This window comes from Saccostrea cucullata, unplaced genomic scaffold (genome assembly GCF_032062105.1).
Source record: "Saccostrea cucullata isolate Sc308-1 unplaced genomic scaffold, CSIRO_AGI_Scuc_v1 ctg312, whole genome shotgun sequence".
NCBI classification, from domain to species: Eukaryota; Metazoa; Mollusca; class Bivalvia; order Ostreida; family Ostreidae; genus Saccostrea; species Saccostrea cuccullata.
This window is the reverse complement of record NW_026929887.1, coordinates 400,728-515,420: the sequence shown is the minus strand read 5'-3', so window position 1 is coordinate 515,420 and position 114,693 is coordinate 400,728. Positions and strand designations below refer to the sequence as shown.

General features: G+C 32.6%; 7 protein-coding genes and 1 non-coding gene across 12 annotated transcripts; 4 read left to right on the top strand and 4 right to left on the bottom strand.

Moving 5' to 3' along the window:
- Positions 1-2,094: 2,094 nt before the first annotated feature.
- LOC134282401 (uncharacterized) lies at positions 2,095-8,829 on the bottom strand. The gene is made up of 3 exons (XM_062764796.1): positions 8,745-8,829; positions 8,473-8,509; positions 2,095-3,323 (listed from the first exon to the last, which is right to left on the bottom strand). Exon 3 carries the CDS (start codon positions 3,292-3,294, stop codon positions 2,095-2,097), a length of 1,200 nt encoding a protein of 399 aa, XP_062620780.1. The 5' UTR covers positions 3,295-3,323; positions 8,473-8,509; positions 8,745-8,829.
- Positions 8,830-20,174: 11,345 nt separating this feature from the next.
- On the bottom strand, positions 20,175-23,312 carry LOC134282384 (uncharacterized). Its single transcript, XM_062764782.1, has 2 exons — positions 23,103-23,312; positions 20,175-21,526 (listed from the first exon to the last, which is right to left on the bottom strand). Exon 2 carries the CDS (start codon positions 21,517-21,519, stop codon positions 20,254-20,256), a length of 1,266 nt encoding a protein of 421 aa, XP_062620766.1. The 5' UTR covers positions 21,520-21,526; positions 23,103-23,312; the 3' UTR covers positions 20,175-20,253.
- A 2,328-nt stretch (positions 23,313-25,640) lies between these two features.
- LOC134282383 (uncharacterized) lies at positions 25,641-28,412 on the bottom strand. The gene is made up of 4 exons (XM_062764781.1): positions 27,721-28,412; positions 26,479-26,696; positions 26,228-26,323; positions 25,641-26,121 (listed from the first exon to the last, which is right to left on the bottom strand). The coding sequence occupies exons 1-4, from the start codon at positions 28,208-28,210 to the stop codon at positions 25,687-25,689; spliced, it is 1,239 nt and encodes a 412-aa protein (XP_062620765.1). The 5' UTR covers positions 28,211-28,412; the 3' UTR covers positions 25,641-25,686.
- Positions 28,413-32,781: 4,369 nt separating this feature from the next.
- On the top strand, positions 32,782-39,326 carry LOC134282413 (heat shock 70 kDa protein 12A-like). Of its 3 annotated transcripts, XM_062764808.1 has the most exons (9): positions 32,782-33,169; positions 34,064-34,108; positions 34,564-34,611; positions 35,214-35,282; positions 35,728-35,772; positions 35,876-36,166; positions 36,390-36,617; positions 36,752-36,920; positions 37,186-39,326. In XM_062764808.1, the coding sequence occupies exons 1-9, from the start codon at positions 33,134-33,136 to the stop codon at positions 38,241-38,243; spliced, it is 1,989 nt and encodes a 662-aa protein (XP_062620792.1). In that variant the 5' UTR covers positions 32,782-33,133; the 3' UTR covers positions 38,244-39,326. The 3 variants fall into 3 exon arrangements, with proteins under 3 accessions (XP_062620792.1, XP_062620793.1, XP_062620794.1); XM_062764809.1 differs by lacking the exon at positions 34,564-34,611 and having other exon boundaries at positions 32,785-33,169; positions 37,186-39,323; XM_062764810.1 differs by lacking the exon at positions 35,214-35,282 and having other exon boundaries at positions 32,785-33,169; positions 37,186-39,323.
- An 804-nt stretch (positions 39,327-40,130) lies between these two features.
- LOC134282414 (heat shock 70 kDa protein 12A-like) lies at positions 40,131-62,101 on the top strand. 3 transcript variants are annotated; one of them, XM_062764811.1, is made up of 9 exons: positions 40,134-40,361; positions 40,518-40,639; positions 40,923-40,964; positions 57,798-57,836; positions 58,511-58,555; positions 58,649-58,939; positions 59,250-59,477; positions 59,609-59,777; positions 60,546-62,101. In XM_062764811.1, the coding sequence occupies exons 2-9, from the start codon at positions 40,601-40,603 to the stop codon at positions 61,601-61,603; spliced, it is 1,911 nt and encodes a 636-aa protein (XP_062620795.1). In that variant the 5' UTR covers positions 40,134-40,361; positions 40,518-40,600; the 3' UTR covers positions 61,604-62,101. The 3 variants fall into 3 exon arrangements, with proteins under 3 accessions (XP_062620798.1, XP_062620795.1, XP_062620797.1); XM_062764814.1 differs by lacking the exon at positions 57,798-57,836 and having other exon boundaries at positions 40,131-40,361; XM_062764813.1 differs by lacking the exon at positions 40,134-40,361 and having other exon boundaries at positions 40,462-40,639.
- Positions 62,102-63,293: 1,192 nt separating this feature from the next.
- LOC134282416 (heat shock 70 kDa protein 12A-like) lies at positions 63,294-69,731 on the bottom strand. Its single transcript, XM_062764816.1, has 5 exons — positions 69,585-69,731; positions 69,063-69,410; positions 68,748-68,969; positions 67,433-67,592; positions 63,294-64,625 (listed from the first exon to the last, which is right to left on the bottom strand). The coding sequence occupies exons 1-5, from the start codon at positions 69,585-69,587 to the stop codon at positions 63,550-63,552; spliced, it is 1,809 nt and encodes a 602-aa protein (XP_062620800.1). The 5' UTR covers positions 69,588-69,731; the 3' UTR covers positions 63,294-63,549.
- Positions 69,732-92,723: 22,992 nt separating this feature from the next.
- On the top strand, positions 92,724-101,986 carry LOC134282400 (protocadherin-11 X-linked-like). The gene is made up of 11 exons (XM_062764795.1): positions 92,724-92,736; positions 94,300-94,473; positions 98,049-98,136; positions 98,235-98,410; positions 98,602-98,778; positions 98,867-98,982; positions 99,089-99,266; positions 99,942-100,103; positions 100,409-100,540; positions 100,790-100,912; positions 101,722-101,986. The coding sequence occupies exons 1-11, from the start codon at positions 92,724-92,726 to the stop codon at positions 101,919-101,921; spliced, it is 1,539 nt and encodes a 512-aa protein (XP_062620779.1). The 3' UTR covers positions 101,922-101,986.
- Positions 101,987-102,606: 620 nt separating this feature from the next.
- Trnat-ggu (transfer RNA threonine (anticodon GGU)) lies at positions 102,607-102,680 on the top strand. Its single transcript has one exon. It is a non-coding gene; the product is annotated as a tRNA-Thr (tRNA).
- The last annotated feature ends 12,013 nt before the right edge of the window (positions 102,681-114,693 follow it).

Here is a 114,693-nt window from a genome sequence, read left to right as displayed (position 1 = left end):
ACACATTGAATACTAGCAAATGAAGCACCTTTAATAAGGTGCATGCATGCATGTCGTACTTACGAAATTTATGTCGTATGTACGACTTAAATCTCGTATCAACATTTAATCTCGTTTGTACGACTTAGTATGTTCGTACGTACGACATAGTATCTCGTTCGTACGACTTATTTATGTCGTAATTTATGCAATATATAGCACATATGTCGTACTTACGACTTAATATTATGTCGTACGTACGACTTATTACTGTTAAGAAAGAAGAATTATGTCGTACGTACGACACAGTATACTCGTTCGTACGACTTGTATCTCAAATTTAAAAGATACACCTTTTTTTTAACGTACGACTAAAAATTTTTTTTCAAGTGGCAGCAATACGCTTCCGTAGTTTTAAACAAGAGTCCTTAAATCAAAAAAGATGCTTTAAAGAGGTAAATAGTTTATTATCTGTAATTAAATAATGCAACAAAAGTGAGTTTCTGAAACAACCCATTGTAAGTTCACATTAAACACATCCACACTTACTAACATGAGGCAATTTTTATCAACACTCTTGTTAAAATCATCATTTCGCAAGTTCTATGGTTGATACAATGACCTTATCAGAAAATTCAATCGAACATTAAAGTCAAGATCTACAATGTAGTAAGTGAAAGGTACATACAGATTTCTCTGAAATGAGGAAAAAATGTTTTTATAATGAGAAAAAAATGTAGCTTGGAAACCTTACGGCTATGATAGAATTTTGTAGCAAATGAAGGATTTTCATAGAATTCAATTAGAATCAAGTTAAAGGTAATCCATATAGCATTCAATATCATTTGAAAGTAGAGGTCAAGAAAATAAGATAAATCATTTTATGTGCTCTTAAATGCGGGCAATAATGAACAACTCAGTTCACATGTACATGTACCAGAAGCACATTTGCAGCTCTGTTCTGCAGCTATTAAAATGATAAAGCGACTGCTTGTGAATAAAGCATTTATTACATTACAAATGCCAAATAAAATGAAAAATTTTACAATTTCAGAATACAGCAGAAGGTGGGGTGCAAAAAATATCCCACACCTTCAACACAAGAAAATCAGTAATCTGAACAATAATAACAATGTGCATGGAGGTTACAAGGGGTGGAGGAGGGTAAAATTTTCTAACCACGTTTTTTTGGAGCCAAGCGGTATTTATGAATATGGGTTAGGCTAATAGCCGTCAATAGAGGGCGCTTGGAAACTATAACCCGGAAAAACCCCTCAAGACCCAAACATTCATACAACATTATTAGTAAATCAAAATACAAAAACTTTGAGCATTTAGATCTCATAAATTCCTTTATGTACATAAATACACTTATGTGCTCTTAAATGCGGGCAATAATGAACAACTCAGTTCACATGTACATGTCCTAGAAGCACATTTGCAGCTCTGTTCTGCAGCTATTAAAATGATAAAGCGACTGCTTGTGAATAGAGCAATTATTACATTACAAATGCCAAATAAAATGAAAAATTTTACACTTATAGAATACAGCAGAAGGTGGGGTGCAAAAAATATCCCACAAGAGGGACGATGAACTTATAGAGAAGGGTCCCTCGCCCCACCCAAAAATGTGCTTCAGTTCAACATGAGTATGATAATAAAATAACTAAACTGATATAGGGATCAATGGAATACTTAAGAGGAATAATAACTGATTCACATTCAAAAATGCTATACAAAGTTTTGTCTCCTTGTATTTTACACATACTCATCACACTAATTAAATATTACAGTTAAGTTATAGACCATACTGCATAGAAACGTAATTTATGTTCTTACTCAAATAATCTCTGTTTAAATTCCCCTTGTTTTATCCTGCCCATGACGAACATAGCCTTGTCCGAACATTAACCAAATATAAATATATGTGTATATATTGTCTGTTAAACAATAACACAAGATCAAGTAACAGTAATCAGCATGTCCCGCTATACACAATGCATTAGACGGATAATGGAAATGATCCATATAAGAAATTCTAACATATATAATATATCTACAATGTAGTAAGTGAAAGGTACATATAGATTTCTCTGAAATGAGGAAAAAATGTTTTTAATAATGTCCTCCTTTAATTGAGCACACCTTGGCATGTTTTGCCAGTCTGATTTGAACTTCTAAATTTTCTTCTTGGGGATCTTTTAGCTGTAAGTACTTCACAACACACATGTAATAAAACATTTTCCAACGAACCTCCATCCGCTGCCACATTTTTTTCGTTGACACTTTCCTTAAACAGTCCTTTGCGTGTCCAATATCCTCCCTATTGATACTTAGATTTGTTATATTTTGGCCAAATATGCTAATTCCTAAATAAAGCATCGCCATTTTAATCAAAAACAGTCTTCTATAATCTTCGGAAATAACTTCACTTTCGTTGCCAAAATGGAATATAGCTTGCTTTGCTAAATCTAAAAGCCGCATTTTCTTCTTTAAGGTTGGGCGTTTTTCATACGAAACCGATTTCATATTGTACAATATATACATTACTATTCCAGTTTCTCTGCAAGGTTCAATATTGCTGGCGTGAGTTCTAGCTTGATAGATATGAGACATTACTTCTTCGAAGGATTTGCCAGCAAGGAGCAAAGCATACGCAAACCTTGCCAAATAAAGCATATTGTAAACAATAGGAAATGGAGTATACGGAGAACATTTGAGAATTTCTTGAAATGCCCCACTTTTCACTAGTGTTGGATCTGCTTTTACCAGTCCTTGTTCCAACTCTGCATCAAGAACCATGCAGTAACGATCTGCCAGAAGGAATTTCTGAGAATATTCCGTACAGTGTTTCCACTCCAGTGTGATATTCTGTCGATATTGATCAAATGCTTCCACTTTATTGCTATGCACAAGTCGCTTTAAAAAATGTCTAAATTTTAAATTAGCAGCTCTATCATGTCCACAACTTGGTTTTGTTTTGGCGACGATCTGTTGAAATGGTAAAGATGATTGATCTAATGCTGTAAGTTCTGCTTGTAGATGATCATACACAAATTTATAGCCATATGATTCATTTTCTAAAATTTTGAGAAACAGGTATATTTTCTGTGGTTTTTCGATAAGAAACTCAATAAGTATTGATATTTGTTCAGACTTCACTTTCCTTTTTTCAATTAATTTTCCCTTACGTAATGACAACACATCGTGACTTATTAGAGGGACTTTTAAGATATGAAAGTCTAAATTGTCACAAAGGTACTCCATCCTTCGTTTGAAAAGCAATTGAAGAGTTTGTATTGTAGATTCATTCATGATTACAGGCAAAAATTATTCATTCCTTCCTACAAGGAAAATAAAAACATTATAATTAGATACATGTACTATGCTTCGAAACTGTAAGCCATAAAATTTTAGGTCACCTTAGTTAAACTCTGGTAACCTTTTGGTATCGTCGTGCGTTGATGACATTTGAAATTTCAGTTTCTTCTCTGAAACTGCTCAACCAATATCAACCAATTTTGGCATAAAATATCGGAACAAAAATGGTGAATTTTATGCATGGTCCGTCACCCCGGGGACTGAGGGATGGGGCCAAAACCACTAGAATTAATGCATTCTTTTAAAATCTGGCTGAAATATTGCCGATTTGGCGTCAAACATTAATTAATCCTTTACTCCAGGAAATCAAGCAGTCAAACTGTTGGCATGATTGTAATATGCATTGAGTCTTCTACCAAAATAACCCCGCCCTAGCAACAGAATCTCTAATCCAGAATTAGGGACTCTGTTGCCAGGGCGGGATTATATATATGTCTCCACTTTTATTGTTTTAAAAAATTTAAAACCCTTCACATCAATTTATAAGTTGCGTACAATTTTGTCTTTAATTTACAATGCTTACCTAATACGGTCAAACATATTGTTATCGAGTGTGAATTACTCTACCGAGACCGTTTTTGTTCAAAGCATATGTATTCAGGCGTATTTGTCTTTTTTATACCCCCCCCCGCTTTAAAAGCGGGGGGTATATAGTAATCGGTATGTCCGTCTGTCTGTTACGCTTTGGGGTACCCATCTGTTATCCGCAACTCCTCTCATACTCGTGTATACCACTGAATGAAATTTGATGAAATATTCACAGAATATCTTTAATATTACATTTTGCCATTGTGCACATCCTATTTTACTTTTTGATCCGACACAAATTTTGGGTTTCCCAAAGCAAAACATGGTCATTGCCATTGTATTCATATGGGAGGCGGGGGTGGGTGGGTGGTATCATTTAGTGAGCTCAATGCTCACAGTACCTCTAGTTTTAAATGGGCTCTTCATCTTTAGTTGTTTACGAAAAACAGAAAAAAGCTTGATAAAAATGTTGTGTATAGTCCCACAGGCACTTGTTTCGGAAATAATTGTTTAACCCTTAGTATAATTAATAACACAAGATATCTAACTCCGAATTACACTCATTACCGCCTCCTCAGAAACGCATTCATATACACTTTCAGAGTAAATGCACGGGCAAACTGTTTATTACCATTAATTTCATGCGCGGATCTAGAGGGGGGGGTCAGGACCCCCCCCCCCCCCCTGGAATTTACCAGGTTAAAAAATGTATATACTAAAACAAGAAAAAGTTACCATGGACCCCCCTTGGAAAACGCAGACCCCCCCTGGTAAACGCGAATATGTGTGAAAGGGGTATGACAAGTGAAAGATTTGAGGCGAAAGATTTGAGGCAAAAGAAGCCCCCCCCCCCCCCCCCCCCCACCCACGAAATAGGTGTTTTTGGCGTTTGGGCGAATTTACGTTTCTTTTTTTTTTTTTTTTGCATGTCAAGAAATTTCTAGGATTGGATTTTTTTTTGGACTGAGGTGGACCCCCCCTGGAAAAAATTTCTGGATCCGAGCCTGAATTTATTTAGGCCTCTCCAATAAAAATTTTTGTTCGTCGGACCCGCGCGCTCGTATTTAAACAAAACCATACAAATAATATTAATTTAAAATCAATCCCCGCACCATGGAAATTCTGTGCTGTTTTCTGTTCCATTTCTGCTCTATTTATCGTACTTTTAATCTACTTATTCTGCAAATCAGAAAAAACATAATTCTCCGCTCAGTTTTTCACGCCCCGCCGTAAAATTTTGCCTACAATAAAGTAATAATATTATTTAACCCCAAGCCCGCTCGTTCTTTTTTTCATCAAATGTCCGACGAACAAGAAATTAAATTGGTGTGGTCTTACACACAACCATACATAACATACTTGTCTTTGTTTTCTTTTATCTCTGTAAACAGTTTCGTTTCTGAAGACACCGTATACAACGGGTAACTATGCGTTGTGTTTTTCCAGAAACGACTCCCCCCTACGTAACCATTTACTTTCTGAAGAGAAAATGTTTTAATATTAATTTTTATAAAGTCTAGCCAAATTTCAATTGTTGCATTTGAAAGATTAACGTTAGCTTTTGCTGTTTTAACGGTTATAATCCCTACACAAGTCGTAGATTGTGCAAACTATGCATGTTTTAACCACTTGATCAACGTAAATATGAAATCTGTCGAATAGTTTCGAAGTGTTTGAGATACTAGACGTATATGCTAGCCGGACAAATGACTAACAGAAAGCTTAACTATTACTACCTTCCGTGGGCTAGTTGTTTTTTGTAAATACATCTTACATATACCGAAAAAAGACGTGACCCACATCACTTCTGACTCCGAAGCGGTGAAAATCGACTCCCCCATACGTTGAAAACGACTCCCCCATACTTTTTAGCGACTCCCCCGCGTTACCCGTTGTATACGGTGGAAGAGGGGGTACTGATTATTATTCTGAGTTAGATACCTTGTGTACGACGGCGTATTCGTGCCATTTTAACAATGTAGATTTTTTTTTTAAATCGTACAAACGATTTATTAAATCTTTTGTACGATTTATTAAATCGTTTGTTCGATTTAATAAATCGTACAAACGATTTAATAAATCGTTTACGATTTAATAAATCGTTTGTACAATTAATTAAATCTTTTGTACGATTTATTAAATCGTTTGTACGATTTATTAAATCGTTTGTACGATTTAATAAATCGTTTGTACAATTTAATAAATCGTTTGTAGGATTTAATAAATCGTTTGTACAATTTGATAAATCGTTTGTACGATTTAATAAGTTGTACAAACAATATAACAATCAAATTATACAAACGATTTATTAAATTGTACAAACGATTTACTTAATTGTACAAACAATTTATTAAATTGTACAAACGATTTATTAAATTGTACAAACGATTTATTAAATGGTACAAACGATTTATTAAATCGCACAAACGATTTATAAAATCATACAAACGTTTTCTTAAATCGTTCAAACGATTTAAAAAAATCTACATTGTTAAAATGGCACGAATACGCCGTCGTACTTGACTGTGTTATTATTATACTATGGGTTAAAAATTTTATTTCCGAAACAAGTGCTTGTGGTATGTCCGCATTACAATGTGCAATTGAAGTTGAAGTTGACATGGTCCAAGCTGTTGGCACATTTAAGGAATGACTCTAATTCTTGGCCAAATTATCGAGTATAATCTGGTTTGGGTCAGTTTACGCTTTATAATCCGCGAATTCACGGCCCCTGGGACAGGAGTTCAGGTGTTAGGGAAGGGCTCTATTGATTATATAGAAAAGATACATTACTTCTTTGAAAATCTTCCAAGCTTCGGGGTATAAACAAACTAACTACATACATATTTATGATGAGCAAGAAAACCTCTTTCAAAATTGTGAATTCCAAGAAATCAGGGTAAAGGGTTATGGTATTAGGGCATGGCTTTATTATACCCCCGCATGAAAAGCGGCAGGTATATAGTAATCGGGACGTGGGTCTGCCCGTCCGTTACGCTTTGGGTTATCCCATCTCTTAGCCGCAATTCCTCTCATACCACTGAATGAAATTTGATGAAACTTCACTGAATCTTTATTACATATTGCCATTGTGCACCTCCTAGCTATTTTACTTTTTGATCTGACTCTTATGTCACATCTCCAAGAGCAGAACAGGGACTTAAATTTGTCATAATAATCATATATGGGAGGAGGGGGGTATCATTTAGTGAGTTCGTGTTGCTCACAGTACTTCTAGTTATGTTTTATTTCGTTCCTAAACGAAAAAAAGTAGGTCAAACTCGAAGGTCAAGATCAGAAAGTCAATTAGCTTGTTATCCAATAAAAGGTCTTGTCACAAGGAATAAATATATGAAGTATGAAAGCCCTAGCCTTTACCGTTCAAATGTTATGGTCAAGGTTAAAATGTTTACAAAGTAGGTCATACTCCAAGGTCAGGGTCAAAGTGTTTGATATCCAATGAAAGGTCTTGTCACAAGGATTCAATACATGAAGTATGAAAGCCCTACCCCTAGCCCTGCAGAAGTTATGGCCAAGGTTAAACGTTTTCAAAAAGAAGGCCATACTCCAAGGTCAAGGTCAGAAGGCCAAAGTTCTTGTCATCCGATGGAAGGACTTTTCAGAAAGATTATATATGTGAAGTATGAAAGCCCTAGCCCCTACCGTTTTAAAGTTATGGCCAAGGTTAAAGTTTTTTCATAAGTACAGAAATCTCCAAGGTCAAAGTTGTTGCTATCCAATGAAATGTCTTGCCACAAAGAATATATATGTGAAATATAAAAGTCCTAGTATCTAAGTTATGGCCAAAGTAAAATTTAATTTTTTTTTGTAAAAGTGGGTAAAACTCCAAGGTCAAGGTCAAAAGGTCAAATTTGATGGTACTCAAAGAAAGGTCTTGTCACAAGGAATACACATGTGAAATATGAAAGTCATAGCTCCACTAAATCAAAAGTTATGGACAAGGTTAAAGTTTTTGTGACGGACGGACAGCTAGACAGACTGACAGACAGACGAATGAGATTTAATGTCCTCTCGCTTTTGCGAAAGTGGGGGACAACCAATCAATTAAGATATAAAGCTTCATACTAAAATCAGCTCAATATTTGCAAGCGTAAATTTGAAAAAAAGTGCAGAAAACCAAGTAGGACAGACTGGCAGACAGATACCTATAGTACCCCCCCCCCCCCCCGGTTTCACCGGTAGGGGACTAATAAGGAAAAGTAACACTTTAACACTTTTTGGTTGATAAGACAAACAAAAAAATAAAATGAAATAAAACAATGTAAAAGTTATAAAACACCACATGTAGACGTCTTTCAGCTTTCCTAACGCGTCGGTAGGTGACTCATATAATTATGAAGATACGTTATAGTAAATAATTTTGAAAGTACTGCATCGATTGCTTCGGTTACTGTCTTGCAAACAGGATTGGCTTAGTGCCAAGTCGTTCATATCGTCATATTCGTCTGCATGTCAGATACAAAACACCAATCACTGACCCATTTAATTCAGCGAAAATGAAAAAGTATATTTCAGCTTAAATAACAAATTTCGATTAGTAAAATGTTCAGTTAATATTCTTACCTTTTGTCAGTTCCGATAGGACTCAGCTTATTCAATACTACAGGAACAAAGACATCAAAGCAAAATTACTCAAAGAATTCTATGTTACTTATAGTTTTGTTGTAAGTGAATTGCATATTTGAGGATATTTTGAAGACAAAATAAAATTTTGTACATGTACACTAAACACGAAACACACTGTGAATAAATGCAGTGAATGTATAATCCTAAAAATGTCATCTTACAAATTTTCTAATGTTTCACACAGTCTAATTATGACCAATTATACGTACTTTCGTTTTTGAGACAATGCAAAATAGATCCTGTTCCGGTGACTTGAATGAGGCCTTGACACGGCTGCATTGTTGTTTTGTTTACAATCTGCAACTTCTATTTTTATTCAATTTATGAATTAAACTTATTTGCACATTCTAAATAAAATTCAACGACAACGAAATTCTTCTTCACAATAGGTCAAACATATGTGTTTGTGAACATGGGCATGAACTTTGTCATTTATGAAGTTAAAATCTTTGAAAATCATTGAACAAAAATGATATAAGCCAAATTCTTACCTAATGTCGTAATTTAAAGCTGCAGATTAACCATGAGTTATATTTATACATAACACAAAAATATGCCATGCATACTTTAACAAATTCTCTTTGCTGTAACCTCCTTCTACTGCAAACACTTTCGCATTACCAACGTTGTTTTCCCCTAAACATATTTATGTATTCTTTTGCTTATATATAGGCAAGCTCACCGCAGCTTGTTTTTGCTAATTTTGTATAAGTCAAATAAAACACTTTCATAGTGGTGAATGTCATTTATTAAAATGACGGTATAAATGTGAACAATTTACAAGTGTAACAAACAAGAGGGGGATCAGATTCACAAGCTTTGGTTATCAGTTACGTAAAATATGTCGGATCCCCCCAAAAATAATTAGAAAAAAGTATCTGTAAGACAAGGCAATCAAAACATCATATCATATGAAAAATTTAAAGTTAGCTAAAAGATGGCACATCAAAACAAAATAGGCCACAAAATGTGACATGCAAGTCACATCCATGTTAGATGTGACATGCAGATCACATCCGTGCCATCAATTATTATTCTAAAAATTGTTGTTTTTTGACTTTGAAGTACTGTAGAACATTTTCCTTCTTACCTTCATTCTACTCCACATTTCAGGTTTCTCAATTTCTTGCAGATAACATTTTGCTGAGTGCATATTCTCAACATCGACTATGGTATTCGGTATAAATTCTCCGTATATTGCAGTTCCAAGGTAAATCATAGCGATTTTAATTAGAAGAAATCGTCTATAATCACAGTACACTGCTTCATTGTTTTCCATAGAAAAATGTTCTAAGGTTTTCTTGGTAATATCTAGCAGTTTAATTTTTTTTGTTGGTATTGTATTTTTTTCATAATCGCTCGATAACATGTTGAAGTATATTTAATAAATCATTCCAGTTTCCAGACAGGGATACACACTTTTGGATTATTGTATTGCCTGCTCTATAAAGTTTAGTGAATCAAAGAAGGGTTTTCCAGCTAAACTCATAGCTGATCCAAAACGTGCCAGGTACATATACAACATTGTCGATCGCGCAGGATTTTCTGTAAAAGACAGTGCTCTTTGCAACTTCTCAAAAAGTCCACTTTTTAACAAAGACTTATCTGATTTTATTCTTTTACATTCTGTTTTTGAATCGATGGCCATACAAAATTGATCGGCTAATTTTTTCACCCTTGGAGCATGCATATCTTGTAATCTGCTTTTGTGCCATCTATCTGAAGCAAACTTCTGTAATTGATACAGTTTTTCTGGTTGATTTTCATGTGAAAGTTGCATCAGGGTATGTCTGTACGCTACATTTCTTTTACGTGTCTTTTCAGAGACTTCTGTATTATTGATCCTACATCTCTAGGTGTCAATGGTTTTAGCTTAAATAATTAAAGATATAGCCAATGCCATTTGCATTGTCTTTCAACACTTCAAGGAAGCACGACATCTTTAGTGGTGACAAGTCCAACAAATGTAAAATTATTAATTCGATTTTTTGGAAAAATCAACTTACTTTCAATGTCACTCCTACGAACTTTTATTAAAATCCCAGCTTGAATAAGCGACACCTTTAAATTATAGTCGTATACGACTATACGTATCAAAGGTACACAAAGATACACAATATTTTCTTGAAGCAATCGCTTTCCAATCTCCAAGTCAAAACTTTCCATTTGATACGTCAAAATCATGCAGTATTTAACAGAGATACCTCCAACTAGTGCTTGTAAAGTATCTAACAATCTTTTAATATTCACTTTTTTAAAAGTTTTGATCACTGATCAATTATATAAATCTACGCTGAATTACATAAGGATATGTATTGTTTGGCGTTCAGGGATTCATGTGAACTATCGATTGGGATAACGTTACACACAATTGCACCAACCAAAATTTTAAATAACAATACTTTACTTGCTTTGACGCTGTCATCCGGAACTTCATTGCTCAGTTGCAAGGTTATAAACCGCACCTTTTTTTTTTAACAATAAAAAATTTATAAACTGCAATAATTGAATATGCTCTTTAGTTTTTTTTAAAGGAGTGATTTGCGAATAACGATTCTAAACTTTAGTAGAAAAATCGATTAAATAATTTTCCCCAGCTTTATATTCTTTAGAAATAGTTTTAAACAACATTGAAAATATTTGTCCTTGAATAATGTTGTTGAAAAAAAGGATGGTTCACTTGGAAATTACAAAACTTTCTACTTTTGATTTACATAGTCAAGTTGAACCACAATATACATTGTAAGAACGCATCATTTTCTAGCTTTATCTTATAATTAATATAAAAACATAAAATCATTCATTCTCCTCCTCTGTTTATTAAAAATATTTACATTCATGTTAAAATTCTAAAGAGTATTAAGGTTATGATATGTTTTCATGATATTGTTTTTTTCGCCTTGAAATTTCCCTTTTTTCGCAAATAAAAATGCAACTCTTAAATATCTCTTTGCTGATAATAAATCCAATCTAAGTTTTGAAACTTTTGAAAGGCATAGAAAATAAAACATTTTCCTGCGTACTTCCATCCTTTTCCAAAAGCAAGGCTTTCCTACTTCTTTAAGGAGCTTTTCGGCAGTTATAAGGTTGTCAGTTGATATTTTTATACCCTGAAGGTCTTGACCAAATAATCCTATTCCTAAATTTACCATTGCCATTTTTATGAAAAACACTCTTTGAAAATCAGAATAAATTTGCTCATCGCCAAGAGAGAAAATATTTAGGGCACAGTTTGAAACTCTCAACAATTCTTTCCTGCAGTGTTCATTAGGATTATCATCATAATGTTTTGAAATTAAATTGAAATACGTATAAAAAAGCAGTCCCTTTTCACAACAGGCTTCTACTGTGTGCGATTGTTGAAATGCTATCATTATATGACTTTTTGAAAGGTCAAATGGTTTACCGGACATGTTTAGATAAGAACCAAGTCTTGAATGGTACTGCATTGAGCTTCGAGCTGGATTGGATGTGTTCGGTATTACATTAATCATTTCTTTAAAAACATCTTCATTAAAATTGGTTGTTTCAAATCGTAATCGTTTGGTTTCTGCTTCAGAATCGAGAACCATGAAATATAAGTCAGAAAGTTCAACAACTTTTCGGTAATCTAATTCTTGTGGGTTTCTGTGCTGCCATTTATCGATTGCAAATCTTTGTAGTTCTCTAAAGTGTTTCATTTCGTTTTCGTTTAAAAGTCGCCTCAGTGTATGTCGATAAATCTGAGAAAATTTCCTGCTTTTTGATTCTGAAGTTTCGACCATGCTAACCGTACTGAATGTATCAAATCCTCCCTCCAGATATCTATCATATGTTGATTTTAAATGCTGGAACACAAAATCATAACCGTTTCTTTTCTCTGCCAGTATTTCCAAAAAATGTGTGATTTATATATATATATATATATATATATATTCATATATATATATATATATATATATATATATATATATATATATATATATATATATATATATATATATATATATATATATATATATATATTTTGAGATATATATATATATATATATATATATATATATATATATATATATATATATATATATATATATATATATATATATATATATATATATATATATATATTTATTGCATATAACAAAAATCAATATGCATTGCCACATATTGCTGCTAAAATCGTTTATTTGTTTTCTTTTTAAAAACACAGATTAATACACGCAGATTTGTACGAAAGGCTCAACTAGATATCATATTTGATCATTCAAAAAAAGTCAATTACTACAGGAGTTTCAACGTCTGGACTTCACACATTCCAAGTAGCATGGTTAACCTGCACAAGTTAAACTGCACATACAGCCTGCACATTTATCATAATCCAATTAACTGTGTTCCTTGATCAGGAAGAGACAATGACCGAGAAAAAAACTGGTATAAGGCAAAGGAATAGTTATTCTCTATAAGTATCGGCATATCTTTACCGTTATTACATCATACATTGTCAATAACTATATGACCTTCAAATATTATCTTTTTAAAAATTTCCTTCTTCAATAAGTTATGTTAAAGAACAATTTCCTCTTTTCAAATATTCTATAAATAATTATAATGATTATGTATCTTTATTTTATTCGTGTTTCTTTTTCAATAAAATTGTTTCGTTTCAGATGCTCATAGATTATCTAATATTTATGTGTTTATAATTCATAACATAATGATAACATGATCAGAAAATATCACAATTCTTTCTTCTTTGAATATAAGAATTCAAACTTAATAGTTTGAATTACAGTCATCTAAAAATAAGAGAATATAATGTATACAATAATAATGTTAATGCAGCCATTATTATTATGTTACAAGTATTATTTTCTTGCTGATATGTGTTAATTTTGTTATCAATGTTTCGTTGCTCTTCATTAAATTCACCACTTACTGCGAAACTCTTCACCTTTCGAAGGTACTCTATTGCTAAATGTTTGTCATTACTAGTTTCTTGATATTTTGAATAGGCCAGAAAGTAAAACATCTTTCGCCTGACCTCCATTCTTTCCCACATTTCTGGTTTTTGTATTGACTGTAAGCAGTGCCTCGCTACACACATATCCTCTCTACAAATCTTGTTTTTAACGGACTCAGCCCCTATCATACCGACACCAAAAAGCAACATTGCCATTTTCAAGACAAGAAATCTTTTGTAGTCCCTACCAGTTTCATCATTATCATTTTCAAAATGGTCAATGGCCTGTTTAGCCATTGTTATAAGTTTATTTTTCAGCTCAGGCGCTGGTCTCTTTTCATATTCCTTAGAGAGCATATTAAAGTAGATATAAAGCACCATGCCCTTTTCTCTGCACGTAGGAATAGTATAAGATAATTGTAAAGCTAAGTCGAGATATGTGACACATATTTCATGTGGATAGCCATTTAGACTTAATGCTGATCCATATCTGGCCAGATACATCATTGTAGTTTGAGTTGTGTTAGCTGTATAAGGAATAATGTTTTTCATTTTCTGCTGCATAATTTTGTATCATACTTTATTCGTCTTCTGGCTATTTCCGCATCCACGGCAAGGAAATACAAATCAGCGAGGTTTCTCTTCCTATCAGCTGACATGCTACTTAGATCATCAGAATGTTCCGCCCACTTAGAAAGTCCTAGGCTCTGGAGTTTTCTGAAGTCCTCTTCACGGTTCTGATGTGATAATCTCATAAGTGTATGTCGGTATATTTCATTTCGATTTCGATATGAATTATTGACTTGGATACTGCTGGCATTTAAAACCCTCTGTTGGCCCAGGCATTCGCTTTCTTCATCTTTTAAATGGTTGTAAACATAACCATAGCCATGACGGGGATTTGAAAGTAAATCCAAAAATAGTTTGATTCGATGCGGCGCTCTGTTTGATAAATACAAAAGAAGTCTTTCTATTTTCTCCGCATTGAATTCACTATTTTCTATCTCATTTTGCACACTTTTTGGAATAATTCCATAGGATATTAGAGGTGCTTTAATATACCTGTACACTAAAGTATCCCGTAAAAATATAAGATTACGGATCAAAACATCTCTTCTTATATCACAGAAGTACGCATCCATGTTGACTCAAGCTGCATAATACGCACTGCCCCATGGGAGTAACCAACCGTAGATTATTAACAGCAATGAGAAATGATCCAGGATTAGGAAACTTTTAGATTACCCGTAGTTTGGATTCAGTGTGACTTAAAGGTATTGATCATGAACAGTTTTTAAAAATGTAATACTATAATAAGAGCTTTTATTGGATCTGATAAAACCAAAACCTAAACTGCCTTTAACTATAAATTTCCGCATGCCATAAACTGTTAGATTATGATACTTGTAGTGATATGTAAACGTACTTGAAAGTACAAGTACATGTACCTACCAAGCAGGCCATCATCATGTTAATATGAAAATGCTTAACGAAAAGTGATAAATCTCGGAAAATCAATTCAAATCTGTAAACAGTGCATATAACAGTACTGGTCCCCGGGAATACAAGAGGTGTGACCAGGGGTATAGCAGGAGTAAACCTATCCTATTTTCTCCGGTCACACTCGCCGTGTGGTTGACGGCAAATTTAGTACATGTATAAACAAAAAGTTGAAACAAGTTAGCCAAATACAACTCATTGATAGGGTTTACGAGGGTTGTTCGGCCGAGTTCGTGGACGATGTCAATCATCATAGCGAGCTCTTAAAGCAACGCCTGTGCGAAGAGAAAATTCGGACTACTGCACATTCATTCGATAGAATTTTTTGATGCAGTAATTTGGACCCACAATGCATCACTTGTTTTAGCTACGTTCTCGCGAGAATCACGGCAAATGTTCAATAAAAAGTTTACTTGACTTGATTTAATGGATATATACTGAAGATGAATAGAAAACAAAACGTTCTTCATTAACTTTCCACACTGTTCAGTCTTTTTCTCGGTATATTGCGACTTATATACGTCATGTGACGTCAGAGTCTAGACGCACCAAATGTCAGGTGCGGTTTGACGAGCCCGATCTAAATCAAAACAATCTATACGAGTTTGCGCTCGCTCTAACGGTCGCACCGTCAACATATTAGTTATAGCGAGCGCAGCGAGCGTCGCGAAGCGACGCTCGTCACTGCGAGCTCTTAAAGCAACGCCTGTGCGAAGAGAAAATTCGGACTACTGCACATTCATTCGATAGAATTTTTTGACGCCGTAATTTGGACCCACAATGCATCACTTGTTAAAGCTACGTTCTTACGAGAATAGCAGCAAAAGTTCAACTAAAAGTAAACATGCCATGATTTAATTGATAAATATTGAAGATAAATAGTAAACGAAACGTTCTTCATTTACTTTCGGCACTGTTCATGCTTCTTTTTGGAAATGTAACTTACATACGACGTCATGTGACGTCAAAGTCTAGACGCACCAAATATCACGTGCAGTTTGACGAGCCCGATCTAAATTATAACAAAATAAAATATAGATCTGCGCTCGCCATAACGGTCGCACCGTCAACATATTATGAATAACAGCACCAACATGTCCTTTGTTATTTTCAATAGCCTTCAATCTAACAAGTTTCCTTTCTTGGGATAGAGAGTCTTTAACATAGACATAAATGACAAGTTTTATGACTTTGCCATATTAAATTTACTTAGCTATCGTCAACATGCTGTGTACGCGGCCATTTTTTCTGTGTTTGTGACCTTTAACTACGCATCCCGATCCCGACCTTTATTAAATTTGCATTACGCTCAATTTTTTTCAAACGGTCATCTGGACCGATGGTTTCTTAAATGTTACCGGACCAGACAAATTTTTACCGGCCTTGCCGACAGGACCGACGGATTTCGACAAGTCTGTCAATCATGAAAGAAAATTGGGATATGGGGCTTGGCTGTGATTGTGCGTACCATACTCAATCAATAAGTATTTTTTCAATTAACCCGATTAAACTCCGTAAAAAGCAAGACATAAAATACCATCCCTTAATGTTTATTTCATTTCATTTCATATACAATAAATTGTATTTTTGACCAAAGCGCAGCATTTTTTTTATTCTGAAAATTTTATTTTACATTGCCGAAATTCTCATCATGTATAATTGGCTATATAACAGTCCGATTAATGGTCTTCATTACAATTTGTGCATTTACGATATAAATATTGTTTTTCTTCTTTAATTAAATAAAACAACAATAAATAATAATAAAAAAATTTTACAATGTAAAATCGATGTTGTTCTCAGACCCTTACTGATCAAAGAGGAACAACTCTGAAAATGTAGGAGATGTTTATTTTTCTCCCTTTATTCACGGTTTTCCACAGAATCAGATACATTTACAGCAAGACCTGATAAATCCGAAAATTGAATACTATAGACCTCATATACACAATGTAAGTATAGAATTGAAAAGAATTGTTCACTTGTACTGAAATTATCTGCATTTATGAATATCCTATTGCAGCAAATCGTTTGACTTTCTGTTAACAATGTCGGTTCGCATTTCCTCGAATCAAAACAAAACGTAGCCTATTAGATTTTAAAAAAAAATATCAAAGTGCGATTTGATTTAAATTGAAATAGATGAAGAGTTTAATGTTTGATATTTTGAAGTTAATGTGGACGAATACGGAATTTTCATTTTAACTTTAGAAGCGACGACATTGAAAGAAATGCGTACAATCTGTAAATGGGTCAGATTATGTCTGACATGTTCATGTATATCATGAGGGGTGTACATCTATGCAAATGTCGATGTATCCCCACGGCCACATACTGTCTCGTTTGAAATAATGACATGAAAGAAACTACAACTATTCCATTTATATCACAGGAGAGTTGAACATACATCATTTTTTTAATGAATGAAATTAAAGAAATAAAATTAAGAATCAACATATTCAAGTTCAACAAAACTTGAATTCGTATCCAGGTTTCATGTTATATGTAATGCATAACGCATACATATATGGACTAAACACTAAAATCCTTCAGTAATTTTTTCCTGAAACATATAAAAAGAGTAGTCAATATTTATTCTGCATTCATGAATTTAAAAACTAATGCACACCTCCGGGATTCAAATGACGAAATACCAGTATATTTGCACTGTAAACGACGTTTCGTCAAACGCTAATGGTCTGCGACGCAAAAAAGGAAGGGGTGGGGGTGATAGGCCTAAGGGGTATTCAAAAATTTCCTTAAAATCTACATTTAAATACGCTTTACATATGAGAACTTTTAAATTTGTAAGTTAATATATTTTTGAAGCAAAGGCAATATTCCAATTTAATTTCTTGATGTGTATTTGTAGATTCATATAACAAAGTGATCGACCCCTGTCTGAAAGACGCGCAGGAACGTGATTTATTGAGAAAGGGGGAGGGGGTAATTTTCCGCTATGAAATCAAAACTGGTCGTACAAAAATTATACAAAAAATTATGAAGATTATTTTTACTACCAGCTACCTAAAGAAAGTTTTTTTTTACCAAAATTAAACGACAGGTTTTTTCACAAAAAAATTTTGAATTTGCAAAATACGCAATTTTCAAGGCTTAGATAATTCGTAGTTTTTCAGTTTAAGGTCTTTAAAAATTATTTTGATGATATGTATATCAAAAAGATGACTGCGTTTTTGTGCTAAATGGTTAAAGGAATAAGCCAATGAAATTTGACATTTATATCTAACCTGGCTTTTTTGAAAATCAAGGTTTAAGTAGTTCATTGATTAACAATTTTCTCTCCTTGTAAACAACTAAAGGGGGGTAACTTTTTGAATATCCTGTCCAAAAACCACTCGAACGATTTTGTCCAAAATGCGCATACATGCAGTAGATATAGTCATGTACTAAATATACAAAAATAACGAAAATTTTTGGGGTAGGTGTGTTGTACATCCTTAAGGACTTTTACATTGATTCATATTCAAATTATAGCTTATTATTTTGATTCGTAAAAAAAAAAGATCAATTTGGGAAGATAAAGGGAGACCTCATTGAAAGCGACAAAAATGATGACGTTGTTGAACGTTACAGAGCAGCAGATAACGATGCAATTTTGTGTTATACTCAGGAAAAATCCTGAATAAACTCTAGAAATGTTAAATGAATCAAAAAGTATGTCAAAATTAAGTTGTGTATGGGTTTATAGATGGTATAGGCAGTATTTGAATGACAGAGACTCTGTATCGGAAAAGGACAATCTGTCAAGACACGGTTTATCTAATAAAAGCTGATCCAAAACTTTAAAAATTTGGAAAGTCGTGGGAAGACAAATTGCACTTCCGAGTTGCTGATCTTGTAAAAGCGGTAAAAGAAATTAAAATATTGACAAATTATACAGCAGGAAAAATTGTTAGACATGAATTTAAAGTTCTAGAAAAAGGTTTTTAATAGGTGATTATTGAACTTCACTGTTGAATTGTATAGGATAGTATTTTTAAGAAATTCTTGACACTGTGTTTTTGATATTACATCGCCATGAAGTATTCTCTGTGGGTACAAAACATGTTGATTTTAAAATGAAGGAAATTAATTTCTATTCAATTGAATGAAATGAAACTTCACACATCAATAAAACAAATATTATTACACAGGATATTATTTTAATTTTCTTGCAAGTATAGTATAACGAAGATTGACATCGTCTACGGACCTTTCAAACAACCCTCGTATAATGTGTAAAAATATTTGTTTTGTTGGTGTGTTTTATTCCAATCAATTTAACAGAAAAAACTAGCGTCAAGAATTTGTCAAAATTCCTATATCTACGGATTTCACACATTGTAGTCCAATACCCTCTCATTAAAATCCTTAACTCGACATTTATTTATTTTTTTTTTTTACATTTTTTCTCGTTGTACAGTTTCCTTTGTTAATGTTTTAATTTCCCGTATCATCTAACTGTGCTTTCATAAGATCAGCAACTCTGAAACGCCTAGATGTCTTTCAATTACACTCCAACTTTTAAAAGTTTTTGTTCAGATTTTTTCAGTTAAATTGTTTTTTTTCACAGATTGTCCTCGTTTGATACAAAGTCTCTGCCACTTAAGTAATATTTATAAACACTTGCACGACTTACCTGTGACATATTTTTGATTCCTCTAATATTTAAGAGTTTATTCAGGATTTATCCCGAGTAAAACACGGAATTGGATATTTATCTATAGTGCTCCGTGACGTTCTGTAAAATCATCGCTTTTGTCGTTTTCAATGAGGACTATTTATCTCAGGTTGACTTCTTTTGAACGAAGCAAAATATTAAAACCATAATTTTAAATATGAATCGATGTTACTGTAACAATTCATATTTTGACCATCTATGAGTTTTTTTGGTTTTGCTCAATTTTACAGAGAATATGACTACAAACATTATTTTGTGAATTGTTTGTAAATTACTAAAGTTTTACTCTCTCTGCAATCCGATTTTGCATTTCTTAAATCTGTATAAGTTTAAAACAAATCATGATATTTAAAACAAAATTTATAGAAATCATTTGATGTTATTGCTAAAATACTTGTTTTATATTTGGATAACATATGATGTCAAAAAAGAAAAAAAAAGATAGATAGAAGTCAAAGAACTTTTCAAACAACCCTCGTATATTAATATTGTTAACAAAAATATGGAATTACAAAATGCTAAGTTAAAAGTTTTAATTAATGTCTTCTTCCCTACAAATTATCAGCATTAATTTTTTTAATGTTTATCTTAAATTAATTCACATATTTCTTTTCTCGATACAATCAAGAAATCTTAAAATGTTCTGTTCCTCCTGACTGAATTGTCCTTCTTTGCATTGCCTGTATGATTCTTTTACACTAACTAGGGCAAGGTCCCATCGTTTTTCTATTTGGTGAATCCGCGCATGGGCAAAATGATAAATCATTTTCCACCTCAATTCCATCCTATCCCAGTCACGGAGAGCATAATCCAGGCATGATTTAGCGTGTGTTAACTGAGACGCACTTACAGAAACAGGAAGAATATCACAAAATAATCCAATGCTTAAGTAAATAAAAGATGTTTTTAGTAGTACAATTCGACGAAAATCGAAATATACATCGTCTCTTTCTTGTGCAAAGTGATCCAAGGATTCTTTAGCCATTTTAATAAGATTTTCTCTCAGTAACTGATTTAAAGTCAAATCATATTGCTGACATAAAAGGTTGTAATATATTAATAACACTATTCCAGTTTCTCTACATGGCTCTATACGTTCCCCAGTTTCTGATGCTTCTTGGGCAGCTTTTAGGCCATCTTCCAGTAGATTATTATTAGACATTACCATTGCAGAAGCTAACCTTCCAAGATATAACATTAAACTAACTTTTGGATTAGATGTTTTGTCAATTATGCTTTTCATGTCTTTTAGGACTCTATCACCAAATAATGTTTTGTCATACTTCACTCGTCTGTATTCTATTTCAGCATCCAAAGAAATGAAATATAAATCTGCAACCTTTAGCTTTTCTTCTTCGCTGACAGAATGTTCCGATAAACTTAGCCAGTATGCCTTTAAAGCATTACGTTCTATGTCAAACTCTTTTCTTTTTGAATTCAATAATAAGCGTTTTAAGCAATGTCGTTTTGCAACCATTTCTTCCCTATTTTCATTGAAAACTTGTATTCTTCTAACTGGACAGTAGGCTCTTTCATACCAAGGAATTTCAACTGAAAATTTGCCTTTTCTTTTGCGTCTTTTAATTTCATCAAGTTTACCTTCTAATTCATTTGCAAGAAAAGAATATGCATTTTCTTGTCTTAAAGCCAAAAGAAAAACTGTAAAAGGACAATGCTTTTTCAAAGAAAGAACAAACATTCTTGTTACTTCCGTAGGCACTATGCTTTTCTCTCTCAGACGAAAAAGGAAATCTTCTGGAATAACGTTCTCCTGGAATAGGTAGTCATGGAGCTGTGAAGGTTCCAGGCATCGTACTATTTTGGTATGAAGTTCTTGCATTGCCAATTTTTCATCTTCATCCATTTTCCACCTTTAAAATAGAGAAATTGTTAAAATAATTATTTCTGTTATATACATTGTATTTTGGAACTGTTATACTTATTTGGGATTTATCGAACACCTCTCTCAACTTCTGTTTTAACCTCATTAACTTACAGAAACAGGTGTTTAATTTTTGAGGAATTTAATTGATAATTTATCCTAACCAGTTGATATGAAAATGGCTTTTGAAAATGGAATTTTCCCCACAATATTCCGGTTAATCAGTCAATTTCATTTAAAAAAATATTTATAATACCAGAAACTTTGCAAACAAATTTTGTTTAAAATTAGATCAAAGATAGAAATATTGTTGTTTTATTTGAATTCGCCCACTTGTGATGAGGGTGAAAGAGGGGTCAAAAATGCATGTCTCTATATTCAGAGATATGACATTAAATACATACAAAATCAGTACAGCCTTTACTAAATAATTCCGTCTGTTTCAATAGCAAGGATGGTCAATAAAAATGTGGAAAAGGACAACTTAAGCTGGAATTGATCGTTTTAGAAAATTTTGTCAAGATTGTACGAGCCATCTATGCAAGAACATATACGAACAAAATTATAGATCTAGCCATAACAATAAGTCGGCCCTTCTTTGGTTGGGTGAATAACAAAAATAATAATGATAATGATAATAAAAACAATAATTTTGCTGTAATAATCAGTGCATGTGTTTAAATATGGTCTACAAAAACCCCCTTGAACCTCTGTATTAAATGCAAGCTATGAAATACAAATTGATTTTATCAGAGACCTTTAAACATAACAATAAACGTTAAAGCGGTGGATTTTGCGTGTTTTTTTTTCTTCAAAGGACTGCCTTGGAATTTAAAAAAAAAAACTTTAAATGCTATAAAGTTTGGGTTTTGTATTCAGTGAAAAACTCCCTTCGTGATACATATTTATCACAACAAGATACATGAAGATAAAAAGCTGAAGACATTCAACTGGACCTTCGTAATTAAAAAAAAAATAAAATAAAACTAATAAAAATAAAATAAATAAGATACAGAGAACATCACAAATTCAAACAATAAATTAAATTAATATCTTTATTTCTTTGATACTTTTCTATATTATACATGTAAAGCTAGGTAAATGTACATTAACAAATATGCGAATCACGATGCATTGAAGCACTTTCATCAGCGTTCATACACTAGAATTACAATAAGATGTTTGTTGATTATCTCAGGATGCACTCATTGAGGACACATGTGTACAGTGTCTCACACACGTGCAAAATATTAAGCTTAGAACATTCGACACACTTAAAAACCAATCTACATGTAAGTATCAGCTTGATTATATCGATATCAGTAGGAATACATTCAGTTTCTTTTTTTCCATAAGTATTTAACTATTCAAGTAGAATTATAGCATGTACAATTTAATTATTCAACTCTGTATGCCTTTTGCCAAAATTAGTAAGCAGCTTAATTAAAAGACTTTCCATGCATTTTACAAAAAATAAACTAGTTATCAGGCAAATTATCCTACAAAAGTAAAATGAGTTTATTAAACATGCATAGAAGGACAACATGGGCACGTCACATACTTACAGAACTTTTAATTCAGTAATACCATTATAAACGGATATGAACCTTGCATGGTCATACTAATATCCGGTCAAAACATTCTGTGTTTTAGTTTCAATTTTATGAAATTTGCTTTGGCTTTATCGAAAACCTTACTTTTTAACATTCAGTTGAATTCTTTGGAGGGAAATTTTATACAGCTTTGTAAAATTTATACACATAAAAAGTTAAAACACAACTTTAGCAGACGATATTGATTGTACATTGTAAGTTTTGTTTTGTAGTGTTGTGCATTCATTAAATGTGTCGACCTAACATCTTCCGTTGTGTACTACAGCTTCACATAGTGATTTTAAAAGTTTTTCTCAATCTCGCAGATTTAGTTGAAACTATATATATTTTTATTGCTCGATGGTTGTTTGTTTTTCTATTCTTGGTTTTTTTTTTATCGAATATTTTTTTAATAACAAAAATGCGAAATGTCCTCTTTAAAACTAAAGAAACAATTTCAAAGAATATTGGTACAAATAAATTATATATTTCCGGAAGGAGTTGTGTGAATGTCATGATCAAAATCATCAGGTGCCTAATTAAAATTCTCAAACCTCTTAAATTAATACAATAAAAATTATTCTTTAGTCCTGGGGTTTAATAAAACGGCACGGGTGTCTATCTGTGATAAAAATGACACAAATGAGTCTTTCAAACTTTATTTTCTTCTATCCTAAAAATTCCCCCAGATGTAGGCAAAATACATATTGTTTTTAGTTACATGTAAAAGCTACTTCGTGTTAAAAAAGTGTCTGTAAAAATCTTGTGTACTTTTAACTTATTTTAAGATGAAAGAGTACACAAATTATTTTACTAAAATCATGAGGAAGGAGAACAAAGTGTATGAAGGCTTGGTATTTTTGAAAGGCAGAAATGATTTCAGTTTGTTCCCTTGTAGTCCAGGACTTAACTCTATAGAGTATAACGATAAGGGACAAGATAGATAGATCTAGAGTGAGAGAACTTCTTTAGCTACATAATCTAGCGTCACTATTAAAAGAGAGATCTAGTCAACTGATTGAATAACCTTCGACAAAGATTGCTTTAATGACACATGAAGTATATTAGAAATTCAAAAGGCATTTCTTTTATTTATTTCACGGCGATTAACTAATTCTCTTGTTTCGATTTACTCACGTAGTCCTCTTTTCGTGCTTTAAGCACATAAGGACTGTACCAAGGACATCCATCTTTGTTTGCTGTCATTTACTGTACCATGCCTCAAGTCCATCCCTGATATTTCATCCCTTTTTCCTCTGACCGTCGCTATGTCTCCTTTGGTCGACCTCTAATTCACTTTCCTGGTGGAGTCCATCATAAGGCCACCTTTGGTTTATCTGATGATTTCATTCATTCATTCCAATGGCAGCTGCGTGCGTCTTTCAAACAGCTCCTAATTGCTGATCTTGTTTGGCCAGAATATCTTGAGTATTCTACGGAGACATTTTGTTTGGGGGGTATCTGTTGTTTGTCACCTTCCAAGACTCAGATCCATAAAGGAGGACTTCAGTGACATTTGTTTTGAATATTCCGATTTATCCTCATATAAAGTAAAATAATCGATCAAAATCATAACAACCGAGATTACTAGGGTTAATCTACAAAGAGAAAATGGGGTTGTTTTTATAAAATACTGGATTCCATCGAATGTTATTTTCTGCTACATATTACCTTTATATTCGCCAATAGACTCGCTTCCGTTTTTATAATCACAACAATTGTTCCTTCAGATCTTTAAATAAGGAGATACTGTGATATAGAATCACATGGTTCCAACTGTGAAGGCCAAAATGGAAATCCATGACTTCACCACAACACTCTGGATGTTGGTAATGCAAACAGTTCATGTCTTTCTTGTTTGAATGCTTTGATTTCTGATAAGTTGTTGGTCTGAAATTTGTTTATACATGTTTATATATATTAAAAGTTACAAAAAGTGTCTATCACACCCCTCTCAACCCCCTTTTCACCTTTATTGAGTTCATAATGTACTCTTTTAGAGCTATTTCTCATCCATTATATTGAGTAAGCATTGCCTGTGATTGTGAATGTTGAGAGCATGTTTTCTATCCAGGGAGGAAACATTTGTGATGCAAAACAAATTCAGATATGAGGAGCAGGAGCATGGCACCTGATCCCACCTATGATGTTTTGGAGGTCCGTGATTGCTCTGCTCCTATTTCTTATAGTTTTATGAACTTTTGCTCCTGAATACTGTTCGTTATCTCTATATGTTTCATTCTTCCTAATAATACAGATGTCATTCTCAAGTGATATTCTGGATTTTGAGCAAAGGATTCCCAATTTCTTAATTTAATAACTTACCTGTAGCCGTCCTTGAATACTGTCCTTTATTTTAAACAATGAACAAATGTTTTACTTATTTGACAGTTACAGGTATTCAATGGACTGTCTTGGGCCTTTCAAGAAATATAAAGTATTTAAAGAACAAAAAGAACAAAATATGATATCATTCAAATGTTTTAAAGATAACACAAAGAACTCATTGCAAAAAATTATTATCAGTTTATTTTTCATTAAAAAAAATTCAGTTTAATTATGACTGAGCATTATTAATTGTTAATTCAGGGTCAGTATACAAATCACGGCATTCTTTGTTTACATCCTTTGCCTCTCTGTTGCTGAAATAGTTATACAGCATAACACCTGGTACCATCAAAAGCAGACCAATGAGTGTGAATGCAGTCGTTTCGTTAAACACCGGGTGCCATCGGAAAACATTGTCTTGCACATTAAATTCAAAAAATGTCCAGAATATGGAGGCTATGGGACCAACTAGTGACTGCACCACGGCGGCGAATACAGCCCCTTCAGTGTATTCGATGAGGAGAAATTGAAAGAGATTTGCAAACGTGTATCCTCCAAAGAAAATCCACGACTTTCCAATGAGACCTCTACAGTCCGAACTAGTGCTGAACAAGCATGTCGTCCCTCTCTTGTATCTGGTAGAGAATTCAGAAAAAGAACTAGCCTGGAAGAGAGAAAAGGATATACTTAGCAAACCATCAAAATTAAATTATCGTTAAAATAAATAAAAGATGGAATTTTTGATATTTTATGTGTTTATTGAAACCCACCATTCCAAATCCTGGGATAAAGTCAGTCCAAAATAAGCACACCATACAAATGATCTGAGTAAATTGTGACCACATAATGAAGTTAAATGATTTTGCCTGAAATTAAATTGAAAAGAAAAGTTATAAAATAAAGCTTACATTATCTTTAACAATAAGACTGCCAATGTCAACCGTTTCACAGTATACATACTTTACATCCACTTTTTTTTAGTTTAGAAAAGTGATCAAATTTAATAAAGAAAGTAAAATACCTCACTGTTTTTTAATTCCTTTTCACATATAACATTCATAAGTCCAATTGGTAGAAATCCCAACGCAAAACAAAGTGGCCATAAAATTCTAGCAGAAGTTGATTCATCGGCAGTGTTCGAATCGTCTGCAGAGTTGATGCCGAATATTTGGGGTTCAGCAGTTATAAAAAGTCCCGCCATCACCAGGCACGTGCAAAGTGCACGCACAACACTTATTCCTATCAAATAGTAAGAAAGAATTGTTTGAAATATGCCATTTACAAACCAAATACAGTAAATTACATATACAACATATACACACTTTTGAATGCAAATGAGGGAAATCAGAAATTAACTTGCTTTTAAGGTAAAATCTTAACACATTGCTACATAAGTATATCTACAGAATAAATGATTCAATCCAATAAAAAAAAAGATGTTTACTTCTGATGATTAAAAATTTTCGAAGCTGTCAGGACATACATATAAATGTGCATCATTATAAAAAAAATCATGAAAATGCTTGTATCCCATGCATTCTATAATTTTGCTGATCAAATGCTGCAACCTCCCTTGGTGATTTATGGATAGTAAATATTTAAAATTCAGTTCCGAGTAATTCACATGTAATTATATATGCTTTTAACAAAATAAATAAAATAAATTGCTTAGGCTATACAGCTAAGGATTTTTAATTTCAATGATTAACTTTAAAAAAAAATTAATTGTCGAAACTGTTTCAGACCTATTAATTTCTTTTATATGGCAGGTATGTGTATTATCAACAAATGTCAATTATTTTAATGTATAAGTTAAACATGAATCAAGTTGTAAAATAACATAATAATCAAAGAAGTTATAAATGCTTTTAACCTAATTGACTCGTACAACTAATATATACATAAATACAAGAACTTAAATGTCGTATTACCGTGACGATGTTTGAAATAAATATAAATTAAAGAATTAATTATATTTTTTATTTCCTTATGTATGATATGATAAGGAAAAGATCATAAATATAACACGTTGCAAAAACTGTAGATTATATGATTATATAAATAAATATATTGAGTATTTGTATTCTAAATAAGTTTAATGTACATATACCACATAATCATTATATAATTAACAGCATATAAAACGACCTTTGTTCTATGAAACAAGAGCATTTAGATTAAAAGTAATTAGATAGTTTGGATGAAAAATATGCACAATTACATTTAAACTTGATTATATACATATAAGCTATAAGCAATATACCTTTCCGGAGAAAAATAAGCCGGCATATTATTGTAAAAGGAATAGTTGTTGTTGACAAAATCCCTTGTAAGTATCCCGGTGTCCTATTTGGAGGACTAGCAAACACAACTAGTATCCCGTTAAGTGCAGTAAAAAGTCCCAGAGCAAAAATTATCTTTAAACTGGATGTCAATCTAAAAGTAGTGGATTTATCTATGAAGACTTTGGCAAAAACATTAGTCAATACAAAAAGAACTCCAATAACGAAACATGTATTCAGTAGCAGAACAAAAGCATCTCCACCAATTTCATCCATAGTACCAGCAAACACTGGCAGGCTCACATTCATTGCAACGTTTGAGAATACATTTAAAATCGCCAAAATAACATTTCTTGTGACCCCCTGGAACCGAAAGTTTCCTGTTTTTCCAGACGTCCATGCTTCTTTTACACGTTTGTCCCACATTTGACTTTCTTTTAAAAGAGGAGATGTTTCTTCGTTCTTCTTCATTTGCTTTGGTGAAGGTATGCGCTATCCTGTCAATTTGTTATACCTACGATTAAAACCTTTTACATGTGATTTATTTATCAGTTCAATTAGGGCATTTAAGTAAGGAAGATATGATATTTTAGGTCATTTTAATCTGAGCATCACATGAATCTACAATCCGTTATCATGTGATATTGTTTACCTCATTACTCAATATTAAATGAACGTATGTTTAAAGAAATCAATCAACACATGAAATCATGCATGATTTATGTACCTTGATGATATTGTCAGTAATTTTTTGCTTTTTATGAAGATTTGTTTATTGATAAATTAAGTAAAATATTTTAATTCCTACATACAAGGAATTGCCACATCATTATGTACTAGAAGTAGGTAAAAAAAAAAGAAAAATCCAATTTCATAAGAAAAGATTCCGAGTGCATTAGCGTAAAACGTGCTTCAGAGACCGTGCCCCCTGTCTCTTGTTGCTACCTGTCGATATATGCGTATTTTTTGTGATTAATATATACTCACCATCAATAGAAACGCAACACCCTAATTTTAGGTTGAAAATTATAGTACGGGTTATAACTATGTACCAAAAAAAGTTAGGACATCTTTTACTTTCCCAAATCAATTATTTAACGTTGAATGAATTTCTTCCCACTACCGGAAGTTGCTTTTTAGCAATCTTAACAGAAATCAAAATTTTGCATTTTTAATAAAATTTTTGGATTTTCAAGGTTTTTTAGCTGTTAATCATAAGTCTTGTATAAAATCAAGGGGAAAATCTTTCTTTCTTTACTGGATGTGATGCCTTTATTTCCTCAAAATGATTGATTTTCATTGCTAATGCTGGAAATTCTAAAAATAAAGAAAAAAAGAGCTGCAGATACAAATGTACACTATATAACGACTCATCAGGCTTATGTGTTTCAATAGCATAAATGACAGTTTCTTGACCGGAAGTCCAAAAGTTGCTACGCTACGCCAAGTTAGAGAAAATTCGACTGCAGTATCTGAGACTGCGCCATCAGTCATTTTGAGGTAACATAGGCATCAAATTCGGTAAAGAAAGAAGGATTTTTTCCCGGCATTTTAGTATAGTACTTATGATTAACAGCTTCAGAACCTTGAAAACCCAAAATATTGTTAAAATTTTATTAAAAATGCAAAATTTTGAATTCTGTTAAGAGGGTAAAAAGCAACTTCCGGTAATGGAAAGAAATTCATTCAACCGTTAAATAACTGATTTGGCAAAGTAAAAGATGTCCTATCTTTTTTGGTACATAGTTATAACCTGTATATTAGGTTCACCCTAAAATTAGGGTGTTGCGTTTCTATTGACGGTTAGTATATTCTGATTAATCTCATTTAAATGCATAAATTGAGATATTTTAACCCCCCCCCCCCCGAGTTTAATGACATTTTCACATATATATACAATATTATCATATCTAAGGTTATAATGAAAATTACATTTCACTATTGATGTTATGTTAATTCATATGAAGTATCTCAACTAAATATTCATAAGGTAATTGTTTATCAAATTTACGTTCATGCACATCAATGATAAAATCTTGGGCGATATCTATTTGTAAACAGACCGAAAATGTTTTCATATAAGCATTTTGTTTTATAACGCACAAGTTTAACCATGTAGGAGAGCCATCTACCATTTATTACCTCTACTGGCTGCAAAATGTCACCGCCAACAGCGGATATTTATGTACATTATTTAATGGCTAAAAGGACTTAGTGTATGCATTTATTATAAAATATTTTTCATACTGAATATATTGTACATCTAAGATTTAATTTTGTGATTGGATTATATGTTGATTGTTTGTATGTTTAACTTAACGTCCCTCTCGAGAATTTTTCACTCTTATGGAGACGCCACCACTTGCCGGCGGAGAGCCTATACTCGGCACTCAGGGCCATTAAGCAGTGAGGGATCTTTTTCGTGCCAGCACCTACTTCGACACGAGACCTCGGCTGATACGGTCTCATCCAAAGGACTGGTCTCCAGGTCCCACAGAGAAGAGTTGAGTAGTAATGCATATTAAATTTATATATTCCGTGGTGGTCTTGAATTAATAGGTCTTTCGATACCTCAAACACAACGAAAATAAACCACCACGAAAATTAGTAATTTCACATATAGTCGTCTTTAGAAACCAGATTATTTTACAGTCTGTTTGATATGAATGGATTCTTATTTTGCTCTTATATTATAGCATTAGTTGTGTCAATTCTTGTTTGAAAAAGTATTTGAATGAAAAACTAGGATGTACATCATTAAAGTTTTAAAAATTTATTTAATTCTTCAAATCTAAGCCGAAACAGTTTGACGTAGTATATTTTGAATATTCCCACAACCAGAATGAATTTGAATTAACCATAACTATACTGGATTCCAAAACTTCGCAGAAATCCTTACAAAGATACATAGTGGGTTACAGTTAAGTGTTTTACCAAGCCTCCGTGTTTACCCTTTACTGAAATTTTAACATTAGTGAAGGAGAAACTTCTGATGTACAGTGCAACAATATATTTGAGAATTAGTATGAATCAGGTGTTGATACTTAAAAATTCCAAGGAACTTTTGGAAAATTTTAAATCACAAAATATTACCTAAATCAAAACCACTTTATTTAAGGAATGAATTAAATAGCAACCCAAATTATACTGTATAACCTGGGTGGGGCAGTTTACGCTTTATAAACCGCGAAGCGGTTTATAAAAAAGCGTAAACTGCTCCAACCCAGGTTATAGCAGTATAATCTGGGTTGCTATTTAATTCATTCCTTATAATTTAATTTTCAATCATTAAGAATATAAAACAAGACAATTTCCCTCCTTGAAACGCCTTCAGATTGTTCATATTTTAAACGTAACGTCAAGGGGATTGATACGGTTTTGACGTCATTGTGACGTAGGCAAACCAAATTATACAATTTAGATTAATTTTTTATCCAATCAAATGACACGTTACAACTAAAATTCAATTATATACACTTAACAAAACGTCTGAGTGTTCACTCTAATAAATGTATTTATTTAAAAACTACATGATAGAAAAGTGTGATATTTTCAAATTATTATAACCAATAAGTCTTCTTTAAAACAATGGTTGAAAGAAAACCAATTATCACCGATGAAAACCAATATTCCGTGAGGAAACTTAAAAACAATAAATCAGCTTTGTGGCTCGTGCTTTATGTAATCAGCATTTTTGGTGACCGTTAGCAATTTTAAAAACTGGTTTAACTAAAAAAAAAAATGGCAAAATGACCTTTGAGGAAGGATGGAGAGTTCATTTATTGTGTACTTTTAACATTGTTGTTTATTACTTATTACTTATATTTACATTTGAAATAAATAAATTCCGAGTAAAACTGCATTTATTACACGAACGGGCCGCCGTATTGCTATGTTGTGACGGGCATGAAATGACCTAGAAGATTTTTGGTGGTGAAAGTTCGCCTCGCTCCAAGATTTGAATGTTTAAATTCAAGTTCAGCTGTCCAGTTCAGGAATTATCTGTTTATAATGTATGAACAATGATCCCTGCTGAGAATAATCTTATTATTTCATGAGTTCTTAAAATAATTGAAGTCAAAAGCGGTAGTGTTTTAAAAGCCGGCACAGGAATTTTGGATTAAAAAAGTAAGTGCGGCGTTAGGCTAATATTAGTATTCAAAACATTTTTCACATCAAAAGACGATCTATTGTATCTGTTGATATAAAAATATGAAATATCCATATTAATATTAAATAATTTTAAGTATCCTTTTCATCGGTATTAACTTAGAAATATCCCGAAACTTGTTGCACCGTGGCAGAAATATGTAGGCAAAATATCATCTGGCTGTGAATCGGTCGCGCTATGATTTCTGTCCCCCAAATAAGTTCAAACAGAATTAAACATATTTTCTCTTCAATAGGTACATTTAAGAAAAATATTTGCAAATGTAAATATTAAAAATGAAATTCGTAAATTTAGATACCTTGTCATTGCTCATTTGCAAAATTATTCATTTAAAACATTCACATTGTACACACAAGTACTCTGAATTTGATGTCCAAAATTAAAGATGCTTGAGTTTCTGATTGACAATGTCTATGTTACTTTTGGAGACAAGAAATGCACTTCAGTTTTTGTTTGGTCCTCATTTCGTATCATGTTTGCTTAGTCGGTCTGTATTTAACAAATTTCATATAATATCACGTACAATTAGTCTGATTATTATTCACCAAGCACTCATTATAAATGTATCGTATATGGAAAATAATGCTCCGTATAGGCCCCTATATACATTCTTTTTTGAAAAGGCGTTGTCAAAGCGTTTATCAAATTACGTTGATATATACAAAAATAGAATCAAGTCATGTACATAAATTTCTACAGTACATGCTTTTTCAAGGTAAACTTGCTGGTACTTAAATTATGTAATATGATTTCTAAGGCTTTCTTAAACACTTCCTGGTTATGAAAATCCCACATTACTCGAAGCTTGAAGTTATTTCAGAATAACTTGTGGATGTTTCTTTTTAGTATTTTCTAAAAGTTTTAATCAAAGAGTAATAAAAAATAAGCATCCAAAGGAAAAGACAGCATAATTTGTGTAGTTTTAGAAAAATGAAATATTTGCAACTGAACAAAAACGCGATTTAGCGATAAAAGGTTATCTAGTGAGTCACGAAATTCACCCGTGTTTGCACAGGTAGTATAGGTGATTGTTACGATGTTCACGCCATTTAGAGATAACCGAAGTGGAATATTGCAAATAACAGTCATAAATGATTGATTGCCACTGGATATAGATGCCTTTAAAAGATGAGTTTATCATTCTATCTAAAGTGAATTAGAAATTTTAAAAACTTCCTGAATATTGAAATGTGATTGTGGAAACAGAATTCATCAACGTTGAGATGGGAAACTGTTGGTCCAGAAACAGACAACAGTCGGTATGTAAATATTTAACATTCTTTATGTGCCAACTCTGTCTAGAAAACTTTTTTATTTACGGTCTTTTACTATCACCTGAAGAATATGAGGAAAATGTATTTACACGGAAATAAATTACAAAGACGTGTTTGTGAAACACTGATGTCCCCATATAGCAGCTTATAACAAGGTTAAGGTTTCTCAACGAAAGTCAAAAGGTAAAAACGTACTCGAAAGTGGGTTTTGGCACAAGATATACACAATTGAAATAAGTGTTATAGCCAAAGGTTATAGTTGTTCAAATAAGGTCAAACTCCAAGGTCAACGTTAAAGGGTAAAAATTATTGGCATGCAAGGAAAAGTCTTATCCAAAGGAATGCTTATGTGTAAAATGAAACTCCCAGCTTTATCCTTTCAAAATTTAAGACCGTGGTTAATAGGTCAAACTCCAAGATTTGGGTCAAAGGTTAACAAAACATACACCAAAGGACAAGATGTATCCCAAGAAAAACAATTGTGAAGGATGAAAGCCCTAGCTCCAACTGTTCAATAGTTACTTTAAACATATTTTATTGAATAATACAATAAAGATTGGGCAACAGGCAAGGGTTATGTACACCCTCTCCTTGCAATGTATACTAGGTCAAGATACAGCTATTAAATAATAATACATAACAATGAATATTCATGGCAAACATAACGTTAAAGTTTTGTTCAACTACAAAATTCAAGACCAAGAGGTCAATGAACTACTGTTTGTTTAAGGCAGTCCCAAGTTTTTCCTCAAGAAGTGCACAATTTGAAACGTAAAAGCCATAGCACCATTTATAGTAATGTAACTATGACTATAAAATGGAATTAAATGAGATTTACATTTTTTATGATACGTCATGAGAAACCTTTCTTTTTTCTAGGGTTCAACTGCAAATCAACATAGAAACAACTATGATAATATTAATGTGAGTACATGTATATTTAGAAAACTAATACAATTATAACTCAAATAACAAATTCCACCCAAGCATTACTGATTGAATATCTATCTTAAAATTAGGATATGTCAAGTAATTATCAAATAATGCTTAATTGTACTGAAAATCATATAAAACATATTTTCTAAAAAAGTTATACTCCTACAAAGATAATTATATAGTCATGTAAGTATACGGCCATCAAATGGAAACTGTGTTAAAATCAAAGCAGTTCGGCAAATGACACTCGACTACTATATTCCTACAGATGAAGCAAACTGCAAACCAAGCATCTCTCACATTTTTATGGTTTGTATGATGAAAAAAAACAACTAGTACCAAATTATTTTCTGTCAGTTTGTATGAATCTTGAATATTTTTTTAAAGAAAAGGTAATGCAAACATACATTTACATTTATTTTTTTTTTGTTTTTCGCTCCAAGAGTCACACTTCTAGAGGCAACGTTCATGTTTATGATAAAATCAAGAGTGTAAGTTTTAAGTAGATAAAATTGAATGCATAGTAAAAAAGGAAATGTTTATAATCAGTCATATTTCTGCATGTTATAAATCTACGTGTGGCTTTCTCCTATTCTCTCTTTCCCTTATTTAATTCATCATTTATGATAATTTATTTTAAATTATAAATACAGTTGTACGTTCATTCTTCATTTTTCAGCATGAAGCTACTCGTTCTTAATTTTTGAACAGAAATTTAAAAATCGTATGAATTGCATGTCATATAATGATGTATATGTATTTCATTTACACAGTAAAATTAGCCTAAGAACATCTTTGAGTACTTTGTTATAAACTTAGTGCAAGTATCTTAATATCTTAACTGTCACAATGCATGTAAGTTTCCGTCAAACATCAAATTATTGTTACATGGATACATGTAAATGAAATGCAGTTTTTAACTATCACTATACATGTATATATGTGCATCTTTGTTTGAGGCTACGACGTTGTCTTGCTTATATCTGATTACTAAGATTAGAACTTTTCTCTCTTTATGCAAAAAACTGCTTGTTTTCAAAGAATGAATTTGTGTACTTAAAGACATGCTTAAAAACATGCATTCTACTTTCAGCAAAATCAGAATGATTCCTCGAATGAATATATTGATCTTCAGACATCAGCTGGCACAAAAAGCTCTACGGTAACTGTCATGGGTACTGGCATGTAGTACATGTAATATACCCCTTACATATCTCTTCTACACGAGTTATAACTGAACGCATAGGACACGCTTGTTGATTGCTTATAACTTTTAGCATGATGAATATTTTATGGGGGAAAATGTACAGCTTAGAAAAGAGAATATTAAGTTTCTTCTCAAAACAGTTTCCAATATCAAACTTCAAAATAAACAGATATAGAAAGAAGCATGTCACACTGCGTTTATGTACCATATCAAATGTCAACAAGGATTGTCTTTCACGTGTGAATACATTTTACATAACTTGCAGTAAACATATCAAAATTACAAAAACAAACATTAACATTGAAGATCCAGCGCTCGTCAAGCTATTATTTCTTCAGGTATTCGATTAATCAATCATTTCATTATTCTGTAAAATATTGTCCATTTATCATATTTGTAGAATTCTGAAGGAATTTATGCCGATATTGTAGAGACAAACGTTAGAGTGAGTAATATTTTTCACAGTTAATATAATTTTTCTAAATATCTATATTTCGTAAAGTTTATCATTAAAGAAGATTAAAATCAAAATGTTTTATAATATTCAGATACCACGACTTGGCAAATATCCAGTTATGGCTGCAATAGATTTTGGGACAGCATACAGCGGCTATGCATTTGCACTGAACAGTTCAGAAACCAAAATACAACTTCCAACGTGGTCTGGCAGTGAAACAATGACAAACAAAGCACCAACTGCAGTCTTATTTGGACCAGATAAGTCTTTTCTAAAGTTTGGATACGAAGCTATTGCGTACATGCAAGATAACCCAAACGAAGAAGATCTCGATAAATTTTACTTCTTCCAAGATTTTAAAATGCTACTTTATCAGACAGAGGTTTGTGGGGTTTTTATCTAATATTTCTTTTCTAAATAAAGCGTCGATTATTAATTTCTTTCTGAAATACTTTATCACGGGGGTGCTTTATTAAATAAATGTATTCCATTTACGAGAAGTCGAAAAATAAACTGTTGATCTGGTGTAATCTAGATATTTCTAAAGGAATATCATATGAATTTGAATATTCCTACTTTTAAAAGCATTTTTAACTTTTTTTTAGGATTTATCATTGGAAACTAATATTCAAGATGTAACGGGTCAGAAAAGTTTACCTGCAATTGTAGTTTTCTCAAGTGTTATTAAATTTTTCTCGGACAATCTAATTTCTAATTTTTCCAATCGCTTTGGTGGTACATCTTATGAGCTGAGCGATATATTTTGGGTAATTACCGTACCTGCCATTTGGAGTCTGAAAGCAAAATACTTCATGAGAGAGGCTGCTGCAAAAGTATGTACTTATAAAGTCACAATTTCATTTAAAGTACGACTAAAAACGATTTCATTTTTTGAAGATTAAAGAGTGATTTTCCTGTTCCTTTCTAATTTATTAACAAAGATGTACAAATAAAAAACATTAAACAGGCTGACATACCATTAAGTCAATTGGCAATTGCACTAGAACCGGAAGCAGCAAGCGTGTTATGTCGTACAATTGAAGTATACGTCTCATCGAATGACGGAATAGGAGGTGTGAGGAAAACTCTCTGTTCAATACCAGAAAAATCTACGTATCTAGTCGTGGATATGGGAGGTAAATCTAAATCAAATGGCATTTGAAATAATAGAAACTCTTACATGAATTTTTGAAATACACAATGTACAAAAGCCAAAGAAAATTTAATGTTTAGTTATGCTTTAAAAGTCAGATAAAGTCATAGTTCTAAGAACTGAAATTAAAAAAAAATGTATTTCCCTCTTGCATAAGCAACAGAAAAAAACATCAATCTTTACCTACCTGCTTTGTAAGATAAGTAAATTTAAGGTAATTGTTGCATGTAAGTGTTTTTGTTGTATAGGTGGTACAGTAGACATAACTCTCCATCAGGTCCTGGAAGGAGGAGGACTCCGTGAACTTCACAAAGCTAGTGGTGGGGACTACGGGGGAAACCAAGTCAATAAAAGATTTATAAAATTCATTGAAGAGTTATTCGGACAAAGTGTCATAGAACTGATCAAGCAGCAGCATCCATCTGACTGGGTTGAAATTCTTACAAATTTTGAGCACAAAAAGAGAACGACAATGAAATCTAACGATCAGGAGAGGGTTGTTATTAGATTCCCTGTATCATTTGTGGAGGAGTACAACAATCTGAAGAATTCAGACTTCCATGAAAGAATGAAATCCCTCGGCTATGGAGACGAAGTAGAAGTTAAAAAGGATAAACTTTACATAAAATGGAAACGTTTTAAGTCTTTCTTTGATATTTCCTTTAGAGGAATTAAAAACTGTGTTGAAAACATAATAGAAAATGGAAGTAATACAGAAACAATTCTATTTGTTGGAGGGTTTGCAGAATCACCTTATCTAATTCAAATGCTCAGAGAACATTTTAGTAAATTTAAAGTTCTTGTGCCAGAAGACCCATCTCTCGTTGTCTTGAGAGGAGCTGTGTTGTTTGGGTTCGATCCTACTGTCATTCGATCAAGAGTGTGTCGATACACTTACGGATTTGCAAATCAGAGACCATTCGTTGATGGGAAAGATAAGATTGAAAAGAAAACAGAGCACGGCGGACGATTTTACTGCGATGATGCTTTTGATAAACATGTTGAGATAGGGGAGATGCTTCAACTCGGAAAATTTCAAGAGCCGAAAGATTACCATCCATTGAAAGATGACCAAGTACTTATAATGCTTGAACTTTATGCATCAACAGAAAAAGATCCAAAGTACGTAGACGACTCATCTTGCCACTTAATTGGTGTAATGGAGATTGAAGTGAAACCACGAAAACATGGAGAGGACGGAACTGTCTCAGTCCGTGTCAATTTTAGCGGTACTGAACTGGAGATAGAAGCACGTGAAAAGAGAACAGGAAATATCACCAGATCAACGTGCAATTTCTTGGGATAATTCTTTTATGAATATCCAATTGGATTTGTTCTTTCTTTGAAGAGGCATCTAAAATACATTTAACTCACAAAAACATGGTTTAAACATTATTTGACAATCATGAATAATATTATTATGGATAAATTATTAGTCTGAGATGAACTCTAAGACAACAAATTTTTATTTTCATGTAGAGTTTGGGATTTTCTTTTATTACCAAACAAGCATTACCATAAGATTAAAACAGTAATAATAATAATATAAAACCATATCATTTTAATATAATCTATGGAACAAATAGGCATGCAATTGTTTATATAAAAAAGAAAATTGCATCTGTTTTTATTGTATCGATTAAGGGTGTCCGGAAGACAAAAGTACTTTTTTAAATCCTCAAGAGAATAATTACTATCAAAATAGCTTTTTATCTTTTTTAAGATGAAAAATTTTACGGGGAAGGGCTTTTTGACATGAAAAGAATACATTTAAATTATTTTAAAAGATTCTAAAAGCCATCATACATCATGTTAAGCTGCAATGTAACTGTTACATTCATCATGACTATTGCTTCAATAATGTTTCCTTTTACTTTATTAGATTCAAATAATAAATCTAGTGAGTAAATCAAACATCAAAGTGTTTTGTGTGGAGCCAGAAAGTTTTTTTTCTTTCAGACTAAGATAGATTTTAGAAGAAAATAATGAACTATAAATTCTATTAAAACCTTCCAAACCATTTTTTTTTCATTTATTACTTGTCTAATATCCCTTTGAAAATCTTGCAATGGTGGGGGGACACCATTAATTACAAATCTATACCTGACGTATGATCATTGAAAAATATTTGTTTCGTTAAAGCAACCACGATGGACCATTCTGCCGCAGTGGGATTCGCAACCAAGACGTAAGGACTTAAATCTGCACTTCTAATAGGGTGCTGAAAACACTGCACTACGCATGTACATATACATGTACTTTCAGTATGTAGAGCAACAGAAGTGACTCCACGCATCTTATACTTTACTGTCTTGTCAATCAGCTGATTCAACTTAATTGACTGCAACACTTGTTTCGAGTGCAATCTTGTACACATGACTTCATTGACAACTCATAATGTCGGCTAGCGAAGTGTTTACTAGTACATAAAATAGAAGATGAAATATAAGTTTTGGCTGAATGGCCACTTAATATTGTGAAAGGAAGTGATTTTTCACAGAAACTGTACATATACACTTCCTTATTTCATACAATTGTCATAACGCATACACAAATAAGTAAAACTAATCTGTCACCATCAGTATAAATAATTAATAAGGTAGCACATTTAGAACAAAGTGTATTTTATCTTAGTTTACGACTTTTTTTGTATGTGAAATAATATGGCTATTCTACAAGAGAAGTGCGATAATATTAATTCACATCGATGGGAAAGGAGCCATGAAAACCAAAAAAAAAGACTCTTTCTACTAGCGTATTAAATATGATAATATTAATGATTAAGAATAAATAATGCTGACAGAAAAAAGTGTTATATGAGTAACAAAAAGAGGTTAAATTGCTGCCACGAAACAGAAAATTAGTGTCACTTATTGCTATTCCATATCTTTAAAAATTTTACAACAGTTTTTGAAATAAATTGTATATTGAATTGCTTGTTAAAATTCATGAAGATGTTCCAGAGAAAGTTTTCATCAACTGCAATGATTACATGTAAATACATACTTTATCTAAAGAAATATAATTTAAGTCTGCATATTTAAGAAAATACCACATCAAAAGCTTTGATGTTTTTTTTTAATTTAAAGAGCTTTTTTCCATGTAAAACGTAGTTATGTTATACATGTACACTTCTTTAGAAATACTCAGTTCATATTGACTATCATCACGTTGTCACAAATGTACTAACATAGGTCCATGTCATACACTTTCTCTTCCTAAAAAAAATCCAATATCAAACACTGTCAATGATGAAGTCATCGGTACTCAAAACTATGTATTAAATATGTAATTTCCTAATCCTATTTTTATAGCTCCCTTTTCTCTTTTTGCCTATCGGGCTCTGTATGTTGTGCCGATATCATGTAAAGATTATTTATCCCCATTTCACTTTCTTTGCCGTAGGAAAAATTTTGATTTGAGGGTAAGTCTCTAACAACTTTTAAAAATAAACACATGCAAATGAAAAAGAAACGTTAATCTTTTAACCAATAAAATTTGCTTAATGTATACACAGGTAGAAGCTGTGATGTGTCAGTTCTAGATAATGAAACGGTGTCTATAAATTTATTGCATATAGGATTCAAAACCTGTCTACAACTGATTGATTGGAATCCTTATCGGATATTGAATTAAAAGAGAAATCTAGGATAACTAACGTTTATGATGGGTAACTGTTGCGCAAAAAATAATACACAGACGGTATGTGAATGTTTAGTTGCTTTACAAATGTTATCACATCTGGCAAGAAAACAAAACAGCACGACTTTCTACACTCTCGCTAAGATTTGTGCATAATTTATCGACTTTTAAAGGGAAACTTAAATATATAATAGAACTGCTTTTAGATTATTTAACTGTTGCGGAATAACTGATATCATACAAAAAAGAATGAATATATTTAATATTTAATTTGAGATCATATGAAAGGGACATACACGTTCGATAAATTTATGACAAACATACGCATTTTTTATGTTTGAAGAGAGCAGTCTTGTATCAACACAGAAACGATTATGAAACACAGGTAAGTACTTAATAGCCATTCTCTGTAACCACTTAAACTTCGTTGCCACGCATGGTCACCGATTTTGATGAAACTTCACCCATGCTTAGTACTTGGCACCAGAAACAAATATCAAACAAAATTTCGTTGCTATGTGTCTCGGTTGCTATGGCAACAGCCAGAAAAGTTTGAAAAATCGAGATTTTCAGCCACTTTAAATCTTGACTGTGGCTTAATAAAAACTAGAAAAAGCAAACAAACCATTCTCACAAAAACATGACACCTTGATGTCACTTATACTGTAAAGAAACTGTTTAGAATATATCTCTAAGTAAGTGGTAACCAAGGGTACATTTGGAATACATTTAAAATGCTGAAATCTGCTGAAAAACACTCCGTATTCACTAATGGTAGGTGTTACATGCTCAAACTCAATCAACGACTTAAGAAAAACAATGAAAATGTTTGACCTTAAGTATATAAGTATAAGCAATATTATTCTATAAACAACTTTTATGGTTGCCATGGTAACACAGTGTAACCATGCAAAACCAGTAACTAAGTTTGGGTTAATGCTACTGTCTTGAGGAAAAACATGAAAATTCAAGACTGGCAAATATGCATCATTAGGACCTTGCAACACCAAAACTATAACAAAAATTGGGTATAATTGCTACTTTGTAGTGTTACCATGGAAACAAAGTACCAGTGCTTAAAAGTGAATTATTTTTCGCTGCATTAAGAATTAAATTGCCATTTAATCAAGAAACAAATTAAAGGACTGAGCTTGAATAGTACTTATCTGTTAGAACTGAAGTTGAATATCATATATTGATAAAATTTGATGAATAAAACAACACTGTTGCTATGGTTACCAAGATGGGAAAATGTCCGATTTTTTTAACTTTATATCAATATTAAACCCTGTTTGCCAGCTTCTTGCATCCACTTAGAGATTGGATGATAGTCAAAATTAAAAGTCAAGTAAGCTGTTAATAAATATCTATCATAAAAGTTTTGGGAATCTACGTTTAAGGGTACGTATCCAAGGAAAGAAAATATTTTTCAGGATTTTAAGCATATATTTTCTGCTTATTTCCATAGCAACGCTCTATTTAAAGAATTTAATCTGAATTTTTTTCAAATGGGAAAACTTGGAGCACATAACATCTTATAAAATTGATCATTAGTTATGAGGAAATGTGCTTTTTTTAAAAGATAGGATCAGATTTAAACATACATAGTGTTACTTTGAAGGCTCTCTGTGGTATAAAAACCTTGGCAACCATTGCCAACCAAAATGAAAATCATATTTTGTTCTTGGTATATGTTTCAAGGCTCTTTTTTCTATTATTTGGTCACATTTCATCCTATAATTGCTTTTTATTTTTACGTGTATGGCTTTATAAAATTCAATGAATATTTTTTTTACTTTTGAATACTTTGTTACCATAGTAACGTATGTAATAGTTGATTTACCAAACATGTTTATCATGCATTTGAGACATCTGACCTTCAACTTTTGGAAACAGTCATTGCCAATTATTTGCTTTGTCGCAAATGTTAACTATGGGGCTCTAAACATGTTAAAAAATGCCATTTTTCGAACTTTAAGACATGTTGCCATGGTAACTATAAAACATAGCAACCAATTTTTGCCTGATTTCAGTTTAGGGTATCAATGACTTTTATCATAGAGAGTTTGGAGAAATTCTGAGACTATGCGTGCCACAGCTCCTATATAAAATTTCAAATCATTACAGAGAATGGCTCTTAATATACAACTGTTTATTTCCCAATCTTTTCTGACAAAGAATAACTACTTAGTACGTTAAAAGGTGAAGATAACGAACAGTGATTTTTAAAATACACTAAATACATGTACAAACCAGGTACGCAGACCCCCTGAAAAAAGGGAGTTTGGAGCCTGAAGTCATTATAATATTGTAAATATTAGAAAATTTGAGAGACAAATCAATAAAACAGTGGCTCATTGGTTAGAGTCTAAGTTGCATTAGAGTAAGGTGCGGAGTACAGAGTTGATCTTTACGTCGCGGATGGAATCTCACGGCTGGATATGGAGATTCGTTCTTCGGAATAAACTGTGTAAACTGTACTTCCGTGTCGCAGTCGGTGTTGTAGCGTTAAAGTTCTTTCACTGCGCAATGACCCTGTGTGCCGAGTATGTGTCAAAAATATGCAGCCCTCCAATTACAATTTGCTGTGTCTCAATATGCTTGTTTGTTGTTTGACGTCTCTTTCGAGAATGTTTCACTCATATGGAGACTGTCATTTGTTGGTGGAGCGCTGCAGATTTATACCTATACTCGGCACTCAGGGCCATTGAGCAGTACGGGATCTTTTTCGTATCAATACCTACTTTGACACGGGATCTTGATTAATACGGTTTCATCCTTTCTCATCCGAAGGATAAATATCAACGTTAAGAGGTGAATTCGAACCCACTTATGATCATCTCCTTTCTCGGCGACGCATGAGCAGAGGATCTAATCACTGCCCTATGCGTACAAATGCCTCATTATGAGTGAAGAATTATCGAAAGAGGCGTTAAACAAATAAAACATTTAAAAAGAATAAAGAATCAAGAGGCACTGTTAGCAATGAGCTCACAAAATGACACCCACGTTCCTTGGAACAGATTTACAATGGACATTCCCAGCATTATCCACTTCTCACTTTTTCAGAACAGGGATTTTAAATAACTTAAAACTGATATAGAGAAACAACGCATGAAACAGACTCACATAAAGGACACCCTCCCTCACACACACACACACACACACACACCCTTACGTGTGAAGGGTGTCAAACGGGGACAGGGGTTAAAGACTGTCAAAGTGGGGACTTCTTCATTTTTAATATTTCGGTGACTTTTGACTTAAAATATTAATCACCATGTAACCCTGATGACAAATATAATGAGAACATATCAATATCTTTAATTTTAAGCTGAGCACATTTCACAGCACAAACGGGGACCTATTTCACACTCATTAATATTCACACACCAGTTCTTGTTTTATTGTATCTAAACGGGGACATTTTCCAAAACGTATAAAATCCTCTCTTTTGTGCTCTTTATTCACTCATTACCACCGTTTTCATCACTGATTAAGACCCCTGTCTTCATAGGCACTTGAATGCTTAATATTTTGAATCAAATATGGAAATTACGAACAGTTATTGCATGATGAAAATATATTTTTAATTTTTCTTCTCAAATAATTTTGAAATTAAGGAATCTGTCTTAAATTTATCAATTTGGCATCACTGACCTCTTTGTCGCAGTAGCATGATTAATGGAATTTAAATATGGTGATTGCAACATAGTTTGCAAAATTCAAAGCTACTTGTTTTACATGTAATTTATGATTTTCCAAATTTTTTTATCTCAGAATTAGAGTATTGAACAAGAAAAATGATTGTCATTTGACATACTTACAACTATAAAAAATATAACAAAAGGTCTGAAGGGGGCGCTGATAATACCACTCCAAAAAATGACCAATATCAAAATGAAAAGAAAAATTTATATTGACCTTTTGATAATGGTGAGCTATTGAATATAATCGATAAACACTTAAAAATCAAATCCACTGCATTTACGTATACGCTTCATTACAGAATCGGAGTACGACGACTTCTTTAAAATATTTACATTACATTGCATCTTTGATCAGGTACTTTTATTAAAAAAAACATTAACTAAAAAAATCTTTCAAAGCAAGGACAATTATTCATTTTATGTTTTACGCAGAAAACCGATGATCCGGAATTATTATATCTGTGCAGTATTTTTAATGGCTCAAAATGTTTATGAATACATTTCACTAAAGTCAAATAATTTTATTTTTTATAAGAAATATACAAATGAACTAAATTAACAGAAATAAAAAAAACACAGGAGTTAAATATGTTTTCCACAACCGTTGCTAAAATTATAAAAGAAAATTTACAAGACATTTCAGTTGCGACTGCTGCAAATAGGATACCTTAAACCAAGAAACTTTTTGCAAAATCATCTGATTGCTTGAGATATGTATACTGTACAGTAAGGTTTAGTACAGTAAGGTTCGAGCACCCTCGTCCTCATTATTAAAAACATTATTTCAGAATGTAGACACTTGTGTTGTAGAGTTGCATTTCCCCCATAGCCAACTCCCAACTGCCCCACAGGGAATCGTACTCTAGAGCAGAATTTCCCTCCAAGGGGACTTCACACACCAGAACCAAATTACTCCTTGAAGTTCTCTCTTTCTTAGCTGCAGATCTGTAGCTCTCCGAAAAATATATTGATAGACCGGAGAGCTTCAGTGCCACCCATTATCTTTTGCTTGAATCTAATGAACGGAAGAATTGATTGAGTTCGTATCATGTGAAAACGAATTAATTATTTCATAAATAGTTAGTTTTCTCCTTTTATTTTATACGTCTTCTGATTTTTTCCTCTATAAAAGCTACGCAGTAAAATATGAATAATTCCCTAGAAATCTCTGCGAATGGACTAATCCCCGTGAAATAGTTAAATGATCTAATCCCTGCTTCGGAAGTTAATTCCCCGGTTATCTCTTATCTCTAGATTTTACTTTTGTTTCGGTTCTAATATGTTAAGGGGCTAATCCTCGTGCGTTAGTCCGGAAGCTAATCCCCGGTCATTCGTAATCCTTTATTTTTTTTTTATTACTTTTATATCGGTATAATAACATAGTCAAAAAGTATATAATTGGTGAGTTAGCAAGATTCTAGTTCCCCTTGACCAGGAGTATTTCCCGAGACACAGCCACAATTTTCCGCTGACTAATGAAACCACGCCCTCAAGCGTAGCAACAATCAACACTGCTTAATTTGATGACGTTGATATTATAAAAAAAAAATATTGATTGTGCAGAATTCATGCGCGCAAGGTTCATTATACCACCGCTTGAAAAGTGGGAGGGTATATATAAAAAAAAAATGGTATGCCCGTCCGTCCGTCTGTACGTCCTTCTGTTACGCTTTGGGGTACCCATCTCTTATCTGCAACTCCTCTCATACCATTGAAGGAAATTTAATGCAACTTTCACAGAATCTTTATTACATATTGCCATTGTGACCTCCTATTTTACTTTTTTATCTGACATATATTTGGGATTTTCCAGATCAAAACATGGATACTGCCATTATATTCATATGGGAGGCGGGGGTATTATTTATTGAGCTCATTGCTCACAGTACCTTTAGTTGTACATGTAATATGTTTTTATAGAATATTAAGAATATTATAATGCATAAAGCATGTAGTTAAATGCTACTTTGGCATTTTCACCCTTCGAAATCTTTGGCAACCTTGGCTGCGCATTAGTTGACAATGGTTTTCTTTGAGTGAAAATGATCCTTTAGGCGCGGGTTTGAGACCGTATAAACCGAAGTCCCGTGTCGCAGTAGGTGATGGCACAAAAAAAGATCCCTCACTGCTCAATGACTCTGTTTGCCGAGTGTAGGACAAAGTTTGAAGCTCTCCGCCAAAAAGTGGTGGCTTACGTCTACATATGAGTGAAAAATTCCCCAGAGGAATCAATCAATCAATTTCTTGCAGTATATAATAACAGGTTTGTTATCATGTTAAGGACAGATGATACAAATAAAAACTGATCGTATAGATGGGAATCTTTTCTTGGATCTTTTTTGGTTGTAAATGATAAAAAAAATAAATTTCAAAAATACCTGTACTAAAAAAATTTAATTTACCTAGATGTTCAAATTTCCATCTTTCTGTAACTATCCTTAATTTTCTACACACTTTTTTGTCACCTTAAATCCCAATAATAATTATCTTTCTAATATTTGATAAATGGCTAAAATTTTATTTAGCGTTGGGGGCTAAGTTATGAAAAATTCTTAAACTGTTCTGCGGCCAATAATCTTAAGGATTAACTTTATCACTTCTGGGAAAAAAAATCGTGAACAAGGAGATACTTTTTTGACATATAAAAAGAACACTAATTAATCAGTTGCAAAACTATTCTTCAATTCCATTATCTCTTCATTATACATATTACACACACATTTTAATAACTCGAATCCGCTTATTTCTAGTTCAGTTATTCTTTACTATAAAAGATATCAACTCTAAGGAAAAATTATTTCGAGATAATAAACTCATTTAAAAGAGGAATTATTATACAGTTAAAGTATGACATTAAGGGGGTTAGCAAGATTACAGTTCCCCAGGGTCAGGACCTGGTTGAGGGGAACTGGAACCTTGTTTACTCCATCAATGATATACATTTTATACATACAATTATGCCAACACAAAAATTAAAAAAAAAATACATATTAATGAGGATTTTAGTGTTATGGATAACTGAGAATAAGCTTTTGGGGGCGGAGACTAGTTCATTTGATTAAGCCAGTTCTCCTTGGGCGAAATTCTACTATAGAGCTAGTTTTCCGATGGGTGAGATTATTAGGTGGAAAGACCGATATATTTAAGGAATCACTGTCTAGTTTTGGGAGTATGCCAGGGCATCAACAATAGTGGGAAACATGGGATAATTTGCATAACGGGCGAAGCCCGTTATGCTAAAATTATCCCATGTTTCCCACCATTGTTGATGTCCCTGGTATACTCTCAAAACTAGACAGTGATACCTTATATTTCCATTTCATTGTGAAATAAAATTGTAGACTTAGACATTAAAAATGTAGACATGGATTTAAATTACACGAGGACTACCATGCCAATTTCAATAGTCCTCCCACACTGACGTCAAACACAAAGACAGCCGCACGAGATTTGCATGCGTATTAGGCCTCCTTAGCTGCTGACCTATCGACCTGCCTAATTTACATTCCGGCAGAATTATCAAGAAATAAATTCTCCAAACTTTCAAACAGTTATCACAGAGAAAAAAATTAGAAATGGAAATATTTATGTATTACGTTTGATTATAACCTAAAACTGGAGGACGCATGAATGGATATTAAAGTATATTAGTGAGCTAATCGCGAATCAGTAAAAAAAAAAGATCGTAAAAAATACAGCACAACAGAAAGAATTTGTTAATACTAGTAAATCTTGGGAATAAATAAAAAAATATCTTAATCATATAGGGGAACTGTGTGTATAAAAATACACAATACAATAGGGGACATTTGTGTATGAAAAAACTACAACACAAAAGGGGACATATTTTGTGGATAAAAATGCACAATACAATAGGCGACATTTGTGTATAAAAAAACTACAACACAATAGGGAACATATTTTGTGTATAAAAGTACACAATACAATAGGGGACATTTGTGTATAAAAATACACAATACAATAGGGGACATATTTTGTGTATAAAAATACACAATACAATAGGGGACATTTGTGTATAAAAACCTACAACACAATAGGGGACATATTTTGTGTATAAAAATCTACAATACAATAGGGGACATTTGTGTATAAAAATTCACAATACAATAGGGGACATTGTGGCTATAAATGATCACTATACAAAAGTAGATATTCCTGTATATAACATGTAAATACAAAAAAAAATGTGAATGACGTATGTATATACATGTACCTTAGGCTTATCAAAATACAAGGAGCATGTTTATGAATTATTCTAAAACCTCAATGGAGGAGAATTGAGTAAAAATACGGAGTGTTTTTTAAAAGGTAGCAATTATAAAATTTAAAGATGCCGAAAAGCTATTCTCTGATAACATTTACTTTTGATTCTGTTTTGTTTTGTTCGGATGAAAGCTTGAAATTGAGTTTGAATTTTGTTTAGGAATTAAATACAGTTAATGTGGAACTCCCATCCACACCTCATCAAACCTCCAAGCGCATAAATCAATGTTAAAGTGAAGTAATAATTACATCGACAGTAGTGTACTCATTCTTAAAAGTATATGCATGAAACAATTTGAAAAGAAACAATATATTATGCTGCCAAGATATTATTTACTTCCTTTAAATGACCATCCGACATTTTTGATAGAAAAAGTATGTCATCAGTAGTTTTTATGTCTTAATGTACAAGTGCTTTGTATCTTTTAATCGAGCTAAAATATCAAATATCTTAGTGTTGAATTGTACGATACACATATTATATTTCCAAATTAACAAAATCTGTTTTCAGAATTTATATATACCCCCCAACCCCGTCGAAATTACTAGATCTGCCTATGGAAGAGAACAAATTCATCTTCATAGTATATATATTGAAAATTTAAGATCTTGAAAGAAGACAATTTAAAAAAAAAACATCTTTTAAGAGTTTATATATGTTATAAAAGTTATTTGAATGATTGGAAACTTAATTCGTTGCACGCGACGTCATTATACGTTCTTACTGAATAACGACGATACCGATTTGAAATTTTGACTTTAAGGTCATATGCAACATACTTTGAACTTTATTGAGCTCTTCCCTGGAGGTGAATTCTACTAGATGATGGACATGTGTGCAATACTTTAAAATTTTATATAATTATGGATTTGCACACCTCTTCTAAAACTAATTTTGAAAAAGAATCTGTAAATTCACTAAATTGTGTTGTGTAATTTTTGTATATACTTTTCTTTGAATAATGTAAAAATTTTCATAATTTGTTATCTTTCAAAAACCCTGGTAATGCATGCTGATTTTTTGTCTATAAACATCTGATGACACTATAATCTTAAATTTAAAATATCTTGAAAAATTATCAGCAGGTAAGGTACCTTGCGTATGTCTTTAAGGACCCTTTTTTCGTAAAAGCAGTCAAATGATTAAAAATTTTTCTTCATTGTTCTTAACGCCTTATTCCTTTCTCTCTTTCGACTGTTATCAAACGTAAGCATTGTACTACATGTATATGTCCATGCATAACAACTTCCACGTACCGACGTACCGGGAGTGGACTGCTACTTATTCTGTGTATTATAAAAATATGATTTTTTTTTATATTTTTAATTTGAAAATACTAGTAGCAGATATAATGGTTGTACGAATATTTACAATGGTAACTGGTTAATTATAGATAAAGGATCCTTTTAATTAATCAGATTTATTGTAAATACTCTATATAAGCTAACTTTATGAATCGCACAGGTTTCATATAGTATATAGGTTTTTTTTCAATATATTGTCTTCACACACTTCGAATTCTAAGGGGTATGATCAGATCGCTGTGGCATATAGACAGCATAAAATTAAGGAATCACTGTCTAGTTAGTATAGTATGCCAGGGCATCAACAATAGTGGGAAACATGGGATAAGGATGTATTCACTTTGACAAAAGAATTGACCTATAGGAGAGAACAATTTTCCGGAAAAAGTGACATTTAGAAATTAATCTTAATTTGTTGTTTTCTAACGTATATATGTCTAATTTTTTCAAATTTGTATTTAATACCTAAAATTTATTATTTATAACTTTACAATAAACATCCAAAGTTGGTCGAAACATCATTTTGTCCGTTGAAGCGTTGATTTTTGCATGAATTTTGGCCTAGAAGTCCTTCAGGGCAGGCCTGCCCCTAAGTAAAATTGTGATATTTTGATAGGTTTGTATGTAAGGAATAATTTAAGATAGGATTTGTTTAGGGGCACCCCTGCCCTAGGGTAGAAATTCAGAAAAAAAACTACAAAAAATAAGGAAACCTGATTTTGATAATCTTCTTCAAATTTATATATTTTAATATTATAGTCAGACTAGCTCAGTTGATATTACCGCTGTGTTTTACACCATGCAAACTAACATTTTAAAGTCGGGGGTTCGAATCCACCGGGTTCCACACTTTTTAAAGTTTTAGATTTTCGCCTTTTCAAAGACTATTTTAATATTTTTTATAGACTGGTGTATTTTCCTTCGATTATCTATCGTTTATGCATGCCCATTCTTGATATATAAGAAACACTAAAGAGATATCAAATCGTAAAAATCCACTATACAGTTGTCAGTCAGGCGGAACAAACCTCAATATAAGCACACTTTCTCCAAGGACAAGAATAACTAACTCTGTGTTACTCAATTCAGGTATTCTTGGCAGCATTGAGCTGCGATGAATGTCAATTGTAAATATTCCTTATAATTTAATTAAATTGATTTGGCTACATATATCAGTAACTGTACTCCCTCGGATTTGATTTAGGCATATATAATTTGCACATATTAATGGGATGTTTAATTATATTCACGGATAAAACAGCCTAGACATAAAGAAAAGAATTTCAGAGGCAGTAAACATTACCATTATGCAGATTGAGAAGTTAAAACAAATACCAATTATTACATTTTGAGATAACAAACTCAGGAAATCAATGAAAGGGTTCCTCCTACTTCTACTCGCTGAAAAAAAAAATTAGGAAAAAACAAATTGTAAGATGTATTCAGCCTAATGTCATTAATCAGAACGGAAATCGACAAGGTTTTTGTAGAGAAAAAAACCAAGCCCGGTCCTATAGGTCAAATCCCTATTTATAATGAAGCGATCCTTTGCATAACGGGCGAAGCCCATTATGCATAAATTATCCCATGTTTCCTAGACAGTGATTCCTTATATTTCCATTTCATTGTGAAAATAAAATTGTAGATTTAGACTTAAATAAAATGCAGACATAGATTTAAATTACACGAGGATTCCCATCCCAATTTCAATAGCCATCGGTCACTGAAGTCAAAAACAACAGCAGCCGCACGAGATTTTCATGCAAATTTGGTCTCCTTAGCGTTAGACTCGCAGACAGATGCGCACGAGATTTGAATGCATATTACGCCTCCTTAGCTCCTGACCTATAGACCTGCCTAACTTACATAACGGTATAATTACCAAGGAATTAACTCCGTTAAGTTTCAAAGAGTTATCACAGAGAGAAAAATTAGAAATGGAAATATTGCAGCATAACCCCCCTTCCTTCTCTTCAACATCACATTAAACATTTCGTTTTCATGAAGCGAGGCATTTGTTGATATTTTTTTTGGATTCCTTCCAGTGTCTCTCCCCTTCAGAAATCTCAGACTGTCGAAGCTGAATTTTTAAATTTTATTGTTGTTAATAGCCCTCCTGTGATCATCAAAAATTTCGACTATTTATACTTTCAATTTGGTTTTGCAAGATAATTTGGTCCAACGCACTTTGTGCAGATGTCACCAGTCCTACATTTGAACGAGAGTTTTTAAAGATATATCTTTTTTTGCAGTTGAGGTAAAAAAAATTGGAAGAATGAATTCAGAACTAAGCGCTGCTTTTTGTCCAGGCAATAAATATACAGTTTTCACAATGAATGGGACTGTAGCTCTCCAGTTTGTCAAAATATTTTTTCGGATAACTACCGTTCTGCAGCTAGTTTTTGCCACACTACTATTACAAGGCACATTGTAGGAATCTCATGCATGTATATGGATATGTCTACTATCCTTAGCTATGCAAATAACAGCTTAGAAATAAAATGGTAAAAACACTGAAAGCTATAACTTTCCAACCCCAACCTCGCTCTTATCCCCCCCACCCCCCACCCCAATGCATGACAACGTTCAATTCTGGTGAAATTTATATTTACAGGAAATTCTTTAATTAACTATGCGAATTATACTAAAGCATTTTTATCTAAATGAGTATTATTTTGTCACGAAATCAAGAATTATGTTTAAGCTTTAAGAAAATCAACCCTACTGCAAATATCAAACATAATATAAACAATATTATTTCAATTTATCGGCTTAACCCCTGCGAAATGATATTCATGATTTTAAGAACCTTTATGAGTTGTTCATAATTGTTCATGAATGATTCTTAAAAGATTCTTAACAGGTTCATAAAAGTAGTTCATGAATAAAATTCATGAAAACATTCATAATTCATGGTTCATGAACAAATGATGAACAAATATGAATATTGGTAATTTTCAGTTTAAAGAAAAAAACTTAATAGTTCAAGGTAATGAATTTTCATGAAGACTAAAAATGTAAAAATAATTGTCACAAACGATCGCCAGAAAACACTCATTGCTCCCATAATACAACTTTTGTATGCAGATGCAATTGTTGAACAAGCCCCTGATTTAATCAAAAACATGCTTTTGTTTTGATTTTGAAAATACTGGATCAGAGCCGAGTAGGGGAACATAAGAGGTTAAAATCACTATTTTCTACGCTATGTAATTGATAACTTAGATTCTTCAGGATAATAAATCTCTGTTATGAACTCTCTAGAAGGGAGATTGTAATTAAATTATGATCGTAATTTAAAAAACACTGCATCAATATTGACAGCATTTTTTTCTCATATTGAATTACTAATGTTTCTTCATCATTTAAATTGGCCAACTATATTAATATTGTGCTTTAAATTATCTCATTTTCACGATACAACTTTGTTCGACCGAATTTTCTCTATTTGTCAAACTTTTAACAAGTTGTAAGAAAATGAAACAGACTTACAGTATGGGAAAAATTCATTATCTTCGTAAAAACGTATCATAAATTTATTGACAACTAAAAAATTATATCTCTTGTCCGTACTGTACCGTACCATTCTTGGGTCGAAAAGCTTTATATTTTGATGCAGTTATAAAGTCACATTTTTCTGTCTATCGTGTGTAAATGATACAGGACAGGCTGCATGGTTGTGAAGAAGCTATGACATGAACCACATTCGTATTTTGTAGTCTATTCTCCTATACATTTTCATAGCTCAGGGTACTCAGTTTGAGGGCGAGTGGTTCTAAGAGATATTCGTTGTCCTCTGATATGGAGGCGTCCATACTTGAATACGAAACTATGGCTCTACAGGTATAATGTAAAAAAAAATCCAATTCAGTAGATGATATAACTTATATTAATTTTAAAAAAAATAATTTCAGTGAAAAATCATTCAGATAGTGTTTGTTATTTTTTGTTTAACAAAAATCTTGGTAATTCGAAACTATTTCTTAATTAGCTCTGCATGACACTTTTTAAAAGGCGCAAACTTTGAAACGCGCGAGACGTTGGAAAGTGAATCGGTAGAGTGGGAGGATTATTAGCATAGATCTAGTCATTCTTTGTCAACCTTTGAAGAAAATAACAGAATACGAAGAAAGAATATCCAGAGGATCAATTTACTTCATGACTGCAGATATTAGTGGTGAGTTACAAAAAAATAAAGGCAATCGCTGAATCTGTGAGATATTTGTCAAGATGTTACTGTCTATTTGTAAGAGTTCAGTTATGTCCTTTTTAATGAAAATTTTGTCAGACTTTGTTATGAGTAAGAATTCAACCAAATTACGTTACATTTAATAATTAATGATTGAAACATTCATCCTGTTCACCTATAACATCTTGAACATGGCGGGCAAGGGAAACAGGCTAAACTCCCGCTCGGAATGCTTTAAAATATGGCAGTGCCTATGATGCAGAATTAAATGAAACAAAAATGCAAAAAAAAAAAAAAAATTAAGTCTTAAGTTTTCACATTTATGAGCATTTTCAGAAAATCTTTGTTCTTGTAGGGAAAAGAGAAGCAGTTCACAGATAATGTTGATGAGTTGAGATCAAAAGATTAAAAAACTCTGGCTGCCAAAAAAAAAAAGAATATAAAAAATCCAGGCTCTTGAAGAAAAGCAAAAAAAAGGAAAGAAAATATGAATCGTAATCGATCAAAGGATCCAAGTGATGAAATTCTGAAAATTCCACAGGGAAAGCCCAAAAGATTTTTTTTTATTTGACCACCTCTGCTCAAAATCCTTGAAAGCCCTTTTAGCTGATGCCCTAATTACTGTACACACTTTTCTGCCAGATAGTGAGACTTGGATTAAAAATCATTCCATTTTAGGCATAAACTTTGAAATACGCTGAATAAGGAACCCACTTTCCTCTTGACCAAGTAAGGTTAAGGATTCTGCAAAGAGTCGCGTTTGAATTGAAATTTTTCATAATTTTACTAGGAATGAACTACATGATTTATTTATTATCGTTATCACTTTTCAGAGTTGTTTACTTGAACAAAGATTTTAATTTGTTACCATGATTGGAAAACAAAAATTTTGTGAAATCTTTCAAGATGCTATTAAAATATTTTCTTTTACAGTTTTTCATTTGCATAACTTATTACATTTTTGTTTACAAAAAGCAAGAACATTCATGAATAGTTCATGAACATTCCTAAATAACTTTTACAAATTATTCATGAATAGTTCATGAAAATGCATTGAACCTATTAATATCATTCATGAACTTTTCTTGAAAGTTCAAGAATATATTCATGAACTTTTCTTGAAAGTTCAAGAATTATTCTTGAGCATTTTGCAGGCATTTAAAAAATCCAAGTTTGTTCATGAACAACAAATAGTTCTTGAATATTCTTGAACTTGGTTTCATGAATAAAATCCATGAAATCATGAGTGTCCAATTTTAACTTCATGGGATCTTCATGAATAATTCATGAGCTGATTCAAGAATATAATTCATGAACTTTTCTTAAAAGTTCAAGAATTATTCTTGATCATTTCAGGGGTAGTCCTCCACTTTTTTGCGAAGAAATACATTATGTGGACATTGAAAATAGGGTTTACGGTTTTATTGGGGATTAGCCCCATTTTAATATTAGCCCCCCTCCCCCCCAGTTTGATTTGCTTTCGACGCCTATGAATTATGCTGAATGTATCGTGACTGCTTATCGTCAATCATCAAACTGCAATATTGCGTGGTTTATAACGTGCAAACTGCCCCAAGTTATGTTAGAATTATCGAATTATTCGAATAACATAAGTTTAAATAACCTTCATTCCTTATAAAAAATTATAGGCTCCATTAAGAAACTTAATTTACATGCGTAAATACTAAGTCAATCGTACATCTATAATCCAGATGTTCCAATGACACGAATGTTTGTCAGACTGGCTGATGATCATGCCCTAGTAACGTAAAATAATATATGTAACTTTAACATTTAAAAAAAATACGGACTTAAAAATAAGAAAAAGAATATATCTCAAGGTAATGTTTGTTTCAGGAAAGGTCACGTGACACGTTTTTCACTATACTACCGGGGACACGTGTGTAACCCCCAAGTACGAACCTTCGCTAATGATGAAAAGTTCACACTAACACACATCTTTTAATCCTAACTAACCGGGGACATTTTTTCAACATGTTAAAAAATGGAATTTTTCGGCTTTTTGGGGTAATTAGACATCCCTGATTTCGAATTTGGCGCTATTTCAAATCGAAGACAACCGGGGACGTCCCCGGTTGGAAGGTCGTCCCCGGTTGGAAGGTGTGTAAACAAACAAATGTCCCCGTTTGATACCCTTCACGCACGCACACACCCTCACACACACCCTCACACACACACACACACCCACACACACACCCTCTCACATACCTTCCCTCACACACAACGCATCCTTACCCTCACACCATAACAAAATAAAAAAAAAATTAACGCAGATATTGTAAAATCCGATGATTTCATTGATCAAGTGACGGACAAGAGACACTCTTTATTTAAAGAGTTGCACAAAATCACTCCTGAAAGTCGATTATTGTGAAAAAAGTGGTGGGGAAAAGGCTACGTATTACGTTATTGGTTATCTAACAACAAAACATTTATGTTAAACGTGATGATTTTAACTTTTTAAACATCAACTTTTTTTTTCTTATGCAGCAATATATCCATATCATCTGCATACATGGTTTATATATCTGAGTTGATTCGTTACGCAAGAGCATACTCTATGTAAGAACAATTTCTAAAAGCGAAAAGGTATTTACAAACAAGTTTTTGAAACAAGAATATCAACAGTCTCGTTTAAAGTCATCATTTCGTAAGTTCTATGGTCGATGCAATGACCTTGTCAGCAAATACAATCTATAGTTAAGTGAAATGCTGACTTATGTTTTTCATACTTATTGTTTGGCCATTATACATTTATACGCACTGAATTGTCGACGGAATTTTCCTTTCTTTACCGATTATGACAAGGAGCACATGGCCGATGTGACTGCATGCCCGACAGGGGATGCCCACTCCTCCAAGGCACCTTAATCCTACTGATGTTTTGGAGGTCCGTGTTTTTTCTGCTCCAATTTTGTATTTTTAATTGAATTTTGATATTGAACACTGTTCAATAAATCCATGTATTTCATAGTATAAGCATATGTTTAACAAAAATGTCAATAACCCACAAACTTGAAAATATTTTTTTTTGTTTTACGGCATCACTGTATATACAAGCAGGCCCATTGAAATTACATTTTCATCCCGAATCTTATTCCAGTTAAAGAACACCCCTTATCGGTAAAAATTGAATATCCTCCCTAAATCTTTATGGTTTTGGTCAGTATTTTTCTAAAACATATGCAATGTAGATCAGTCAAGACAAACGATTTCTTTTTTTATACAGACAACAAATAACAAATTAAAGCGATTAAGCTTTAACACTCTCTTTGTAATGTAGCCTGTTTGGAGATATTTTTAGACAACATATATAGTGTATACATATGAGAGAAACATCATTATAGTTTAGGGTAAATCGAGAATTTCCATTTTTCTTCTTGGTCTCATGATTTGGATAATTACATGTAATTGAAGATAATATCAGAATACACATTTAATGCATGTTTACACCTCGATAATATTTTTCACGGAGTTATAATATTTCGCGGAATTAGATATTTAGATTTAAACCGATCGTACAAAAATAACGTTGATTTCTTGGATTGCCATACTTTAAGCACACTGTTAAATTTCTGTGGAAAAGTTTGACTGCATAATAAACCAATCTGGAAAAATGCACGTCTACAGTATTATAGTTTACCTTTAAAAGTACATGCATATGAAGAGGAAATGTATTTAGGAAATGTAGAAGTCTCTTTTATTTCAGTCTCCTGCTTCCAATTCACATGTTTATACTGAAATCCAAGTAAGTTAGGACCCAGTAACCTTTCTTGTAGAGGACCGAAACGAATGCTTTAATATCTTATTAAAATCAATGTCTTACGCATGATATACAGTTTTGCTATATAAAGATTCTCTTGTCCTCTCCATATTTATCAGAGACCTCATATGTTAATTAATCATTCATTAATGTATTGATAGTTATATATCTAATATGAAGATCTAAAAGACATTTAGAATACAAGCATGGATGAAAAGCATGTTTCATACGCACAGTGCGTTCTCTGCATTAGATTTGTTTTCAATTTTATGTCTTAATGGTCTAGTCTATATAGTATATACATGAACTTTAACAGATAATATTGATAAAAATACCATCTAATTCAAATCAGCGTGATTGTGCTTTGAAATGACTTTGAATAATCAGACACACGTAAAGACGAGTTTAAATTAAAAGTATTATGATTTCATCTCTTTTTTGAAGCCACTATAGTGTTTTATTCCTAGCATTTTGTAGTGGTTTATTTTGTACCCAAGGCATTTAAAAACATACTGCTCTATCTATCTTTATAATGCCAACTCTGTGAGACTATACTAATACTTACTTTACCCTAAATGTACTGCAATGTGTGCATTTGATCCGCCTATAAATTCTTGGTGAATTCGAACTTATTTTTATGCACGCTATCGTCTTTGTAGAAACAAGAAGAAATTTATGATGACATCTTAGAGACAAATGTGAAAGTGAGTGACATTCTTTCAAACGAGAGTATTGACATTTATCCAAATCATCAAAATAGGAATCGGATTAAAATTATTTGATTTTATAAATTTCAGATTCCAAGTTTGTGCAAATACTCAGTAACGGCAGCCATTGACTTCGGTACAAAATACAGTGGCTATGCATTCGCATTGAATAGGTCAGATACCACAATAAAACTACCAACATGGTCATCTGGCACAGCAATGACAACTAAAGCACCTACGACAGTCTTATTTAAACCAGATAAGACCTTCTTCAAGTTTGGATATGATGCCATTGCATACATGCAGGAAAATCCGTATGAAGAGGATCTTGACAAATTTTATTTCTTCCAAGATTTTAAAATGTGTTTGTATCAAGCAGAGGTATGATCTTAGGTCCTTGCAATCTCTTACCAGATAATAAAAGCATGAAGAATATCCCAGAATCATAAAAAAGAAAACCTCAATGACAATAAAAGTTTACAAGAGTAAGGAAGAACCACATTTGCAAAGCATTTAGATTAATTGATATATTCTGTTTATATTTCTTTGGGAATAATATAAATCTGTGTTAGCCCTGTCAATTTCTTTTTGTTTTATCTATCCTTTTACTATACAATAACAACTTTCGCAAAGTATCTTGTTTTGAATCTTTTTTTTTTTTTCTACCAGTTGAATTAATTTCTTTTTCCAGGAACTATCACTGGAAACTAAAATTCCAGATGTTACGGGTCGGAAAACATTGTCGGCAATAGCAGTTTTCTCCAGTGTAATAAAATTTTTCTACGATCATCTGATTTCAAACTTTGACAACCGTTTTGGTGAATCGTCTTTTGAGATGAGTGATATATTTTGGGTGATAACCGTACCTGCCATATGGAGCCTGAAGGCTAAATACTTCATGAGAGAAGCTGCTGCAAAAGTATGCACTTAATTTCTCATTTTACCTCTTATCATATGAATACATGTAAGTGTACACACGTCTTGAAGTTGTAGAACTGCATTTGTTCCATTGATTTGTATAATTAACGATTTTCCAAAACTATTTGATAGGCTGGTATACCGGTCAATCAAATGGCAATAGCACTAGAACCGGAAGCAGCCAGCGTGTTATGTCGTACAATTGAAGTGTACGTCTCATCGAATGATGGAAGTGGAGGTGTAACAAAATGTTTTGATACGATACCAGAAAAGTCTACCTATCTTGTCGTAGATATGGGAGGTAAATTATACCGGTATACAGTTTAATCGTCCGATATTTTTGAAAGCTTTTTGATCATTTTTAGCAGGGCTGCTGAAAGCAAAGTCCTGGCTGTAGGCATCATGATCGACTGTCTTACTATAAATAGCACAGTAAACAATAAACCAAACAGCATCAAAGCAGACGCTCTCGATAAACAAAATAGTCCCATTGTGAGACGACATTCAAACAAAATTTTTAACAACCTAATCGTTGGAAAAGTTAATGATCAATATTTTTGTTTGAGAATTAAACTGAAGGAGAAATTAGATATTAGCTTTATTGGGATCATCGTGATATATCAATTTGCTATTTTCAATAGCGCGGACTTTTTATAAAATCTTATTTAAAATCATCACACATCTTAATTATTGTCTGGACTGTCACTTTTAATTACTGGTATATGGGATATTGGTTTAGATCATAATCATACAAACTCTATCTGTTAAAAATCAATGGCCAAAACGAAAAAAATAAATATATAGTAATTTAGGATCAGACAATATAATAGAGTAATTAAAGCCCGACTTTCAGTTCTTTCAATACTTCGATTTTTAATGTTGATGGCAGAAAATGAACATGTTGTGCATTTATGTTCTTTACATAATGGCAACTCAAATAAATACATAGGTAAGATAAATGAAAAATGCATTTATTTTTTTGGAATTTACCTGCATTTATTCAGGTACTTTTTGAGACTCGACGTTGCACATTTAAATTATATACTAGTAAAATGTTTTTGCTGTATAGGTGGTACGGTAGACATAACTCTTCATCAAGTCCTTGAAGGAGGAGGCCTCCTCGAACTTCACAAAGCTAGCGGTGGGGACTACGGTGGAAACCAGGTCAATAACAGATTTATAAAATTTATTGAAGAATTATTCGGAAACAATGTTTTGGAAATGGTCAAACAAAAATACCCCTCAGACTGGGTGGAATTTCTTACTGATTTTGAAATCAAAAAGAGAGCAACAACCAAATCAGAAGATCAAGAAAAGGTTGTTTTGAGAATTCCTGTTTCATTCGTTGAGGAATACAAAACATTGATGAAACATGACATCCACGAAAAGATAAAATCCCTCGGCTATGAAGGAGAAGTTGAAGTAAAGAAAGATAAATTGTGCATGAAATGGAAACTTTTTAAGTCCTTCTTCGAATTTTCTTTACAGGGGATTAAAACCTGTATTGAAAACATACTGAAATATGGGGGCAATATAGATTCCATACTGTTTGTTGGAGGGTTTGCCGAATCACCCTATATTATCCGAATGCTCAGGGAGCATTTCAAAAACTTCAAGGTTCTTGTGCCAGAAGAGCCATCTCTTGTTGTTTTGAGAGGAGCTTTATTATTTGGGTTCGATCCAACTATAATTAAAACAAGAATTTGTCGTTACACGTATGGTTTTGCCAATCAACGACCATTCATTGAAGGGAAAGATAAAATGGAAAAGAAAACAAAGCACGGTAAACGATTTTACTGTGATGATGCTTTTGATAAGCATGTAGAAATAGGAGAGATGCTTCGTTTCGGGAAATTTCAAGAACCGAAAGATTACCACCCACTAAAAGATGAACAAGTATTGATTATGCTCGAACTATATGCCTCAACTGAAAAGGATCCAAAATACGTCGACGATCCATCTTGTCACCTAGTTGGTGTAATGGAAATTGAGTTAACACCACGAAAACCGGGAGAAGATGGTACGGTGGTAGTTCGTGTCAATTTTAGTGGAACTGAATTGGAGATAGAAGCACGTGAAAAAAGAACTGGAAATATTACTCGAGCAACATGCAATTTCTTAGGATAACTGCAGAGTTATCTTTGAATATATATCGGTTCTGTCTCAAATTTATATCATTTGTTTCAGATTCAAAATTAGTTGTCTTGAAGGAGATTTTTTTGTGCTGGAAATGAAACCAATTTATAGTACTTTTTCAAGTTTTGCCCTTTTGAAGAACATTGAACATCAGAACTTTGGGTGGCGATTTGTACTATTTTTTGTTGTATATTTTTACCTATTCTTTTTTTTTTTAAAGGCATTTTAAAGATGCTGTAAATATTAAATATTACCAATTCTAACTCATATATTGAATGATATTTATCAGAAAATAATTACTCTGATCTTGCCTTCAACAAATTCACTAATATTTTTTCTTCAAATATGTTTTTCCATGAACTATATTCGATTGATATTCGACTGATCATTTTTTTGTGAATCATAGTATTGTTCATGATAAAAAAAGACAATATTATTGACTCTTTTATATAATTTATATTTGTGTTATATGGATTAAAAGAAAATCATCAAAGCAACGATTCGTGTTTTTTTAATGAATTATGATTATCTTCAAGTTCTTTGCCAGGAAAAGAAACTTGTTTGACTTGTTGACCTGCCCTTTTGTTTTTAATTAATTTTTATCCATCGCCATTTACATAATTTATATACATGTCTTTCTAAACTAAAACCACATTGAGAATCCAGTTCATCTTTTACATCACTTATTGAGATAAAAATAAACAATATTAAAAAACATTTGTTATACTAGTTATTATAAGTATGATCATCATACCCTGTTTATATATATATATATATATATATATATATATATATATATATATATATATATATATATATATATATATATATATATATATATATATAATAACGGTCCAAGTCTGTTGAGCAGGTTGGGATACTGTCTAATTAGAATATAATAATAGCCTGTTTGGGATAAACTGTCTCAACAGGGATATCAATTTACATTTGCTCGAGGAAGGAAGAAAACTGTAGGTAACAGAGCTCTTGCGTTTAGAGTTTTAAAAGTTTAGAGGATAATTCTAATTCATAACCATAAAAAGTATGCATCAAGTTTGAAATAAGCTTTATGTAGTTTGACATGATCTGATACTAAGATTTTACATTTTAATAAGACCTTTGATGTTTGTGGTTGTTAGGATTTTTTTTAAATCTGAAAATTACTCAACACAACATTTGATAACTAGAATAGACAATAGCTTAATTTACATACAAGACATAATCTTATATAGGGGCCAAGTAAAGAATTTATTTTTGTTTACTAGTTCGAAAAGAAATGTGGAGTAAGAATGATTTTTAATGTTGGCGGTTATGTTATGAAAAATATTTTAATACCAGTACTGTTTGTTACAAGAGCTGAATTATCTTTGAGCGTACATTTTGTTTTTAGGGAAGACAAGCTTGATGACTCAAAATCATATTTAAGCTTGGCTTTTCCGAACAAATAAATTTAAAAATATGGATTTCTTATACTATAAAATTTAAGATGATGTAATTAGAAATTTCGATTTGATCAATTCAAATCTGGTTTACATTATATGCCACTATTATCCATTTTTACGAACGTAGACATCCATAACTCATTTGCCTTTCATTGGTATAATAATGTACATGTACTTGAATTGCCTAACACAACGCTCAGAGAGAATAAAAACAATTTTAAACAATCAAACTTCAACAATAAAAATAAACATTTTATTCAACGTCATTTTCATGCAAATACAATCATTATACTCCTTTTGAATAGGACCCCATCCTTCTCAGTATTACTTACCAGAAATGAATAAAACTGTGTACATTCATGAATGCAAAATGATTCATTGTAAATATTATTTTAAAATATTCCTGATCAATTTACATTTAAGATTTGTCTCAGTTTCTCGCTTGTTTTCATTAAATGTTCTTCCACGCCCGCTTGGCAAACGTTGACTGTACATTCACGGATCTGGTATATTTTTTGGATCTAACATATCAAACGAAGTTGACATAATTCTTCCTGAACCTAGCTGATTTGCTGTGAACTGTATTTCTGTTTCACCAAAAATAATTGTTTCCTCTATTTCGGCACAGCTTGTTCCTGGGGGAATAGGGACTTTCAAAATTCCAAGCTGTCGGCAACCTTCTTCGTCCACAAATCTTGGATCTTCATTGTCCGATACAAATATGGCACATTCAAGTTCAGTTTGGTTTGGTTTCAGAGCTTGGAACACTTGGGATTTCCTATGACCTACTTTAATTTGTTCTCCGCGCTTTATTACTGGAAACATGACGTCTTTGCAACGAAAAGAATTATTCACTTTTATTTTCTTCTCCTCTGGATCTTTTCCTGGACAGAATTCCGGCCAGCTTTGAATTCCGTAAGTATAGCGCGAAACTCGTCTAGAAATCACATCTGGTATATGTCCAAAATATACAGCACCTTTTACAACAGCAAGTCCAGCTTCATCTGGAATAATAATTCGTTTTGTATTTTTGTACTTAGATTGGAGGGCTTTTTGAATGATTTTGCACTCGGAAAATCCTCCGACCATGATAATTGTGTTCACATCATCTAGTTTCTTGCTTTTAAAAATTGTATCAATATATTGCATAATACCCTCTGTTGTATCCTTAAACAGATTATTGAAAAATTCTGGTGACAGAATAAGCTTTTTACTGCTTGAATCATATGACACATCAGTTTTGATGGACATTGACTCCAGAAGCTTAGAAATGCCACCTTTTGTCTTTTTCTTAACAAGTCTGTCCAGGGACAGAGGTATAGTCACTCGAACTTTTGTTGTTGTCGCTTCATTCCGTTTCTTAATTTCAAACTGTCGAAAAAAATCTATGTAATCCTCCATGCTTTCCTGTTTAAGTTCTTCACAAATGCCTTTGCCAGCAATTTCCTCAATAAGTGAAATAAATTTTTTGTCTATAGTTGTCCCTCCTAGAGGTCCACCCGTCGCTGGAAGAATTTCCTGTAAGGTGCCATCAGAGGATTTCTGGTGGACTGTTATATCAACAGTGCCTCCTGTGGCCAAAATAAATCAATATTGTTAGAAATAAGTTGGCAAATACTATTCTAGCAACAGGCTCATAGGCCACATCGCTAACCCGAGCACATGCAATAATGTACTATAGCATAAATATATAACTTTGCCATTCTGGAAAGAAGATTTTTTAAAAAAGATCCTATTTTTTACTTTGTAAAATCATATTTGATCTTCCATTTAGGCCCTTCGAATTCCCTTACCCTACATCTTTCCTGGCCCAGTAGTTCTTGGGAAGATTTTTTTTTTTTGATTTTGCTCTATACAAGTGTATTCCTATGTAACACTTTGATCGTTCATTCATTAATAATCCACTGTTGGGTAAATATGATCTATGGGAGGTATTTTATTATAAATTGTCTTATGAACAAGGAATTTATATTCCAAATGCAGTGGCCATGACCAGTTGACCATATGTATAGGGTTGTTTGTGTCTCGGTCACCTGACATAGGACAACAAATATAAAGGTTGACAGGGGAATTATTTACAGTCTCGTTTAAAGTCATCATTTCGTAAGTTCTATGGTCGATGCAATGACCTTGTCAGCAAATACAATTTATCATTGAGTCAAATGCTGACTGACGTTTTTCATACTAATTGTTAGTCCATTATTTATATACTGAATTGACGACGGACTTTTCCGTTATTTCCTGATCATGACAAGGAGCACACGGCGGGTGTGAACAGCAGGGGATGTTCACTCCTCCATGGCATCTGATCCTACCTCTGTTGTTTCGGGGGTCCGTGTTTGCTCTGCTCTTATTTTGTAATGTTTGAGATTGAATACTGTTCGTTATCTCCATATCCTTCTTTTGCAAATGGCCAAGCCCTTGCGATCTTTAAAAGGAGATAATTATATGCATGATTCGGAAATAATGGAATGATTCGAAAAATAAAACAAGAGGCCCATGGGCCTTATAGGTCACCTGAGCATTATGCAACAACTTTCCTGCAGTGATTGAATCTGATCCATGTTTTAAGCCAGATGCTATTATAATAGCATTTACAATTTTGATCATCATAACTATACACTTAGCAGTTGCTTAGTTTGGTTATTTAATACCCATAGGCAGGGTAAGGGAACAAAAAATGCATTTCAACAAATCAGTAATATTCAGCAATAATCAGTAGTGACTCTACCACACATGAACCCTTGAATCTTGCACAATTTTTAAAAAGGCATCCTTGCTTTTCAAAAATATTTGATTAATACCAAGGAGCACATTTCAAACGATTCATTCATTTTCAGTATATAAGTACAGCCCCTCCCCCCCCCCCCTCTATGGTACTACTGGCCCTGGGGCCTTGAAATTCACAATTCTTGAAGATAAGGGCCTTTGCTCATAACTATATAGGCAGTTCGTCTGCTTAATACCCAGCACAAGAAGAAAAATTCAAAGATTTAATGTTTTTTCACTATACATGTGTAATCAATACAGCCCCACCCTAACACCAGAACCCCTGACCCTTGGGCCATAAAATTCATAATTTTGGTAGAGGCACTCTTGCACATCATAACTATGTTCTTAGTTAGTTTATTTAATTAATGCAGTTTAATTAATTAAGTTTATTTATTTACCTAGGAGCAGAGAAGAAGATTTTCAAAGAATTCATGTATTTTCACTATATAATCAATACAGCCCCGCCCTAACACCAGAACCCCTGACCCTGGGGCCATAAAATTCACAATTTTGGTAGAGGCACTCTTGCTCATCATAACTATGTACTTAGTTAGTTTATTTAATACCTACGAGCAGAGAAGAAGATTTTCAAAGAATTCATGTATTTTCACTATATAATCAATAGAGCCCCGCCCTAATACCAGAACCCCTGACCCTTGGGCCATAAAATTCACAATTTTGGTAGAGGTACTCTTGCTCATCATAACTATGTTCGTAGTTAGTTTATTTAAAACATAGGATCAGAGAAGAAGATTTTTCAAAGAATTCATGTCTTTTCACTATATACTCAATAGAGCCCCGCCCTAACACCAGAAACCCTGACCCTGGGGCCATAAAATTCACAATTTTGGTAGAGGCACTCTTGCTCATCATAACTATGTACTTAGTTAGTTTATTTAATACCCAGGAGCAGAGAAGAAGATTTTCAAAGAAATAATGCTTTTTCACTATATACTTATTTAGCCCCGCCCTAGCACAAGAACCCCTGATCGCAGGGCCATGAATTTCACAATTTTAGTAGAGGACTCAATGCTTATTACAATCATGCAAACAGTTTGACTGCTTGATGTCCAGGAGTAAAGAAGAAGATTTTTAAAGATTGCATTAATTTTAGTGGTTTTGGCCCCACCCCCCAGGCCCCAGGGGGGCAGGGATCATGAAATTCACAATTTTTGTTCCCCCTCACCCATAGATGCTTTGTGGCAAATTTGATTGAAATTGGTTCAGTGGTTGCAGAGAAGAAGCTGAAAATGTTCAAAAGTTTACGACCGATTGACGACGAACGACGTACGACGAACGACGACGGACAAAAACAGATAGCAATAGGTCACCTGAGTGACTCAGGTGAACTAAAAAAGGCCGTCCCTGAGGTTTCAAAACTTTGGACCATTATCAGTTACTTGTCGGAAAAGGAAGAACAATTTTTTGATAGATTGTTTATCATAACCTTCGATTGTTTTCTTACTGTTCAAAGTTATAAGTGCCGAAGAATTTAGGTTATGACGAGGATAAACCCCTGAGCTTCAAATATTTTTTCTAAAGAATAAACTTTTTTTAGATTTAAAATTTGTTTTTATATCTATCTTGTATATCTATTTAAACTTACCCCCTAAATCCAAAACCATATACTTCGTGTTTGTTGAAACATCTTTCAGAAATTCATCAGTGCGATCTTTATCGTCTTTCTCAAAATGCAAATACTGACAATATATCGATGCGGCTTCGGGTTCCAGAGCAATTGTCAGTTGATCTGTCGGTATTCCTGCCTAAAGAAACGAACAAATTTTTTTTTTACCTGAAAAGCTGATCTTTTAAAAGTTTATTTTTTTATCTTAATGTAATTTTTTTTAGAATTATGGTGTTGGGGACAGGCTGTGCAATATTTTGCCTAAAATAGTAATACTCTATATGCATGATGGATGAAATTACATATATCTAGTAGTGGGACGAAAATTTTTTTTAATCTGAGAAAAGATAAAGGCATTAATGGTTATCTAACAATAAAGCTCTAAGATAAACGGGATTACTTTAACTACTCAATCGTCAACTTCCCTTACTTATGCAGCTATACATCTTCAACACCTGCATACGGAGTTTATATCTCTTTATTGATTCGATTTGCAAGAGCATACTCTACGTATGTAAATTTTTAAACGAGGAAAATATTTGATGTCGATGAAACAAAAACGTCAGCAGTCTCGTTTAAAGGCATGATTTCGTAAGTTCTATGGTCGATACAAGGACCTTGTCAGAAAACGCAATTTGCAATTGAGTCAAATGCTGACCGACATTTTTCATACCAATTGTTAGTTTGTTACTAGATTTGTCTGTTATTTCCCGATCATGACAAAAAGCACATGGCAGGTTGACCTGTCGGCAGGGGATAATCATTCTTCCATGGCACCTGATCCCCTCTCTGTCGTTTGGAGGTTTGTGTGTGCTCTGCTTCTATTTTGTATTGTTTTATGGACTTATGGGGTTGAATACTATTCGTTATTTCCATATATTTCATAGATTTTGAAAGACCATAATTGATAAAGTTATTTCCAGTTGACTGGCATATTTGATGTGTAAATACTTCATTGTTCAGCCAACTTCAACTTTCTATATTTGCAATCCTGGGTAGGAAGTCCCAACCTTTGTTTTTTGAAGTAATTTAATTTCTTAAAGCCTCAATCATTTAAAAAAAACATTTTATAAAGATTTTCCCGGACATATTTCTGCTACATCCGTTTAAATTTGATAAAACAAAGAAGAAAATCACCAAGTCAACCTCCAATATCAAAATGGTAGCCAACGAGAAGTTACTCTTGCTAAATTCAGACTTATCGAAAACTATCTAGATATTGCCCTTAAATCATAATTAAGCACATCAGACTTTCTTTACATATAATGAATATAATGATGAATTATTTTCATACATTACTTGCTGCCTCTCTCATAAACATTTTGGATGCATCTCCCCATATGGCTGGTACAGTGAGTACAAAATCAACATCCTTCATAAAGACTGAGTTCGCCATTTGAGTGTTAAGGGTTTTCATTAACTCATCCAGTAAGTGCTTGATAGACAGTGTAAACACTGTCATCGCTTCTAACGGCTTCCCTGTCTCATCATTTATTATACTATTTCTGCTCAACCTCTGCAAAGATATAATACAAGGACAAGAAATCGATAGTTACTTTCCAAACCTTGTTTTGTCATCGTAAATAAAAACAATGGAACAACGACTTACATGGTTTTCATGAAGAATCATCTTAAATCGGTGAAAAAAATAATATCGACTACAGTCTGGCTTGCTTTTCTCTTCTTCGTCGTCGTCATCTGAATCCACTTCTGCCAATGCTGCATAGTTTGACTCAGCCTCGTACCCAAACGAATGGAAAGACTTGTCAGGATTCAGTAAAAGGGCAGTTGGAGTTTTGTGGGATTCAAATTTACCAGAGTTCCATTTGTTATAAACTATTACAGCTTGCCATGTTGCTTTTGGGGAAAATGCATATCCAGAATAAGTTGTTCCAAAATCAATGGCAGCTACATAAAGTCTTTTGGTCTTTGATTTGATAGTTGGAGTATTAGAAGCCTAAAATAAAACAGAATAGAAGTGTATTAATAAACATATTGCTTGCTCAAATAATGTATCAAAATGCACAGTTCACTTTATATTTCTAGATCTAATTCATAACTTGTGCAGTAATCAAACCGAAAGTACTCAGATTGTAATTTAGTTAATATTTGACGTTAAAAGGAAACTTACCATGACTTAAAGACATTGTAGAGGTTTTCTTCACTAGGAAATAAATAAGTCTTAGTCTCATACTACTGTCGGAATCCTTGAAATTTTAGATCATGTAATATCAACTAAAATTCAAAAGCCGAGGACGGCTCCATTTTTACCTATCAAAGGTAGATAATCGTACCGGATAAAACTTGAACTACTTTCGGTTTAATTTTTACGTTGGGCTTTTAATCAAAATGTACACGTATCTAGGGATTTCAATGGTTATAGCTTCTTTTTGCGTAGGCATAGGTATATGTGTATTATTTATTTGTATTCAGAATAAGTTTTCAATCATAGAGGAATTGAATAATTATTTTTTTCTTCAATTTTGAAAAATACTATCTTTAAAAAAATACTTTAAAAAGATCAAAGCTACATGCGAAATATTGAAGTAATTAATCCACATTTATATCAGCCGTAATGCAAATTTTCAAGAATACATAACTATATAAATCATTTTTATAACGAGTTATAACAAATGTTCATATAAAATAAATAAATATTAAGATGAAATCAAAATCTTTCGGTTTTAATACATTCCACTGAATTGAAGTATGTTTTCTTGATTCTAAACTTCATTAAATCATACCAGGCAAAGGTACTGTAAATGTTTTCAGGCCATATTAATGTTCAGCGAAGGTCCTCGTCCTTCCTCGTCATCAAAGTAATACATTGTAACGTGCTGTGAAGGAGAGGACATGAAGCATGTTGTGCTTTATATTCAACAGGTAGTCTGCGAATTAGAAAAGTGAATTCTAAAAGAAAACTCTTAACCCCATAAACAAATTATAATCTAAAAAAACATTTAAACTTCTAAAGCATTAAAACCTTTTATGCTAATCTTTTCTACGCTTTCATCAACATTTTCAGACGATATTATTTCAAAAGTGTTTTTTTTTTATATTTCAAAGAAAAGTCCTTTCTAAATTAAATGGAATTTGTATCTTCTAATACTGTATCTTTGGATCATTCAGCTAAATTACATTGTTTACATTCTTTAAACTATGCATGCTTAGTCCTCACACAAGTACCGTGAAGTTGATGTTAAACTGTAATTGAATTCATACATGACAATGCATGCATTTTTTTTTCTGATAATGAAGGATTATCTACGGAAGCGTAAAGGGCTCCATACATGTTGTGATAAAACTTTGTATATAGTCTTTAACTTTGTATATGGTCTTATATTTTATCGTCTTATTAACATATAAAGTGTGGTAACTCCTTATTTGTACACATATCTGAATTGTATTAAGGGGTATTGAAAGTATCGATCCTCTGATAAGAGAGATAATTTTCAGAGTACCAAATTTGAATACTATTCATAGTTTTCTTTATCAGAGTTTCCAAATTGAGACCTCTGAGTAGTCATTCGCTGAAATCTAATTGACGATGGAAACATAACCCATTTCTTTTACCAATTTCATCACTTTTTAAAAAAAATTTATCAAAAAAGCATTTAAATATCCCATTTCAAAAGCCTTATAAATCGAAAAATTGTAGTATCTTTTTAGGACTATTTTAAAAATGTTTAATGCTTCAATTTCTAAATACAGAATTCTTATTAGTATTACATCTTTTAAATAAGGAAATTTTTGGAAGATAAATGTATTTTTTCTTACAATTACGTACAACATAATGAAATTCTGACTTAGGAAGCAACGTTTAATGTTTTCTGAAATGATTTTAATATGTATGATGCTAAGTATTATTTTCAAATACATGTATACCTTATTTTTTATGTTGTGATATTAATAAATCGTTACTCTTTTTGCTCTCTGTGTTAAAATCTCCTTAAACCATGATCTGACATAAAAATCATTTCTGAAAAAAAGAGCAACGCTTCATACTTCAAAATATTTTCCATGTGGCTCTAAAGTTATTGTAAGTTGTTTATGAAAATCAATACTAGAAATTTTAAATTTTCTTAATGAAATCTATAATAGAGGGTCGGGACCCCTTTAGATGTTTTTACATAATTAAAGGCAACTTCTTTTGTGCAATAAATTTTATAGCTTTAAGTTGTATCGACTGAAATATATTGATTTTCAGATATCGATCGAAACAAGGCATTAATCATATCAAAATAGTAGTCGATATAAAAAATATATAATTATATCGATATAAATTTATGATTATTTGCGAGATATAGTCAGAAAGAAAGTGTTTTTCAATTAATTTCGTGGGGGCGGGGATTCTTGTGAATCTTCACTTCACTCGGGATTCCCTGAAAGCTTTAGTATCAAGTATTTGCTATTGTGTACGATTATAGACTGAAACAATTTTTTTAAAAAAATTGAAAAAGGAAAATGAAGAGCATCAACAGTTTGATTGTAAATATTGTCATAGGGGGTTATTGTACACATCACCACTTTTAAAGGGGGATCTGATATACATGTACTAGTATTCTATCATGGTTCACTGCTTAATATATTTTTTGAGTCAGTAGGGGAAATGTAAATTGCTTATGAAGCAAAAATAGATAGTTACAGTATTTTAAAGGTGACACAAATAATGTACTTTGTTAATGATTGATGTTCTTCCACTCTGTAGTTACACAGAATCTGATACTTGATTGCGAACCTCCACGGTCTTGACCCCCCCCCCCCAAACAAATTCAAAAATATGAACAGTGAGCCATAATAGAATTTATCAGAATGATAAATAACTATCAGTACACCAGATCTAACTTCTTACCGCTTAAAATAATATCAAAGAATTTGTGATTTGAGCCAATCTCTAAAGATAAAAGGAGGAAAGTATAGCGTAAACCAAATTAAATATATAAACAAGGAAAACCCCCAGAGATTTGATATCCAACTGCGAAAAATCTTTTTGGATGGATAAATTAGTGAATCTCACATGAACTCAGTTTTTTTGTTTTTTTTGTTTTTTTTTTTAAATCTGGATGAGGACCACAAAGATACCCTTTTCAAAAGTGATTATTGATACAATACCCTTTATAAATCTAACTGTTGATGTTTCTCCTTCTCTCCTTTTCAAAAATTTTTTTAAAAATTTGTTTCAGCGTATAATCGTACAAGATAGCATGGAGCGTAAGCTTTCACTAAATCCCAGGTGAAGTGAAGATTCACTAGAATTCCTGTCCCCGCGAAGTTAATTCAAAGACAATATTTTCTTCCTTCTTTTTCGCAAATATTTGTGTAGTTTTATCGATATGACCATTTATTTTTTTTTCATATCGACAATTCTATATTGATATGATTTGATATTGCTTCGATCGAAATCTGAAAACTATATATTTCAGTTCAATAAAATCTATTGCTCAAAAGAAGTTGCCTTTAATGATGTAAAAATATCTTATTGATAATACAATCAAAATATGTGCATAAATAAGGAATTATTGCACATTATATGTTGATAAGCCGATCGATGAAAAATAAGAGCATATAGAAACTTATAACACACACGTTGAAGAGCCCTTTAAGCATCCGTAGTTAATCGACCTGTTTTAATTCCTATAATGAAACATCTATTCATACACTTTAACATGAGAATAAGGAAAGTCATAGTGTTGTCTTGATCTTGGCATTTAGATACATTGCCATTACTTTGTCAATTACCTATAAATACTTCTATATTCCACACTATATATTTCAGGTAAAGTTGAAATTTAAAATACCACGTATTTGTTTCATATTTTGATGTTAATCTATATGGACGATGAATATCAAATAATAGATAAAATGTATGACAAACGGTGAGTCTTAGGCTTAACGTACACTCTAACGAACTTTGAAAAAAATCAAAAAGCCTAACTCCGTTGATGTTGTCCCAGATTTAACGCAAACACATTTTTTCAAAGTGCGTTGACATAAAACGTTTATGGTTAATTACGCATGAATGTTTTATTCTCTTAAAGTGCAATTGTTTACCCATAAAACTACAGAAAATGTTTGTTTTATTCCTTTTATATGCAAATTATTTCATTTACAAATTATATCCACTTTCATTGTTTATTTCAATTTATGGTCAGCCTCAGATATCAAGTCGACTTAAATTGAGACAAATTACTGGTATTATTTGTTTTGGCTTTAATTTTTTCTTTAATTTTTTCGTTTTATTTTGATTCTTTATTACAATTTTTTTTTCTTTAAAGAGATAAGCACAAGTTTGTATTATATTCAACTTGAACAATCGCAAAATTTAAGGTAAAATTGTGGATATTTTCCCACTGCACACATATAGCTTATGCATTTTGAAATGATAAGTACATGTATGATTTACTTTACTCTAATTAAATTATTTATTTATTTTTTTTTTTGCAAATGTAGATTATATTCTTCATTAAAGATCATGCGTTTATAAATGATGTAAATTGGATACATGCAATTTTTATAAGATGCATAAGTTCAGAAATATTTCACAAAGTTTTACGTACAAAAAACCTTAATTTATGATTCAAAGCGAGTTAGAAATTTGATACTTTGGTTTAAAATCAAGGCCTTTTATCCAATTATCTTTTATTTGCTATACAAGTAAAGTTTCTTTTTAAAAAATATTTGCTCCTTAATTTCAAACTTCGTGTACACACGAGACAAGTGTCAAGTGCAAATCGATTATACGCCAAATTATGAACAATCGCCTGTCTTGTTTCTAACTTGAATTTTAAATGTTACGATATCAAGGTTTTCATGTGCTTGCTAAGGGCTCATACAGGATGTATGCCTGTTGAATGCAGTGGAGAATTTATAATGTTTAAAAAAATTTGAAATAAGAAGAAAGTTATTTTAAAATATTTCTCTTTTTGAATAAATAATGATTTATTCCAATAATATAATACAGTATGTCCTAAGTCTTGTCATTGTCATTGTCTCGGTTAAAGTACTTTGCTGGAATATCCAAAGACTGATCTTAAAAGGGGTTAATTAGCACTAAGGGTTTTTTGTTTCGCTATGACGTTGCGCATGGTGTTGGTGTCATTTTCGGTAACGTCAAAATGACGTTATTTTACGTGAAGTTCTAGAAAATTAATTTGACGTTACTTTTTTGCTTACATTTTTATGAAGGAAAAATAAACCCAGTAATTATATAATGTAGTTCATTGAAAATACATGCATGTAGGCCTAATTAATTTCTCTGCCCTTTTGCAAGCATATTGTGGAATCTAGGAAATATAGCATAATTTGCTTCATTTCATAAAAAGCTTGATAGGAATAATAAAACTTGTTCGACATCGCTTTTAGATTTACATGCTTTTTTTTAATTGAGATAAATTCAAAACAATTCCATATCATATCAGTAGGCGCTAGAACCTGTCCTTTGTTTTCAGTCAATTGTATGATTGTAGTTATGTTGCTGATTTAACATCGATTTTTTTTTTTCGTTCAAAGTCCCTATTCCCATCCCATCTTTAACCTCCACCATCACTCAGACCCTTACATACTGAGTACCTGTATCTAACAGTAGGTCTAAATATTTCAAATAATTAAATTTAAAAACAGGAGAGGAATCGAATCCGAGAATTGACCCCTCCCTCACTTTAACTTGTCCATGAAAAGAATTTTCGATGAAGTGCAGTTTAGAGGCTTCAATTGTATTTATTCGAAAAACATTTCAGTTTTCTCTTCTCCCCCCTTTTCATCCCTCCTTTTTATATGCGTTGCAACGTACGTGCCTAGCACACAGATCAACGATCGTAGGTTTCATGCTCCTTTGGATATCTATGCAGTTTACCTGCTTTTTAGGTCACCTGAGTAAACTCAGGTGACCTATTGCTATCTGTTTTCGTCCGTCGTCGTCCGTCGTGCGTCGTGCGTTAACATTTAAACATTTTCAGCTTCTTCTCTGAAACCGCTGAACCAATTTCAACCTATTTTGGCATAAAGCATCTATGGGTGAAGGGGAACAAAAATTTTGAATTTCGTGGTCCCTGCCCCCCTGGGGCCTGGGGGGTGTGGCAAAAACCACTAAAATTAGTGCAATCTTTAAAAATCTTCTTCTTTACTCCCAGACATCAAGCAGTCAACTGTTGGTATGATTGTAATCAACATTGAGTCCTCTACCAAAATTGTGAAATTCATGGCCCCTGGGTCAGGGGTTCTGGTGTTAGGGTGGGGCTCTATTGATTATATAGTGAAAATGCATTATTTCTTTGAAAATCTTCTTCTCTGCTCCTGGGTATTAAATAAACTAATTAAGTTCATAGTTATGATGAGCAAGAGTGCCTCTACCAAAATTGTGAAATTTATGGCCCCAGGGTCAGGGGTTATGGTGTTAGGGCGGGGCTCTATTGATTATATAGTGAAAATGCATTATTTCTTTGAAAATCTTCTTCTCTGTTCCTGAGTATTAAATAAACTAATTAAGTACATAATTATGATGAGCAAGAGTGTCTCTACATAAATTGTGAATTTTTGGCCCCAGGGTCAGGGGTTATGGTGTTAGGGCGGGGCTCTATTGATTATATAGTGAAAATGCATTAAATCTTTGAAAATCTTCTCTGCTCCTAGGTATTAAATAAACTAAGTACATAGTTATGATGAGCAAGAGTGCCTCTACCAAAATTGTGAAATTCATGGCCCCCAGGGTCAGGAGTTATGGTGTGAGGGCGAGGCTCTATTGATTATATAGTGAAAATGCATTAAATCTTTGAAAATCTTCTTCTCTGCTCCTAGGTATTAAATAAACTAATTAAGTACATAGTTATGATGAGCAAGAGTGCCTCTACCAAAATTGTGAATTTTTTGGCCCCAGGGTCAGGGGTTATGGTGTTAGGGCGGGGCTCTATTGATTATATAGTGAAAATGCATTAAATCTTTGAAAATCTTCTTCTCTGCTTCTGAGTATTAAATAAACTAATTAAGGACATAGTTATGAGGAGCAAGAGTGTCTCTACTTAAATTATGAATTTTATTGCCCCTGGGTCAGGGTTTATGGTGTTAGGGTGGGGCTCTATTGATTATATAGTGAAAATGCATTACATCTATGAAAATCTTTTTCTCTACTTCTGGGTAATAAGCAGATGAACTACTTACATATTTATGATGGGCTCTTCTTCCAGAATTGTGAATTTCAAGGCCCCTGGGTCTGGGATACCAAAATTTGGGGGGGGGGGGCTCTACTTATATACTGAAAATGAATTGTTTGAAATATGCTCCTTAGTATTAATCAAACATTTTTGATAAGCGAGTGTGCCTTTTCAAAAATTGTGTAATGTGTAGACCTAGGGTCAGGGGTTCATGTGTGGTAGGAGCACTCCTGATTATCGCTGAATATTACTGATTAGTTGACATACATTTTTGTTCCCCTACCCTGCTTATGGGTATTAAGTAAACAAACCAAACAATTGCTAAGTGTATAGTTATGATTAGCATTGGTGCTTCTTTCAAAATCATGAATGCAATAGCATCTAGCTTAAAACATGAACCAAATTCAATCATTTGAAAGTTGTTGCATGATGCTCAGGTGACCTATAAGGCCCGTGGGCCTCTTGTTTGTGATTGTATGCCTTTTTCATACTTATAAATAGAAGTAAAGAGTGATTCAAAGAGCGTTTTGTGTATGCTTTCATCAAGATTCAGATTTAAATAATTAATTGATGTTGATGTTGAGGAATTTTGGTGCCAGCGGGGTCAGATTTTAATCAGATCCCATATATGAAAGATATGAAGATAAATTAGATTTTGATAAAATGAATGGTTACTTAGTATCATTTTGTTCGGTTTAAATGAGTTTAGAAGCATTTAAAAAAATTAAGAAAAAATGAAACATTACTAAATAAATTATGAAAAAGGAAGTACATTGTTTACAGGCACGTAGCAAGGGGGCGTGCCCCCCCCCCCCATTTTTAAAAACATTCTTCCTACTGAAATGTTCATTGAAAGGCTGGTTGGCTCCCCAATTTTGGCAAAAGTAAAGTAATATACGGGTAATATAGTAATTGTATGGAGAAAAGAAAATTTGATACTGAAAGAAGTTTGCGTTGAAAGAAGTTCGCCTTCACCCCCCCCCCCCCCCGCGCCCGCCGCCCCCCCCCCCCCCCCCCCCCCCCCCCCCAAGGAAATAGGATTTTCGAGATTGGGCAAACAAATTTTCCTTTTTTTGGCTGGACAACTTTTTTCCGGTAATTTTTTTTCGCCGGCTGCCCCCCCCCCCCACTTTCAAAGACGATGCTACGTCACTAGCTTATGACCAAATATCCAAATATATTAATGAAAAATATTTCTATTAAAAGAAATAATGCAATAAACTTGATCTCGCCATAACCTGTTTCAAAATGTCGTCAATTTCGAATGTTAACAAGCCTTTTTTGGCTTGGGGTAAAAAGCTGAGTGGAGTGGAGTGGAGTGGAGTCGTGGAGTCATGGAGTGGAGTCGTGGAGTGGAGTCTGTATTATAACAATACAGGAAGTTTGAGAACAAAACAATTTCTTTTGCATGCAATATCTCCCCTTCATTGTAGTTTTAGATTTGTGTTCACTGTACCAAGAATGAAACAAGAAACAAAAGAAGTCCATGCAATCAAAAACTAACGACCTTTAAATGTTAAACAGAGAATCACTTAGAAATGCTTTATATAAACACTATCTAAACTTAATAAGACTGTTTGACCTTATTCGCCTATCCCAAAACAGGCAAACCTAGCAAGAGGTGTTGACAGCTTTAATATCAAACAGAGAAAGAGCACTGCACTGCAGAACTGATGACAGCAATTTAATGAGAAAGGCACATTTTTTTTTCATTTTACTATTAAAGTGCAAGAGAGCCCCTTTGTTGGAATTTAAAGATCACATTTTTTCTCTGTATCTCTATCTTCTTTACACGTACCTTCCTTTTCTGGTTAAAGTAGAGGACATGCTACAGAATAGAGTGTTAAGACTCGACTGATAAATACATATCAGCCATTGGATCTGTTGAAGTTTAATAATTTACCAGGATTAATTACTAGACTTAAAATAAATATAATTACGGGAATTGAAAACCTTAAAAAGTAAAATATTTATTGAAATGAGCTCAACAACTTGTGTGTGTGTTTTTTTGTTTTTTTTTTTTGTTTTTTTCATTTTAAAGTACACATTGTGCATTTTAAACGATGACACACAATTAACTTTAAATAAAATTATTTTACCCTTGTTTTGTGAAAAGGGAGCTGTTTTGATTTATACCTATAATTAGTTTCACCAATATTTGATCAAGCTTGTTTTATAAATGTGATTCATAACAAAATTAATACATATGATAAATAATGTCCCCAACCTAAAACAAGTGCTTTCCTTTTATTTTGCTGATCAATGTATAACATGCAGTCTATCAACCATTATTATGCTTCCTGTCAGTTTGTCTCTATATAACTCATACCCTACTATTCTCGCATAGTGGTCTAAGGATTTATATAGCGTAAACACACTATGCCGAAATAGTGCACGGCTTTATTTACTGAAGAAAATTCTTCAACGCACACGCCGGGGATCGAACTCACGACCATGAAATTGTCAGTCCGATGCCTTATCGATTATGCCACAGAGACGATCACTTATTGGTAGAATTTTATTATATATATAATCTTAATTTATACAATTGACACAAGAAGGAGAAAATAGACAAATATTATTTGAAAACAGTTATATTATTCTAAGGAACCTTAGATTAATGTGTACAACAAAGATTCAAACTAATTACATACAGATCGTTAGATGAACTGATTTCATAGGGGCATTAAAACGCTTTTTTATATGACGCTTGATTGTAAAAGGATGTAAAAGAAAATTATCAATGAGAATCGACGTCTGCAAACAAATTATAAGTCTTACTAACAAAACAGAAAATAAAGATGAGTTGCTTTGGGACAGAAAATCCCGACCTATTTAGAGAAAATACTAGTAACCAAAATAACTAAGCATGCAACCAATTTTAGCATGAAGATTTTGAATGAGTTCTTGCAAGTGCACTGTGTTAGCACCGATATTTTCAGGAAAAAGTCAAATGGATTGCCGCATAGATAATTACAACAGTCAGCATAATAATAACAATAGTGTTGCATTATGCATGTACTATGCCTAAATAGTAGGCAGGGTTTGACACATAGTGCACTCGCCTCCGGCTCGTGCACCATGTGTCAAACCCTGCCTACTATTTAGGCATAGTACATGCATAATGCAACACTATTATATAAGTATATGTATCATTTAGGCAATTATTTATTATTGATGAAAACATTTTGACAGAATTCATTGGGACTTTAAAAGAATGTTTATCCCTATAGCGATGTGATGAAATGTATTTGGTTACTTCTGATCATAAAGATGTGTTGTAAACTAAGTTATTTATATCTTATTGATTAATTTTTATATATACTGTAGTTGGAGGGGCAGATATAGTAGCACATTTGTTTGTTTTAGTTTGTGTAAGTTAACAGGTGACATCATTTAGATTTTTTGCTGACAAAAGCAATATACCACTTAATTCAGTTCTTTTTCAAGCAAATTTTTATTTACAATCAATAACTGAGTAAGCATTTCAAGCGCAGTAATTAAATCTGTCAACACTTCTCGCCTGTTGGGATGGGAGTGCATATGGGTCACTTGGTCTCTGTTACTCAAAACAAAAAGTTATTTCCATTGATGTGTTGACATTTGAAGGTTATATCCCCCCATTTTCTCATTCATCTACAATATATATGAACTATTATTGTAACAGTCTCTCAATGATCACAGACAGCTATAGCTTGGGCATATAGAGTTGAAAAGGAAAGGAGGGGTTGTGTTCAATTACCTGAGTAATTTTTTGAATTCCATAACTCTACATCAACTATATAGTAACGTTCTGTAGTGTTTCCTACAATTTACCAATACCTGCTAACCTCTACGCCCAAAAGCAGAGTTGTAAATATTTACACAAAATGAGGAATAACAAACAATTAAATAAGATAGTTTTACTTTTAAAAAATAATTTAGATAGAGATTGAAAGCTACCGCATTATATAATACATTAGAATAAAATAAAATTGATTTGAATGTAATGATTTTTTGACAAATCATTGAATATTTTGTACATTGTAGCAAACCATAAAATTTTAAGAACAGCACAAAGTTGACAACATCCTGCTTGAACTAGTCATCTTTTTAAAAATAAAATTGAATAACCAAATACATTTCAGCACATCGCTATTGGGATAAACTTTCCTTTAAAATTCTCCATTGACTACATGTTATATATTGACCAGCAGAATACAACGAAAGCACTATTTTTCCCCATTACTTATGATATGTATAATTTTTGTTCTGGTCACATTATAAAAATAAGCTTGATCAAATATTGGTGAAACTAATTTTGTGACTAATTGTATATTGTTTTACATCCCTCTCTAGAATTTAAACTCATATTTAGACCCCATCACCTGCGGATGGAGATTGAGCTGTAATTTTTGTCCTATACTCGCACTATACTTGATCATTGAGCAGTGAAGGGTATTTTTCGTGCTAGTAACTACTGCGACACAGTACAATGGACATTGATGTTTGCGTTCTCATCTGAAAGACCGGTCTCTATTTAGTCCCACAGTGGAATTCAAACCCAAAATGTAAGGATCAGCTCCTTACTGCGCGACTCAGAGCAGACACTCCAATCACTGTGCCACGTGGGTGACAAAACTAATTATAAGAATGAAGTATCACAAGTTCCTCTTCAAGAAACAAAGGTTAAAAATTTGAAAAATAAGTAATGCATCGTCGTTTAAAATGTGTTTCAAAAATCAGACATAGCAACACCAGTTTCTCAGCAAACATTTCAAAAAATATTATCCATTTTATGTTTCACAGCTGTATGATATGTATTTGTCAGTCGAGTCTATTAACACCTATATTCTGAAGCATGTCTCCTAAAAGGGATATATGCATGTAAATATTTAGATATATATGTTTATAAACAAAGATAGAAATACAGAAAAAAATTGTGACCTTCAAATTCCAACAAAGAGGATATCTTTAATAGTGAAACCTATTTTTTTTAAAATATGTGCCTTTATAATTATGTAGCTGTCATCAGTTCTGCAGTGCAGTGCTCTTTCTCTGTTTGATATTAAAGCTGTCAACACCTCTTGCTAGGTTTGCCTGTTTTGGGATAGGCGAATAAGGTCAAACAGTCTTGCTAAGTTTAGATAGTGTTTATATATTACGTAGTAAAGCATTTCTAGGTGATTCTCTGTTTGACATTTAAAGGTCGTTAGTTTTTGATTGCATGGACTTCTTTTGTTTCTTGTTTCATTCTTGGTACAGTGTACACAAATCCAAAACGACAATGAAGGGGAGATATTGTATGCAAAAGAAATTGTTTTGTTCTCAAACTTCCTGTATTGTTATAATACAGCCTCCACTCCACGACTCCACTCCATGACTCCATGACTCCACGACTCCACTCCACTCCACTCCACTCAGCTTTTTACCCCAAGCCTTTTTTAACATAATAAAATACAACTTTGTTTTATTTCATACGATGCTATCGGGTTAATGACAAAGAGGACTAATTTTCAAATTATGTAGTGAAAACCTGATATTTTATCTAAATCACAACTTCCAACACCCCCTAACCCTCATTCAATATTGGACTCGCCATGTATAGAACAGTTTACGTCAGCATCAAATATAGAGTTGACACACTTTACTGGAGGTAATTCAAATTTAAAATCACACCCTTATATAAATTTTGGTTTGATTGATTTTTTTTTTCTGGTGTCTTAATTCGAACTCTGAATGGTACTATTGTACAGATTTTTGACAAGGATATATACTGATACAGTGTACTAGTATAGTTACAGTGTACATGTTTTGCTTTTATATATAAATACAACTTAAAATTATTCTTAAAAATCATTATTGGTATAGTTTTCTTTTATCCATATCAGGCTCATTAGCAATAAGAGTAAATTTTGGAGAAAAAAATCTTTTGACGCTTTAGATTACATTTTATGCATTGAACGTAATAACGTACGCCAAAACGCCATATTTTTACGTCTGTGACATAACATGTTGACTTTTATTTTTTGGTAGGATTTTATCACCATTCCATTGAAATTAATTTGGAATATACCGATAACTTTTTGAAGAGATGCACATTTCATAAAAATCCTCTAATTTTCAATATGTCTATTTTTAATGACTACTCATACGATTTAAGTCACAACATTTATACAATTATAGTTAGATTTATTAATTTTGGACAATGTGTGACATTTATTGTTGACTTTGTAAAACCCCTCTAAAACAAACACTTCTTTGTAGAATCACTTCATTTTCATATTAAAGTAAAGTTTTGATTTTGCACATTTTGTATTAAATGTTGTTTTGTAGCAAAATTGAAAAATGAATTCTTAAAGTGAAAGTAATTCATGGAGTGTAGAATTTAAATGTGACGTTGTTGCCGTAAAATTCAGTTGTGACATATAGCTACATGTACATATTTGTGACATGGCAATTATTATCAAAATTTAAGACACCGCAAGTTAAAATTCTGTTAAGAGATCTTTTCCTTAATAACATGGCAACATTTTGTAGAATTTAAAATAATTTTCAACATTAATTTTTCACCCAGCATTACAAAATTGGCCATTTTACGAATCTTAAAAACTTTGTGACATTGAACACCCAAACTTTGTGACACACCATCTTATTCAATATACTCAAAATAAATCGGCTTAATAGCAGAAACCCAACATACATATCCTCACAAAAGATCAGTCTAATTTAAAATATACTTCCTTGCACACAAAAAGGATCATTGAGATGAAATTTCAAAATTGTTTAAGCTCATGAAATTATTTTTCTAAGTAACCGAAGACTTTTTATGTGTATCCCATATTTCGTCGATTTACCCTCGTCTACACCTCTGTCTTGGATTTTGAACAACGCGTTTAGAGCATACGGATGGAATGAAATCATAATTGTTAAAATTTACATCATTTACATCATATTTTGAATTTTTCTGCCAAATTTTATGTTTGTACTGTTTGTTTTACGGAAGTTATCAACATTTTGTTATTGCATGTGCGACGCTCCTGTTACCGGTCTACATGCGTTTTTTGACGTAATTGACCGATTAAACGAATTAATATATTGGATAAATGGAATTTTTTTAACATATTTTTGTAAAAATGTATTAAGTATATAATTACCGACCGAATGATATATAGTTTTCATATGGTGAATTGTTTAAAAATTATGAAAATAGGGCAAATGCCGCCGCAATAGCAATTTTTGACCTTTTGACACCAACATCGTGCGCGACGTCTATAGAAATAGCTATTTGCATATAATAGTATTTTCATTAATGAAAGGAAGCCAAAGTATTCAATTGCTAGTGCTTTTAATGGACTTTGTCTGAATCTTTATAATTATTGTTTGTTTGTTTTTTTGTTTATTTACACTCAGACCATACAATGGTATACAGGTACAGGAACATATTTACATATATACAAAATAAAAAGTCAAGTCAGGAAGAGTAGTGTCAATTAAAGAGAATAGTTACTAGAAGCAGGCCATTATCTTTTTAGCAAACAAAGACAGTTTTAACAGTGAGTCAACATTTGTGATGGACATAATTTTCTCAAATTTATAAGTATTTACATGAGTACAATACTTCTTATCAATAAATTTTACCCGCAAAGACGAAAAATATGGATATTCCATTACATAGTGAAATTCATCCCCCAAAGTATTTTTGTCACATAAATTACATAATCTTAAAGATCTGTCAGTATTAGTCCATCTACCAGATTCGACTGGAAGTTTGTGGTTACAAGTTCTAAATTTTGTTCCTACAATTCCTAAGTCTTTGGGAGTTTACATAAGTACATTTCTCGCCCAAAATTGTTTTTGAAAATCCTGTAATTTAAACATTTAGATGAATTTTCTATGTTCATATGCCAGTCTTGTAAAAATTAATAACGTTTCTTTCACAATAGATTTTAACCATGTAATACTAATGAAATGTTGATTCATCCACACATAAGACAGACCACAGGAATTCAAGATATCCTTATACATTTCAACCATGGGTGCATAAATGATCCTTCAGAAAATTGTTTATAAAGAAAGCAATACATTATGTATGCCAGCTTACTCTCATGCGACATCAAAAGTTTAGCCCAGTAAGTAATCATTCATACCTTCATACGTATTATTAAAGGATATGGCCCAATTTCCCCATAACCATACAATTTTGGGTACTGGACTTAACATGCAACACAAATTTCAAAAATTTTAAGTGTACTTTTTCTAAAATATCTATGTTTTCGTAGCCCCAAACTTCACACCCGTACAACAAAATCGGGCTTATAACTTTGTCAAAAAGATCTATTTAACAATCTACTGGCAAGTTATAATACCTTATCTTTCTAAGAACGCCATATATTGCTTTTGAAGCTTGTTTAGTTAAGTGTGTTTTGGCACTTTTGAAGAAACCACTACGGGGCATGATAACACCTAAGTATTTAAATTGAAGTATGAACATGAAGTACATGTAAAATAAACGCTGAAAGATTTATTACACTTTATTACACAAAATATTAACTTCTACCTAATCGGCCCAGTAGATGTAGAAAGCAAAGCATTTTTTCCCCTCTGAATTCGAAAGTGAAATAAATTGATGGGTTCAATAGTCATATTACGCACAGGGGTTTCAGGGGGTAATAAATATATTATATAATATTATATATTATTCAAAATTAAATAAGTTTTTCAAAAAAATCAATGAAAGAGATTCAGGCATGGTGTCTTCTTAATACACTCGGGCGGAAAAGAAGTCTGAATTAAATGCCTCATTGGAAAATTAGAAACAAAAATGAAAAGAAAAAATCCACATAAACTAACAGTAATAACATCGAGAAAACAAACAAAATAAGAAATTTGTATCCAGGGTGATCCACAGTTCAAAATGGAGGATACTGTAGATTACTAAAAATATGAGAGGAATTACTTATCGTGTAATTTCGCAAGAAGCACCACTCGAAAAATAAAATCACTCGCTTTTAATAATGGTGCTCAAATCAATGTAAAATAAGGAATCTATAGTATAATATAAACACTTTTTCATATGATCAATAATGTTGGGCCATAAATAAATACGATGCAATATCATATGGAATGATATATAATTATATATAAAACTTATTTAGCATTTGATAAATTATTGTACCAAAATGAAAAGAAATATTTTCTATGCGTATGCATCAACAGGTGCCAAACTGCATATGTGAGACTCATTATTTACCATACAAAACTATCTTGGAGAATTATTGGCTTCAGATAACCGTTCTTTTTGTAGTTTTTTAAAACTTACATTGTAACGGTCACATAGTTAGTTGATACTCTGATTTGAGAAATTTAAAATTTACATAAACGGTTTTAACTTTAAATCACAACCTCGTAGATTGAATTTAGCACTGTTGACAACTACTTTAGGCGATTAACGAGCAGGATGGCTGCTTACTGTTCTGTACTTCTTGTAATCTACGGAATATCGTCATTTACAAGGCTGATTGGTAAGATATTCTCAAATTAAATAATCGACATATTTTTTTTCATTTTGTTACTTATATCTAATACAGTATGTACTTTTTTCAGAGGAAAAAATATAAAATCACAATAAATAATAACATACATATGTAACTGTTTGTTGTTAAAAATATTATATTTTTGTTTCACATTGGAAGAGGCTCAACTATAAAGCAATAAAAAAAATATATCAACTAGAAAAAATTGCAAATTGGAAAAAATATGCAGAGGATTTTGAGCAAAATAATTTTAAACGTGGGATTCTTAATTAGTGGCTGACACTTGTTCCCACACCTGATATTTTTTTAGGTCCATGTGTACTCCTAATTTGTAATGTTTTACTGGACTTTTGAGCTTTCTCTTTGATATCTCCGACTTTTTCTATTTAAAATATAATGCAGCACATTCTAACCAAAAGCAGTTTATATTGATTGATTGATTGTCTATTGTTTAACGTCCCTCTCGAGAATTTTTCACTCCTTACATTGTGACTTTAGAGCAAATGTTCTTACCATTGCGCAACCAGTTTATATTGAAGTAATGATTTTTGAAATCTTTGTATTATTTATGCAGAGTTTATTTAATACAATTCTCTTACATATTTGTTACTTTAAAACATAATGCATATAGGTTTTCTATCGAGTTTAATTTTTGTATCTACACATATCAATAGAGGTAATAGGCTTACATACCGGGTATATATGTGAAAAAAGATTTTACCGAATAACACACGATAGCCTGGTGCTTTAGCTCAAAATTTTTCTGTAAATGATCTAAGTTTTTCGAATTTTAAATCTAGCTCATTGATATCTCTCAATCAACAATCTAACACTTGTGTTAATGTACACGAGTGTATGACTATGAATTAATTCAAGATGTCTCAAAATCTAGAAAATCGGTCCAGTTCTCCCTTATCTCAAAATTTCTTTGAATTTACTGGTTTATCATCATTCACTGATAGATTGAGGTGAATGGATATATCATTTTATGTCCAAAGGAGGTATCAAATAACTAAAAACTTTGTAAACTTTGTATTTAAATTGATAAATCGCCAAGAGAAGTTTATTTTAAAATTGCCCATTCAGTTCATTAGAAATTCCCAAAATTACAAATATCACATTACAAAATAAATATATTTGTTAAATCTGACTTATGCAACACTCTCTTGCACAAATGTTGGTAAAAATCAAATCCAAATAACGTTTCTGCAATGAAAGTTTGAAAAAAAAAATTTTCTTGAGATGTAAAATTCGTAGATATGTTTGGAATAACTAAAATAGTAACAAATCAAAATAAAATATTTTTAAATTTAAGATTATGATAGGATTAAATGATCTTAAACAATTCTGATGTGTTCGCTTTTGTTGTAGATGCAGCAGCATGTATAACGGGACAATCTGTCGGAAAATCCGTCCCCTCTCTTAATAATGACGCAGGCGTAGGTAATGTCTTTTCTTCAACAAAATTAATACAAATATCAAAGTAAGTCAGTCATGGTCAATAATTTTATTTTTAATGGAAATTGTTATTATACTGTGCTGTGTGTGAGATCTCTGAAGTCAAAGTACTTCTTGCAAACGAAATTTCATGAAACGGATAGAAGAGTTTAAAACAAAATTAAGACATTCTAAATTCATGCTTATATGGATCTTTCGTTCATTCAATATTTAAACAATAAATTATCACTGGATATAGGAAATAATTGAAAATAGTTCTTTGTAATTCACTACATTTAACTGTTTTACACTTTTTCATACGTCAATTCGAAGGGGGATATTATATGAATTACAAGCAAATTCAAAGAATTGTGGTCCCCCGCTTTCGGTGTCTTTGTGGTTGAGATGTCATTTTTTTTTACATATTGTGTCAAATATGAACGCCGTATCATATGTCATTAAGAAATTATCACCGAAGTTGATTTTTTTTTTAAAATAAGGTCATTCGTGAGGGTCTAGTGGTCAGAAATCATAGCATGCTCGGAGAAATCTTGTCACAGGAAATGCGCATGTAAAATATGAAAGCCCATCTCATCTCAATATAAGGAACAAGATGCGTTTGTGAAACATTGATGACCCCGTATGGCAACATAGCGAAGATTAAGCTTTCATAAATGCAAATTAAATATATTATTACCCAAATCAGGGTTTTCTCACACGAAATACAATTGTGAAATACGAAATCTCTAGCACCACCTGTTCAAAAATTTATGGCCAAGGATAAATTTTTACAAGATAGGACAAACTCCATGGTCAAAGTTGTTGGTTTCTTAAGAAAGGTCTTGTCACAAGGATTACATATGTGATAGATGTAAACCCTAGCCCTAACCGTACAAAGTTATGGCCAAGGTTATGGTTTTTTAAAAGTTGGTTCTTGATATCCAATGAAAGGTCCTGTCACAAGGATTAAGTATGTGAAATATGAGAGCCTTAGCCATAACCCTTCATTAATTATTGTCTAGGTTTGTTTTTTAAAAGTAAATTTAACTCAAAGGTCAAGGTCAAAGGGTCGCAGTTCTTGGTATCCAATGAAAGGTCTTCTCACAAGGATTACATATGTGAAGTATGAAAGCCCTAGCCCTTACCATTCAAAAGTTATGGGCAAGTTTGAAGTTTTTTATTTATGGAAATCTTCAAGGTCAAGCTCAAAAGGTCAAAGTTGTTGGTATCAAATGAAAAGAATTGCCACAAAAAATACATATATGAAATATGAAATTCCTTGTATCTACCGTTCACAATTTGGGGCCAATGTCAACGTTTTCAAAAAGTAGGAGCGTCTCCATATGTGAAAAATTCTCGAGAGGGTCATTAAACAATATACAATCAATCAATCAATCATAAAGTAGGTCAAACTCCAAGGTCAAAGGGTAATTTTTTTTGGTATCCAATGAAATGTGTTCTTAATGGGATTACATATGTGAAGTATGAAAGCCCTAGCCTCTTAAAGTTCAAAAGTTATGGCCAAGGTTAAAGTTTTTTTTTATATGTATAAAAATCTTCAAGGTCAAGGCAAAATGTCAAAGTTTTTGGTATCCAATGAAAGGTCTTGCCACTATTTTTTAAATAAAAAAGTCCTAATATCTATCATTCAAAAGTTATGGCCAAAGTAAAAGTTTGGAGTTTTTGTGTAAAAGTGGATCAAGCTACAAGGTCAAAAGGTCAAATTTGGTGGTACTCAAAGAAAGGTCTTGTCAAAAGGAATACACATGTGAAAGTCATATCCCCACTAAATCAAAAGGTTTGGGCTAGGTTAAAGTTTTCGTGACGGACTGACAGGCAGACTGATAGACTAACGGTCAAACGAATTAGATTTATGTCCCCACGCTTTCGCGAAAGCGGGGGACAAAAAAGGATATTTGTCATCAGTTAATCTACTTATTGAACTTAATATTGTTGACTATTTTAATCAAAGAGCTTTTTGAATAATTGATCAACAATCTTTTTTGGCTTAATAGATTCAATGAACTCAGCCTCTTCTCTGAATTTACCAATTCCAATTTTAGTCAAAGAGCCATAGCTGCCTTACCGACGACACGGCCGACTCAAGTATTTAAAAGGAAATCACCTATTTCTATTTATAGATACACGTACATGTACCTTTTCAACTCAAGATCAAACTACATGTTTGCAATCATTTGTGGACCAGAGTTATATTTTCATAGTTGCAATTTTGTTACATGACAATAATTTTACTTGTTAAGGTCTTCCGTCTTCACGGAAGACCTTCTAGTGATTCTACTGTTTCTTCTTCTTCTTCTTCTTTTTTTTTCCCGAAATTTTTGTGCAGGCGATTTCTCGAAAACTATCCAGTGGATTTCAATGAAACTTTCAGGAATTATGTGTCATTATATGAAGTTGTGGCATGACAAGGAAAATTTGGAATACTCACCTTTGGTTCCAAGATATTGACAGTTTTCTGATTTTAAAATGGATTTTTGTTCCCCCTTTTTTTAAAAAATGGCTAAAGATATTAACTGGAGACTTATTAGAGATGATAGATGATGACTTCTAGATGTGCAGAATCACCTCTTTGTGCGTTGTTATTACTTCCGGTTGCTATCGGAAGCGAAATTAAAAAGTCCGTATTTTCTAACTTTTTTGTTTTTCAATATTTTTCATTTAATTTTGGTGTGTGAATGGAAACCCTCCTTTTAATGCTTACTGTATAATTTGTTTGAATATTAATAAATCCAAACTCTAGATATTAACATTTAAAAATCTGATCCAAAATGGCGGCTGTCCGTGTCAACTCCGACATTGCGCAATTCAGGGTTTACGGAGTCAGCCGAGCGTTTGCTTGAACGAAAGTAACATAGGATAAATGAAATGTAAAAGAATACTTGGATTGTCACGTCGTTGTTACGTTGTAATTCTGTGTCAAACTAAGGTTTAATCCCAGGTCGTCTGAAACGACTTCTATAATTGGTTTAGTTATAAGTAATGATTTTTAAGAAACAATATTGAGGTATATAGTAAGAATTACACGTAACCACTGTTTTCCTTATGCAGACTTGTGTCATATTAGACTAATACAAAAGGGAAAAAAAAAATAAGAAAACCGTTTTTCAAACGATCGTTGAATGGGGTTAATATTAACATTCTTGTCTCAAAGATCTGATTTAAATTATTGAACACAAATGGTATCTGATTCCTTGACCGTCGTAGGCATGTTTTTCGGCGAAACAGTTCAACCTTTTCATGAAAGTTAAACTAATCTGGATAGTTCACTGTGGGGATAAACAGGACATTTAAAAAAATTAAAAATTACAGCAGTTTCACTGATTTAGTGTTATTTATCTTTATACGATATGGAATATGTAAATATGCTAAATATACTTTCTTAACCTTGAAAAAAGCGTTCTTGTTTCATTTCCATTGAAGCTATCAAACCTATTTAATGAAACATTCCAAAGAAAAGGCGCGAAGATATACTCGTGGCGTTTGACGCAAAATTATGAATAGTGACCCGCCTTTCATTATTTGAAGGTTTATTTGTACTGTTGCAGAAGTATATACAAGCACATTTAGAGTTTTGATCCCTACAGCGTGATAGTAAACGGTTTGGATTTTCACACCGGCGACCCGGCTTCAATCCCGTTTGTTTTCATATCAAGGTTTATCACTTTTTTCAGCTCGATTTTGCGTTTTTTTAAGAATCGAACGGAAGACCTCTCGTTGCTCGCAACGAGTTTCTTCTCTAGTTCAATACTCTTATTCTTAACAAGATTTTTAGAAAATTTTAAAAAATAAAACAAGCTAGCAGCTATGAGTTTGGGTCAATTAAAATAGTTCAGGACTGTTTTTTCCCGAGATACTTTCAAAGTGTTATGTTGTATTATATAATAATCTCTTACATTATTTATACATGTATAATAAAATAATAAAAGAAAAACATAGGAAAAATGCACTAAGAAAATAAAAATAAAAGCATATTAGGTAAAACACACACACTGTGAGATTCGAACCCACGATCATTATGTTTACAGTCCAGCAATCATACCACTACGAAGTCATTGTATTTAGATGGATACGTTTAAGACAGATTGTTGAATCCTAAGATAATTATGAGAAGAAAAATTTTAAACATTTTTAATATTTTCAATATGAAGACCACCATTAACCAAAATTATCTAAATGTAATTAAGTGTAGTCATATCCAAATAAAATTATTCAGAAGTTGTTTTTCTGGTTAAGGGTGGTCTTTTGCTACAGTTTGTTTAGGGGGGTACCTCAGTATTTACTATATTCACCATTTAAACTGAACGATTTTTATACCTATCATATGAGGGGACTATTAATATTTAAGTATTATTTTGGTGTGATTTGCTTCAAGGCGTGTATAACTGACATTGTATGACAAAATTTTGGTTAGACAATGTTTTTAAAAAATCACTTCTAGAGTTGGCGAAAGTGACTATCAAATGCTCTATGGCTCTTTGTCATTGATCATATCTAAGTGAATAAAATTCTGAATTTCATTGTCCCTGCATCCATGTTGCCAGAAGGATTTAAAAATCACAAAAATTAATGCATTAATCAAAAAAATCATTTTCTTGTCATTTGGACATCAAGCAGTCAAATTGTAAGCATGATTGAAATAAGCATAAGCCCTCTACCAAAATTTGAATTTCATGTCATCAGAGTCAGAGTTATGATGTTAAAGCGGGAGTTTTTGCTAAGAAAAAATGTATATATTCTTCCAGAAAAAAGAATGCATACAATATTTTGAATTCGTCCTTTTCGATTTATAAATGACATTTAGAGCAAATTCTTTCAAAATTGCGATTCTCAGGAGTTTCAATATTATTTCGAAGCTCTTTTGTTCATATAGTACAATTCAGATAAAATTCCTTGAAAATAGTTTTGGTCATACGTAGGTAGCAGACAAACAGATGAAAACCTTATGATAAGGAAGAATCCAAAACAATAAAATTAATGGCCCATGAGTCAAGACGTTCTAGTGTTAGGGCGGGGTTCTTATTGATCATACATGTATAGTAAAACAGCATTGTTTCTTTGCAAATATTAATATTCCTGCAATTGTCTGTACTATTGTTTCTTTGAAAAGATTGCTTTTCATCTCCTGCTATAAAGCAAACGTACTAAGTGCATATGCGTTTGATGAGTAATGTGCCTCTTCCGAAATAGCAAATTTCTGGCCTGGCCCTTTATCAAGGAATTTGTTGTATACAGTAAAATTAATGTTTATACTTAATTTATAATTAACCTTTGAAAAGCTTCAATCTCTACTTCTGGACACCTATAATATAAAAATATACAGTACATGTAACTGCTAATGAGAAGTTGATAAAATTTTTGTTAATCCCAGGTCTTCTTTTAAGCAACATATTTCGTCTCTAAGTTTATTTTCATTTTATTTTGATTATTTATTTATTCTACTTCTATTGGATCTTTCACATTATTATACTCTTGTGACTGTTAAGGCCCTTGGGTCTTTTGTATTTGATGTCTTCTGTTATGAATCAAGCGACTCTCAAAAGAAACTAGTGCTAATTGTAACGGGGACCGTTACAGATGTTCCCCAAACGCTGCCCAACTCCCTTTTGGTGCCATATTCCCTGTAAGCTTCATTAAATAAGACAAACTCTATGCATCTGAGATTTTAACAACATTTACAAAGAAATGTACAAAAATCATTTAAACATTAGCATTTCACGCGTGCACATGTGAATGCATTTGCGTCATGACCTTATCATCTTGTCTGCACAATCTATATTTTAATACACTGAATATTAAAGTATTCAATCCAAAATTATTTTAAAAAATACGCTCATTCAAGTGTATGTTTGATTTTACTCATTTCACGTGCACGCACGTGCATACATGAGCATGGTGACCATACCTTCTTGTAGAAGTCCATTACATCTATCTATGTTCTAAATTCCACCCCGTTTGGGTGAAAACTAAGAGAGTTATAGCTGTTTAAAGTTTCAGCCAATCAGATTGCAGCACATGTACACACACGTGTATGCATGTGCATTGTGACCATACCTACTTGTAGAAGTCCATTATATCTATCTATGTTCCAAATCCCATCCTCTTTGGTTAAAAACCAAGGGAGATATAGCTGTTTAAAGTTTCAGCCAATCAGATTGCAGCGCACGTGCATGCACGTGTTTTCATGATAATTGCTTTATTTCATGTTGTAGGATATCCTAATATATGGCTATGTTCAAAATTTCAAAGGATTTCGTCAAAAAAAAAGAAAGATATTGAGACTTTAGTTGCAGCCAATCAGAGCGAAGTGCACGTGCATGCGCGTGAGATCTTGCTATTTTCACCATGTCTTCATGTCTATACTACTAATATATCCTCACATTATGAGTTTCAAAACATTTCATCTAAAAATAGAACAGTTGTGGCTATATCTATTATATTGGTCATTTCACGTGTTGCACGTGCACGCTCTTGCAAGCACGTGCGCGCAAAATGACCTTGATTCCGCAAATCTACATAACATGTCTACTAACCCTAAAAAGGTTTTACCTACATCGGACGAACAGTTTACAAGATCATTCCCGGACAAAAAAGTTCCAGGAAGAAGAAGAAGAAGAAAAATAATAATAATAATAATAATAAGAAACAGAGTAAAAACAATATGTTCCCCAACTTCGTTTGGGGAACATAATAATCATTAAGATATTTCAATTTGCATTAATTTCCAAAGGGAGAACCTTCATTCTAAACTCACTTGACAACGAGTATAAAATTGACTGCTGTGGTTTTGTGTCGGAGTGGGAGGTTTACATAGGTACAACATATGGAACACTTTATACCCAAGTATGGCGATCTGTCTCAAACGTGTGGACTCTAATTGGACAAAACTCCTTTGATATAAACTGTAAGTATTTACATTGTCATATTAATACAGTGTACACACTCAGATGCAGGAGAAAATATATATATTTTTCAAAACTATCTGCTGTTACTCTTTTTGTTTTCAAATAAAAAGAATTACATGTATAACAGTATCTTCTAGTATTGTCGTTAAACAATTGAAGCTTGTGCTTCATATACCTACCGCATGGAGGGACTTTTTAAAATGAAAATTTAGAATCGAAAGGATTTTAGGCGTTTGACATCTTATCTTTTACAACCTGTACAAAAGCACCCCAGTTGCAACCAAGATAAATCCCCAATTAATACGTACATGGACACCCTATCTGCCACCAATGCTTGTTATTTCTTTTAGGTTGACAAATGATAGTCAGCAACTCTTTGTTATTTTGTTTTGGCTGTTTGTTATTTTGTTTTACTCACCTTTTTTAATGGCAGACAACAGTTTAGTATATTTTTTTAATCTTCTGAATGAGGTTCATAAGGGGGTCAACTTGAAATACATGAATATTGTAACTAATAACAATGTCATTATGGTGCCGGAGTCAGATTGTGTAATATTTTGCCGAAGATGTTTAATACTCTACGTTTGGGTCCCCCTTTTTTTACCCCCCCCCCCAAATTTGTTAGCTTTTATTTACTTCTTCCGTCATATACTTTAATAAATGACATATTTCACTTCTACATGCCAGCCGAAACATGGCTTAAAAATTGCCGACTCGGCGTTAAACAATATTCAATCAATCAATCAATCACTTCTACATGATGTTATTTGTTTTTGTTTGCTTTTAACCAAAAAAAAAAAAAGCAGGAGAACTAAAAAACATTTAATGCATATTACAAGTGTTGTTGATTTGTTGTGACTCAAAAGCAGATATTTACATTCGTAATCATAAAGTCCTTTAAGTACTTATTAATAAAAGGTATTGAGATACAAGCAACTGATAATTAGCATTCATGTTTTATTCAGATTTAGGTAAGCTTCGTCTTAAAAAAATGAATCGCTTCAATTACAATGGCACTGTGGTTATTATTAAGAACCCTGTCTACACTGCACACTAAAGAATTCTGGTTCTACGGTATTTTTCTGCAGTAAGGGGTAACTGCTTTTAGATCTGAATTCCAATAAATACATACACTTGTAGTACTCAATTTGTAACCAGTTCAAGTAAATTTAACATTTCAAAAGGCCGAGATAAATTCACTGAACATGATTTTTGCATATATATTTTAACCATGCATGAAGTCAACAACAGTGGTTTCTGCTCACTGATACTACATTGTTTTCATTACATATATTTCCCCGGGTAAATACTACGTACGTACCTAGCTGCAATAATGTAGCCCTCTCCGATTTTTTTAATCTTATATTTTCTGGAGAGGGCTACAATTCCATCGCATCTCCGTAATGGTGCAAATATATTTTTTTGATACGGGTGATTGGAGGCAAAATAAATTATTTTTACATTAAACTTACTTCCTATTAGACGGATTTTTTATTCACTGTCAACAACAAAACCTGTTAAACTCGAAAACCATGTAAAATAAATCTGTGTCTTTCCCAGCTGCAATATTCAGCAGCCATGACAGTTCACGCGTGACGTAGTGAGACTTTCGCTAGAAATTTGGAACAACCAAATAAAGCAAATGTCGATGTTTATAAACGATTGTGCTATAATATATTACAAAAACATCGATAAATAAAACCATTTCAAGTGTTATTTTTGCGGAAACAGCGATACGTATGCTTAAAATAAGGGAATTCCTAGTAGATCCGCTCCTATAAAACCTAAATTCTCATTGGCTGTCCCAAAATACAATCCATCAAGGTCAGTAAACATGGCGGATAAATTCAAGTTAAGATGTTGACACACACGAAAAATAACCGATATATGGGTCGTTGTGAATATATTTGGATCGATTTATGTTTTGCATAATTACATATTTGGATTCCAGGTAAGAGATAATAATAAAATAGCCGTTTACTGATAATTTGAGCCGAAATCCGTGCGGGAGTGATCCACTGCCGCATCTGCGCCATTATAGAGATCCTAAGGAGTTGTAGCCCTCTCCCAAAAAAAAAAAAAAAAAAAAAAAATCGGAGAGGGCTACATTATTGCAGCTACGTACGTACCATATATTGAAGTTAAAGAGATAAGCTTTATATTTACACCTTTATTCAATACAAATCTCTCATTGCTCAAAAAACACTTTGCACTAGTGTACAGAGGGTTCTTAGAGAAGAAACATCTTTTTAAAATATCCGATATTTTATGTTTCCGTAATAGAGAATACGGGGTTAATACTTTTTGTCCTTTCCGTCTGTCTGTCTGTCTGTCTCTTATTCTGCACAAACTTTAACCTTGCTCATAACTGTTGAGTGGGCGGGGCTATGAATTTTTTATATCACGGGTGTATTTCTCGATACAAGACCTTTCTTTGGGACCACAAATTTGACCTCTTGACTTTGAAGTTTGGCTCACTTTTACAAAACATCACACTTTTAACCTTGGTCATACCTTTAGAACAGTTGGTGCTATGGCTTTCATATTTCAGATGTGTATTTATTGTGACAAGACCTTTCAGTGGGTAAAATGTTTGACCTTTTGATCTTCACCGTTGGAGTTTGACATGCATTTGAGAAATATCAACTCTCACAATAAGCTGCAATATTGGGGGGCATCAGTGTTTCAAAAACACATCTTGTTTCAAGAGTAGAGTCCTCTTCCTGTAAATTCCTGAAATACAAACATTGGTAAATTGACAGAAGAAAACAATATAATCTCTGTCTCATCTATTAAGAGGATGCTCTTAAAATCGTAGACATTGTTTATAACTTTGTTTACATTCAACCAAACCTTTTTAAATTCTGTATTTTATTAAATGTCCCTGTATGTATAAAAATGAAATAATATAATGTTGATTTTGAAAAAAAAAAAGGTATGTTCTGTCGCTGAACGTTCAAATTTCGTACATGTATTGATTAAAGTATATTCCTATTTCTGCAATTGCCATTATTTCTTTGATAATATATAAGATAACAAATTAAAACCAATATCAATTAAACCAAGAAAAACTGCTTCATTCAAACAAAATATTTACTTCAATTACAATATGATACATTAGTGTTGAGACGCAACTTTCACAGAGAACAACTTAGATTAATTTAAAATTTACATATCTTCACAATTCAAAATTTAACAAAGCAAAAATATTTTCTTTAAGTAATAAATTCATTAACGTAATAAGATATTCTTTCACACTGTGATCGAATATCAATTTTATATTCTTGAACAATATGAAAGAGTACCACTGATATTCAAAAACATAGAACTGTCCAATTTGGACAAAGGTTTTCAGAGAAGGTGCCATGCAACTAATTATGAAGTTTTCTGTCCGTGACCCTGTACTTGCACAGATTACATTGAATCAGTAAAACATTTGTCCGATTTTTTTTTCTATTGGGTTCGAATAAAAAATGATAAGTTTTTGCAAAAATCCGTGAAATCACAGAATGGAAATACCTTAAAACTTTTATAGGAAAAGATCAGTGTTCTCTTGTTCTTCCTTTAATTTCAGCAACAACATCCAGTTCAAACTCTCAGAATACTCTTCAAGTACCTGCTTCTAAACAAATATCCGTTGATGCTGGAGATTTTATTGGATTGTAAGTCATGTCCTTTGCAGAAATTTTGTTAAAAATAGCGTCAGTCTTATTAATTTAGCACTTCGAGCACTGGCAATGTTTTTCTTCTTTACGTATAGTAAATCTTCCAATGTAACTATACTGGCCTACTTTATAACGAATAATGGTGTGGGAAGTGCCAATGAAGATGTGCTCTTCTCTGATTCAGCTACTGAGGTGGTGGGAAACACAGCCTCATTTTCTACATATCCTCAAAGCAATATGGAGTTTTCTATCAAGGCTAAGTTGTCTCCAGGTTATTAGTCTGAATACAAAACAATTTTTAAAATAATGTTGAAGAATGGTTTAAGTTTTGATGTATGTGGCTATTATGTGCAATTTTTTGTTACCATTTTTTCTAAAGATTTTTCAAATAAAATCCCATCCTTTCAAACTTGTATATTGAAATGTTCCAACTGCATGAGTATACATGTAATATATTTTAAGGAAACAGCCCTCAATTTACAACTCTACCCTCGACGTCCTCTGTTACCGACGACACGGCTGTAGGAACAACTTTACTTACCGTGACAGCAACAGATGCCGACGCTTCTGACAACCTGACGTATACACTGATGTCAACAAGCCCCTCCTCCACGTCCTTCAACTTTGATACTTCTTCCGGTAGTTTAATATTTTTTTTAAATAAATAAAAACATTTGATTAAAAAACAAGAATTAAGGATTATTGATTGTTTTGGATAATTTAATAGGGAATTTAACCACCGTTGCTTCAGTGAGTGTAGGAACTACAACTTTTACATTCTCGGTGACGGATCTGTGCACTAACACGGCCTCATCCACTTTTACTTTAACTGTAACAAACAAGGTATTGCAAATTTTGATTGCAATCTTTGATTTATTTTAATGTGGAATTTAAATCTCTATCCTGTTCAAAAACTGACAAGGTACATGTACTTATACTATTCTTATAGCCTCCAGTGTTTCAAAATCTTCCCAATACTACGGAAGTAAGCGAAGATCTAACGGAAGAAACGGAGTTGTACATCCTGACCGTCACTGATCCGACAGTAGGAGACACTGTCACGTGCTCCTCAACCATTAGCCCAAACACAACTGATCTTTACCTTTATTATTCTATAGGAAATTCTAGTAAGTGAAGTATACTGCTTTAAAATAGATGCCCACTTCTTTCTCATATTCCAACGATTTCTAAACATGTACACACGCCAATATATATTATTCAATGAATTTTACATTGATTTGAGAAGTTTGTTTAAGGTCAAGATCTAGTAAATAACTTTAGACTAATTTTTTGGTGCTAGATCCATTATGACGTCATAATCAATTTCAACTTTCTTTTTCCCGTAATTTACGGCTTTAGCAGAATTATGTAGAAAATAGGATATTTTCATGACATTCAATTTGAAATCATATGAAAAGTAAACCGGATACCTATATTAAATTTGATATTGGTTCAAAGAAGAGGCCATGGACATACTTATTACCGTTTTCTGTGAGACTGTAGGCAATCTGGATACATTTCCTTTGTCGAATATGAAAAAAACTCCCATATTCATGTTTGGTTTTCTTAATTTTTCATCGAAAATGACAGTTTAAAATACAGTTTTTCATCTTGTTTACCTACAAAATATGCCCCGAAACACCTTATTTGACCAAGCTAAAGTTCTAAAGCATCAATAAAGGGATTTATTTCTCAAATTTGATAAATCTGTAGGCACCTTTCATTTACTAGATCTTGACCTTAATATCATCTGACATACTGGTTAATGTATGAAATATATGGATATAAAATAATATTTTTAGGGTATTCAATCTATGTTCGTGCGGCTGCTTCTCTTGATTATGATACCACCAGGGAGTATTTGATGACAATAGAATGTACAGATACCAAAGATACGACCAGCAGTACATTCGTCGTGTATGTGACCAAGAATGAACAGCCAGTTATATCTAACCTACCGGCAAGTAAGTAACAACAAAGATATTCGTTTGTACAATATTATTAATGAAACACATCTGCATTAATTATATCAACATCAAAAATGAAATTTGAAGAAGTGGAAAGGGGAAATTAAGAACCTTACTATGAAATTTTTACGCAATTGCCGTTGTACGTGAAAAAAATTCCTGAAACAATGCCTACTTTGATAACGATTTTGTTAATTTTAATAATTCCTTGTGTTTAACACATTTAAGTTGATTTTTTTTAATACAACTAACTATACTACATATAAAATTCAATAGATTTCTCGTGAATTAATGTTTTATAGGCGTAAGTGTTTCCCCCACTACGATCACAGGGACGTCTATATATACAGTATCCTCCACTGACAAGGAGGCCGCCCAGCTCTACTACAACATGACCTGCATACCCGCTTCCTGTCCTTTCAAGATATTTAGCTGTAAGTTACCATTTGTTAGAAGTGTAGTAAATAATTGATTTTTTAGGACAACGTCAGGGCAAATACTGATTCGATTTTTCATTAAAATTTTCAATATTCTAAAAATCAACATTGAAGTGAGGAAATTTCCAAACACAGAAAGTGTCAAACTAGAACGTTGATATTATTTATAATAGAACAATGTTTGATAAGTTTATTTATTTGACAAATAAAACACATATTTATTTGTACAATCATTTGATTTGAAAGCTGGTGCAGTTCTAGCTGAGAGTAATGTGGCCAATGTTACAGAACCGGGTTTTGACCTGTATATTTATGTCTACGATGGAAAAAATCTAGTTGGACCGAAAGTTTTGACAGTTCAGATCATAGGTAAAAAGAAACACTTGGTAATATTGTGCAACAAAAGAGCTCATTTATAATAGGAAATGTAATGGAGCTAGATCTGCAATATGCCACATTACCATATATTGCCGAGATATAGTTAACTATCTTTATTCAAGAGAACGGTTATTCATATTTAACATCTCTAAATAGTTATTTACACGTTAATTTATATTTCATAAATATGAAATGTTTTTTGCCGTAAAAGTGTATGTATCTCCAGTAGATTGATCAGACCCACCGTATGCTCATCATCATTATCGGGTTAACAGAGAAATATGTAGACAAGTCAATGTAAAAACGGCATATAAGTTAAAATGAAAAACGTTGGTCAACTCTTACAAACTATACATTGTATTTGTTAACAAGGTCATTATTTACACCATAGCATTATGGCAAAATATTGACTACATTCGGGATTGCTAATACAGTGTATATTTGTATCATCAGTTTATATGTCAAAGCTTGCCTTGCTATAGAAATCATACATATGCACTTGCGTATTGGTCATTAAAGGTTATCTCAATATACAGATGACAATGATATATTGCTACACAAATCAGAGAAGATGTTAGAATAATAGAGACATCTTGTTTAATAAAAGTTAAGCTAGGAGTTCGCCATAATTTTTTTTAGCATATTATCTAAATTTTAACAGTTGTATATGACTCTGTGTTGTCTTTTGTTCCGAATCCAATTGGATATATTTTCGAATCAACATAGAAACGAAAATAATATAGTTTAAATCATGACCAATTTTATACTTTTATTTTGTGATGCTGATCGTTGTTTTTCAGAAAGTGCCTCGTCGAGCACGTCGTCGACTTCATCTGACTGGTTGTCTTCGGATGCTAAGTATATACTGGTCATCCTGGCCATTTTCGCCGGCCTAGCGACCTTTGCCTTGTTTGCCATTTGTGTTCTGGTGATCAGACATAAAGGTTATAAGGTCCAATCCAGATCAAGGACTATAATCAAAGCGAAGCCTTTTCTTTAATGTGATAAGTGTATATTTACTGTATACATATACACTGTATATCTTAATATTTGTAATCGCCTGAATAAAATTCTGCAGAAGAGATCATGTTTGAAATTATTTGCTCTCTTTCTCTCTCTCCATTGAGTGTGAAAGCGTGTGTGTGAGTGAGGGAGGGTGTGCCATGGAGGAATGAGCATCCCCTGACGATCGGTCACACTCGTCGTGTGCTCCTTGTTATAATCGGGGAATAACGGGAAAATCCGTTTTTAATTCAGTATGTATATAAATAATTAACTTACAATTAGAATGAAAAACATCAGTCAGCATTTTACTTTATTATAATCATCCCATTTTTTTTGGTGACAAGGTCATCGTATCGACCATACAACTTATGAAATTTAAACGAGATTGTTAATGTCACCGGGTTCACAGGTGCGTGGAAGTCAGTCAATATATCGGGTCTCAATAGCTCAGTTGGTTAGAGCGCTGGCACGGTACGCCAGAGACCCTGGGTTCGAGTCCCGGTTGAGACTGGACTTTTCACCACCTGTGACATTTGGCGCCCAACGTACAAAACCCACTATTTCCTTGGAACATGCCTCACAGCATTTCCTTAACTCGTAGAATTCGAGGACGAATTTCTACAAAGAGGGGGAATATGTCACCGGGTTCACAGGTGCGTGGAAGTCAGTCAATATATCGGGTCTCAATAGCTCAGTTGGTTAGAGCGCTGGCACGGTACGCCAGAGGCCCTGGGTTCGAGTCCCGGTTGAGACTTGACTTTTCACCACCTGTGACATTAATATTCTTGTTTCAGCAACTTGTTTGTCAATAATTTACCTCGTTTTAGAAATTGTTCATACGTAAAGCGTGCTCCCGCGTATCAAATCAATTGAGAGAAATAAACTCCGCTTGAAGGTAATGAGGTGATGAAGGTACAATGAAGCGCATTGAAGTGGTAAAATTTTCCGTTTGGATGAAACGTTCCAAGTCATGTTTTGAACGTCAATTATAACATAATGACACGCCCATATTTTTAGAAACGAGAAAGAACTAGAGGTACTGTGAGCAATGAGCTCACTAAATGATACCCCCCGCCTCCCATAATGTCGATGTGTTGCTTTATATTGTTTTACGGTAACGTGTAAAGAGGAATAATTCGTCCTATGAAGTGTTATCCAGAAGCTTCTATTATGTGACGTCATAGGTAAACAAAAAATGGCAATGTCAATGTTTTGCTCTGGGAAACCTAAAATACGTGTCGAATAAAAAAGTAAAATAGGAGGTGCACAATGGCAATATGTAATAGAGATTCTGTGAAAGTTTCATTAAATTTCACTCAGTAGTATAAGAGGAGTTGCGGATAAGAGAAAAAGCGTAACAGACGGACGGACGGACAGACGGACGGACGGACGGACGGAAATCCCGATCACTATATACCCTCCCGCTTTTCAAGCGGGGGGTATAAATATTCGTCGTCGTTTTGGGTCACCCCAATCTTCGCTACAAGCAACATGAGTTACACTGAAATGAAGCTTTAAAAAATTAAAAGAGGGAGTTAGAGACTCCTCGCTTCTGTAAAACACAAATTGCAACGAATATGTACTTATTTTTGAACTTATCATGTCTATTGAAGTTACAACAACACACGTTTCGGTCGAACACGTGTTTACTCGGTGTTTATTTAGACCGTCAATTTGATTGGCTATTATATTTATGGAAAACCTGTTCTACAGATATTTGAAGAAACAACTTGACCGTTTTATCCATTTCTAAAGAAATGGGCGTGTCATAAGATGACAATAAACGTTCTAAAGATAGCTCAAAAAGTTCCATTCGAACGGAAAATTTTACCACTTCAATGCGCTTCATTGTATTTTGTGATAGGTATAAGTAAGGGAAGTTGACGATTGAAAAGTTAAAGTCATCACGTTTATAATAAAGCTTGGTTGCTACTGAAAGAGCAACGAAAGCTATGTATGGTATTTTGAAAAAGGGTAACCAATTACATCTCTCTCTTTATGACCAATTGTATTTGTTCGACAAGATTGTTATCAAAGACCTATATATAATAAACAAATGCTAAGTATTTAAGTTTAATGTTTTATTCGAGTTGGCAGGTATTGTCCACAGTGGTCTACACAACAGTGGGGCAGCCGGCAAAATGGCATACCCCCAACATCAACATAAGTTGTGCCCTCCCTGACGGGAAAAGTAGCACGCTGGGTTGACCTCAATCGTGCTACGGACACATTTCAACACAAATTGTCTTTTACAATGAAGCGCATTGAAGTGGTAAAATTTTCTGTTTAACTGGAACGTTTTGAGCTATCTTTAGAACGATGATTTTCATACAATGACACGCCCATTTCTTTAGAAAGGAAAAATCGGTCAAATGGTTTATTCGAATACCTGTGGAACAGGTATTCCATAAATATAGTAGCCAATCAAATTGGCGGTCTGCATAAACACCGAATAAGCACGTGTTCGATCGATACATGTATTATGGTACCTCCAATAAACATGATAAATTCATAGTAATGGACAAATTCGTTGCAATACGTGTTTTACAGAAGCAGAAACTCCCTAACTCTCTCTCTTATAACTTTAAAAATCTCCATATTGGTGAAACCCATGTTGCTTGTCACGAAGAATGGGGTGTTATAAACATGACGACGAATATTTCTTTTTCGTTTCTCAAGAAATGGGCGTGTCATTATGTTATAATTGACGTTCAAAACATGACTCAGAACGTTTCATCCAAACGGAAAATTTTACCACTTCAATGCGCTTCATTGTAATTATATTATTTTGCTTTAGATTTACATTATATAAGATATAATTTTCAAAGTCAACATCACATATATCAACATCAACCATCACATATATCAACATCAACCACAAAAAGTCAACAAAATCAACAGTTCAATGGTTAAATTGAAGGTGACGATTTCGCCAATACGACCACTGTGAAGTATAGTCTACTGTCTTTCCCCGAACTCCTTGAAATCATGGATAATTCGCCAAGTTGACACCTGTCACGCATGGTATTCGGTCAGAGGTAATTCCAAAGGTCCTAGAATACGGAAATAGCAGGCAATTCTGATCAGCACCGTTAGTCTCCTTCAACGAAATCTCTAATACCTGAAAAGACCAAAACAAAACCCCACAGCAGAAAAAGATTCTCAAGGACATTTCCATAACTTTAATAAATTGGCTATACCTAACCCATGTAAAACAATGTAAACGTAATTTAAATAAACAAAAGGAGAAAGAGTATATACTTAACACCTAGCTCAAGGGTTGAGGTGGGAGGGTATTTCATAATACAGAAAAATAAATCGGATACTTTCATCACCCACCTTTCACTTTCATTGATGCATAGAAAAGGGCAGATAACCCGTAAACCTAGTGACTACGTACTGACACTGTATGGATGGATAAATAAATTCCGGCTTATCTCATTTCTTCGATTTTTCACAAAAAGGAGGTGAATGATGACATATAATTAAAGGATAGAGCTTTGATAACGACGCATATTGTGAGATGAACTCAAATATGCGGTATTATCAAAGACCTATATATAATAAACAAATGCTAAGTATTTAATAGCCATTCTCTGTAACCACTTAAACTTCGTTGCCACGCATTGCCACCGATTTTGATGAAATTTCACCCATGCTTAGTACTTGACACCAGAAACAAATATCAAACAAAATTTCGTTGCTATGCGTCTCGGTTGCTATGACAACAGCCGGAAAAGTTTGAAAAATCGAGATTTTCAGCCACTTTAAATCTTGACTGTGGCTTAATAAAAACTAGAAAAAGCAAACAAACCATTCTCACAAAAACACGACACCTTGATGTCACTTATACTGTAAAGAAACTGTTTAGAATATATCTCTGAGTAAGTGGTAACCAAGGGTACATTTGAAATACATTAAAAAATGCTGAAATATGCTGAAAAACACTCCGTATTCACTAATGGTAGGTGTTACATGCTCAAACTCAATCAACGACTTAAGAAAAACAAAGAAAATGTTTGACCTTAAGTATATAAGTAAAAGCAATATCATTCTATAAATAACTTTTATGGTTGACATGGTAGCACAGTGTAACCATGCAAAACCAGTAACTAAGATTGGGTTAATGCTACTGTCTTGAGGAAAAACATCAAAATTCAAGACTGGCAAATATGCATCCTTAGGACCTTGCAACACCAAAACCGCAAGAAAAATTGGGTATAATTGTTACTTTGCAGTGTTACCATGGAAACAAAGTACCAGTGCTTAAAAGTGGATTATTTTTCGCTGCATTAAGAATTAAATTGCCATTTAATCAAGAAACAAATTAAAGGACTCGGCTTGAATAGTACTTATCTGTTAGAACTGAAGTTGAATATCATATATTGATAAAATTTGATGAATAAAACAACACTGTTGCTATGGTTACCAAGAAGGGAAAATGTTCGATTTTGTGAACTTTATATCAATATTAAGCCCTGTGTGCCAACTTCTTGCATCAACTTAGAGATTGGATGATAGTCAAAATTAAAAGTCAAGTTAGCTGTTAATAAATATCAATCATAAAAGTTTTGGGAATCTACATTTAACGGTACGTATCCAAGGAAAGAAAATATTTTTCAGGTTTTTAAGCATATATTTTCTGCTTATTTCCATAGCAACGCTCTATTTAAAGAATATAGTCTGAATTTTTTCAAATGGGAAAATTTGGAGCACACCAACATGTTATAAAATTGATCATTAGTTATGAGGAAATGTGCTTTTTTCAAAAGATAGGATCAGATTTAAACATACAGAGTGTTACTTTGAAGGCTCTTTGTGGTATAAAAACCTTGGCAACCATTGCCAACCAAAATGAAATATCATATTTTGTTCTTGGTATATGTTTTAAGGCTCTTTTTCTATTATTTGGTCACATTTCATCCTATAATTGCTTTTTATTTTTATGTGTATGACTTTATAAAATTCAATGAATATCTTTTTTACTTTTGAATACTTTGTTACCATAGTAACGTATGTAATAGTTGATTTACCAAACATGTTTATCATGCATTTGAGACATCTGACCTTCAACTTTTGGAAACAGTCATTGCCAATTGTTTGCTTTGCCGCAAATGTTAACTATGGGGCTCTAAACATGTTAAAATATGCCATTTTTCGAACTTTAAGACATGTTGCCATGGTAACTATAAAACATAGCAACCAATTTTTGCCTGGTTTCAGTTTAGGGTATCAATGACTTTTATCATAGAGAGTTTGGAGAAATTCTGAGACTATGCGTGCCACAGCTCCTATATAAAATTTTAAATCATTACAGAGAATGGCTCTTAAGTTTAATGTTTTATTCGAGTTGGCAGCTACACAACAGTGGGGCAGCCGGCAAAATGGCATACCCCCAACATCAACATAAGTTGTGCCCTCCCTGACGGGAAAAGTAGCACGCTGGGTTGACCTCAATCGTGCTACGGACACATTTCAACACAAATTGTCTTTTAATTATATTATTTTGCTTTAGATTTACATTATATAAGATATAATTTTCAAAGTCAACATCACATATATCAACATCAACCATCACATATATCAACATCAACCACAAAAAGTCAACAAAATCAACAGTTCAATGGTTAAATTGAAGGTGACGATTTCGCCACATGGGCACCGTAGGTGCCCACCGCCACCTGGTGGGGGTAGGCAACTTCAATTTAACCACCCACCATGGACTCCTAGCCTACTCAAAACCCTCAGCAACCCATCCATCGTGAACATCACTCTCTCTCATTTCCAACCCACTGTAGATTTATGCTGCATTAAAATAAATCTGGTTACCCTTCAAATTAATCGTGCCTTATCCCCCCCCCCTTTTCCCTGATTTTATATCTTTCGAAGTTGTATTGCTTTGGGTCCCTATTTCTATTACTAATATCCAGCTATTTTACTCAGTCAGAAAGAAAGAACTAACTGGACTAATGTAAGAAAATAAAGTAGAAAATATGTCTTATCTAGATTTATCCCCCCCTTTTTTTATTTATTGGTTTATTCATTTGAATTTTATTTCTTATTCATTTTTAGGTTATTTGAAAGAAAAATTTGTAATATACTTTCCTGCAAAGATTACAAACAAGATGAATGAGCACCTATACTCTCTACCCCCCCCCCCCGTTTCAGCATGATTATGTTGTTCCTGTATTGTAGACAATAATTTTAAGTGTTCATATTCCCACTCTGTCAAGTGCAGAACATGTTTTGTGATATTTTGTAAAGTTTCTTGCCAGTTCTGAAGAAATGAGGTTATCTAAGTACTACTTATTTTTTAAACCAAGCTCTTCCGAAGACCATGTAAAATTGATTAAATCTTGTATATACTATTTACCTTTCAAGCCAAGAAACACAATAGGGTACTTTGTATTTACCCCTAAGCATTTGTAAATATATAATTATGGACTGCACCGGACATGTAAGGCACATATGACTAAAACCTTTATTCTAAATCCCTTTCCAGCTGATACTCTATCAAAAAGGCATGATCTTACTACACCTTAAGCTTCCTACTTTGGGAATTTTGGAGAGGGACCCCCCCCCCCTTTCCTCCTGCAAAAATATGCTGTGGAATAGGTTATTAAAATATAGACTTCAAAATTCTTTTTAAGGCTGTAAAAAAATGGATTTATGATAGAGAGCATGAAAATTAATATGCTAAGTCAGTGTAAACCTATCCTTTCTCTAATACCCTAAAATGCTGTAGAAGTTTATTTAATCTTAGCACTATGAAACGTTAATTCCTACTCACTTGTGGCTTTGTATTTGTATCCCCTAGCTAACCTATATTTTACTCCAGCATGCTAGAGGTTCACGACGAGATACTTTTGACTTGGCTCCGAGGTACATAAGGATCGTAGGGACGTTAACCGAGGCTCTTATACATGTAGGAGTAACCTGTATTTGTACCCATTAGCTAATGCATGGATGTAAACTACATGTACATATGCAATTATGCACCGACTAATGCATCTTAATCCCATATGAGATTAATGTTAAACCGAAAATAATTCAGCTAACTGCTCACATGAGGGATAAACAGATACCATATTACATGCGAATGGCAACTGGGTTTGAACTGATATTTTCAATGAAGAAATGCCCCTAAGATATGCATATGTGTAAGCTAACAGTAAGCGCCTACTATTAAAAAGAAAATATTGTAGGAAATGGATCAGATTATAATCTAGCCTGTGGTACAATATGTATCTAACACCCCCCCCCCCCCCGAATTTGTACCTCTATGCTGTTAGGAAATCTCGCCTTATGCGGTTCTTTATTTTATTTATTTATTTATTTTTTTTTTTAAATCTTATAATTCCACATAAATAAAACCAGTTACCTAAACAATTTATCCTTTATGAATTTAAAATCTGTGAATATAGAATTTTAACTGAAGCAAGTTTTTTCTGTGTGAAAATAGCAAATCTTTTGTATCTAATAACTTATAATTAGAGACACAGCAGAAACCAACACTGACAAAAATTTAAGCCCCATTTTAAACCTTATACTGGAAGTCTCATTATAACCCTCTTTATTTTATTTATTTGTTGATTTATTTATTATGTCGTGACCATTCATACAGCATATGCCATAAGGAAAATACTAGTACATAGAAAGACCAGCACTGTGAGCCTTATTCAAATGAGCCTGCATTGATTTTAGCACCTAAAGAACTCTGTAATTTGTCCCTCATCCCTTTGCGAAACTGAATTACTTGATTAAAACTGGTAAAAGTTCAGGGACTTGAAGTTGCATTTCCTATTTTGAGGTTCACTTTCCCTGATGATAAAGATAACTCAAAGGAATAAATGTTAATTTACTAATAATTTTGACAATTTTTTTTTTTACAGTGCTTCAATTAGCCTATAAATTATTATTTATTTTATAGTCTTTTATTTGTAGAATTATATTTAAATACCTAAAGATTTTCTTCTTGTATAAGTCTTAAAGAACATTGTCAGGAAATAAAAGCCCGTGCTGAAATTAATCTCTGTGTGAATTATCGACATTTGTGAAATAATCTATATAATAAATTCAGTAAAATAAGTTTACCTGATTTTTCATGTTAACTTAAGATGGTACAAAACTTTTCATTTACTAAACACAGCTATATAAAATACAAGGCCTTTATGCATTTAAGGGGTGAGAAGTCATTAAATGTATGTGTCTTTATTGTGTTATCATGATATCATCAAACTTACTCAATTAAGGTACAGGCCCTGTTAGAAAAATTCATAATTATGTTCATATATACTGAAGATGGCTTCCAAATGAACAAACAGCCTGACCTTCATTTATTTCCTTTATTCATAACTTTAACCTAAACCAAAATGTCAACCCAGAATATATATGTGAAAAAAGCCTTTATTTGACCCCCTCTTACTTAATCTGAACACTTATATATACATATATTAACCAGCAAATTAATAGCTAGACTTGCTAGATAATAGATATCTACATGTACTTAATTAAAATAAAATTCGGGGAATCCTATCTATATCAACTGGTGAACCATTGAGGCCCTAAATTACTATGCACACATTGTTATTGTTCTGGTTGAGTCTGAAGTTGTCCTCCTTGTCAAGCTCCCTAAGAGAAGAGATATCCGAATAGATGAGGATGCTGCTGGTCCAATATAACTATTAATATGTAGATTTGACAGACAATGTACAATTCAACTCGGGTGCATAGAACCTATGCCCCCAGTTTTTACAGCCTGAATTGTTCATTGCAATGCTTCCATCCAACTGAAATTTTTTGACTCAAAATCTATTTAGTCATCATTCATATTTACTTACCTTGAGTTTTGTCATAGCATGTGTTCATGTACAACTGTAAATATGTATAAACAAATACGCATCTTATTTCATGTTAAATTCATATACAAAAAAAATGCATTAATTGTAATATAACATTCAAAAGCACCACAACTTGTTCTTTATCTTACTTCGAATTATTTTATTTCACAATTGATTACTGCCTTTGTTGCAATTCCATACCTTTCATGCCTCTCTTTGGACCATTGTTAAAGTTGAATGGCCTTGATTGAAAATTTATATCCTTTAATTAGAGTTCTGTTCCTATGTGAATCGGGGTAAATAACATTTCTAAAGACATGATACAATAGCTTTATCAAACTTTAATTAATTCTCAATCTGTATATGTTTTCTATTTATTCACTGTTTTAAGGAAAAGGGTTTTTTTTTTAAATGTCACAAAATATTTTGAATAAACTGATCAATACAACAAGCCCAAAGTTACAAAACCATACTCATATTGTAAGAATTATAACTATGTATATTCCCATTTCTAAACCCCCTAAAGATAGGCCAAGGGACCTAAGTATCTAAACATAGGCTACCATGTGTACGGATGTTTGACCAATGACCTTGAATAACATGGACCGAATAAAGTTGAAGTTCAGACCTATTTTTACATTAGCTCATTTTTTAAAATAATACTTCACTAAGTACGCTTTTCTTCATTCAAAATATGCTGATGAAGTTGGTTATTATTACCATAATGATATTTGTATATCTTGTACAATGTGCCAGTGTTTAAAGTATGGACGGGAGGCAAATCGATCTGTTTCAATCCAATGAAATATTTGCCATCGAGCAATATCAATGTTGATAAGATAATCCATGTTAATTCTTTGACTGAAACTTAACTTTAAAAACAGGAAATTATTTCATAATACAGAAAAATAAATCGGATACTTTCATCACCCACCTTTCACTTTCATTGATGCATAGAAAAGGGGAGATAACCCGTAAACCTAGTGACTACGTACTGACACTGTATGGATGGATAAATAAATTCCGGCTTATCTCATTTCTTCGATTTTTCACAAAAAGGAGGTGAATGATGACATATAATTAAAGGATAGAGCTTTGATAACGACGCATATTGTGAGATGAACTCAAATATGCGGTATTATTCCAATTTTATTGTATGGTTGTGAAGTGTGGGGTTATGGTAATGTTGAAATGATAGAAAGAGTACATTTAAAATTTTGTAAAAATGCTTTTTCATTTAAAACCAAGTACTCCAAATTTTATGATCTATGGTGAATTAGGTAGAGTACCTTTAAGTATACATATCAAAACAAGAATTATTGCATATTGGTCAAAAATTTTATATGGAAAACAATCAAAATATTGTTTTTTAATGTATAAATTACTTCGTGCAAAATTTGATAATGGACGTGAATCTAAATGGTTAAAGAATTTGAAATCAATTTTAGACAATTGTGGATATAGTAATATTTGGAACCAGAATCAATTATTTAATAGAAATTGGCTTATTAAAAGTTTGAAACAAAAATTACTAGATCAGTTTCAACAAAATTGGAATTCAACCTGTAAAGATTCTTCAAAAGGTGTGACATATAATCTATTTACACATTTACACTTTGGATGTCAATTTTATGTAGATAGCAGGTTAAATAATTATAAGAAACAAATTTTAGCTAGATTTAGAACAGCAAACCATAAATTACCCATTGAAACAGGAAGATGGGAAGGTATTGAAAGAATTAATAGAATATGTCTTTTATGTAAAAATGATCTTGGTGATGAATTTCACTATATTTTATGTTGTGAAAAATTAAAAGATGAAAGAAAATTGTACATTCCGAAATATTATTTTACAAGACCAAATATTATCAAATTTAATGATTTGTTTTCTTCAAAAAATGTTGGACTATTGAGTAAACTCTGTTCCTTTATTAAAATTTTAAACGAGAGAGTCAAACCTCCAGGTTAACATCAATGTAAACATATATGGAAATACTTGATTATAAGCACACTTTGTATATATGTTATATGTTATGCTCACGCATGTATGTATATATGTTATGATAATATGTATTGATCTCTGTGTTGTTAAATAACAACCAAAGAGATGTTAATAAACTGGTAAAACTGGTTGTTATATAACCATTAACGCCTTTTACAAGTTAAATACCTAAATATGAAATGATTTGTAAGACTCTGTGGTATCTTTTATTTCAAGCTCACTGGGATAAATCGCATCGATTAAAATAGAAATAACCATTATTAATTGAAAATACGTCGTCGATAAACTAATTGTCAAGTTGAAGGCGGCAGCAAGTGTTTTCTTCTTTTCGGTATAAGATTTTGGACGAATTCTGCTTCAAATGAATATGAATACAAAAATAGGTCTGCTTATAACAGGAAGCGATTGGTACCGATGGGAATTCCAATAGGTTATTGGAAGACCTGGTCTCCAACAACCATAAAGATATTGTTAATCAGAAACTTAAGCATCTTTTTAATTACTTAAGAGTACTTGTGTGTATAATTAGAATGATTTCTTAACAAAATAACTTTGCAAATGACCAATGACAAGCTAAATTATTTTACGAGTTCAATTTTTATTCAAAAAAAGCAGCTAAACCTGGAATTTTGAATCGAGAGGCCGATAACTATATTTTTAGAAACTGGATAATGAAAGTTTTGTTGTCTTGTACGAAAATAAAAAAAATTATACACCTTATAATAAACGTTTATTATAAATATAATTTTTTTTATTAAAAGAAAAATAAGTAACGTCAGGTTAGAAATAGGAGCATTTTCTTTGAGAAGATTTCAATACCTTTTATATATTATCTGACATATAGTCAATGCATATTTTGAGGTTTTATGTAAAAAAAAAATACATTTGGGATGTATAATATTAATTGTGCATTATGTAATGCAAACAAAAAATTGTAATATAAATGTATTATGTTTGTTTTTATGTTAATCAAAATGTTTTAATTTTTGTTTCAAACTATATGAAAGTAACAAGAATAATATAATTTACAGTTAAAGTATATTATCATTGAGGGATTTGCGCCTTAGGAAATCGTCCGGTCGAGGGGAACTAGAATCTTGTTTACTCCCTCAATGATATACTTTTTAACTGTTTTATTACGGTATACCGATACGAAAGTAAAAAAAAATAGATTACGAACAATGGGGAATTAGCTTTCGGAGCGGGGATTAGCTCACTTGACTAACGCAGGGTGATTTTGTAAAGTTACACATTATACCGATACAAAAGTTAAATCTAGAGGATTACGGATAACCGGAAATTAGCTTCCGAAGCAGGGGTTAGCTTATTTGACTAACGCATGGGCATAAGTCCATTTACAGTGATTTCTAGGGAATTATTCACATTTTACTATCTATTTTTTATCAAGAAATAAATCAGTAGAGTTATAAAAATTAATTTTAAAGACATCTTAAATCGCTGAATGAAATCAAAAAATCAAACATAATATAATGATGTCATTTGAAGATGTCGTAAATGATCTGTGCCGTGCCAAAAGCTATTTTTCATGCATGAGTAGTCTAATTCTCAAATCAAAGTCCGTATTGTACACGTTATGCAAGTTTAATGCAGATTTATCATAATACGATATATAGGCCTATAATATGTATTTACGTTAAAAGAGCACATTTTTTTTATCAACAAAAAAGACAGTGAAATGTCTGGCCTGATGTTTTAAAGCTTCCTTCACTAGTTATCACTTTGAAGTATTATTACCGTACTGCACTTATCACCTAATGTCTTTATCGCCACTTATCACCTGGGTGTGAACGGTATATTGTTTTAAATTCAATCAGGAGAGTCTTAAATCTTTGATTTCTCGTCCATGAAGATGATTATCTTGCAGTGCTATAAATTTAAGAAAGAAAAAGAGTAAAATAGAGATA

Bases quoted from the DNA above. Each gene is read 5' to 3' on its own strand.
- LOC134282401 (XM_062764796.1), bottom strand. From the start codon at position 3,294: ATGAATGAATCTACAATACAAACTCTTCAATTGCTTTTCAAACGAAGG.
- LOC134282384 (XM_062764782.1), bottom strand. From the start codon at position 21,519: ATGGATGAAGATGAAAAATTGGCAATGCAAGAACTTCATACCAAAATA.
- LOC134282383 (XM_062764781.1), bottom strand. From the start codon at position 28,210: ATGAAGAAGAACGAAGAAACATCTCCTCTTTTAAAAGAAAGTCAAATG. The intron at 26,324-26,478 runs GTATTTTACTTT...ATTTAATTTCAG, and splicing joins AGGAATTAAAAAACAGTGAG to GCAAAATCATTTAACTTCAT. The intron at 26,122-26,227 runs GTGGGTTTCAAT...TCTCTCTTCCAG, and splicing joins TTATCCCAGGATTTGGAATG to GCTAGTTCTTTTTCTGAATT.
- LOC134282413 (XM_062764808.1), top strand. From the start codon at position 33,134: ATGGGAAACTGTTGGTCCAGAAACAGACAACAGTCG. The intron at 34,612-35,213 runs GTAAGTTTTAAG...TTCTACTTTCAG, and splicing joins TTTATGATAAAATCAAGAGT to CAAAATCAGAATGATTCCTC. The intron at 36,921-37,185 runs GTAAATCTAAAT...TTTGTTGTATAG, and splicing joins TCTAGTCGTGGATATGGGAG to GTGGTACAGTAGACATAACT.
- LOC134282414 (XM_062764811.1), top strand. From the start codon at position 40,601: ATGATGGGTAACTGTTGCGCAAAAAATAATACACAGACG. The intron at 40,965-57,797 runs GTAAGTACTTAA...CTTTTATTTCAG, and splicing joins GAAACGATTATGAAACACAG to TCTCCTGCTTCCAATTCACA. The intron at 59,778-60,545 runs GTAAATTATACC...TTTGCTGTATAG, and splicing joins TCTTGTCGTAGATATGGGAG to GTGGTACGGTAGACATAACT.
- LOC134282416 (XM_062764816.1), bottom strand. The intron at 67,593-68,747 runs GTATGAAAATAA...TCGTTTCTTTAG, and splicing joins TGAGAGAGGCAGCAAGTAAT to GCAGGAATACCGACAGATCA. The intron at 64,626-67,432 runs GTAAGTTTAAAT...TTTTGGCCACAG, and splicing joins TATGGTTTTGGATTTAGGGG to GAGGCACTGTTGATATAACA.
- LOC134282400 (XM_062764795.1), top strand. The intron at 98,411-98,601 runs GTTATTAGTCTG...ATATATTTTAAG, and splicing joins CAAGGCTAAGTTGTCTCCAG to GAAACAGCCCTCAATTTACA. The intron at 100,913-101,721 runs GTAAAAAGAAAC...GTTGTTTTTCAG, and splicing joins TTTGACAGTTCAGATCATAG to AAAGTGCCTCGTCGAGCACG.